A 143,726-nucleotide genomic window follows, 5' to 3' on the forward strand; every position below is an offset into this window, starting at 1 on the left:
CAAATAATACTGACTGGTGAATAATGAATATACAACGATTTTCCACGCAGATTCCCAGAGGATTAGAAGAGACATCTATGAATTGTTATTGTTTGCGATACTGTGGAATCATTAGAATTCGTGGAGGCTCAATTTTCGTAGAATTCGTGGGTACCTCTCACCCACGAATTCACCTCCTCAACGAATAAAGAATCATAATTACATTCCAGAGTTATCTTTCTTAGAAGCATATAAATCCACGAAATTACGTCCCCACGAATACGTAAAAATTCAGCAATCCACGAAAATTGGCCCCCACGAATTTAAATTATTCTACAGTATTGGTAACCAACATTTTATATCGGGTGTGGCCGGTCGACGGGGAATGCTTGCTCCTCTTGGCCTGAAGGTTATAAAACTTTTTTGAGCACGTTTTCATATACTCAAACTCAAATTCCGTGCTCTAAATCGTACTTATCCTCAAAAGTGAAGGCTATAAAAGTTTCACAAAACCATTTCCATACTCAAATGGAGCATATGCTCAAGATTTTCAAGCATGCTTCGGAATTTGCTCAGAGTTGTACTCAAAACAAACATGGCTGAGTTTGAGTATGAGAAGGGTAAATGTTTTATAACTCCAGGCCTGGGCGCCTCATCCAACCTTTGGTATGCCCGGGGTTCCTATCTGACCAACTCGCTATTTTGTAGTGCTTGTGGGAGTTGTGAGATTGATCATTGTTCGTTTTCTTCACTTTTCATAGCCAGATCAAAATTCATTTTCAGATATCGCGAACGTCGTATTCTGAGATGTGTTTTTTACACCTGTATCACGGGGATATTTTAGTACAACAGGTGAATATAATTATGATAAATATAAATGCCTACTTAATATTCTTTTACATTAAAATTTACGATGTATGAAGGATGATTTACTATTAGTTCAACTAGCAAATACCGTTAGTTTTAAATAAGGGTTGGGTTCAAATTGTAACATACAATTGTAGACGTAAATAAGAAAGGTGAAGATGACGAACAGTGATCAATCTCATAACTCCTATAATAGAGAGTTGAGCAAACATGGATCCTTGGATATATCAAATGTAAGACCAAGTGCCTAAGAGGTATCACATCCGCCGTAAAAACACATACACAAAGAATGGGTGGAAGACGAAACCAGCGTATCCGACGATAGGTGAAATGGGGAATTCCGAAAACTTTCTTGCACAGCTAAAGGACACCAACAATTATCTCCTAAACGAAGATTTGGCTACGGCATAAAATGTAAGAGGGGAGAGAAAAATGTCATTTGAGGTGAAAATGACAATTCTGACCTTATTGTACATCGACAGGACTCTTCCGAAAGATTATTTAGCTACTGTGTAAAATGTAAGAGGGGTTCTGGGTACCAGGTTTTCGTTCCTCACGATAAATTAAATTCTAGAGCTTTTGATATCATTAACAGCTGCTTCTTCAATAAAAATGGTACATGCATGAAAGCATGCATATCTTGGGATAAGTCATCCAGAACTTACTTTGTTAAATACAATTCAGATACTACACACAAGTGCACGACCTGATGTTGATATCAAATAGATACTGGAGTTCCTTATGAATAAGATCTGCGTAGTCTTTAGTGATCAGGTCTTGACTGTCTATTGGAATTCAACAGTCTGTTGGAATGTACATTAGCACGAATTATGCTCCTTTGTTAGGTGACCTGTTTTTATATTCTTAAGCGGCAGAATTTATTCAAAGGCTTCTACACGAAAAGCTAAAATATCTTGATGTGGCCTCAACTCGACACTTAGATATATCAAAGATGTTTGATCTATTAACAATAATCATTTTCATTCATATGTCGATTCGATATATCCCAGTGAACTCAAAATAAAAGGCACCACAAAATCTTCCAGATCTGCTTTGTATTTAGATATTCTATTGAACATATATATTAACGGCAAACTAACAGTTCAGTCTTTCCATCGTTTCAAGAGCTTGTTCTGTGTATGATCAGTTTTGAAATCGAGGAAGGCTACTTACAAACAAGTTGATGTTCTAGGGGTTACAACAATTCGTTTAAAGGGACAAGTTCACGGTTTTGGTTTTGCAATATATTTGTCATTTATGATGTTAGAAATTAAGAATATAACTCAATTAATGTTAACAACCAAAATTTGGACCTTCTGAATGCAAGGATAAGAGCAATATTTTAGCCTGCACATTGTTGTGTGGATATGTCTGATGAATCTGCGTCCAGCATTTGTGCCTCTTCGCACACGAAAATCTTTCGTACGACTTGCTAGATATATATTAATTGGTGTTACAAAACACATCATACAGCTAAATATTTCCTGTACGAAAGTTATGAAACGACTCCTCAATGAAAGTCAACACAGAAGAATGACAATTTGTACAAATAAAAGTCACGGATCAGTGAACACAATTAATAAAACAACTAATTAAAATTTTGTTTAAAGAAATGTCCGTAGTTATATTTAATAAGTTGTAATACAAGAACTCGACAAATCTTTAAACTAGAACTTGGGTGATTAAAGAGAAACTGGGTAAATAGTCACATCTGCCATTACATAGCGCTAACACACACACACACACACGCCATTTATGTTTCCATTTATTCGATTTATAAAAACCTGCGTAAAATGTGGTAAGGATTTTACAATATCTTTACAGGTAAAAATATGGTGATTAAATACTTCTGTCTTTAATTAAATTACATCAATCATCATATTATCTTTCCTTCAAGAATTAAAGCATGTGGTTAAAACACACTTAAAAATGATTTATGAAGCATGCAGCGTACAGCGTCATGTCATTTACATGTTTAAATGGTGCGATAATGGACATTGTTGTTTTAATTGTACATATCATTATGACCAAGGCAACAAACATGGCAACGAAACAATGTATGCCAACGTGACCCAGATGTATATTGAGAGAACGCGAGCACAGTGCAATTAATGTCATAATGTAATACAAATAAACACTTTTATTTCGAGATCACTGGAATATATCGAATCGACATATGAATGAAAATGATTATTGTTAATAGATCAAACGTCTTTGATATATCTAAATGTCGAGTTGAAGGCCACATAGAGAGATTTTAGCTTCAAATGTAGAAACCTTTGAATAAATTCTGTCTCTTAAGAATATACACCTTCTCTAGCCAAGGGTTTACGATCCGCTCCCCTTCTCTACAAACCCTTGGCATATTTAGTACGATATTCTTAACTTTGAGTAGCACCCTCTAGCGGATGGAGAAAACAACCCTGTTTGGATTACATCATGCTTATCCAATGAAAATGCGTGTTTCAGCTACTGTTTAAAAGTTGTTTAGAAATGGCTGCGTTCGTTGTTTAGAAATGGCTGTTTTCAGTGAGTAACGCAATGTGGTATGCAAATCATTCAAAATATCAATAATAAATTTAACTATCTCTTAATTGCATACTTGAAAAAGAAATCAGTGGGAATATTATTAAAATAAAGATGTGTGAACCCATGAAATATATGTAGTCGTTGAGTCTACATCTTAAAATAGCCCCCCACATGTGTAAGGTGAATTCCAAATTGAAGAAAATAGCTCTGACGCAACTGTATAAATCTGGGATAGATAGAACATAAAACAACGAATTACAAGAGACTTATGGTACGGTACTGTAGTAAATAAAATACACTTCTTTCCGCAGATACGAGTCTGAACTGCACACGTGGCGTCATTGGTTTGGATATGTATTTGATACACGACCGAGTGACAGTTGTAGGTATTTAATTCCTTTGTTTTGCACGTTATCTAACGTAACACGTTCTCTGATTGAGCAGTGGACTTTCCCTGCGTCCAATCATATTCGGAAAATTGAGGCTACGAAAATCGCACTAAATCTGCCAAGGGTTTGTAGAGAAGCGGAGCGGATCGTAAACCCTTGGCTAGCGAAGATGAAGAATATAAGAAGTTGGGCAGTTTAGATATATTGAACATCAACAACTTGGAGTCAATATTGATAACCGGGTTGGTATTTCGTGTGACACACTCAACATCCTCATATCCACAGGTACTGATGAGCCATGTGATGATATTCCAATTCCAGCATGGATACAACATCAGTCAAAAAAGATCGACAATACAATTTGTCGTAGTATTTCTAACTTACATAAAATTCACAAGGTTGACATTCGAAAAGTTAACAAGTCTGGAACTGTCTCATTGTGTACTTTAACTTGTAGATCCACGAGAAATAAATCATTGTCCCTCGACGATTATATACCGTCAAATGACATCGATCTCATGGTGCTAGCTGAAACATGGTTAGGATCTCATGCAGATAATTCCGTTTTGTCTGAACTTACACCAGATGGGTATGATGTCATTCACAAACCAAGACTTAGAACGTAGGGGCGGGCGTCTGGCGATCGTCCACACGAAACAGATTAGTGTGAGGCCTGTGAACGAATATGCCAAATTCACATATTTTGAACATCTAGAGTGTACTGTTGGTGTGAAAAACAACTTTAGTCGTCTTTGCACATGTATCATAATTATATCACCCACCGCCATCGAGATCGAAGAATATCTGGAATTCGGTTTTCTTTGAAGAATGGACCAAATATCTAGACAGTCTCGAGTTAATTCTTGATGAGTTACTAATCACAGGTAATCTCAATTTCCATTTTGATGATCCAAGTTGACAGAGAGGTCAGAACATTTACATAGATTTTAAAGGAACGGGGGTTATTGCAGCATGTTTACAATGCAACACATCTTCATGGACATACTTTAGATGTGTACCAGAGATAATAGTCCAACTTTGCATGGAGTGCCGCTAGTGGCAGATCCTAGTATATGAGACAACAATGGCAACATTACTGGGGACCATCTTGCAATTCATTCTTTGATGCGTCTCACTAAACCTCCAAGGGAGAGGAAAACCGTAATTTTCTGCAAACTACGTGACATTAACATCTACAAATTCTGAACTTTTCAAGTTTCATAAAGGAAGATACATCCGCTGAAGAGCTTACTATGTGTTATAATGCAGTGCTCCAAACCACCATCGATATTCATGCACCTAAAAAATCAAAGGAGATAACTTTACGCCCAAACACCCCATGGTTTACGGACGATCTTCATTCTGCCAAAAGAAAACGTTTTAAAACAATGTTTGGGGTGTGTTTTACCAATTGTTACTGAAATTATTAACACATCTTTCTTGGAATCAAACGTGCAATCGGATTTCAAAAAAGCTATTGTACGACTATTAATTAAGCGCCAAAGACTTGAATAGGATGACTTCAAAAAATTACAGACCTGTATTTAACCTACCTTTTCTATCTAAAATACCATTTCTATCTAAAATATAGGGGGCCTCCGTGGCTGAGTGGTTAGAGCATTGCGCTCAAAATCACACGGCCTCTCACCTCTGGTCGGCGCGGGTTCGAATCCCGCTCGCGCCGGTAAGTGAGAAAGTTTCCCAGTTTACTTCCAGTTTAGTTCTCTCCCACTAATAAAAACTGGGCGGCACCAAATAACTGAAAAATTGTTGAGTGGGGCGAAAAACAGCCAAACAATCAATATATCTATCTATCTATCTAAAATATTGGAAAAAGCAGTGGCAGCTCGACTTGAAAAACATCTGAGCGCTCAAGAGTTTCACGACCCGGTGCAATCTGCCTACCGCAATTGTCACTCCACAGAAACGGCTTTATTACGGGTCCATCGTGATATTACCTCTGCATTGGACGGGAATAATGTGTTGTACTCGTGATGCTTGATGTATCAGCCGCATTCGACGTCATAGACCATAACATTCTGATCAGACGTATGGGATATGTTTTTGGTAACACGGGATCGGCTCTGTCATGGATCAAGTCTTATCTCTCTGGTCGATATCAACAAATTACTGTTAGATCTATCGTATCCAAAGAGCTCCTACTCCGCTTTGGTGTTCCACAGGGTTCTGTATTAGGACCTCGTCTATATTACATGTTCTCCAAACCAGTCGGAGAATTTGCCGGAGGCATAGCATGTGTTATCATTGCTACACGGATAACACTCAGGTATACCTGATTATAAATCCGAACGACAGCTGGAACAGCATTGCAGACAGACTTCAACTTTGTCTTTCTGATATTGACAACTGGATGCAAAACACAATACTCAAGCTAAATCAGGGAAAGACAGAACTTATTATCTTTTCACCAACACCTAAATCTCGTGAATTCTCGGGAAATCTCGTGAATTCTCGGGATATCAACTGGCTTTCGGTGGATCTGTCGTCACTATTGCTTCATGTGTCAAAAATCTTAGGATGTTTTTCGACAGCACACTTAGCATGGAGTGTCGAATAAGTGCATTGACTTAAATCATGTTATTTCCAACTTCGTAATATCGGTAGAATGCGTGCAGGACACTTGTTAGATCACTGATTACATCCCGTCTTGATTATGGATATGCACTTCTTTATAATGTTAATTCAGCATCCTTGCAAAAGTTACAGAAAGTTCAAAACACTGTTGCTAGGCTAGTGACACGTTCACGGAAACATGAGCATATTACACCAATTCTCATATCACTTCACTGGTTACCTGCGACATATCGAACGAAATATAAAATCCTGTTGTATACTTTTAAGACTCTACATGGATTAGCTCCAACATACATCCAGGGACTAGTTCAAGTCTACCATCCTCAGCGAACACTTCCTTCTGTGGATTCTTTATACCTTCTAAAGCCACGCGCTCGTACATCTGTACTAAACTGTATGGCGAAAGGCGGTTTGATGTTTCTTCATCAACTTTAAATGGAACTGCATTCCGTTGGATCTTCGTGTCGAGGTTTCATTAGCTGTTTTTAAAAACGAACTTTAAAAATATCTTTTTAAACTTGCATTTAATCTGTAATTGGGTATTTATGTATACCGTTATTCAAAAGAAACATCAGTTTTAGTATTGTCTTAAGTATGCCTTTTTCTATGTATTCATTGTTCTTTGTTTTATAGTTTGTTTTTATTGTATTACATGTAAAGCGCTTTAATAGGGTAATTGTCTTAATTAGATAAAGCGCTATATAAATGTATAGTGATAAATAATAATAAATAAATAGCCCCCCCCCCCCCCAATTAAATATCATAACATGTCCTGTCAAGAATTGTTTCACACATATTGTGACGTCACCAGCTGTAGGCACTTCAATGACATCATAAGTTAATATCAGGACGTAAAAAACCAACAACAAGCAACCATAATCCATTGATATAAACCTAGCAACAAAATATTGATGCTATACTGTAACAAGTTTGAATGTCTTTTTCGTTTCAAAGGCTCAGTATAACTTCACAATGTCCATCTTAAGATATGAACAACACAATAGCACTTCTTTTGACGAGCGCTGCAGAGGTGATTATGGTTTCATGTGTAACGAAGTCTAAATGAATGAATTAAGACTCCGTATAACCATTAATCTTTTTATTCAAAATAACATTAACAAACCATAAAAACAACTTTTTAAAATTCTCTTGACAATTGTTGATTCCAATAAATGTGTACTTGTGCATGCGCAAGCTGACCTTTCTCTCTTCTTCTTGTGTACGGTCACGTCCTACCCTGATATGGAACATCGTTCGGTCTGTTCCGAATGGCTCAAGTACACTTTTACATGCGCAAGCTGACTTCCCCCCTCTAGCATCCGATTTAACTTCGCTTTTACATTTTCTGCGTGGACCTCAGGGTGAACGCAACAAGTTGCTCTATCAGGCATGTGTTACTAAGAGAAAGTGTTTATATTCTAGGTTTTAAAAAAAATTAAAATATTGAAACATACAAATATTTCATTAAAAGGCATATTACTATATCTGTAATGATATGTTATAGACTTAATGGATGTGAAATATTTGTAGCTTTGCGTACATCTGGACCTTATCAAGTTCAAATTCAACAGGGGGACAAAAGCTGGTCTAAATAATAACACTAATGCAATGATATAAATCTGGCAATAAAATACCTTAATCCAATAAAAACAATTCTGGAAACAAAATATGGATGCTTTTAAGATTGACTGTCGTTTTAGATTTTTTCATTTCAAAAGTTCAGTACCTTGCAAATGATGTTCATTCTAAGATATAAACAACAATTAACGTCTTTTATAGATTGTTGTCGAGATGAATATGTTGTCTAGTCTCGTTCAACCAGATGTTCGGCTGTCTCCGCAAATCTCCGAGGAGAGGTTTACGGAGACAGCCGAGCGTCTTGTTGAACGAGATTAGTATATGTTGTCATGTAATTAGGAATAATTGAATGATAAATTTAAACTCTATAACATTCATCGTTTCATTACGAACACAAACACCGTACAGAACATGGTTTTTTTTTTTTTTATTCAGTTGACATTTATTTATGGAACATTGCCGATTCCGATAAGCATGTGCTTGTTCATAAGGAAACGGTCCCTCCCTTTATTTGTGTGCGGTACCTAAAGTGAAAGTCGCATCATCAAGTCCCGGTACAATCGAGGCATCGCGAATCGGCCTGGGCTGCGTTCTAGATCGTAGCGGCTAGTCTATAGCTGCTAGGCTAGATATCTAAGTATTTGGAACGCATTGTGTGGATTAACGCTTGTTATCCCTACGTAGGGCTAGCCTAGCACATCGTTCAAGATCGTAGCGCTACTGAGCCCAGCCCTACATAGCCGTTACAATCTTGAACGCAGCCCAGTTTCACCGAGTCGAGAAAAAAACGGAAAGACCCAACGGTGTTCCGATTGGCCCCGATGAAAACATAGGACTTGCGTATGCGCAAGGTGACTGTTCCCCATAATATCCAGTATTTTTAGAATATGTTAATAACAATAAATTAATATGTAATCTATTATATCTATCATATTTCATGTGAAATCAGTAAGCACTTTCCTTTTCATACGCTATCACATCGATTCCTCTGTCGCAGCGACATGCTTATTTTCACCTGACAGCCACTTAAATTATGAAGATCTATGTCAAGGGTTAAAGATGATATACCATATTTGATAATGTGGCTAAAATATTTAAATTTTCGTTTAGATTTGCCCTGATGCACTACACGTCGGAGATAATGTTAGCGTGACATTATTACATGTAAATAAGAATAGTACGTTATATTAACGTTATTTATTTCTGTTGTTGATACTTTTTTAAAAATACAATTTTAAAATACTTTTTCAAATCTTAAAAATTGTTTTCTGTTTACAAGTTTGAGAAACAGGGACAAAATAAATGTTGCTATACTGTAGAGAGCCCTAGTGACAGGGTTGGGTTAGTTGGACGTAATATACACGGATGTGATACACGTTCTATTTAGTGATGTTAATTGTATAAGCTCAATAAGGGAACTTTTTGTTAATAGTACTGTACTTAAAACAATATGTTCAAGTTCATTACTAAGTGTAGCAAACAAGAAACAAATCAAAAAATAATTCAGAGAGTATTGCAGCGTGTTTTCCGCTCACTGATATTGTGTGACGGAGTTTGGGTACTTGGGGATATATAATTAGATAAATTAGCATTGTATCTTGCTCTAATAATGTACACACATGAATGAATAACTGATTAGATTCCGAGTTGATTATATATTATATTTTTAGCCGAGTTGCAACGAAGTTGAACTCGGCTATTGGTTTGGTGATGCGGGCGGGCGGTTGGGCGTCAACAATCGGTTTCCGGATGATAACTCGAAAAGTTTACAATCTAATCAAATGAAACTTTGATATATTGTTGGGTACCAGGTAAGGAAGACCTCTATTAATTTTGGAGAAAAATGGTTAAAGGTCAAGGTCACAGTGACCGAAAATAGAATGAAAATTTCAGAAAAATTTGGTTTCCGGATGATAACTCAAAAATTTTAAATCCGAATCAAATTATACTTAAAGATATTGTTATGTACCAGGTAAGGAAGACCCCTATTGATTTTGGAGAAAATAGGTCAAAGAGCAAGGTCACAGTGACCGAAAATAGATTTAAAATTCCAAAAAAAAATTGGTTTCAGGAGGATAACTCAATTTTTTTTTTTAATTTGAATCAAATGAAACTTGGATATATTGTTGGATACCAAAAAAGCAATGCCCCTATTGATTTTGGAGAAAAAAGTCAAAGGTCAAGGTCACAGTGACCGAAAATAGATTGAAAACTTCAGACAAATATGGTTTCTGGACAGTAACTCGAAAAGTTTAAAACTGAATCAAATGAAACTTGGTTATATTGTTGGATAGCAGGTTAGGAAGACCCCCTATTGATTTTGGAGAAAAAAGGTCAAGGTCACAGTCCTGAAAAAAGATTGAAAATTTTAGAAATATCTGGATTTGCATGATAACTCTAAAAGTTTAAATCCGAATCAATTGAAATTTGGAGGTACTGTTGGGTGGGTAAGGTATCAGGTAAGGAAGACCACTATAGATTTTGGAGAAAATAGATAAAAGGTCAAACTAGATTGTTGATACTAGGTAGGGAAGACTATTGATTTTTGGGAAATCAGCCGAAATGTCAACCGAGAATAAAAGAAAAAGAAATCGTGTACTAGTATGTTACTTCGGAATTTGGATGACATAATGGATTAACTCCAGCCTATTACTTCTGTGAAGGAATCTACCCAATGTAGAAAGAAGTGTTATGTACATGTATATAATGATGGACATATATAAATCAGGTAAAAAAATTTCTACTGTAGCAATTTTTTGCATGCTTTGCTCAAATACAATACTATCTTCACAATTATAAATATGCCACACCATTCCTGACTTTACAATGCATCCCATGCAACTCAGCTCATGCACCCCTGGGTGCATATATTGATTTTCTTTTTCAATAGAAATACTAGTATGCGTTTCTTGAGAATCGTTTATTTATCCCTTGGTTTATTTTTTTGCAGCCCCTCCCTCCCTCCCCAAAATCATGCATGCATTATTTTTTTATCGGCTATTCTAATTTTTTTTTTAAATCTAATATTATTTCAAAAACGAGAAACATCTGTGGAGGCACGAGGTGTAACATGTGATGAAAAGGGGTGTGTGTAAGGGGGATTCAAATCCTAGAAATACAAATAGATGGACTCAAATCACAGCTCAGTGACATGCAAATAAGTTTGAGTAGAAAGAAATTTACTGATGATAAATTTAGCTTCATTTGAGTAGTGTTGATAAACGTGTGTTTCTGTTTGTAAGAGGGGATGTAACTTCACCAATGAAGGCTAATTATATGGTTAAATTTTACTCTTAAAATCACTAAAATTCAGGAGCTAGACCCACTGGGGGCCTTAGGGCGCCCCCCAGACCCCCCTGCCTCTGGGGAAAATTCCATGGCCCCTAACCAGAATTCCTGGATCCGCCCTTGGAAGACACAGACGTATTAAGAAACAGAATATGCCCCATGCTTTCATTGAAAGTAGTTTCTTTTCTCAAACACTCGTGGCTATATCGAGTACCTAAGAAAATTCACACGGATGTTTGCTTCATGAGCTGAATTCAAGGTTTGAAATAATTTGAGAAAGAACCATGATAATATGTCACAAGAATATAAAAAGACATTCAATTTCTTACTAAATTGGGATTCAAAATAGTCTTTATTGTGTTGAAATGCTTGAAAATGAAAATAACGCAGTGAAAAGTTTGTAAATGGTCACGATGGTCCACGGTGCAAACGCATGTAGGTTTACAGGATCAAATCCGGCACGGGAACCAAAATAATAATAATAAAAAAAATCCTTCACCCCAAAATACAAAAGAAAAAAAAAAAATACAAAAAAAAAAAAAAAAAAAATAAATAAATAAAAGATAAACTTAACTAATAGGCCCCTATCAGCTTTCAGTCTAAAGTTACAAAAAGATCATTCGTAATCGTTCTGAATTATCACCTACATGTAAGGCTGAGTAAATATAATTGATTGTTTTTCAATGCCTTTTAAGTGGACATAGAGTTCAACTTTTAAAAAGACCTTTTACAACGATGTACTAGCACGATGCGTGTATTCTTTGCACGTGGCATTTTGAGCTCTGTATGATATATCCTGGTTTTGTGATGGTGTAAATCTAATCTCGGTTGAAATTCGGCTTGGCTGAATATTTGGACTGACGCCTTCGCCGAATCTCGGAGCAGTCCTTCATAATTCATGTCTGGAAATTTACTTTCAGCTTCGGCCAGTTTTAGCCATTAAAGTGCACTAAGGTGACACTGCTGTTCGCTTCAAATATATAAGTGATATGACTGTTAAACTAACCCTCTATCACTATTAATGCTGTATTACTTACCGTTTATGTATAAAAATCCCAAAATGAAAACAGGCATTACATTTTCTGTTCAAATGAAGACTTCCATGGCACAATATTTTATCTCCTGGAATTGAAGAGTTCCTATAGTCTGCTTTATCTAGTTACAGATACATCGTATCTCCACATACCTACTTGCATTTCGCTAATTAAAAAAACAAACTATAGAAACTCTTAAATTTTGGGAGATAAAATATTGCGCCATAGAAGTCTTCATTTGAACGGAAAAATTAGTGATGGTTTATTTTATGGAATTTACATATTTATGGAACCTCTCATTAATTACAACTTTGTACAAGTCTGGTGATCCAGGAAATTGCAGTAATTATAGAGAATTAAGTGTAACAAGTTGTCTTGGTAAACTTTTTAACAGATTACTCCAAACACGTCTTAATAATTATTTAGAATCTGGAGGATTATTAAGTCACTTTCAGGCAGGATTTAGGAAAGGATATCGTACAACAGATAACATTTTCATCCTAAAAACTTTAATGAACAAATACTTGTTTAAAAGAAAGAAGGAATTATTCTTATGCTTCGTTGATTTTTCAAAAGCTTTTGATACTGTATGGAGACCAGCTCTTTTGTATAAAATTTTAAAAAAGGGAATTGGTGGAAAAATTTTCAATATTATAAAACATATGTACTCTACTACAAAATGTGCTGTAAGACAGGGAAATTTATGTAGTAACTTTTTTAATACTACATTAGGAGTTAAACAGGGGGACAATTTAAGTCCTACTTTATTTAATATTTTTGTTGATGACTTTGAAAATTACTTTGATAAAGTAGTAACTTATCCTGTATCTTTAGGTGATATAACTTTTAATCACTTATTTTTTGCTGATGATCTTGTTTTATTATCAGAGTCAGCTGAAGGCCTCCAAAATTGTATAGACACTCTTTCAAAATATTGTATAGAATGGAAGTTGCATGTAAACTTAGAAAAAACAAAGGTTATGGTTTGTTCTACCAGGAAAACAAAGATCAATTATGGATTTTATTATAACAATTCTACTATAGATGTAACTGATAAGTACAAATATCTTGGTATAATTTTACAATCAAATGGAAATTTAAAACATGCCTGTGAGGATCTTGCTGCTAGAGCCAGAAAAGCTTACTTTGCCTTGAAGCGTAAACTACCTTTTGGCTTGATCTCTCACCAAACTTGTGGTTAAAACTATATGAATCAATTATTGTCCCAATTTTAACATACTCCTCAGAAATTTGGATCTCTGACTTTAATGCAAACCCCAATAATTTTGATAAAACTCCTTTTGAAAAAATTCAGAATTTTATCTTGAAAAACATCTTAGGTGTACATAATAAAGCATCAAACTTGGCAACAAAAATGGAATTAGGTGTTCTCCCTATTCATGCCAAAATATACCAGCTTGCTATTAAATACTATTCTAGATTGGAAAATTTAGCAAAAGCTAATGATAATCACAATGTTTTACTAAGGAATGCTTACTTGGAAGATGTACACTTGGCTAGTGAAAATAAAAAATGCTGGCAAACTTGTATAAAATCAATACAAAAGATGTTAAATGTTAACGTTGACACTGAATGTAAAATGTTTATTCTTAAACTTAAAAAATTCTTTGAAAATAAATTCTTTTCTGAACTTCAACATATTAACAACACTCAAAGTGGTAAGCTCTCATTTTATAGTACATTATTCAACCATGATGTTATGAAACTAGAAATCCAACCATATTTATGTCTTCCACTTCCTAAGAATTTAGTTTCTTATCTTACCAAATTAAGAATAAGTGCACATAAGTTGTATGTAGAAACAGGTCGATATTGTAATCCTGTCATTCCTAGAGAAAATAGATTTTGTTTTCATTGTCAAACTATTGTTGAAGATGAAAAACATTTTTTACTTGATTGTCCTGTGTATGAACATATTAGAAAAATGCATTCAAAACTACTAGATATTAATACCTTATTTTGTTTACTAAATCCACATAACCTTGTATCTACAAAACAAACCTGTCTATACATCAGAGACTGTTTTAATGTTAGAAATAAGTTTTCAACAGTTTGATATTTTGTAATGTATCAATATATATGTGTATCTATGTATGGCTAACAACACATTCTTATATAATGTGCTTTAGTGCCAATAAAGAATTGAATTGAAATATTTAGATGGTAAGTAGCGTTAATAGAGAGAGAGAGAGAGAGAGAGAGAGAGAGAGAGAGAGAGAGAGAGAGAGAGAGAGATAGTTTGATAGTCAAATCACTTATTTGAAGCGAACAGCAGCGTCAACTAAGTGCACATTAATTGCTAGAACTGGCCGAAGCTGAAAGTAAATTTTCAGACATGAATTAAGAAGGACTGCTCCGAAATTCGGCGAAGGCGTCAGTCCAAATATTCAGCCAAGCCGAATCTCGGCCGAGATTAGGTGTTACAAATCTAATGGTATATATCCGGTCTTAATTACTCTCGGGCTAACTCCCTACTTGATATACATTTATTTCACAAGACTTTTATTTCTGGTAACAATAAAACATGTCACTGATGCATTGTCTTGTTTTATTTCTTTTCCCTTGGCTCAATCAAATGATGTAAATCTTTCCGAACATTAACATTTCCTCTGCATGGGTAGATTGAAAAGATTTCGCGAAGGTCCCAATTTCCCCCAATAAATACTGACCGGTCCCAAAAGCAAAGAAACAAACAAAACTAACAAACATAAAAGAAGCAAAAAAAACATCGTCGGTAACCCACTAGGCTAGTTACCAACGATGAAAGAAAACGTGTAAAAATTAGTGAATACGAAATATTCAATGATCGCATTATCTATTGTATTAAGTCCCGTACGTCATTTCCGGGTTCAGAAAATTCGTGAGACGTGGATGAACAGAAGATATATTTGTTATCGCTTTCTGTGTGGATCACAGCTGTTGAATATTGATTGTAGGTGTAAAATTCCCGCGGAAAATCTACCTGAAGGGTCCGCGCGGATTCAAACCCAGCAGCATTCTGCAAGCTAGCTACGGGTTGTATTTTTTATCGATCTGAGACCGAATTGACATAAATTTCGACTGATTGACCTGAGTGACAAGTGTGTCGTATGAGAATGCTTGCATGTTGGCATTAATGATCGTGGGCGAAAATAAAAAGCAGCCATGGAAGAGTGAATGGGAACGATTGACAAAATGTGAGTTACTAATATGAACCTTTGTACTTCAGAGAATTCAAAACAGGAAGAAAATCATAAATTTAGCCATTTATGCTTGATATCACTAATCAGTACTTTTTCTGTATTTTTATTGTGAAAAATTTCCTATAAACTAGCAAGAATATTGATGAGTATGGACTCAATGATCATGATATTAAATGAACATTTCCTTTTCATTTTGACACTTAATTCAAATCACCATGTCTAATACCGGTAATATTGACATAGACGGCTCATAATTCTTGTAGACTTGTTATGATAAAAGGACAAATACCAAAGTAAGTGAAAAGAGCTACAACCATGACAATGGCATGTTTCCCCCATAATTGTAAATATATAATTGCAGAATTGGATCAATAATTTTGAAATGTGTAAGAGTCAAAACTCCTTAAAACATGTAATCAATCTTTTATGGCAATTTTTTTTATTAAGGCAAAAAATTGGGGTAGCTGATGAAAAAGTTGTTATACCAATTTTTCCACATGAACTATTGTATATGAGACAAGTGGGTAAAACTCTTCATATCATGACATATCTCTCTATCTCCCCCCCCCCTCTCTCTCTCTCTCTCTCTCTCTCTCTCTCTCTCTCTCTCTCTCTCTCTATATATATATATATATATGTATGTTTAAAGTGTGTATGTATAAAGTATTTAAATGACATCTTCTGTACAGTGTTATTATCTGTATTAGAACAATGGATGAAATACAAAAATTAGGAAAGTGTAGTTGACAGCTATTTATGTCTCATGTGCTATACAAACATTTTGCCAACAGCCATCTACACACAGGTGTCTTTTCTATGCAGTATAATTGAATATTTTTCCCCAAGCAATGAATTTGGTGCTTATGCATCGAAAAAGTGTAACTTAAAAAGAAACACCACCCATATTATCTTCTTTTTTTTTTTCAAGCAAAGCAGCAGGGAAAATGCCAAGGAGTAATTTGAAATACAGTCAAAACTGTCATAGCAACCCACTGTATTAAGCAACTCGCTGTCGTATGTAACCATAAAAAGTTCCCCGAAGACGTTACCCTATATATTGTACCTGTATTAAACGACCACCTGTCTGACGCAACCAACGACCATGATTTCCACAACCTTTTCATGTGAATTCACGAAATTTTACCTTTATTTAACGACTACATTTTTCGATTACAACGCGATTCCTACTTTCGATTTCGGTTCAGCACGACTATTCTGGGAATTATCGCCCCTAACACTTTCGTTTTAAAACGCACAGTTCGGCGGTGTTCTTGTTTAGTCCTCTGAATCAATTATTATATCCAAGCTGTCAACTTGCAGGGTCGTGTGTGGTCAATTGATAAAACCCGAGTTGTTGTTTATTTAACAAAATCAAGGATCAGGGAATCAAGGCCGGTGTATTTGAAGGTGTGAATTTCAACAATTTTAAATGGAGCATTCGCGATTTTCCTGCATGAGATTCTCGAGGTTTTCAAGAATCATGACCGTTACTAGCGGCTCACTTCAATATATCCTGAGTATTTGACACATCCGAATTCAAGAAAAATGCCTGCACTATTTCTAAGCTTAAAAGATTTGCTGTGCACAGTGGATATTGTGATTTATTTAATGTCTTTCAAATTGAATAACATATTTCCAGCATTTATTGTACAAACGGAGACTCAACACTTCATCACTTGCTTTCTTACCACCAGACAAGCATCGCATTTTTAGTTACAAGTAGACTATACCTAAATACTCTTTACAACAACATGTTTACAAGTTTTAGAAAATTTACATGCAGTTCAATGAGTTCATAAAGGAGATTTAAATCTCATGTAAATGTGTAATATGAAATGCATGCTAATTTTATCATTCTTAAACAGATTAAATGTAATTTTTGATAACTACTGTGTATTATGAATTTTATTTTACAACTATTAAAACCATACTTGATATTCTTAATGATAAATTCCAAATACATACAAAGTTATTTTATCCATTGTACAAACTATTTCTGTATATTATTTGTGAAATGTTATGCATTACCTGTGGAAAATAGGCAACCTGTATTAAGAGACCACCTGTCATATTTGACCTTTTTTCCATTCTCCTTTGGATGGTTTCTTAATACAGGTTTGACTGTACATACCTTGATCAGTGATAATAAAATGGTCAGGAGTATCTATTTACCTCAAGGTTTCAGAGGATAACACAAACATGATAAAGAAAACTGCATCCTAGCTGATTTAATTAGTATTGTAGTTGTTTTAATTGTTATATTGGTCCGTGTCGGTGCATAGTACTATCCAAATCCCAAATTATTGAAGTGAGAGGCCTGAACTTCACTATTTTAACAAATTAAACATAAATTCTGAAATATCAAAATATTTGACTTGTTATGGACACCAATTTTAGAGAGACATAGACCTTGGACATAGACATATGAGGACTTTTTGTAGTGTCTGTCCATCCATCTATGTGGGTGGAGTTATACTTATGCACCAACAGGGAACCCATCAAGGGGAAATATGAACATGGTTAATGGAAATAGAAATATATGCAATGCATTTTGATTTTTTTCTTTCAGGATGTGAATTTTCCTGAGAAGTTTTGTTCAGACGTATTTAGACAGAATGGTCAGCAGAACTCGTCTCCATTACTGCAAAATAATTCTAGCCACCTCGCTAGTGTGGTTCCTTCTGGATGTCTTCATACTGATGTACTTCACGGACTGTGCCGCTAACAGTGGCAACACAAACTGTAATGAACACAGAGAGGAGTCCAGGAGGCATCAGGACAGCGGAGGAGGGGGGTTCCTTGGAAAACTCCTTCCCAAAGGTAAACAGTGACATCTGTGTTGCCACATCTTTTGGAGAGTTCTGTGTTGCAATTTCTTTCAGGGGTGGTTCTGTGTTGCCAATTTTTTGGAGAGTTCTATGTTGCCAGTTCTCTGGAAAGGGGGGGGGGGGGTCTGTGTTGTCAATCTTTTGAGAGTTCTTTGTAGCTAATCTTTTAAGAAGTTGCTAGTCTTGTAGTGAAATCTGCCTTAATTAGAGTATTTCATTAAGGGTAGGGGTGCAACGATATGCTTGCCATAAGATGCATTTATGATACAAACCTTTCTTCTGTTGCACAGAATCCAAAATGCTCCCATAGTGGAGATTTATGGGTCACATGGGGAGAAATAATTCAGTGACACGGTCAGCACCACATTTTCCATTACTGGAGGCCATTTTTACAATATAAATAATTTTAATGCCAAATTGGACGGTTAAAATTAATCCGGACCAAGAATACTGATATGGTTGCGGTAGCTCCGTAGTAAAGCATTCATTCCTTAACCCGGAGATTGTGAGGTTAAACCCTGCTCATGCCATGGCTGCGTCACACCCAAGAAGTAAATATAGGTAGTGATTGCTCCTTCAGCAAATTCTCAGCATTTAGAAGTGAAAATCACAGGTCTTTCGGATATGACCTTAAAATTGGAGATCCTTGATTGCAGCAGGCTTTGGTATATATGTTAAAGAACCCTACCCTCACTGCTACGGCCCTGGGCGCTAAGCATAGGTCTAGAATTTATGGTACTTTACATACAGCTAGTGATGTCTCAGTATGAGTGAAATTTTTTTTCGATGGGACGTACATATTAAAAACAACCAACCAACAAACTACAAATTTTATTGTTACTTTCTTTGACTAATTATTTTAAATGGTTCTCAATAATCAAACAATAAGTTAAATTTCATCAGAAAATTTATCATAATTGAATTTTTATCAGTGATTTTGAGCATTTCTTAGTGCAAAAATTAACTGGAAAATGATGCCTATTTTATATATGGCGGTATTGAAGATATTTTAGGACCTCGTCATCTGGCTGGTGCCTGATAATAATCACTGTCTTTCAACACTTTCTATGGCATGTGATAGCTTTAGTTTCCTCTAAAAAAAAAATCATAGATTTTATACATAATACTTGAATATTAGGCAGAGAAAGATCCCCTTGGATTTTCAGATTTATCGGTATGTCTTTACAGAGTTATGGGACTTTAGAATTTTTTAATATCAATTGATAAAATGGCATAAAACTGGAATTTACTTATTTTCATAGAAGTAAATGTTTAGGAAGAGGAAGAACCCTTTTGATTTTCAGATTTATCTGTTTTGTCCATTAATTAAGTGTGGATGTACCAATTCAACTACCCAGCCAGTTCACATTGTTCAGTGATAGAGCACCTGCTAGATCTATAGTAGTTCAGTGATAGAATGCCTGTTAGGTCTATAGTAATTCAGTGATAGAGCACCTGTTAGATCTATAGTAGTTCAGTGATAGAACACCTGATAGATCTATAGTAGTTCAGTGATAGAGCACCTGATAGATCTATAGTAGTTCAGTGATAGAACGCCTGTTAGATCTATAGTAGTTCAGTGATAGAGCACCTGTTAGATCTATAGTAGTTCAGTGATAGAGCACCTGATAGATCTATAGTCATTGTGGGACCCTTTCTGTTTTTCTAGTTTGAGAATCATAGTTACATGTATGTATATGTACGTAACTATATGGTCTTCGCTGAATAAGTGTGCACTACTTATAACGATGGCATTTTTTCTACACAGGTAAGTAGTTTGTGTCAGCTTGATAAGTTATTACAGGGACTGAACCTAAGAACATCAGATTCTATTGATTTTTAATTAAAATACAGGCAAGATAAATCCGAGTTTCAATTGCCAGGGATGATAAAGCTATAAACTATGAAACAGGTTGATATTGGATTATGTATGCTGTATCGGTGCTTTGGGGTTATTTTCATAGCAGACAGAATATTTAGATGAAGACTGATCATAAAATGCCTCCTGTCCAAATTTAAAATAGATTGGATTTTCTGCTAAATACTACTTTCATAAAGTACTACTTGCATGCACATATTTTCTATAAATGGAGTTTTTGAAGGGGGCAGGTTCACTGTCATTATAACTCAAAGGCAAATCTCTTCATTTAAAGTTATTAACAATGATAAAAAGAGGTGCTTTTCTTTGTATTAATTTAACCTTAAGAGGGACACTCTACATCATCATAATGGCTGACTTCCTTTTAAAACATGGAGGAAAATATAAATATCAGCAATATTTGCCTATTCATTTAAAAAATCATTGCCTATTTGAGTAGTTCTGTAGGTTAGCACGTCAACTGCTGAACTGTAGATCGCGGGATTTAGTCCAGCAGGGGTTTTATATATTTTTCAAATTGCTTTCTACTAAAACTGCATTTTTTGGACCAAATAAAATTAATTTGAGTTTTCCATTTCAAAATACTGTTGCACATATCCTTCACTTTTCATCGATATCAAATTTCTCTGGTGTAGCATTCATCCTTAATTAAATTACTAAGTATAATTATTGTTTCATAAATTTATCACTTTTTAAAATTATATTAATTTTTCAACTGGAAGGACCCCGGATCATGTACCAAAAGGGCCAGTTGATCTGTTGACAGTGCGTGTACTTTTAGTAATTTAGGATTAACATGAATTAAGCATGCAGGATAGTCCCTGGATGCAAAAATTATATACATATGTCAACAAATTTTTCTTTTTACTTGGTAAAATCATAACTAAGTCTTATAAATGATAGAGGACCCGAAATACTGCTAATCATGTGGGAGTTTTTATCATTTTAGGGAATTGCATGGAAGAGTCATCTCCCCTGAAAATCATATAGAATTGATCAACATATTATACATCCTAGTCCTGTTGAACTTTCTCTGAAATTAATTTTTATCCACAATTGACACAGACTATAGGAAATGGATATACCCTTTTAATAATATCTCAGAAAACTGTCTCTTTTCATATTTTGTGGTTGGGACAAATGTATATAGCTATTAGCTATTATAATAATTATGCATGAAAAACTTCGGTTTCACTAGTTGTTACAGACACATTTATTTGATTTTCTGGAGGAAAAAAGTGTCCAGGATGAATTTTTTTTCAAAAGACATTTTAAACATAAGTAACCCATTACACCAAGATTATACTCTTTGACACCACGTCACAAAATGTTGACTTAAATGTTTTGTCATTTATTTGTATTGATTGATTTGCTTGTCCATCACCAAAGGTCACTGAATGTATAAAGTATCGGGTTGATGACTCACAGATCCAAAGTTCAAATCTTTTGTTCATATTTATTGACATGAATTTTGAAATTCATGTTATTTATCCAAAATTGCATCTTTTCTGCCTTTTTGACATATATGCACTTATTACATTAACATATTGTCATATCTTTCATAATTCATTATTTAATAATTTTGCGCTTATTTTAGAAACATTCATATGATATACTAATATTAGATTTGGACGACATTTACTAGGTGCACTAGCTTGCACTATTTGAACTGCCTCTTATCATTATATGTTAAACGGTACCTTAAATTGCTTATCAATAAATATCTATAACTTCCAGAGAACAAAAATTTTACAAATCCAATGTTTTCTGAATGTTTCATCAAATTCAAAAGAGAATTGGTGGAGAACTTTAGAAATTTGAGAAAAATATACCCAAAATGATTTCAAATATCTAATTTACTTGAGTTTGAAAATCTTTAAAAAAAAAACCACTACCTACCTACTGACCTGTAAAAATTTTGAGGTGAAAGTGGAACCCAACATATATATTTTTTGGCCTTTAAGTAGTTAAGCTACATTGGATGGTTTCACAGCTAGTAGAGCAATGAATTCTTCTCTATAATGGATATCATATTATTATGTTATATTTATGTTAAATCTGGAGGGGGTGTCACATACTACTATTAGACAAGGTCCTGTCATTGTGCAGATATATGTGTAAGCAAATTTAAGAAAGATCAATTTGCATTATGGATGTCTTAAAGCTTTTAAACTTAACATTTTCTCAGTGAAAACATAATCTTTTTTCCTGATTGGCAGTATTAAAGAAAGTGAGTTTATTTTATGAAAGTAATCGTGATAATTTTATTGAGTGGATCGGGGGGGGGGGGGGGGGGGGGGGGGGGGGGGGGGGGGTTATATTGTGTCACATGGAGCACTTTACAATTCTTAAGATAGCATATTGTACAAATGTTAATATAATCATTGTATTAAACTGTTTTAATTTCAGTTTGACAACATGTTCAGTCTTCACAAAAACATTTAAAGCTTGCTGGCCAGTCAGACCAGTGAACTGTTTGAATGTACTGGCCCACAGTGAAATTTACTGCCCCCCCCCCCCCCCCAATTTTCATAGTACATGTTATTCACATACATTATGGAATGCATTGTAAATCTGTACAATTAATTTACTGAAACTATGCTTATTACTCATATTCATATCCACCTTAAGGTTGATCGATCCTCATGTGATGTCATAGATTTTTGCAAAAATCTTAATAATTTAAACTTTGCGCATGATAGGAATATATCTTTCTGAGAAATTTTATTCACTAGATATAATAAAAAATCTGGTAAACTATTAATACTGAAAAAGTTTATATTTTCCATCAATAATCAATTATTTATGATTTAAAAAATGTTGTCAAGGGCAATAACTCCTATGCTGGAATTTCCTCTACTGAATGTCTATTATATATTGGTTTCCCTAATATCCACAATGAATCTATACATATTTATGAATTAGCAGTTTTTTTTTAAACTGTTGATATTTAAATTTTGTCATTTCAACAAGTTTTTATCTATTTTTATTATTCTGTTTAACGAAAATGTGTGATTTTCTGATGTAGATGTATACTTCTGTTTTTGTATGTCTGGCATCTTTAAAAAGGTGGCAACATATACATTTTATTTGATTATTAATTAAATTAAACTATATTGAGTGAAAATTAATAAAGTTTTTCCACTTTTAACCATTAATATTGATAAGTCACATGAGGATGGAGCTACCTTAAGACATCCTCTCTGTCGATACCAGAAAAACAATACCGTACACAGTATTTTCTCTCTCTCTTCACCCGCAACAAGACTACAAATTTACGTATTTTTCACAAACAAGTGCACCTTAGGAAGTAGCCTTCTCTACTAACATGAAATGTAAACGATTGATTAATTCTATAAACTATAGAAATTGCATAAAATCAGAGAGAACTGCAATTGACGAAGTTCATTTTAATTTGACAATGCAATAAAGCAGCAGTTACCACGATACTGAACGCGATCATTTTTGTTGTTTGAATAAGTTATTCGTTGAATATTCACGTGATCAACGTACAAGTTATCTTGACAATTACAAGTATAGTTATCGTTCTTTACTTTAAAAAAAATTAACCACAATGTCAAAACACTTAGTTACTTTATGTGCTATTTATTGTTTTATTATGCCCCCGAGATCGAAGATCGGGGGGCATATTGTTTTTGTCCTTTCTGTCATTTTGTAATTCTGTCATTCTGTCTGAAACTTTAACCTTACTAATAACTTTTGAACAGTAAGTGATAGAGCTTCGATATTTCACGTGAGTATTCCTTGTGACAAGACCTTTCCGTGGGTACCAACATTTTTGACCCCGTGACCTTGACCTTGGAGTTTGACCTACTTTTTGAAAACTTTAACCTTGCTAATAACTTTTGAACAGTAAGAGATAGAGCTTTGATATTTCACATGAGTATTCCTTGTTACAAGATCTTTCCATTGGTATTGAACCTTTTGAGCTTGACATTTGACCTACTTTAAAAAATTTTTTACATTGGTCATAACTTCTAAATGGTAAATATTAGAGCTTTCATATTATACATGAGCATTTCTTTTGACAAGATTTTTCTACTGGTACCAAGATATTTGCCCTTGTGACCTTGGCCATCTTCGGAATTGGCCATTATCGGGGGCATTTGTGTTTCACAAACACATCTTGTTTTTATGGTAATTTAAGTAAATAAGATGTTTAGAATGTCTAAATCCAACATTATATTTAATGTGACTTACAAAAAGTCTACAAGCCCATCGGACTTCCTGATTTTTTATTTTCACTGACCTGACCCTAAAATTCACTGGCCTCGGTCTTCAGACCACTGAGTTTTCATGTAGACTGCATGTTGTTAATTGATGAATTTCAAAATGATGTCATTAATTAGCATCATTCTCACACTCTAGATTAGTGCTTATTATTGTTTCATCTACTTAATGAAATTAATTACAGAGGACTCCAAGCCAAATCTTGATGAAATACTTATACCAGATCCAGATATTATGTATAATCCGAAACTCAAACCTAAACACAAAAAGCCGAAGCTGGACTTGCACAACAAAGGTTGTAGTATTTTAATTTACTGAGCAGTTGCTGGTGGATAAGAATTTTGTGCAGGTTCTCTCCCCCTGGTGGATGGATTATCTCCCCTCCCCCCTTACCTATGGTGTGCATTTAAAGGTATACTGTACTTATGTCAGTTTGGATGAAATTTCAAAAAAATGCTGTAAACAGTTGCTGATTTCTTTTGAATTGTGCCAAACTGTAAGAGAAAAACATGCATTGCTTAAACAGTTCTTGCATGCATGTCAGATATGGCAATTTTTTTTTTTTTGTATTTTTCTTTTTGCAGGGTTTAGTACTAACACCTTGCTCTTGAATAAAGTGAATACATATATCTTAATTGCAAAACATCAATTGAAAATGACATCCAGATTGTTAAAAAAAAAAACCAAGGGGCGCTGGTTGAAAATATTATAGCATTTATGGCTTTTTCAGGTCTCCCGGGTAAGCTCAGGTGAACTATCACAATTGGTCTGCATCCGTCGTTGTGCACTGTCCATCATGCATTAACCATTGAACATTTTTATCTTCTTGATAACTTTTTAACCATTCCAATTCTTTTCAAATTTGATGTGAAGCATCTTTGGGACAGTTTATAATTATTGATATAATAATTGTTTTATAATGAATATGTTATGATATATTCAGGGTTCCAACTTCGACTGAATACCTTAGGGGCCAAGTGGGCCCCTGAATAAGAAATTATGTTAGCCCAAATGAAATTACAGTATCCCACACATATCATGAAATTGAATAACATGGGTTTTTTTTTTTTTTTACAAGAAAAAAGAAACATCAGGTCACATTGCAATTTATTTAAATTAAAATATCAATATTTAAATTCTGTTTCCTTCTCCGTAATTCTTTCAAATACCTCTCTCATTTCCACTCTCATTTCGTCAACCTAGCAACTTTATGATCTTCGCGGCGTCTGACTTTAACACACGTTTCTTCAGACTTTATGTTATTTCAAAATTTCTCAGCTTTACGATGCTGTCAAGTTTATAACTTGGGCAAACTGTCACAACGATTGGACCTTTCGTGTCATGTTTTGTACACACAGCACGTCATCCCCTTTTTGCCGTCAGCGAGCCATATTCTCCCCTTCTTTCCACTTTGGTTAAAAGCAGACACTTTCTTTTCGTTTGAAGTAACCCTTGCGTTGTTCAACTTCTGGTTTAAATACATTTTGGAAGGTTTGATACCCCAGGAATCATGAATGTCTCGCCAAGTGGCAAAACCTCAACCGAAATTGAACTTCAATTATAATAGGACTCGGATCGGTCGGAAAGAAAAATGTTGATCGGACAAGTACGGTCGCCAATTGGGCGACAAGAATGAAAATTTTGGGTGCCCACAAGCAAAGTTTAGTCGCCAATGCAAGTGGGCGAGCGGTAATTTGGAACCCTGTATTATATTTTATAATAAATATGTTATATGATATACATGTATATTAATAAAATTTTGTGTGCTTGATTACAATATGATAATTGTCTTTTGATAACATGTTATGATATCCTAATAATTGTTTACTTGTATAAATATGATGATATAATCATTGTTTGTTTAGTAAGATAGTTGATCTGTATTTGTAGGTATAATACAGCGTGTGCCCACTGGACCTGGTGAGATGGGCAAACCAGTGAGTCTGCCTGCAGACAAACAAGCAGAGGCCAAGGAAAAATTTAAAATCAACCAGTTCAATCTGGTCGCCAGTGACATGATATCCTTAAACCGGTCATTACCGGATTACAGGATGGATGCGTAAGACTTTTCCTTTGATTTAAGAATACTTTTTATACACCAGTCTAAATAGTGCTGGGTCTAAGACTGGATGTATTATGGTAGCTCATTACACTAAAAAAAATTCAATGGCTCATTAAAACACCTTTATGAAGCATGATTTCACCATCGAAAGATTGACACAAGCTCTCAATTATTTTATATGAATTCTTTGTGATTTTTCACGGAATGATATAAAATGCATTTTGTTTGCAAAGTAGAAATTCTTGAGTCAAAATTTTGATGTGATTTGGTGTATGATATGAATGTCTAATAAAATATGCCTAAAAGATCCAGATTTAAACGTTTTATTTTGTAGGAAAAAATATTCATGAAAATTGAAAAACGTTATCTGTTGATAGTTTTTAAATCTACGGATAAAATCTTCAAAAACCATGTCAGTTAGAAAAGAGATATATGGAAGAAATTTGTTATAAAAAGAAATTGTTTTACTTGGAAAGCTGTAATTAGTCAGGTTAGTGATGTGGCCTATGGGGCTATTGTTTATAGAAATTCCCAACTATTGCGAAGTTTGCGTATTCAGAAACAACACACTTCTCTATTGGTCACTGTATGTATATAATTTACGTTTATCCAGATGCAAAAGGAAGGTATACCCATCGAATTCCGAGCTTCCCGACACAAGTGTAGTCATCGTATTCCATAACGAGGCTTGGTCCACTCTACTAAGGACAGTGCATAGCATTATTAACCGATCACCCAAGGAATTATTGAATGAAATCCTACTAGTTGATGACGCTAGTGAAAGAGGTAAGTAATGTTTGGAGAAGTCATGGTCAATATCTTTTTTTAAAAAAATTAATTTTATTTTTGCATCTTTTTGATGTACATATTGTATATCTTTGAATTTTTTATTGATATCTTCGGTATCATTTTTTGGTGGATGTAATGCCGTAAACCACATAAATTTTTGTGAAAATTTAGTTCTGAAGAATTAACTCTTAAATACCGAATACGTCTCCAATAAATGATAATTCACAAAAGTTATATCTCATTAATAAATACAGCATTGCATTCTTGTGAAAATGAGGTCTGTGAAATAAGAATTGATCTATAGTGATAATTATTGTGACTGTATGATTAGAATTTTTAAACTGTAATTAAGAAATACATTATGACTGGGTATTTAGTATGACTGGGTATTAAGTTGCTGCACAGCGTATAACCATGAATGAATTGTCACAGATTTGATTTGTTCTATGAAGCACGTACTATGGATGTGTGACTCTATGACCTATGATATTTTTTTTTCTCTTTACAGAGGAATTAGGGAAGAAATTAGATAACTATCTGGCAACTCTACCTGTGTCCGCCCGAGTCATCAGGTCCGAGGAGAGAACAGGACTTATCAGAGCAAGATTAAAAGGTCACAGCTGACTAGATATTAGAATGAATGTACTAAATGTGTATATATTTTTTTTGAAAATGTATGTAATGAAATCAATGCTTATTATATTGAAGAATGACTGGTTTAAGTTATGTTGCCTGTGTTTTTATACGCCCATCGTGATATGGGACGTATTATGTTATGGCTCTGTATGCGTGTTCGTCCGTTCGTCTGGCTGTTGGATGTCATGTATTCTGAACATTTTTCTGTAATGGATGTATGTACAGCTTTTAAATTTGATCACAACTTCTCCCTCAAGAAGTGTAAGAGTGATATTGCTTTTCAATTGGATTGTTACAGTGACCTACATTATAGATAAAAGTAGGTCAAACAGTTTTCTGGACTTTTTTTCATTATGGATACAGATATTGCCCTGAAATTTAGTCGACAAGCTTCCTCTTGGAGGAAAATAAGTTCAGTTTGCATTTCAACTGAATTGATCTGTCTGTGTGTCAGCCCAAGGTCAATTTTTTTGGATTTTTTGCCGTGACAGTGCATGTACATGTACAGCATTGCAATTAAGTCACAATTTCTTCCTCAAGAAGCATAAGTTTGCATTCCAACTGGATTGGTGCACTGTGGCCTACTTTATGGCTTAAAGTAGGTCAAACAGTTTTACGAAATTTTTTTGTTACCAATACAGATATTTTCCTTAAATTTAGTCATAAGCTTCCTCTCAGAGAAATACAAGTTGATTTCGCATTTCAGCTGGATTGGTGCACCATGACCTACTTTAGGGGTAAAAGTAGATCAAATAGTTTTCCAGATTTTTTTGTTATGGATACAGGTATTGCCCTGAAATTTTGTCACAACCTCCCTCTCGGAGAAATACACAATCAGTTCACATTTCTTGATTGGTGCACCGTGACCTACTTTAGGACTGAAATTAGGTCAAAAAGGTTCCTACACCCTTTTCTCGTCATGGATACAATCATTGCAACCTCCCTCTCAGAGGAGTACGTAATCAGTCCACACGTCAGATAGATTGGTGCACCATGACCGACTTTAAAAGGCTCTCCTATTCAGAATGTGTGATATCAATTCCAAGTGCATGATATGCTTTAATACAGGTTGAATTTCACTGTCTGACGGGCATGTGTTGTACCGTTTATGGTGCTCTTGTTTATATTGATTGTTGCATCAAGTTTCCCCAAATACAAGGCCATATTAGGCTTATATTACATGGAGCACTACTGATCTTTATATGATAAGAGTGTGAACAAGTCGAAGGTCTGCACAGCCATCAGTGTTTGCCAAGGTTCGTCTGACAAAACCGGTAAAAATTTAGCGATGAGGTATAAAATCATTATTAATTTGGACCACATGTCTGTAAGTGCTTTTAGTTTTAGTTTCTACCTTTTCAGTTATGATCATGTACAATCTTGCTTTTACAATAAATCTCTTAATCTAACAAGCATCTGAATGATCTAGACAAAGAATGCACTTTCATTATAATTGTTAACTTCTTCCATCAGGTATTGATTTATAACATATTGAAATTTCAGTTTCGAAATTTATGTGACAGATATATTTCTGGACTCTCTACTTAGTTGCGTCAGCAAAATCATTTACACACGCACACAAGCACTTCCATTGAATTTTGATTGGCTAATATTTAGACAACTGGTCAATCTCTTATGAATGTGAAAAATGGAATGATATTGACGTCATAGGTACATAATACAAAAGATGATTGGTTGTGCATAAGCACAATGTCACCGATTTTTAAATGGGGGATGTTTGGGGATCATCAGGAACGGTTCCTGCTGCGTCCCCATTAAAGTTAGAACTACCTCCGTAACAGTTCCCGTCAGGTCCCCATTACAATTAGAACTAGTTACTACATAAAATATAAGGTGCTTAAATTTGGCAATGTGGAACCGATTGCAAAAATAAGCTGAAAACATGTCATACAATATAACTTCTGTTAAAAAAATGGAAATGTTCTTTTCTTTATTTCAGGTGCAAAAGAAGCGAAAGGAAAGGTGATCACATTTTTAGATGCTCATTGTGAATGTACGGAGGGGTGGTTAGAACCATTGTTGTATGAGATCCATAAAGACAGGTATGTATGGCAAAGAAGTGGGGGGTGGAAAGTAGACACTATGTAGGGTTAAACTGAATATGTTATGTATACGCTATCTGTTGTGTCTGTCGCTCAGTGGTCAGAGATGTTTGACCAATTGCCAAGATGTTGTTGGTTTGATTTGAAAACTCAGCAAATTCATTTTTAGAAATAAATTCGATTTAAAAAAAAAAAAATATACATGAGGGTATGAACTGAGATGCTGGACACCAGCATTCTTCATGAAGCTTGTTAGCTGTTAAGGGCAGTTGTTTAAAAATAATAGGGAAAAATAACCCCAAACATTTGATTATTTTGTACAGACCAACTGCAAAAATGAGCTATAAGTGTCAGACCTGGCTATTAATGCTGCTTTAAAGCAACACATGAAACCCCAGTTTAACATCATTACTGAGTAATGAGAGAAGGTGGGAAAGTTAATGACATAAGAGTCAATCAGATGACCTCTGTTATCAAGCCACTCCGTACTAAAAGGACAGTTGAATTCAGATATTAAGAGAAAAGCTTGGACAATGGTCAGCATCATGTGTTATTGTGATTACCATAAAGTGTGAAATGATCACAGTACATCCATGCAACTTGGAACAAGCCAATTATATATTAATTACAGCTGGCATTTATAGTAATATATCATAATCTTTAATCTTATGAAGCATAAATCCCACCTCTGGTATAATATCCAGGGGTCCGTGTTTGTCTGATCCCACCTCTGGTATAATATCCAGGGGTTCGTGTTTGTCTGATCCCACCTCTGGTATAATATCCAGGGGTCCGTGTTTGCCCAACTCTCTATAATGTATCAGTTATAGGAGTTATGAGATTGATCACTGTTTTAATGTTTTCTATTTAGTTTCTTCACGATTTTGATGTTTTCTTGATACAGAACTGCTGTGGTGTGTCCCATAATTGACGTGATAGGCGACGACACGTTCGAATACATCACCGGCTCAGACATGACGTGGGGAGGGTTTAACTGGAAACTCAACTTCCGCTGGTACCCCGTCCCCCAGAGGGAACTTGACAGGCGGGGAGGGGAACGGAGCAACCCCACAAAGTAAGGGTTCTGTCATTCTCTGATATTAAATCTGCTCATTGTCAGATATTGAGTGTTCATTTTAAGATAAAATGTTGATATGGAATAGAAAGTTTAGTTCATTTAACAGTATTGTGGAATCGTTTTCGTGGATTAAAAAGATTTTTACAGTTTTGCTACAATGATGTAATTTTATAGATCTATATAGTTTCTGTTTGTTGAATTGTAGGAATTGTGTATTTTCATTGTTATTTGAAATTCATCTGATAGGAGCACTCAGGTTCATGGGAATGAGCACCCCCACCCACCCACCCACCCCTAAGAATTTAATGATTCTGCAATGATTTTTTTTTTTTTTTTTTTTTTTTTTTTTTTTGAAATTGTGTATTTTCATTGTTATTTGAAATTCATGCACTCAGGAAATTCATGAGAATGAGCAACCACCCACCCCGAATTTAATGATTCTATGATGTATTTTTTTGAGTAGTTACAAGGTAAAGTACAGTATATTAGTATCTGGTACAACCTTTCATTGATATACAGTTGAACTTCAGTATCTCGATCACCGATATCTTGAATACCTCGGATATGTAGCTAAACAAGCAAAAACTTAATTTTTGCTAGAATATCGTTCACAGCAAATATATTATATTTGATACAGTAACTAGTCAACAAATTCACGGGGATATATATTTATGAAATCATTCCTGTCAATGATTTTACAGAATATTTTACATACTATTATAAATGTGATCTTAGGCAAATCCCAATTTTTTTTTTTGTAAGAGTGGGATGTTGTTACCCATATTGGTACATGCACCTCTTTCACCCAGTTTGGTACTTTTTTGTCCCAAAAGGGGGTAGGGGTGGGTTACAGACCCTTAAATTTCCTATTTTGGTAAAGAAGTGACATACTAGTTGGTTAGAGGGGGATCAACTGATCAGAAACTGCCGAAAACATGAACATTATATTACACTTATTTGTAAATGCTCGTTTATGTGTTTGTTTTGGGGTTTTTTTTTTTTCAGAACCCCCACTATGGCAGGTGGTCTCTTCTCCATAGAAAGGGACTACTTTTATGAAGTGGGATCCTATGATGAAGGAATGGACATTTGGGGCGGGGAGAACCTAGAAATGTCATTTAGGGTTTGTACTCCAGCCCTTATTTCATTTCAATCACTTTACATTGATTTATTCATTTAATGACTTTTCAGAACTAGTCATTCAGAACTATGAGGCCAGTATTCTACTAATCATGATATATGATATAATCGTGTTTTCTTGCAAGTTTGTAAAAATGAAAGTAGAATTATCATGTACATGCATATATATTTCTTGTTTCTTATGATCCATATATATTTAATATCCAATATTAATCGTTTCTTCTCGGATTTATACACTATAGTCATCATTGCTTTATCTTGTGACCAGGTCTGGATGTGTGGCGGCAAAGTTTACATTGTCACATGTTCCAGGGTGGGTCATGTGTTCAGAAAAACCTCACCATATTCCTGGCCAGGAGGCGTGGCCCGCATCATCAATCACAACACACAGCGCATCGTAGAAGTGTGGATGGATGAATACAAAGACTTCTTCTATAAAATCAATCCTGGTAAATTTATAAAATCTATCCTGATAAATTTATAAAATCAATCCTGATAACTCACATTCTTCGCTTTGTTGGTTGTTGTTGTTTTTTATTAGTGAAGTAAGCTAAATACTAGGGTATTGATGTTCAAAAATTGTTGTTCTATGACGGATGAAAACTAATCGGGCTTTATGGCAAGGAGTAAATTGTTGTCCAAGATACCTATCTTAACCCTAATACAGTCTGTGGATTGTGTTCATTACGTGTCAGCTGTCACTCGTAATGTCGTCAGGTCATTAGTTATAGCATAACAGGGTGACTTCAACCTCAGGGAGATGCAAACTTCAAGCTTGAAATCATCAGAAGAATCAAAAAGTACTATGTAACCATGGTAACTGGAAAGTTTAAAAGTGAATTTTAGAATTTACTGCTAAAGTTAATTATATGTTGAACAAGTTGTTTTAGAAATAAATTGTACCATGCCTTAGATTGGGAATACTGTTTTAGGCTAGCCTACAAGGTTATTGATCCTGCTGCATGGCTATTTTCATAATTTCGGAACAAAATCTGTTTTCACTCTTTTTATTTCAATTATTTAGAAAGCTATGTTTATGTAATTTTTACTGCAAATATTTTGTTCTCTATTAGACACATTTGAGAATGTCGCTCTCGTATATATGAATATTACTAGCTGCAGGTGTAGTGACACAGATTTAATGCTCAGTGTCGTAGGCTCAGAGCAGTAAGGGTTTGTATCCTGTCAAAGCCTACTGTGACACAGGACCTTCATTTGTATACACCTATCTTTAGATGAGACATTTTATAGTACAGCAATGTCTGTAGGTACATCCCTCTGTTCGGGGTTTTCTCTTTCTCTTTTCATTTGGTTGTCGCATACATGTATCAAGCTGAAACTTGGTATGTAGCTTCTGTGTGGGCCATTCTTCATCGTGTTGCAATTTTGATCCATTTCCACTTCCGTTACTTGCGTTTTGCCTCTTCATTGGAAATTCAATTTTATTTGGAGGTTACATGATTAATCTGTCCAACTCCTCCCATAGTTTTCAAATGAGGACCTTTTTGTTGTACAGAGGGCATGAATATTGAAGATGTGCATGTGTCAAGGATTTTCTCCAACTTCTGAGGAAATTACAGGTTATTGAACTTGGTCAGTTTTGAGGAAATATTACAGAGAGTACATAGTTTGTCCATTTAGTTTCTTTCACAGTTTTTGTGCGAAGGCCTTTGTAATCAATTGAAGATGTGCATATTGCAAGGATTTTGATTCCCACGCTATCTACCTCCTGTCACAGTTTTTAAGCTAGGATCTTCTACTCATACCATGCAAAAGAAAGTATGTCACAGCCTGATGATGGCTGATGCTACACGGCCTTAAGTAAACTACAACTCATGACTGAAGAAAAACATCCTATACATAAGTTTGTGAAGGTACAATATGCACCATTTCCAGTACTCTTGTTAAATTAATATACATGTAGATCTACAAGAAATGTGACTTTCACTTTTAATATCTACAAGACCTGTGACTTTCACTTTTAATATCTACAAGACCTTGTGACTTTCACTTTTAATACCTACAAGACCTGTGACTTTCACTTTTAATATCTACAAGACCTGTAACTTTCACTTTTAATATCTACAAGACCTGTGACTTTCACTTTTAATATCTACAAGACCTTGTGACTTTCACTTTTAATACCTACAAGACCTGTGACTTTCACTTTTAATATCTACAAGACCTGTAACTTTCACTTTTAATATCTACAAGACCTGTGACTTTCACTTTTGATATCTACAAGACCTGTGACTTTCACTTCTAATATCTACAAGACCGGTGACTTTCACTGCTAATGGTGGGCACAGGAACAGTCAATACTGATGTTAAACATCATTGGTAACGGGGATCAAACCGGGGGCGAAATGAGCATCATAACCAGTAGGCAGCTGTGTTGAAATAGTGAAAGTAAAAGTTGATCTGCAACAAAACTATGGCTGTACAGAGTTTGAATGTAAAAGTGAAACCTTTGTGTTTACAGGAGTCAGAAGCACCAGCTACGGAGATATTACAGAGAGGAAAGCGCTGAGGAAAAATCTCAAGTGCCACAGCTTTAAGTGGTATCTAGAAAATGTCTACCCCGAGTCACAGATGCCTGTAGAGTATCATGCACTTGGAGAGGTGGGTTGTCTAGTGGAACATACATGGACATTATCAACTGAAATTTGAGATATAGATGTATTATTAGTATATGTACTTGTATGGATCAGATCAGATCACTTATCGCAGAGTTATGGCTCTTTGGTGGGAGTCTGACACATCTAGTTTAATTATTGTCTTGAATTGATCAATTTTTTATGTCATAGAAGATCATTTAAATTATTAACCAGTAACAAATATGTCCATCAGTGACTGACTTAATGAGGTCTATTGTAGATAAGAAATAAAGCCACTGGGCAATGTATTGACAGCATGGGGCGTAAAAGTGGAGAGAAAGTGGGGCTAGTCCAGTGTCACGGAATGGGCGGGAACCAGGTTAGTTCACAAACAAAACTAGAATAATTGATGCTATGTATACTGTATATCTCTTCTGAATTTATGTGATTCTTGCTGAGCATTTTGAAGAGGTTAAGGAGGAATGACATGCTGATCAGAATTATCATGAATAAAAAGTATAGGATGTGTCTGATGTTGTTAATGTTTGAAAAATAAAGATTTTGTGTGCATAGGAAAAAATTGCAAGTTTAGTGTAAAATCATTAACCAAAAAAAAACGAAGAAAAAATTCTGATGGGACTTGGCTGCATTATCTGGAGATTGTCAGCTTAAAATTCTAAGCCATTTAAGGGAACCAGACAAATGTTAAATTGTATACAGACATTCAAGAATATATTTCTGATTTTTAATTTTTCCATTTTTGAATAATTGTGCTGGGACCACTTGCACAAAAGTTAGCTATTAAAGTTTAACTGACAGATAAATTCAAGTTGATCAGTTATTCCCCCTTGATCAGTGATTCCTCCTTGATCAGTGAATTCTACTGTTAAGGTATTCAATGTATAACAAACATATTTCATATCTATTAAATGAATGGTATGATTTTTGTAATAATGGTATCATTTTGAGGGGTTTATCAATTAAAAATAACCTACCATAGGAATTTACAAAATTTTGATTTCTGGCAATTTATTTCACCTTGAATTTTACATTGAACTCTATGGGAAGGCATGATTTATTAAAATGTTTTTGTATTTGTGTTATTATGCAAATCTCTTGGTAAAAAGTTACATGTACATTCAACTTTCTCTTTATAAAAATATGAAATACAATTAATTATTTTCTGCAGAAATAATTAGAAAATTAAGATTTTTCTAAATTTTATCAAGGGTGGATAACTCTTCAGAGAAGTTTCAAGTGCGAAAAGATTTTCTTCTAATCATTTACCAGTCCTGTGAATTTGAACTATTTCACTTTCATCATAATTGAACAATAAACATTTATAATGAAGTCCCCTTTTGTTATACATTGAATACCTTAAGAGGCTTATTGTTTTGACATGGGTGCCAAAATGAATGCCCCAAAGTAATCTGAATGTGTACATTTTCCCTAAAAATCCAAATTATTTTACAAAGAAGTACAATAGACATATATTTTATAAAATTAATGTGATATGTTTTATTTCTTAATTATCCTGTATTGTTTATAACTCTGTTTAAATTGTATAAATTTGTTTATAAATCTGTTGTATTTCAGTTTCCACATTCATAATGAGCAGTCATTTTCTTCTCTGTTAATCTTGTAATCATCATGTGTTCATAAGGTGTAACATTAAGTGCTATCTGCCCTCAGCTGTCTTTGAAATGATGTATTGTTGTAGACCTACCAAATTTCTTAACAGTGCATCTATATATATTATTACTACAGTAACTTGATCTGAAGAGTCGGATCACATCGAGTTGACAGGCGGGGATCATCAGATCACACGAGACGCGAAGCGTCGAATTTGATCTGATGATCCGCGCCTGTCAACGAGACGTGATCCAACTCTTCGGATCAAGTTACTGTAGTAATGATAAATTTATTATATACCCCCTTCTGCATTTTAAATCCACATTTATAAGATAATAAATGTAATCCAAATTATCAAAAACACAGCCATACCATGAAATTATGTTTTGTGTACGCAGTTTTGTTTTGTGACGCGGTCAACATTTTCCACAAATAACGTTGCGTTTATGCATTGTGACGTCATTGTGACGGCATCAGTTTCAGAGGATACTGATACGGAATCAGAAAACCACAGTGTGGTGATCCGGAAAACCGGATCACACGCTGTGAAATCCACAGTATCAACGAACGATACATCGATGGGTATATAATAAAAAACAATATTGACTGTGTATTATCTTTGTTTCATATTCTTTTTATTAATAACTAAAATTGCCCTGCCTGAAACAATGTAGTCTACTCCAGATATATTGAAATTCAGAAGACTTGTCTGAAATTTTCATTATACAGTCTACTCCATTTATGCTGACATTCAGGGGACTGACCTGAATTGTTCATTATATCCAAAATCAAAAATAACCGATATTGAATTATATAATAAATAATGTTCCTAGTGATTTATTTTTTCTTCATTATAACAAACAGTTCAATATAAGCGACATCAATATACATGTAAGAGATAGTTCATTATAAGTTACTTCAATATAATAGGTAGTTCAATATAAGCGACATCAATATAAAATATAGTTCATTATAGTGACTTCAATATAACAAGTAGTTCAACATAAGCGACATCAATATAAAATATAGTTCATTATAGTGACTTCAATATAACAAGTAGTTCAATATAAGCGACTTCAATATACTGTGGAATCATTTTACTTCGTGGGGGGCCAATGTTCATGTGTAAGCAAAATTTTGCTGGTTCGTGGGGACATAATTTTGTAGGTAAGCGATACACTGTCACTAGGAAAGATAACTCTACTTGGTTTAAGAAAAATGTTTGAGGACACGTAAATTCTTGGGTAAGAGTGACCCATGAAATCCATGAACATCAATCTCCCACGCACAATGATGATTCCACAGAAACAGATTGTTCAATATAAGCGACTTCAATATAAGTGGAGTAGACTATATTCAACAGAAACACAGAACCAAAGATTCATAAAGTAAATGTTATCAAGTTCTACCATGTGTATAACAATGATTCGTTGAAGACCATTCATTCTCAATTTATGAGCCAAGTTCACAAGTTCTTGAATTAAGAATTAAGCAATGCATGTTGAGGTTCAGTGGACACAGAAACATGGAGAGAAGTAATGAAGAATTGTGTTTCAGATTTTTTCGTACACAAAAAAGAAAGCTTTACAAACAGATGATGTTTGTCTAGATGTGTCGTCGCTACATGGACCCGTTAAATTATTCCAGTGCCATGGATTAGGGGGAAATCAAAAATGGGAGTATGATCGTCAGGTAAAACTGTCTCCTGATGTTGAAGAGTCATGTAGGGGTGATAACTCTCCATTTTGTATTAACAAAAGCTGAACTTTCCAACATGTTCTCATTTCTCACAGAAGAATTTTTTTAGCTGAATATCCAACTTGAGAGATATTTTTTTTATTTGTCTTGATAGCTTGATGGAGAGTTTAGCTTTAGTTTCTAATTTTTTTCTTTCAATTTCAGTTCTAATTTTTTCATTTCAGCCGAGTTGATGAAAACACCCAGCATGATATGTTTCCTCTCTTGCTACACAGCTTGACCTTTTGACCTTTCCTTCCTACATTTATTTTGGAAGTTGGGGATATTTTACTCAAGTTCACAAGCATTTTTTGAAAATTTGCACCTTAACTGCCTGTAAAAATTACACAGCCCTACCATTCCATAGCCCTGTGAATAGATAGAAAATCCTTCCAAAGCCATAAAAAAAATAAAATAAAGGAAAAATAGAAAAAGCCTTTAACTAAAGTAGATTACATCTGCAAATTACTACGGAATCTTCTTTTTCTTTACAAGCCGATTTTGGAACCAAACACAAATTGATTAAAATGTCTCAGTCTGAATATTATGCGGCAGGGAAAATGTAGTCTGGAAAAGGTAGAAAGAGTCGTGCTCGTACAATAGAGAGCGGGCATTCCTAGTTAAGTGCCTGTAGACAGGATGACTATCAGTAGTTGTAGACTTTTGTTTAATGTCTCCCTCTGCATGACTATGTAGGTATTCGCGTATTCAGGAACCAAACAACTAGCTACAGATGACAATCTGTGTATTGATGCTAGCTACAACAGCCCTCTGTTTATCCGCTGTGACTCGGGAAAGGGCCATTGGGAATATGTTAAAGAGGTAGATTTTACTAAACATTATTAATTTGCCATTCCCCACTTTGGCTTGTCTATGTGTATTTTTTATAAATAGTTGGCTTGTCGCTCTGTGTAGTTCTCAGTTGTAATGGTTTGTGGTTCAGGAGTTATGCTTCTATGGGGGAAAAATAGGTGCATTGCATGATGGGAAGGTTCAAATTGGATGGGCAATTAATGCAGATTGAATAGGGAAGGTGCACATGGCTCTGCAGAAATACCAAGTGTGTTGACATCTTGTCTTTATACATGTATTTTAGAAATGCTTTCACTGTTTTATGTGTATAGTCAGGCAAGTCATTTGTCCTCAGGTTTTGTTCATTTGGTTTAATAAAACTCTTTTTAGTGATTTTATTTTATTAATAGTGATATTGCTTACAATTCAAGTCAGTTGCAAATTTTAAGATGAATAACATTTTTCCATTGTGGTAAAGAGAACATGTATGCAATAGTAGATATTTAACAATTTAGGTGTTCTGAACTTATATTTTTTTTCTAGTAAAATTAGGCATTTATATAATACAGCCAAGAAATTTACACTGAATAGTAACACAACACATGTACAAACTACTTCTGACAGAAAAGGGAGGCAAATCTGGATTTTTTGTTTAAATGTAATGTAATAATGGAGCTGAAAGTACATCATAATGGGTAGAAAACAATATTATAAGTTCTGTTGATTAATATTGATCGTATACTTATATAAAGGGCATAATTATCTGGTCAAGGCATTTTGCTCTCTCTCTCTCTCTCTCTCTCTCTCTCTCTCTCTCTCTCTCTCTCTCTTTCTCTCTCTTTTTCTCTCTCTCTCTGAACTATATGTTTGCATGTTGTGGTGATTAGAATATATTATAATGTTGAATATATGATTATTTACAAGCATGATTATAATACTGGGAAATTACAAATATTCGGATATAATATTGCCAAACTGTAGCCCACAAAAGCTTCTGCATACTTCAAACTGTAGTTCACAACTTCTGCATACTTAGATTAGTTGAACAAAGGATGAGACTTTGATAAACATCTGAAAATCTTTTAGTATATACATGCACTATATTTATGAGAGTGTAAGGTGGTCTTTATATCTTTGCAACCATAGGAAAAACAGTCTTAGTTTGGCATACATCCATACAGCAAGGCTATAAATTAGGCTCTATGCTTTTATCAGATTGCCACACTGCTGAAAATTAGGTTCTACTGTATGTCTATATCAGATAGCCACACTGCTGTAAATTAGGTTCTATGCCTATATCAGATAGCCACACTGCTGTAAATTAGGTTCTATGCCTATATCATATAACCACACTGCTGTAAATTAGGTTCTATGTCTATATCAGATAGCCACACTACTGTAAATTAGGTTCTGTGTCTATATCAGATATCCACAATGCTGTAAATTAGGTTCTATGTCTATATCAGATAGCCACACTGCTGTAAATTAGGTTCTATGTCTATATCAGATAGCCACACTACTGTAAATTAGGTTCTGTGTCTATATCAGATATCCACAATGCTGTAAATTAGGTTCTGTGTCTATATCAGATATCCACACTGCTGTGAATTAGGTTCTATGCCTATATCAGATAGCCACACTACTGTAAATTAGGTTCTGTATCTATATCAGATATCCACAATGCTGTAAATTAGGTTCTATGTCTATATCAGATATCCACACTCAGCTGTAAATTAGGTTCTATGTTTATATCAGATATCCATATTGCTGCAAGTTAGACTTGTGATTACAGCTGAAATCTAGATAGCAAAGCTGCAAATCAGGCACTATGCCTATATACGCTATCAATACAACATACTTGTGATATCTAAGCATCTATGAATTTGCTGTATGCTTACAAATGTTATCCATATAGTATATTGTAAAAAAAAAAAAAAAAAGATTAATGGTATGCCTTTATCAGAATTCCCATACTATTCACATGTAGCTATGATGTAGGCCTATATACTATCCATCCAGCATAATTGATATTTGTATAGCATAGCTGTAGATTAAGCACTTTGTTATTAGCAAATATATATAACCTATATATATAAATTGACATGCTTAAGCTGTAAACAGTATCCAAACAGCATTGCTGTAAACAAGGCACTATACCTATAGGTTATGTTTATACAGCATAACTGTACATTAAGCACTATGCCATATTTCCAAATAGAATTACTGTAAATTAGGATCTGTGTTTATGGCTAGTATCAGCACATAAATAAAATTCCCCCAATTTGATGTGAAAATACAGCATTTATTACAACATCCTTACACTATCTGATTATTACAACATCTTTACAATGATTATCACAACATCTTTACAATGATTATAACAACATATTTACAATGATCTAACAATACCTTTTCAATGATTATTACAACATATTTACAATGATTATTACAACAACTTTACAATGATTATTACAATGATTATCACAACATCTTCACACTGATTATTACAACAACTTTACAATGATTATTACAACAACTTTACAATGATTATGACACCATCTTTACATTAATTGTCACAACACCTTTACAATGATTTATGACAACACCTTTACAATGATTATTACAACATCTTTACATTGATTATCACAACAGCTGCACAAGGTTCTTAAAGAGACACTACAGCTCATTTTCCACATTTTAATAAAGTGTTTTTAAAACCATGTATTGATAAAATGATAAATTTCATATCGATACTGACAATTTTGAACAATTGGGATGCATCAATTTACTCTCAACTGCGCTTTGAAGATCGTTCGGAATTCAAAGGTTTCTTCATGCTGACTCGGACTTTTGAATGCTTATTTACATCACATGGTTTTGAATGACAGCAAAGGTGTTCTGTAGGAAATTATTTAAATTCCCCCATCAAGGGGGTCCACACTCACCTTTCAAGTATAAGATTATTCCCTGCTCCTTATAATAAGTAATTATAAATCATTATTTCAACAGAAACCTTCCATGTTCCCACTGACCGATGTTTTTACAACTAACACGTGTCATGTTCAGATAAAAATAGCACTTACTTTTAAACGTGGTGTCTTCGCAGCTAGTCTCAATGGCAGATTTAGGGGGCCAGGATCCCCCTCCCTTTTTACCCCACAGATTGTGAATGAAAATCCAAATTTTGCATCAGAATGGCCGATTACTTTGGCTAATCTTTGACTTTCACACCCCTCTTCGGAAATCCTAGATCCGCCACTGAGTTACATGTGTTTCTCCGAGCTCTTTGTTTTCCAACGGTCAAACTGATACCAAGGTCAATTTTATTTCACATATGAGTTTTATCTCATTCTAATTTTACCTCTTTTCTCACAGAATCTGTCAAAATTCTAGATCTATCAACTACACTTTCTCTCTCTGGACGACATGCTGCACTGTTTACTGTCTATGCGCATGTGTCTGAAGACTGAAAGGAGGAGACTCGATATTTTGTGTATAGGCCATCAAAAAGTATTAATTTTTACGTTAAAACGATAATTTTTAACTTTAGATAAGTGTTATTTTCGCAAAGTTCATACTTTCAACAATGCAACAAAAATTGAGAGAGCGCTGGGAAAATTGTCATTTCATGATTTTTACGCAAAATGAGCTGTAGTGTCTCTTTAACATATCCTTGCAATTGATAATATTGAAACATCCTTACAGTTTTTATTAAATAATTTTTACACTGATTATGAGAAGATCACTATGTTGAATTATGCCTAATTTTTGCACTCTTAAGTCACTAATACATGAAAATATAATAAATGAATAATCATGTTACATTTTGGATAAATACAAAAAATTTATGTTAAAGATTGTAATCCTTTACTAATTCCTCTCTGAAATTTCATACAAGCTTATGGGTTCTTTTTTTAGACATTGGAGATAAAGCATTTAAACAGTAAACAGTGTCTCGGAGCAGCAGGGCCAAACGACAAGGACGCGCCGTCCATCGGTGAGTGTAGCGGAGTAAAATGGGGTCAGATTTACATGATTCAATTCATAGAATACTCTCTGTTGCAATTATAGCACTGACATTTTTTTTTTTAAAACATGAATTTTTAATACGATGTTTTTGAAATTCAGTGCTCAGTAAAACAGTAAGCAGGAATTCATTATCAGCATGTTCACTGTAACATGTGTTCATTATAAGCATGTTTGCAGTAACTGTGTATTACTGTATTTTGTAGTGGAGTTTTCATGAATTTAAACTGTAGCAGTTTAAATAAAGTTTTAAAAATGTGTAATACATTGAATGTATATGTTTTAACATCTCTTGAGAGAATTTTTCTCTCATATTGAGACGTCACCATTGCTGGTGAAGGGCTGTAGAATCTAGGGCTACCTGCTTCTAAGGATTGTATGCCCTGTCGAAGACCTACTAGCTCTGAAAACAGCCAAATTTTTAATTACTTTTATTTCTATCTTAGAATGAAAGCGAGTAAGGGACTAGGACTTAGTTTCCGTAACTTCGCTCCCAATCATATATTATTTTATGATATTGACAAAGTCTGCCCCTTGGCTTGTTACAGCTTCGTTTCTGGTACGATAAGTAGATGTGATACATCTAAATTTTATTTAGCAGAAATCGGGCATCTTATATAGAAAGAAATTTGTTCACGCATGGAAAATCTAAGTGTCTTGGGCAGTCATGCACACATTTATTTCAAACACTGCCTTCATGCATGTAAAAATTATGAGCACAAGATGAGCCCAGTTTTATTAAACAAACCTGATCAAACTGAAATTGAGGCAAACATTCAATTAAGTGTTTATATTGGAACGTCATCAACATTTCGGGGAATTGTTCCAGCCTTGGGCGTCATTCTTAAATTACCACAGATTTGATGGTGTCAAACCAAAATACCATATATTAGTGGAATATTTAGCGAGACACAAAATTAGCGATTTTCCCATACAAATGGGTATATTTTCATATATTTAGCTAGAGCTAAGTTTAGCGACTATGTAATTCCAGGAAAGTAACTATTACCTCCGATGTGGAATAAATTGTTAGCAATATTCAAGTTTAGTGATCTCATCACTCTCGCTAACAATGCCAAAATTAAATTCTTGCTAAAAAATTTTGCTTATGCAGTAAAATGACTGCTTAAATGAGAATGAGTATCATTAGTGTGTAGTTCTCACAGATATTTTCATGTTCCATTTCAGGGCCGTGCGATGGCAACGTTAGACAGAAGTGGGTTCTAACTGACATGAAGTGGTAGTGATATATTTGTCAGTCTTGCTTGTGCAATAATCAGTGATTGACATCCTGTTCTCAAACCAATCTCACACACCCAAGGGTCAGAGGTTAAGACCCACCAATCAAATTACAGAGTCATTCTGTGACAGAACATGCATATCCAGATTGGTGCTTGGATTTCTAGTCACGTAATCGTGTGTGTTAAAGTCATTTGTTTGGAATAGTTAACCCTGACTTGACCTAGAGCTTGCCGTTGGAGAATTAATGGAGTCGACGGTACATCCTGTACGTCCTATCATGTTCGGATTTCTTGTTATGACGTGATTAAATCCTCCTAATTCGTTATATTATTTTGTTGATACTTGGATCTTTCTCTATTATTATTTTGTATAGTATGTTTGCTGCATTTTAAACACTGTAGATTACTATTATATTGCAAGACCTTATTTTCACGAGGATACAATAATATATCTATTTGTGAGACATAATTTTGGGAATTATTATTTATTGCTTAAGTCTTCTATATGAAAGATTTTATTTGCAAGAACTAAATTTTTGCAAATGGCTTGTCCTGCAAAATTGTGCATAAATAATGTTCTTGTGAATAACTTGTAATTTTTACAGTATTTGAATATTCTTTGTGAATGGGTGGTTAGAAGTAGGTCATGTTCAGAAGAGTGATAGATTTATATATACCATGTATATGTATAATTAGATGATTTATGGACGGTGTCATGGTGATATGTATAGATGCCTGAGGTAGAAAAGAAATTGTCATTATAATCGGAGGATATGTTAATTTATTGAGAAACATTTACGCAGTGTAGTTGATTCAGCATATCATCTCTCCATGCACTGCGAGACTGTGTAAATAAGTTGTACTGTGTATTGACGTGTATGTTAAAATCCAATCAGTTGAGTGCAAATGTTTTATTGTCGAGTTTGATTCCGTGTGGTATATAATGTACTGGTGTGGTTTGAAAAGTAGAATTCATAATGTTGGGCAGAGGTTACTGAAAAGACAGTAGAGCTTTACTGAAAAGAAAGTAGACATTTACTGAAAAGAAAGTAGAGCTTTTGTACTTAATGTCCAAAATATTTTGTGCAAGTTCTTGTTACCAACTGGATACAAGTTCCCGAAGCCGATTACATGATGTTACCATTATTTCTGAAGCTGTATGAGTCTTTAAGACAGTATTATTTTTACATGTAAATGTTTTAGACTCGTTAACAAACTGCTCATTGTTTTATCAATTGCCATGTGTACTTCATTTGAATCGCTTCTGATCAGAATATGTCTGTCTTCCGATTTCCTGACTGTGATTTACCTTTCACAATTTCATACTTTTAGACAGCTGCATGCCACACTTAGTCCAAATCTACATCAATACTGGGGATCCTCTATACCAGAGATAATATTAAAATAAAAAAAAATGTAGAGCTCCGACGTGGTAATGCAGGTTTCTTGAATTCTCTGTAAGAAATTTGAGGCATATTTTCTAAAACAGATTAATATCAAAATTATCTTCAACTAAGCTTTTGGAATATATTGGATCATGCAGAATTTGACACATTTCCTAAATTCCGATCAAGGAATCCAATTAATAAAAGTTGGTTCCAGTCAACCTAATCAAGATCAGGTCTTACAGTTACTACATAACAGATAGAGAAGATCTAATTTCAATTAGATTGGGTTACAGTATTTGTTTATATGATCTAAATTTCAAAATGGCCACCATGTTTTCCCATAATCTCCAAAAATTCTGCATTTTGTTTTGTTCATTGTTCAGGATGAGTGTTGTGGTCTGCGGACATTTTTTCTTTTGGTTAATGTATAAAATGTATTTTCAAAAACAATCCCATCTTGACAGCAATATATACAGTGTGTAGTTTAATCACCGATTAATATTTCTTAAAGTCATGTACATGTAATTAGCAGATTTGAAAATTTATGTTTTAGATTTTGCATGGTAAATAAATATATGTTGTGAAAATTATGAGAGATGTTGAGAAGATGCTTAGTTTTACAAGTTATGTGTTCTGAGGTGTATTGTATGCTTGAGTGTCCATTCAAATTTTGATACTATCACGAAATTAGATACACATGTAATTTTCAGTTTCATGTACATATGTAGCATGTTCTAATTCTTGCAAGTGTATCAGCATTTTGCATCATTTAATATTTACAATTTTGGGCAGTATATAATTATTGCGTGTGAATAATACAATGATTTTATAAACAGCAATATTAAACCCATCCAGCAATGTTCCTTTAAAGTCATTGATAACAATTTGTACAGTATTTTTTTTCTTTTTGGTTTCAGCATTGGGAGACGTAGGCTTTAAAGATACTGTATGATTTGTTGTTGTTGGTATTGTGAATTGATGAAATATTTATTACGTGACATCTAACTTGCTGTTAATTTTTTTTTGTATTTCTATTTTCTTAATTGTTAATTTTTTGCTCAGAGGACATAATTCTGTACTCACTGAAGCGGAAGGCATTTTTGAACTTTGTACAAGTTGAAAACATAATGATAGCAAATAATTCTAATTAAATGTTCATCATCTTTAAATTTTCCATTTACATTGTTAAGGAATGGACCCATCTTCTCACAGTATTGTGTACATACAAGTTGAAGGGAAAACAGATATTTAATACCAGGCTCGTAGGAATGCAGGAAAAGGGGGTTACTGTCAGGAATATTTATTTTTAGAATTTTTGTAGAAATTCAATAATGCCTTTATTCCCTTTCGTTACCCCCTCTCCACTTAGATTTTTCTTCCTACCAGCCTGAATAGAGATGTATCAGAAATATGTCTCAACATGACCAAATCTTAAATATTAAAGAATTAATGCTTTTCAAATCAGGAAAGGGGTGTGATTTTTCTTATCAGGTGTACAACAAGCACAAGAATTACTCAGTTAAATGATTTGTATGATTAATGCATGATTTACAAAACAAAAACAAAACAAAAAAATCAAAAATGAAAACAACAACACCAAAAAAATTAACAAAAACAAAATCGGCTTTAATTTGTGTGGATTTAGACATCAATAAAAAAGAATCTTCGATTATACCAAATTCATGAAACAGGAATGTGCATAATTTTGAGCAGTAACCAAGGTTTTGTGTCTCGCTTGAAAAAAAGGGGGCATAACTGTTACTTTTAATCTATTTATAGAATTATCACGTGAATATTTTCTGAACTTAGATATTGAGGCAGGGCACTGCATCTAGTAGATTAGGAGAATGTGATTATTGTTATATCACCACACCTTTGTGTAGTCCTTCGATACGCTACATTCCACACACACTTGAGTATCCGGATATAAAACTGCGGGCCATTTAAAGTATGTCTTTAGTTTTGAACCATTCCATCGTATATCCCAATGCATACTTATTGTCAATGATGAAGGTTTGTACCCATGTAATTTATTGAGGCAGCCCACTAATGGGCCTCGTTAAATGACGTCAGAGAAAATAATTTCTTCAGGACAATATTGTCTTCTATGTAGACGGATTTGTTTCTCAATTTGAACGAGGGAAAGATTTATATCATTTTGAAGGTGTTTTTATTGGAAGACTGTGTGGAAGAACTATTACATTGTATGCAAAGTTTGTAGAAGATATTATAAATTAATAGTAATAAAAACTTCTTTAAATTAACACCGCTTTGTTACTTTACGGGACGTATTGTAAATTAACACTGCTTTGTTACCTTACGGGACGTATTATACTAGAAGTCCGTGCCCATTTGCTAGTACTTTGAATACATTCCAGATATAAAAAAGGAAATTCCAGGAGTGCTTGTCCTAGGTTTTAGAGCTAATCTGTCATAGAGAAAACGAATTATGGCAGAGAAATGTTTTCCTATCACAAATGATGTGGTAACATTACTCTATCTTCAACGGATGTTATTGCTCAAAATGTCTGGTAGAGAAATGTTCTCCTATCTCAAATGCTGATGTAGTAACATTGCTCTATCTTCTATGGATCTTCTGGTAGAGGAATATTCTATCTCAATTGTTCTCCTACCTCCAATGCTGATGGGGTAACATTACTCTGTCTTCAATGGATCTTACTGCTCAAGAGTGGTGATAATACATAGGGGAATATTCCTCTTCATTGAAATTTGATGAACAAATTGTTTTCGGGTATCCCCATTTTTTTTAATTTTTTTTTTGTGTGTGCAGTTTATACATGTAACCTTTAACAATACTTTTAGGCCTGAAATCATCACAATATGTCAGATGATGCAACTTAGTTAAAAGATTTGTCGTACTTTAAAGCAGGTTCATTGTGACCTTTGGTTAACATGGTTTAGCCTAGTATGGAAAACCCCTGTCCTATTCATAACTCGACAATTATTTGGCCAAAAATCATCAGATTTTGTCGGTTAATGCATTATAGGTAAAAGGTTTGTCGCACCCTACATTAAGGTCACTGTGACCTTCAATTAAAATGACGTCATAACCCTTGTTGAGCTCTTGTAGATTAGAGTCCTAGAATCAACGAACTTGTCAATTAATGCATCATAGACAAAGATCATTAAAATTTTAAAAATGACCAAGTTTTAAAATCAAAATACAGAATGCACTTCCTGGGTGTCGATTTTTTTTCCCCAAACGCATGTGGAAGAGATTATTTGAATCTCCTTTGTTAGCTGACTTGTTTTTATATTCTTATGAAGCAGAATTTTAAATTCATAAAATCATAAATTATTTATAGAAAAACTTCAACGTGAGAAGAAAAAAATATCTTGCTGTGGCCTTCAATGCGATATTTAGATATATCGACGACGTTTTATCTATTAAAGAGTCCTCCACTTCTGCTTCCTACTTCGATATTTTATTGAAAATAGATGTTAACGGCAATATAACAACTCAACTTTCTGATATACGGGATGATTTCAGCTTCTCCATCGTCAACTTCCTATATTTATGTAGCAATATTCCATTATCACCTGCATATAGTGTTAATATTTCTCAACTGATTCGATAAGCAAGAGCTTGTTCTGCGTATGATCGGTTTTTAAATCGTGGCAAGCTACTGACAAACAAGTGGATGGTGCAGTGGTTTCAACATTCTCGTTCAAAGTCAGCATTTCGCAAATTCTATGGTCGTTATAACAATCGAGTTTGCATATCATTGGGTCAGATGCTGTCCGACTTGTTTCTTTCCGATTTTAAGCCGATCTTGGCACACTGATTTTGACTACGGGTAATTCCGTTCACTTGATCAAGATATTGGGGTGACGGTTGACAGGGGATACTTGCTCCTATATAGGCAAGTGATCCCACCTCTGGTATATCCAGGGGTCCGTGTTTGCCCAACTCTTCTATTTTGTATTGCTTATAGGAGTTGTTAAATTGATCACTGTTTGTTATCTTTCATGTAAATAAAATGAAAATTATCTTTCGAAATATTACTTCTGTACAGTTAGTTGATCACGTGGTATATTGACAAATTTGTTGTTCTCAGGTATCGCCCGTTACCACGGTTGGTTACACTTCGTTCCTCTCTCAGCGAGTGCAATCAACCGTGGGTATCCGACGATGACACCAAGGTTGATCTGATTTTGTCACGTGCACACTCGTCTGTTCATGATGAGTAAGCATATGAAGGGGCGTGTCATGTGCCGTGGCGATGCATTGCATTGCTGTAATTCACAGATGCATGGAGCTGTCAACGCGAAGACTAGGCAAAATTACTTTTGAAGATACTGTTTGATGGCCTTCAGCGTGGAGTACCTACATATAATGCAAAACAAAACCTACTGAAACCAAACGGATTATATTACCAAAGTCTTTAAAATGAAAATGAATACTTTCACTCCCTCCATCTTCTTCTGGATTTGTTTTACTGTTTCGTGAGCTATAGCTGTGTGTGTCCGTCCGTCGTCTCGAGTCGCCCGTCGATAACTCTTGAATTTCGAACTTCAGCTTACAACTCCTATAAGCAATACAAAACAGAGGGTTGGGCAAACACGGACCCCTGGACATACCAGAGGTGGGATCAGGTGCCTCGGAGGAGTAAGCATCCCCTGTCAACCGGTCATACCCGCCGTGAGCCCTATATTTCGATCAGGTAAACGGAGTTATCCATAATCAAAATCAGTGTGCCAAGAACGGCCTAATAATCGGTAAGAAACACGTCAGACAGCATTTGACCCAATGATAGGTTGTATTGGCAAACTAGATCGTTATAACGACCACAGAATTTGTGAAATGCTGATTTTAAACGAGACTGTTGGAACCCCTGCACCATCAACTTGTTTGTCAATAGCCTGCTTCGATTTAAAAACTGACCATGCGCAGAACAAGCTCTTGCGTATCGAATCAGTTGGAAAAACACCATATGCAGGTGGTAATTGAATATTGCTACATAAATATGGGAAGTTGACGATGTATTAAAGACGGATTTACAGTGTTATAGAAAACCCCGATGTAAACATAAAAAATCCTACTTCATATTACATGTATGCGTCCGAAATCTTTGGTATCCTATTACCTTGATATACTGACTTTAATTAACCTTTATCCAAACCGTAACGTGACCTAGATCATTTTCATGTATCAAGACTTTTCACTATTTTTTTTAATACATGTATATATGAAATGAACACCAAGTAGTCGTGGATGATTTCACATTATTAGAATTCGTTTAGATTCACCCTATATAATGGTTAAAAGAGGCGTTTTAATTGGATTGATCTTCAAAATAAAATCAGTACGTGCCATGACGCATTAGAGTCGATCCAGATATTTCTGATAGGATGGGGGGTGGGTGTAAAAGACAAGGCTATTAAGATTTGGCTATAAAAGACATCAAAATTTTGACTGTTTATGGACATATTTTTATATTTATGATAATAATGAAAAATTATGTGATATCTATTACTACACATTATTTGAATAAGAGTTGTCAGAAGAAAACATAGCTCGTCGAGAAGCGAGACTATTCTTAACCTATCCCCTTTGGTTCAAAATGTTTTTGAAAAGTAGGTCAAAGTCCAAGGTCACTAGGTCGATTTTTTACCCGGACTGGAATGACGCTCGGTTATTGGATGAAACACATCACGTGACTGCCGTCTAAATTTCTTTAGACGGTGAGTAAAACAAATTAGATGACAACATGGCGGCCGTTACGTCTTACCATAAATATATAACTTTATCGTTAACCAAAAGTAAGCGGTCATTGTTGTCCTACTTGGATATTGAAATGAAAATAACATTTAAAAAATTGTTATTGAACATTGTGTTCATGTATTAATGTTACTATGTTGAAATGATCTCAGTTCAGTTCTTGTTGACTGTTAATAAGTAAATGTATTGCATTTCTTTCTTACATTTATCAACATATAAAAAGGTTTAGTCCTTAACAAAACAAAACACGTATTAGGTTTGTTACTGACTGTCTACGGGAATGTGTCGGGTTGTTTATGTTCATAGACTCGCTTTCTATGGACTGAACAACCCGACATATTCCTGTAGACAGTCAGGTAAAAAACCTAATTAGTAATATCATACCGTATGAAAAGCTTGCACATAAGGTATATCTAAATGTGAAATATCTAAACTCCTGGATCAAAAGAAGTAGTCGATGTTAATGTTACTACAACTGCCTCGGTACATCAAGGAAAAATACGGCGTGGGAGTCATGGACACAGACTTTTCGTAGACAACGAAAAAATCATCGGATCGGTACTCCTGACACTGAAAAGTACTCCACAGGCCAAAGTCACTAGGTAAAAAGTCTTCATACCAAAGGAAAGTTCTTGTCATGAGGCATCTATACGTGAAATAGCAAAAACCCCTTTCATCCATAGTTCAAAAACATGTAGCCAGTGTTAAAGTATTTGAAAAGTAGGTCAAATTCCAAGGTCAAAAGGTCGGAATTCTTGATTCCAAAATATATAGCTTGTCATAAAAATACCAAAGCTCTATCCCCCTTGGTTGAAAGATAGATCAAACTCCAAGGTCACTAGTCTTCATATCAAAGAAAGGGTTTGTCATGCAGTATCTATATATGGAACATTAAATCCCTACCCCCTTGGTTCAAAAGATATAGCAAAGGTTAAAGTTTTAGGCCAAAGTCAAAAGTCTTCTTACCAAAAGAAATGTTTCTTTATGAGCCATTTATATGCGAAATGCTAAAGCCTTATCCCCCTTGGTTCCATAAATGTATCCCAGGTCAAAGGTTTTGAAGAATGTGTTATTCAAAGCCAAAAGTCAAGGTCAGTAAGTCTAAAGCTTTCGTACCGAAAAAAAAAACTTTTCATGAGGAATCTCTATGTGAAATATCAACAAACTCTCCCTCTTAGTTCAAAAGATATAGCTAAGGTTAAATGTTTTGAAAAGTAGGGCATAGGCTAAGGTCACTCAAGGTCAAAAGTCTTACATCAAAAGAAAGCTCTCACCATGAGACATCTAAATATGAAATATCATTCTCCCTTTTGGTTGAATAGATATAGCCCTAGTTATTTTTTTCCTTAAAAGTGTGACGCCGACACTGGGAGTCATGACAGTAGCGGTATGGAAATTCGTCAGTTCCGGTGAGCTAAGTGGAAGAGGGGCGACCCCGAGATGGATCCGCCACTGTGTATATAATTGTTGTATAGTCCTACTCCCATGACGTGCGATATCTAAATGTGAACATCAAGCTCTCAAACCTGTTAATTTTAGATTTATATTACGAAGTTAATTTATGCTATTTCCTACACCTAGGGCAATCAGGGGTCTCTAATCTTTACCTCTGACTGGTACTTAAATCACTACGCTACGGCAAATATAACCACTAAAGTACATTTTATAGTCATTCTTTAAAAATGTTCACTCGACTAGAAAAATGATATGGGGTTTTTGTATTTTTATTTTTATGTTCTGACAATAAAAAAAAACTTGAAAAGAATTTCGAAAGTCACAAGATTAATCCTTATTCTGCAATACATTTGTAAATATTGTCACGTCTATATTTTGTAAGTACCTTTTAATATTGTATCATCAATGAAAACACGCGATAATGCAGTTAACCAAGTCATCGCATACGGAGACTGTGTGCGTGTTTCGCGCGTGCGTGCGTGCGTGCGTGCGTGTGTGTGAAAGTAGCCGAATATACTTAATCGTCTTTGTGATAGTTTTTTATCATACTACTACTTGCGTAGATTTTTTTAATTTATACTTATTTTTGGATTAAAGTTTTTAAAAATTGACAACCCCAATAAATCGTAAGTCAGATTATCAAATTATATATATATATATATATATATATATATATATATATATATATATATATATATAATTTTATGTCAAATTAATATGTCACTTGTGGGTCACTGTCATTGCCAAAAAATTATCGAAACATATAATATGTAAAATGAAATAGTAAAGCTTTATTACAGATAAAACATTGGTATTACATAATTCATATCAATATTACAGATAGCAATAAATTAGCAATAAAACCCAATAAATGTGTATGTTGCTACATACATATCTTCCATATGAACATCACACTGTTATATACATATATTTTGGTAAAGAGTCGTTAGTGTTTCACATCAATTGAAGTTATCTATATGATACAAGATTGCACTGGACTGAGTAAAACACAATTCTATAAAAAGAAAATACATCTGAGGAATATTTTTTGTCTTGCATATTATAAATGCAAATTTTTCTCTGTTTTCATTGCCTACCATACCCACAGCGATAGAGTTATATGAATAAAATATAAAATTCAATACAAAAAACACCACAAAAATACAAATATATAAAAGTTGTATTTACTAATTAATACACATATAATGAAAAACTATCAAGGTACTCGATGTGTATCGAAGGGATAATGAGCAATTTTGAATGATTTAATTAATGTTTACTGTGAAATAATGATGAAAGTGAAGTAGACTGGTAAATGATTTTAAACTGACCTTTTTGCACTTGAAACTTTTTTGAAGTTATCTTTCCCTCGTAAAAATAAGAGAAATCTAATTTTCTAAAATATGTGCGGTAAATGTTTAATTGTATTTCACATTTTCATAAATAGAAAGTGTATGTAACTTATTATCATAGAAATATGTATGAAAATATAATTTTTTAAAAAATATCTTAATGAATCATGCTCTACCAATAGACTTCAATGTAAAATTCTAGGTGAAATAAATCGAGCAGTAATCAAAATTTTGAAAATTTCTATGATGGATTATTTTTTTATTTCATGAACCCAAAATCATACCATGGTTACAAAAACCCCACAATCCATTTACTAAGATATGAAATATGGTCGTTACACATTGAATACCTTAAAAGCCTTACAAAATTACCCACCACCATCTATAAACCAAATACCATGTTACAACCAACAAAATGGAATGCGACAATTATTCTGCACAGTATTCGGACATTTACTTTTAGCTATAATTAAAACACGAAATAAAAAGTACATTAGAATATATTACCTCCAGCCTGTGTATACGCTGTAAGGGTAAACCTGCATATCATAATACTTGTCAAAAGGGTTAACACAAAATTTCACTTCTTATAGAGAATTGTACGTTGTCATTTTGAAATCATCTCACAGCATAAGAGTACTAAGCATTGTGAGTGCAAACATGACGGTGATCATAGAGTGATATTCGACTGTATTAGACCCATTACTGCAGATCTTCAGCGGGGCCTGGGATGACTCATCTTCGATGATTGAAGAATATACTTTGGTCCAAAACGTGGTCTTCGATTTCACGATCGTAGCTCTGGAAAATGAAATAAATGGCTGGAATTAGCTCCCTAGAATTTACAGAGATTGATTACAATAATCATATAAACATGCAGGGATGTCAGTTAATTAATGCCTACCAAGTTCATTGAGTGCCCGTTAGGACATTCGCTTATCAATGTCAATACAGGTTCTCAGTCAGAAAAATTCGCTATCTTCGATAGTTTTCTTTTATCTTTAACCAATAAATTGAAATTATTAACCACAATTCTACACCATTATAAGTCGTAACTTTGGATCTTGTGTATATTTTTCCTATAGAAGAGGGCGTGTTTTTCACTTGAGGGAGTACGAGGGCGTGGTTTAGTAGATATTTAATCTTCACGCTACTTGGGCATTTTATGAAATTATCGAGTATATAGAAGGACAGTGCCAAGGCTTTTCATCCTGGAGAAAAATATGTTTAGACCACACGGGATTGTCAGTGCTTACTTTGTTTCATGATGGCTACCCTTGTCCCTTATGATATTGTTTTACAGATCACTAGATATTGTCAATTTGAAATGCTTGCTCCTTCGTTGAGGTGATATTTTTAACTAATTTCAATGAGTTAATCATGTAACCGTATTTGTCAAGTATCTAAACTAGTTGTTTGTTTAGGAGAGAAACTCTAAAATAAAACAGAAAAACGACGGAAAAGCTTAGGATGAATCTGTATTTTGCACCGGTCCATCATAGTCACGTGATGAACAGTTGGTAATATCTGTATAATTAGCGTTTATTAGATTTGTATCTTTATGGGTTATCCTAGAAATTTAGGGCACTGATCCTTAAAAAAAAATATTCAGTTAACAATTAAATGCATGTAATCCATTGTATCTAGTACATTATAACAAGAGACCTCTGAGTCAGCTGAGTATCATATGACGATCTACATGGTTACGTGTACATGTGTACTAAGTAATTTGACCATAAGTTTCTTCATGATTCATTGTCAAGATTACAACAAAGTGATGATAAATATAAAAACATTATCCCATGTAAATCAAACATGAAAAACCCTACATGTAGTATTTCCTGTTCAATTAAATACCTTAAACATATCTAGTTTGCAGTTACAGAACTCTGTTCTATTTTCAACAGTTTTCCTAACAAATGAGGCATTATTTTTCCACAGATCCTCACCAACGAAGAGAAATCCTTACTAATAAACAGTAATAGAAGAAACAAAACATGTAAACTTTGAGGTATTTGTATAACTTTAAGGGAAATACGTTGGCAACCTATTAGGATATAAAACTTAATTGTTATCATAAGAAGAATGGCCAATTCAAAAGATGGCCAATGTCACAAGGACAAATATCTTGGTACCAGTAGAAAGATCTTGTCACAGGAAATGATCATGTGGAATATGAAAGCTCTAATATTTACCATTCAGAAGTTCTGACCAATGTCTTTTCTTTTCTTTTTTTTAAAGTAGGTCAAATGCCAAGGTCAAAAGGTTTAGTACCCACGGAAAGGTCTTGTCACAAGGAACACTCATGTTAAATATCAAAGCTCTAGCACTCACTGTTCAAAAGTTGTTAGCACGGTTAACGTTTTAGACAGAATGACAGAATTACAGATTTATAGAATGACAGACAGGACAAAAACAATATGCCCCCGATCTTCGATCTCGGGGGCATAAAAATACGTTATGTGTACCTAGGTTTTTGTTTATTTGCTGTCTTCCGCCACACTTAATTTTTTTCCAGTTATCTGGTGGCACCCAGTTTTTATTGTGGAAGAGAGAACCCAGATACAATGTACCTGGGAAGAGACCACCGACCTTCCGAAAGTAAACTGGGAAACTTTCTCACTTACCAGCGCGAGCGGGATTCGAACCGACCAGAGGTGAGAGGTTATGTGATTTTGAGCGCGGCGTACCTAGGTATACTACATCTGTGATACAAGGCACAAGTATTCATAGGAATAGAGTTGCTCGTTATTAATAAATATTAAACGTAATCTACAGAATTACATGTAAAAGTGCTTGTCCTTGCCCAGAAACGAATTCTACATGAAATCTAAAGCTGACTACAGAGCTGGAGATAAAAGAATGTTTATGAGACACCCTCGACAGTTTAGTCAGAAATGGGATAGAAATTCATTAATTGATTGATTGTACATTGTTGAACGTCCCTCTCGAGAATATTGTACTCAGAAGGGTTGCAAAATTAGGCTTACGGCTTTTGAGCAGGGAAGGATATTTATCGTGCCACACCTGCTGTGACACGGGGCCTCGGTTTTTGCGCCTCTTACAACAAGCAAGGGGATACTGAGGACCTATTTTAACCCGGATCCTCACGGTTATAGAAATGTGAGCTCGGGTTATATAGAAGATTATGGTAAAATGAAATAGACATTATATAGTTGTTATACTTTTTACAAAATTGGTTTGGTGTACTCAAAAGCTTTATGTATATATGTTATTCAGAAATTAAGCTAAACACACGATGCCCTAGGTTTAAAAATGGGCCAAGAATCATCGATAGACTAGTAATGTTTTGAGCTAAATGCAAAATCCAAAAATGAGGTGAAGATCATTTGGAAAGACGCGTGTTGCCATGTCCTAATTAAAAAAAAAATGTATGTGTTTGAAGTTTGATGTAAAATGATCAAAATGAGCTGAAAGTAAATTCCAAAATAAATTTTACCGCCCATTGGAAAGGATTTTTCGTTTTAAAATAATGTCACAAAAATGACGGAAGATACGGGGTGAAATGTCATAGTTATTGTGCTACCTTAACTAAATTTTCACCGGGTATTGATTAAATTAGGAAGCAGGAATGATTGAGTACAGGATCATTAATAAGTTAAACGAATGAGTAAGTTTAATTAAAATCCATTATCACATGCATATGATGTTTGAGTCTCTCAACTGATTTGATACGCATGGGCTTGTTCAGCGTATGGTCAGTTTTTAAATCGAGGTAGGCTACTGACAAACGTTGATGTTACAGAGGTTTCAACAGTCTCGTTGAAAGTCATTTCACAAATTCTATGATCGTCATAACGATATTATTTACATATACGTACAACCTGTCAATAGATCCAATGTTGTCTAGTGTGTTTCATTCCAATTGTTAGTCCTTTATTTTGCATACTAATTTTGATTAATTTTGATTACTCCGTTAACCTGATCAAAATATAGGGCTCACGGCGAGTGAGGCCCGTCGACAGTGGGTGCTTACTCCTCCTAGGCACATGATTCCACCTCTGGTGTGTCCATAGGTCCATGTTTGCCCTACTTTTAGTTTTATATTCTTGATAGGAATTATAAGATTGATCACTTTTCATTATCTTCACTTTTTCATTATAAGATAAAACTTAACATAAAAAAAAGTAAAAAAAAAAAAAAAAAAAAAAAAAAAAAAAAATTGGACATTCATATTATGCTCAAACAAAACGTGTTCATGCATGGGATTTTATGAAGACATCCTCAATAAATTCGTGAGAAATGAACTAAACGTTAGATATGACTTTAAGGTCATAAGGAGGACCATGGAGGGTCATCCTCTTAAGGTCAGCCAGAACGTAATAAACAAGATCCATAAATATGAGTTCATGGTCATACATAGATTAGGGCATAGTTGTAGTGTTCATAAGAAGATTTATTTTACATAATGTTTGAACTTTCAGAAGGCGTTGTTAGGTCGGTAGTAAATGCGCTCCAAGTAAATCCAGAGTGTGAGGTCAAGGTCGAATGGAATATCAAGCATACTGGGCGTGTTCTCAACACACTGATGTGTTCCAATGTATAAAGATTGATGGAAAAAGTCCCACAGCTAATCCAGAAATGGGCTAAACGCTAAGCGGAACAGATAGAGGACAGAAGAACAGCATTACGCATCGCTTAATATCAACTCAAAATTTCACCTTCACTTCTCTCTTGCGTTCTGTAAACAGGTACAATCTCGATACATTCGTGATGTCGTGTACTCAATAATTCCTGTTTCCCAATTTTATCATAATACCCGGTGAAAATTTGATACGGGTATCATAATAACTATCATGGTATTTATTTCATTTCGTAGTATTATCTTAAAACCAAATATCTTCCAGTGAGTGGTAAAGTCTCTTTTGCAGGAATTAAAATTTCTCACAGTTAAACGATTTGCACGACTAAAATGTGGTGACTATGATTAGACGTAGTCACATTAACCTTATAATCCAGGGAAAGGTCTTCCGAATGTAAACCAATAAGGCGATATCTTTGTAACTGTGAGATGTAGATTCAATACTGCTACAGCATAATTTCTTCTTTGATCTTGTATCTACTTTGTACTTTTGGATATGTCTCTCTCTCTCTCTCTCTCTCTCTCTCTCTCTCATCTATTCATCCATCCATCGTACCTCTTCATGAAATAATTCATACCTGAAAATGAGATGGCCTACTCCAGAGGGGAACGACGCTTTCCAGTGGAAAACCCGAGATTCAATCTTGGAGTGATTCATATGAACCACAGCACTCTTCAAATAGAGAAAAGCCACGAATCAACAAATGAAACAAATACTCATCTCTTGGATATATACAGGTATTTACTAGTACTGTCATTTAGAAAACATGTTAGGGCTAATAAGTAGCCATATAATTATTCAACTGACTATTGAATTCATGGATGCGGGACTAGACGACCTTTCAACAGATCTTTAGTTCTTTTAAGCTCTTTGAAGCTCGAATGGATGTGTATGCCTTGCAGTAGTTTAAACAGAATTTTATTCGATGTTAAAAAGTAGACCATGTATTTTTTCAATGTGATAAACTATGAAAAATAATATGATTTGACAATTTCGACAAATTATATACAGGTATTAAAGGAGTACTGATACACTCAATGTTAGGGGAAAACGGTGATTTTCTAATATTTCTATATACTTAAGTGGACTAGAGTCTGAGACTACTTTCTCCCTGCTAATAATGAAATTCAAGTTATAACGGATAACGGAATATATAGAGCTGACTTCAGTCCGGAACTACTTTCCCCTTATGAGTAATGATATTGTAGTAATAGCGTAACAGAAGATACTGAGCTGACCGGAGTTTGAATGGTGTTACATGCACGGCGATTGGAGTCAATCCGCATAAAGCACATTCTGTAAACACTGCCATACCCCGAAATGACATCAAAAATAAATTTAATTTTTTTTTTTATTAAATTAGCAAAAGCCGACAAACAATAAATTACCTACAAGAAATGTAGCAATGAACTGTTTCGAGTCGGTGCATTTTTTCCGGAGTGATCGAAATATAGGGAATGAATCAAACTTTTAATATCTGTCTACAATCACTTCGTGGAGTGTGAAAATCGTCACGGTGATTAAAGAAATGCATCAATTCTATTCCCCATGTTTAAAAAACCGCAGATGAGATCATGAAAATCAGATAATTTACAATCTACCTTTGCATTGTCTTCGCAATCCATTGTCTCCAGGAATTGGTCCCCTTCTTCCACCGAGAAACTCCCATGTCCCTTGGTAGGGGCCGCCACATCGCAGGCAATTTGACGCGCCTGCATCATAATCCCTTCATAGTATGTCACTCCATGGAGCCCCGTAGTATTCACAGTTACTGAAACACAATGGTGATCAAAAATGGCATTGTGGTTTATAAAACATTAGATGTCATGGACTTTTCATGACTATAAATGTTGAAGCGGTAAATATCTTAATATCCCCTTAGGGGAAACGATCCCTCCTCCACCGTTACCTCCCCTTTTCACTTATTTTTGAACTGGTATACACAAGAAAGCTTTAATGGAAAGTCTGGTTTTTATGGGTTCAGTGTTTTGTTTTTAAACACTTGTCTTATTTTTACTATTTCTTAATATCTTTTCTTGAAAGGAGAGACGATCCTTTACAAGAAGATTGAACTCCCCTTTCCCAAACATTTGTGTTGTGGCTCTTTACCTTTAACAATAGAAATTGGGCGATATACCAAGCCAAAATTACAGTTGAATGAAAGAACATGCACTTACTGTAAAAATAACTGTATAGAAGATGAAATGCATTTTTTAATGGAGTGTGAGAAATTCTGATTTGAGATACTTTTTATTTCAAAAGGATCAAGAAGTTAGTGATACGTTTACATCTATCAATTACGTAAATAAGTGTGTTTTCTTAATGAATGATGTATCTGTCCAACCATTTTACCAAAGACACTATATGATGTTTTATCGTCGGAAACAATGTGAACATTCCACGTAGTTTATTAGTTTATCTCTTTATTATCATATGTATATGAGGTAGTTAATCAGTTTATTTCTGTTTATCTTTTACATGACAGTTGTCTTATGATATGTATTTCAATGATATTGTCTCATAAGTCAATATGGCTGGATACCAATGCTTTTAACATTATATATATATATATATATATATATATATATATATATATATATATATATATATATCTTTAATGAAATATTTGGTCCAGTAGCTTTTTGAAAAGTAAAAAAAAAAGATTAAAATGTGGAAAGTTTAAAGTCAGACCCACAACACGGATAATTTCCATCAGAACACTCACTAGAGCTTTTAGCACAGGTATGATAAAGTAAAAATTATCATCAAATGCTTGGGAGAAACAAATATGTATGGAACAGAATGTAAGAACCATCCAAAATGACTCTTCGTAAAATTTCTACCCGATATGAAATCAAATTTATTCTAAACAAAAGAAAATTGATTTTACTGATTTGCAGAATTTCACTTACTTTCAATGACATCGTTAGGACTGTATGACGTGGCGTTCACAGATATTGTGTATGGAGGGGCGGTGGTTTGAGCACTGGCTTTGTGACCTGTCGGAAACATGGAGGCACACGATCCAAGGGGAGGTCCATATGCATAGGAAATGACTCCCGGGAGGAAAACCAGGACGACATACGTCAAATACAGCATCATCTTCGTAAACTAAAATTCAACAGATAGCTGTTATGAAACATACATGCATTGATTACTTAAAATGGAAATATTTTCCCGCCTGGCCCAGGCTGGTATATTGAAATTAGTATGTATACCCATCCATAGCAATTATCTTAAATGGTACGTTCCACATCTCCGATTTCCTCCGTTCCATTACCGACGATACTCTCAACACATAAAAGTCCGGGTTTAATTATGAAATTCCTTTACAGAATGTAAATTAGATAACAGGCACTATCATATGCATCAAAATCTTAATTCCTGTCAATTTCAAGGTGGGGCCTGGTGGTACATGCATATATCAGGGAGGCTCGGTTGTTCGTTCGTTAACGTCCCGCTGGAGAATTTATTGCCCGTGTAGAAACCTCACTAGCTTTAGGTGCAGTGCCACAGTCTGACCACTGCACGGCGCTTAAGGCCGCAACAGTGAGGGCTGTTTATCGTGCCAGTGTTTACTGGGACCCAGGGCTTTCGTTTTTTACTTAAGGAGGTACTCTACATCGTCATAATGGCTGAGTTCCTCTTAAAACATGGAAGAAAATATAAATATCATCAGTATTTGTCTATTCATTTCAAAACTCATCGCCTAGCTGAGTAGCTCAGTAGGTTAGCACGTCAACTGCTGAACTGATCGAGTACATTGGAGGGGTTTTAATTTTTTTCAGATTTTTTTCTACTAAGATTGCATTTTTCGACTAAATAAAGTAAATATGAAAGTTTTTGATTTCAAAATAGTGTTGTACATATCCTCCACCTTTCATCCATATCAAATTTCTCTGATGTAGCATACTTCCTTAAGGTCATAACGAAAAGACCCGTGCATAGTTTTTACTGATAATGCCGACCGCTTGGCAAATGAACAATCGATATCAATCTGTCCTTATCCAGGTTAGGCGTTGAGATCGGGCACCTACATTGTAACACGAGTCTAACAGTTACAAATTAAGCACTGTAACCGATAATGGAATATTGTTACATAAAAAAAATGGGAAGTTGGACGATGAAGAAGTTGAAGACTGTTTTGTAGGTAGTTTACCGTTAAAGTCTATGTTAGATAAAATACCCAAATATGAAGTACATGTGTAGATATGTTAGAACTTTTGTTTCGAGTTCACTGAGATATTTTGAATCAACATATGAATGAAAATGAATATTGTTAATAGATAAAATGTTATCAATGAAAGGTGAAGATAACGAACAGTGATCAATCTCATAACTCCCATAAGTAATACAAAATAGATAGTTGGACAAACATGGACCCCTGGACACACCAGAGGTGGAATCAGGTGCCTAGGAGGAGTAAGTATCCCCTGGCAACCGGTCACACCCGCCGTGTATCTAAATGTGACTGAAAGCCATAGTAAAGTTTTTTATCTTGTCATGTCGTGTTGAAGCTTTTTAATAAATTCTGACTGATAAGAATATAAAAAGAGGTTAGCTAATAAAAGGGAATAATTCGCTGGAATTTCCAACAGGCTATTGAAAGACCTTATCACTAAAGGCTACGTAGATATTTTCGACGAGGAACTCCAGCATATTTTTTATGTTGACGTTAAAGTATAGAGTTAGAATGGTGTTTAACAAAGTAAATTTTTGAATGATTGGTCGCAAAATGTTAATACATGTACTAGTATTTTCCTGTTCCATTGAAGAAGCAGCTGTCTATGATGTCAAAAATCCTAGTCCTTAACTTATTGTAAAGAATGGTAATATAAGGTGGTGAAAAGAATGTTTCGATGCTGTTGATTTTGCCAAAGGTTTGTGAATTTCGAATATACCAAAAGTTCTTTAGAATTTTTAAGAATCCACCTTTGATTCACAGCACTTCGTGCAGATGCTGTAGCATAATACGTCTGAAGGTCTGAAGTTTCTCCTTCACGACAGGTAATATTTTTGTGATGAGGAAAGATATGATTTACTGGATCGAGTAAGGTATTTCTGTAAGGGTTTTTGTTAAGTTTCGGAATCCAGAATAGGTGCGATAAACGTTTACCCCATTGACTGGTATATTGGATGTGTTTAAAACTAAAACGTGATTTTGAAGAACTTCGTTTTTTGAATGGGAATTCGAGTTACTAAATGTGGAATTAAAGCAAACAGTTGTGACAAAGACAGTTTTATTAGTCATGCTTTATCAGAAGGAACCAGTTTTCTACATTTATGTAACCTATCTTTCATCACTTAATTCAGGATGACTGAACAGAGGGATACACGGTACGCATTTTTGTTTTAACGTGTAACACGAGATTTTAAATATTCTTATACATTGTACTTTCAAAAACTGAACAAGATACTTTTGGTGCGAAACATCAAATTGGCCGCTAAGCTTAATTTTTAAACTATTTCTACGAAAATGCACAGAAACATTTTATTTGATAATGGAATGTATATACCGGAACAATAAAAAATAATTTCTCATTTCCCCATATGTACTCCCTAACATTGGTCGGCGGTATATGTTCTAAATTTTGCATGCATTGTTCTACCCACGTGACCCAGTCACGCGCAGACAATAATATAGTAGAACAGCAAATGAAACGCCAGCTGAAAGGTTAGGGAATTTAAATTTTAGAACTAGAACTAGAACATCGATTAAATCTGCTATGAAATTCAAATATATCCTTTACATTTGAGTATTATAATAAAAACTATTATTCATGCCTCGTAGTTATCAATGGTAGAGATGATCAGAGGCGGATTCAGGATTTTACGAAAGGGAGATCCCGAGGTATCTTAGTAAGACTGATTAAACAACTGGAAAATGGAAAATTAATGGAATACACTTTGGAATTATCATAACTGGAAGCGGGGTGGGGGGTTAAACCCTCGTAAATAAAGCTCGGTCCCTCTAACTGCGCCTTCATGTAAGAGCCACGGGGAATGCAAATAATGTAGAAACGTCATTGACATATAACATTTGCTTTGAAATATTTGTCACGACATAAAAAAAAAATCTCTTTAGAATATACATTTTCATTTATGGTCGGATCTTGATATTCAGGATGCATGAGGAATGAATAAAATTAGAAATCGTTTGCAAAAAGGAAGATATTGGCATGCATGTCTTCAATTTGTCGTTCAGTTTCACTAAAACAGCTCTATCGGATTTATTTTTAAATATACAGTGTATACAGGTCCAGTCCAAAGACTATTTCTACCTACGTAGCTACTTATAGCTACATACATGTAGATATTTAAACCTACTCCGGGTAGCTATTTTTACCTACTTTTTCCTTTACTTGCATTTCATGGACAAACGCTGGAATATGGTGTGCATCAAATTTTTTGATTCACTTAATACTGATGATGAATACCACAAAAATATTGGACAAAAAATGCTTACTTTCTAACCTTTCAAATTTGCATCATTAACAACACCCGGTTCCATTTTCTTGGAGCTTAGGTAAGAAGTCTAGAATGTCTTACAAATATGTATTAATTTTAAAGTTTACCTCAGTGCATTTTCACGTAAAAGGTTTTTGGGGAGATTTTTCATGCAAACAAATTATAAAGTCAAACTATATATAATACCCCGACCCTGTGTTGGCCACTACAATGGGCGCGTTTGATTTACTGAATCCGGGTATCTTTCTATACTAAGTCGAAGTGATGTGTGTTGATGGGCATAATGTAGAATCTATCATGGCGGAAAAACGGAAATATAAGGACACTTAACACCCCCCCCCCCCCCCCCAAATAAGAATGTAAGAGTTGATATATTTTTGGCTTAGATTGGTTGCATTCTTATGAAAATAAGGACTTGTGAATTTTCTGTAATGTTCGAAAGTTGAAATACATTAATGATTTCACTTCCTTATATCTCTCACATGTACACGTTGATTATTGTATTGCAGTGTGTGTATTCATAATATACATGCATATTCATATAGTGACCAATTTAGAATCTGCTTGATCATATTATGATATGCATAATGATAATGTGTTTTCAGACCAATGTGGAACGATTAAACTTGTGAATCTTTCGACATGATTAATAGGTTAGTTTAAACAATATTTATTCGTAAATGATTTGATAATAATGTTTACAAACAATGTCTTATACATGTAATAGATTGAGAAACAAGCCAAAAGGCTTATATCAATTATGATTTTAAGGTTGGTAAAATATGAACGTGTATAGAGAAAATAATTTGAACGTTCAATGAATTGAAACATAATTTAAAAAAAACCCTAGTTTGTAGAATTGATTTATCTAATCTTTTTAACATTTACAAAATAACTCTCTCAGAATAAATTGATACTTGCTGATTTTATGCATAATTATCCTGAACCGGAGTTTCAAGTCAATTGAGAAAGAAAACAAGGTCATTCATCCATTATCGTGCAATCAGCCATCTTGTGAACGAGTAAACATATACCACCATTATATGCGGGGTGACTTTGGGACACAGTGAATTATCTGATTAAATGAACACTACGCTAAATGTTTGCAAGACTTGGGGGGGGGGGGGTGTCTGTTCGTGTGTGTGTGTGTGAGGGGGGATGAGAGGTGCATGTGTGCGCGTGTGTTGTGTCTGAAATACTGCCAAAAACAGCTCCAACCCTCAAACAGACCATTAATTTATCTGATTGCATACACCGTGTACATTGCGAGGGGCTGTCCCGTTTTGCGGAGATCTAAAAGTATATATCATACATATTGAAGTTTTCATAAGATAGAAAATGTGATAACAAGCAGTTATTGTTCGCATATTTCAAACACTACTTCAGTGATACCTTATATGGATGCGCACTTTGAATACTAGAACATACTCCAATAAACACACCCCCTAGTACAGCCGTGTTTTGGAACTCCCTACCAAATTCAGTCGTTCACGCCACCTCTCTTAAACAGTTAAACAGTTCAAAATTGTGGTCAAGATCGACTACATATAAAAATTCTTTATTTTAATCTCAGAATAGACGAATGTAAATATTAATTGTATCCATTTCGTTAAACATTTCGTACTTTTTCTCGTTTTTGTACATATATACTGTAAATATTTAGAGCTCTGTTCTCGCGGTCAAGTTGTCATCAATACAATTGATGGTTTCAACGTACAATGTAAATAAAATACAAATGTAACTTCAGATACTTTTTATCAATAAGTCATACTGAAATAGAAAGTTAATGTTTCAAATAAAAAAAAGACATACGAAATTTTTCCCGTAAGAATATTTAAAAAAGCCCATCTTACCTGTTGGACGACAACTAACCTTTTACTCGGGTTACGTTTAAAAAAGGTGTGTGGTGAACTAAAACTCATACCCTGAATAGGTATTCAGCCCATTCATTGAGCAGTACATCGCATAAAAAAACTCCAGAGAATTCTCTTAGTGTTTATTTTGTTCATAAAAGTAGTGCTGAATCCAAAGAAAGAATAAGGGTTGAATAATGTTTGAGGAAACGAGAACTTTTCAGATATGTAAAGGGAACAGATGGCGTGTGTTTGTCAATATTTCAAGAGATTTTCCAAGCATACGATTAATTTTATGCAACTAGTTCAATGCTGCTTTCGTAATATTTGCAAAAATAATTTGAGAAACAAAACATTGACTAATTTTCGGGTTAAGGGGTTTGAATAGCAAACGTTCCTATAAATCAAAATTTGTCGGAGACTCCCATCAGCGTCGATAAATTTGCAGATGTTCGACATTTTACAGGGTCAATTTCAAACAATCTCGTCATAAAGAATTCTTGAAGAAAGGGGATTCCTTCAAACGAGGAGTTATGTCCCCTCCACGGGGAGATAATTTAAAAAAATGTGAAAATAATGTGAAGTGTTCCGGAACTATCGTATCAGGTTAAAACTTGCATCCAAGCTTCATTATGAATACTCAAGCAAGCGGCATATAATATTACACTGGCACTGTGCATACCTATCCTTTCTACGGCCAACACACACATTGTGACCCCCTGTGCTGGGCTGGGCCTCACGGGGTTATCATAACATGTATGGAATGCATCTGTCACAGGTTTAACAGTGTATACAATGTATATGATTTTATTATATTAGGTACTTATAACCCTAATTATGTGCTTGGTTAACTTAAATAGTGTTAAGTGGATTGTTTTTATTTTCAGAACAGTATGTGATCAGTGGCGGATTTAAAGGGGGGGAGGGGAGCCGGCGCCACACCCCCCTTAATTTTTTTAATTTAAGGTAAATCGTGGTATCTTGTTTAGTTAAATGTACTACACGATAAAAAAGCAATGATTTCTTCCACTCCCAGAGAAATAAATGACAAAATCTTTTTGATTTCTCGAATTACTTCATTGGGAGCACTTAATTTTTTCCAAAAACTCTTAAAATTTGCGTCATTTCATTAATTTCACCTTATTTAGCAATGATAGAAAGTAGTACAAATGACTAATTAGGAGACATATTTTAAGCTCTATATAAAATCTGTAAAATCCAGGAGCTTTCGGGGGCTTTGTCCCCAGGGTCTCCACCTCAAGGCGCCCCAGACCCCCTGCCTCATAAAGTGCCCCCCCCCCCCCGTAACAGCAATTCCTGGATCCGCCCCTGGTGATCTAAATCTCTTATGGCGTTGCTATGTATTTGATCTTATTTACAGTGGAATTTCATTACAGGAGTCCTGATTTGGATTTCCTAAAAAAAAAAAATAAAAAATTCTAATAATAATAATAATAATAATAAAAACTTATAAGTTTAAGTTTTCTTATATTTGAGCAGTCAACATTTGGAGGCATGAGGTACAATGATAATTTTATTGATAAGTCGTCTTAATGAATCGTGAATAGAAAAATACAATATGAATGATAAAAGAGACAATATAATATAAGAGATGTATACATTATAGATACAGCCAAAGGAAAAGAAAAAAAAAAGCAAGAGACATAAGTTATGGAGGACAGACTGCATCACGAATTCTAGTCATGGAGAAACAGATATTTTTCAACGATTTAAAACATGTATTTGACATAATCTCACTAAACTTAAGTATATTCGACTTATTACAAAATTTTGAATGTATTTTTTCTTCTTCTTGATACCTGCTAATGATTTGTATTCTGAAATAAAATGAAACTCGTCTGCTACATGAACATATACAATGTATTTTGTTAAGTGGAATACTAGTATTTGAACCAATCTCTACCCAGAGTTGTCGTTCCTTGCTCTCACTTACACCTCTGTAAACGTCTAAAAATAAGCAATGTTAATCCACATGTAAATCCAATTTTTTTTACGGCTAATAAAACTAAGAAATATTTTATGAAATATCTGGAAAATGTAGGACACGCAACTATTTGTATATTTTTTTCCATTACTATATATTCTTCATGTACCTATCTATAGGCCTGGTGCAATAGAACTACCCAATATCTACATTTCAACCCAAATCAATGCTTCTTGTGTCACAAAAAGACTTGACATCTGCTCAATATTTATTAATTTACGTATATTTTTATAACTGAAGTCAAAACTATACTTTATTTGAGCATACGTGCCATTTTACAAAAATCTTGTAAAACCCTTGAGACGTTTACAGAGGTGTAAGTGAGTGTAAGGAACGATAACTCTGGGTAGAGATTGGTATTTGAGGTATCACACCGGTAACTTAGTCAATTGTAGTTCCATATATTTAAAGAAATATTTTTTTTCCTTGCGCGATTTTTCTCATTTCCTCTTCTTCTTTTCTCTTAATTTTTGTACCCCTGATTAGGAAATTTTGTGTAATTTGTAGAAATAATCAAGTGTATACAAAGGAACTATTTGCTGTTGGTAGCTGAGGCTACTTCCTGAAGTGCACTCCGGCTGTTTACACACATGTGAAAAACACGTGGATTTGAGGGTAGTCTTGTTTGCGGGTAATTTTTTTTTCGAAAATGCCGCGTATGGTGGTGTTTTTCTGGTGTCGGCAGACGAGATAGGTAACATAGAACGTGTCTGACTGTGTTATTCGGCATCAATTTTGTAAACTGATTTTTAATGATTTTTTCCCCTCTATAGTAATATATAGTGAAAATAATTACCGGTGTGATACCTTGAACATCAACCAGTCTCAACCGGAAGTTGATCCACGATACGACGATCCAATCATCTAGAATAATGATACCATTTTCATTGTACGGTTTAATTGCTCGGTAGACCTTCGTAGAATTCTACACAAGACAAATTGAATTCTCTTTCCGTGTTTCTAGATTATACATCTTGATAAAAACCATAGCAGTAGAGTACTCGCGGGGGATTTTGTTTAAACATGTATCACGGCTACCCATGTCCTAAATCATAATGTATCGGTTATGCAAGAAAATTCGTTTGGAGTGTTTCCGGTTATGAGTTAAAAGAGAACAACTCGCCGCTTCGACAGGTAGGTAGATCTGAGTTTTTCTTGTTTATGATAATTTAACCTTTGTTGACGAAAATCGGGGAATGTAGTCAGCTGTAGAAATGATTAAAGTATACGAAATAACCACAATTACCCATATTTAAAGCGGCAAGACGACACGAGATGATTTTCCGAGAGGAAAAAGGGGTTTAATTTTGAAAATTTCTCACAACTCTCGATTGTCAGGGTCAATATCGGCTCAATCAACTAACCAGTCGAAATAAGTTGACCACTCTAGGGACGATTTGTGCAAGTTGAAATTAAAATATTCTACTTTTTTGATGTTGGTATTTGTATTTTGCCAAAATTTCTATCCAAACGGGTGAGGTAATGCTTTAGGGGATAAGTTATGATTTAATGGATTGGTTAAGATTTAGAGGAAAAGTTGGTTAATACACACCCGCTGATAGATACAGTAGTATTACGTACCTGAATGAGTTTGTATTACGTGACGTAATTTAGATTAGTATGTACGATTCTGGATCTGCAATAACCATTAATCCATGACTTAGGAATTATTGAAATTAAATTTTTTTTATTTGTAACGAAGGTATTTGAAAAATATTAGTCGTGTTAGGGAAAAAAAGATTGATACCGTTTTCGATTTGCGAATTCACCTCTACTCTTTCCCATGCAAAAAAAAATGTATAAGCTTTAGATATTTTTCTTCAATGTACATGCATGTACTCGTATATGTATATTTATTCAGGAACGTATTCACCAAAATTAAATAAAGATGTTGCTTATTCGGAACCAAAGACGTGGCAATCAAGGCTAGATCCAGATAGTATGTCAACTTTATGTATAGTAGGTGCAGAGAATTGAAGAAGATAGAGTGTATTATTCTAAGGTGTGTATAAGCAACTTATTTATGACTATGTAGAAAATTAACGGATTATGTAAATGTCGAATACTTATACATGACGTTTAATTGTCAAATACGTAGGTAACGCTTATGCTTTCTTGATGAAAGGTGAAGATAACGAAGAGTGACCAATCTCATAACTCCTATAAGCAATACAAAATAGAGAGTTGGGCAAACACGGACCCCTGGACACACCAGAGGTGGGATTAGGTGCCTAGGAGGAGTAAGCACCCCCCCCCCCCCCGTCAATCGTCTACACCCGCCGTGAGCCCCACACCCCGATCAGGCAAACGGAGTTGTCCGCAGCCAAAATCAGTGTGCCAAGAACGGTCCACCAATCGCTACATGATGTTGCACAGAATATGTTGTTACTTTGCATTTTCTGGTCTAGTACTTTACTTCAAATTCAGAACACCAAATGTTAAAGTCTATAAGGAATTACTTCATATTAGGATATAGAAATCTATTGATTTCCTAGTAAAATGGTTAAGGGGCCATAGGCCATAGTCAGATTACCTGGGGGGATGATACACTATATACATGTAGGTGTCGATCTTGTGTCAATTTACTCTTTAGGGTGAATTTATAAGCATGGAAGCTATCATGATATGGTCTTGTGATTATGATAACGTTTTCTCTACTTCACAGGGACCATTTAGACAGAGATCGCCTCCAAAAAAATATATTTACCGAATGCACCAAATCGACATGCCAGAGAACAACCCATCAGGCAACATGATGGCTACAGAATAAACGATTCTAAGCAGTTGCAGCCGCAGAGACTTGGACTAAACTTTGATTACATGTCAGAATCTAATGTGTAATAAAAATACTAGTTAATTTTGAGCGTGGTAGAATAATTACTAAACTAACAAAAATGGACTTTCGGAATACTCCTCATCTGACCAATAATATCAAATTAATTGTTGTCACCATTTGGCGTTTTTTGTCCGCAAACTAAATTCCACATGAGAACCACTGAATGAAAATTAACCAAACGTGGCAGAGTTCTTCCAGAATTGCTGTTTCTCTAAATCAGATTCGTTAAGATAACTGAGAGTAGATGCCCTACAAAACCTACTTCTTTGTAAAAAATTATAAAACATTGCTATAAAACAAAGCAAACGTTTTCTCTCTAAACTGCTATTAAGAAAGGTACCTGCAATTTGATACCCGTTTTTCTATGCAAAGAAATAACAGCCCGTAAAACATTATGTTTACACAAGCATCACTCGAAACATCCGTGTATACAAAGTGAAGTGTCTTACCTACTGTAACGTTTGCTTTGAAATGTTTTAGAAGAGAGCTTATGAAGGGACAACTCTCAGATTGTAAAATGCTGATAAATCTGAACGGAAGTAGGTATAACCAGAGACCATACTCAAGTAATCTCTCTTTAATGTTAAATACCAAACGAAAACAACAAAAGCAAAACGAGTAAGTGACCGATGTCAATAAAGCTATGTTGAATTTTCATATGCAAAGTCCGTTTCCCCTTTTAATTGATGGTAAACTTTGTCGCATCCTTTATATTCACACCTGTGCTGAGTTCTTTCCATCTGTAAAATACAAAATAATAGAATAAATAGTGTATGTTGTATTGGGATGGAAATGAAAACACTCAATGAATCTTTGCATAGGAACAGCTGAAGTTAGCGGTAAAAAAAACTTTAGTATAGTATCAGTACTTGTATTTTTGCATGTATTTTTTCCATAGGCACCTGAAGTATGGATATTACTACCCCCCCCCCCCCCCTTTGATAATTTTATTTGGGGGGGGGGGGGTTCCAATAATTTCTCTGAAATGTGTGAATTCCCTGTCTATCTCATCCCTCTCTCGATTCATGTAATCGTTAATTCACGCTTTTTGTAAGCTTTAGAGATTGGACTTCTACCGGTATGATAAAATACGTATAAAACACAGGCACTTGTTTCATACATGAGCCCCCCCCCCCCCCTCCTTAATAATACCACAGGCACTTGTTTCATACATCATGAGTCACCCTCCTTATTAAGGAGGGGGACTCGTGTATGAAACAAGTGCCTGTGGTATTATTAAGGAGGGGGGACTCATGTATGAAGCAAGTGCCTGTGGTATTATTAAGGAGGGGGAACTCGTGTATGAAACAAGTGACTGTGGTATAAAAAGAGAAATTATTGCCACAAAAAAAAGTTATCATAAAAGGGGGGGGGGGGTAGTAATATCCATACTTCAGGTGCCTATGGGTAATTGTGGTTATTTCGTATACTTTAATCATTTCTACAGTTGACTACATTCCCCGATTTTCGTCAACAAAGGTTAAATTATCATAAACAAGAAAAACTCAGATCTACCTACCTGTCGAAGCGGCGTGTTGTTCTCTTTTAACTCATAACCGGAAACACTCCAAACGAATTTTCTTGCATAACCGATACATTATGATTTAGGACATGGGTAGCCGTGTGTATTCTTTTCCTCGTAAATAGCGATACACCCAGAACATTATCCCGAAACCCGTGCTCACCGTGGCTCCAGGTGTTACAAGGAAAAGTGAGATTACGTATTTAGTGCAGACATCCTTTTATACCTTTTCCAGATGAATAGCAAAAGCAGGCATGTCATTTAAGTGTTTATAAGACATAAATATAACAAGAATTTTGCTATAAAATTTGTTACGTTGAATCCAAACGATCAAAGGTGGACTATTCACCTTAATACACGGCGTTATTTCCTTTCAACAAAGCTTGACAAGACCAATTAACTTTATAATATATGAAAATCATTAAAATATTTTGACATTTTTCAGAAGAAATTATTGCTTTCATAATATCTATATAGATTCAGGTACATTTGGTCTCTTTGATTGATTCTATCCTTAAAACACGGGTTTGATACTATCAGACAAACGAGAGAAAAAGTGACGGAAAATCAACAGAAAAACAGTCTACTACGTAAGATAACATCCCCCTCTCTCTCTGTCTGCCTGTCTTCTCTCTCTCTCTCTCTCTCTCTCTCTCTCTCTCGATCGATCGATCGACCCCTAGGCATTGGTTCCCTGAAATAGTAATGCACAATACGTCAATGAAATCATTTTTACGCGTGCGCGCATGTTTGTGTTCAAAATTTTGAAAGAAAACAAATCTTAAAAATCACCCCCCCCCCCCCTTTAAATCAATGAAAAGGCATCTAAGGTCAACTGTTTCTTATTTTAAAGAATTCAAACTTTTAACCAAATTATGTGATGTAATGTTTCTTAAGCTTGCTAAAAGACGCCCCCCCCCCCCCCCCCCCCCCCCCCAACCAGCGATCAGGGCCGTAAATTACATGGAGGCGGAGGAGGCAGCTGCCTCCTCCAACTTTTGAGCCAAAAAAATTTAAAGTTTAAAGTTCATTAGAATTTATGTTGTTTCCAATAACTAAGAACATGATACCTCCCTTAAAAAGCATTCCAAATCTTTCTTTTAGAATGAGTTAGTCAAGTAACATCTTAGAAGGCCCTAGAATCAAGGATTTTGCACGAAACGTGTTCAGTGTGCACAAAATGTGCTCAGCGTCTGGGGGCCCAGACCCCCGCCTAATTTCCTGCCTCCTCCAAATTGAAGGTTAATTTACGGCCCTGACGATATGCTAGTAACAGCTATTCATTATATCCTGTAGTAGATCATACATTTGGATGATGCAAGTTCTAATAAATAACCAGCCTTTGCACACACACACACACACAACCTCACAAAATAAAACAACAAAAAACCCGTGGTGGATCAAAGTATTCAATATTTAGTTTTACATTTACTGATGACCTGTCAGCTAATCCGTATGGTGATGGTTATGAAGATTGGAAGAATTACAATCTACATTGTCCTGATTTTTCTTCTGACAGAATTGAATTGTTAAATGGTTTGTACGCATTTACTAATGTACCAATAACTATTCAAATTCTTCTAAATGGATAGAAGATTTTTGTCCACAGATGCCATTAAAAACCCTTTCCTCTAAATAAATCAGAATAATCCCTTGATTGAACATTCTGGTGTTAGTATTCAAACCTCCTAAACACACGGAGTAAATGCATGGCTTACATTCCTCGTTAACTGTATTTAATCCATTTCATGAGCATTAAACATGTCCTTCTCTTTAACAAACAGATGCATGCTTTGTATTGCTCGTTGACTGTAGAGTAGTTAATCTATTTCATGACCAATAAACATGCCCTCTAATTTATGTTTGCAACCACTTTTTTCTTCATTTTTGTTTTTGTTTGTTTGCTGGATTTTTGCGTTTTGTGCAAAAAATATGCCTTTCACCGTAAAACATGTCCACTTTTATTCAATTTGTAAAAAATATGCCTTTCACCGTAAAACATGTCCACTTTTATTCAATTTGTACTCTTGTTTGACGACCACTTAGTAATCATGTTTTTAGGCTTGCAACCTCCTGTTCAACCTTTTCTGTATTGAATATTTATAAACTATAAACTATCCACTTCTTCCCGTTTCCTAAAGACTTCCGTAAAGCTAAAACAACCACATGCATTGTTGAGATAAGACTCCAACATACTATAGTGACAGTCAGAAAGTGAACTTCAAGTGGTTTACGCAATGTTCTTTAAGACCGTGCATATTGGAGTTCTTTTAATCTTCTATTGTGAGTAGTTTTTCTTATGTCAATTAATAGTTAAGTGTATTATTGAACGTTCTATATCCTTCCAGCTCTGTTCCATCACTCCTGCACGCATGCGCTGTTGATGACATTGAGTATAACTCGGCTACTGGTTGTTACAGAACGTAACTTTGTATATTTGTCTTACCAGGCCGGTTAGAATTTTTTCATTCATGAAGAGACATCACCAGCTTAAGGGGGTACTCTACAGCGTCATAATGGCTGACTTCCTTTTAAAACATGGTGGAAAATATAAATATCAGCAATATTTGTCTATTCATTTAAAAAAAATTCTTGCATAGCTAAGTAGCTCAGTTAGGTTAGCACGTCGATTGCTGAATTGTAGATCGCGTGTTCGAGTCCAGCAGGGGTTTTAAATTTTTCTCAGATTGCTTTCAAATAAAACTGTAATTCAGTTCTAAATAAAGTAAATTTGAAAGTTTTCAATTTCAAAATATTGTTGCACATATCCTCCTCTTTTCATCCATATCAAATTTCTCTGGTGTATCATACATCCTTAAGGTGAAGTGCCGCAAACTTTGACCACAATGCTCAGCGCCTTAGCAGCGAGGGTTCTTTATCCTGTCAACGCCCACCGTGACAGGGGAACCTTCGTTATAAGGTTCATATCCAACATATACGTGACTGTCGCTTCCAATGCTTGACGCAGTCACTGCCTATGTTAAACTTCTTGGAATTCACGAGGCATCGGGATCGAGATCCGTACCCCGGGCCTCTCGGTTGTGAAGCGAGCACCCTAATCATTAGACTACTGCAACCTTCAGTCTCTGGTGTTTCACATGTTATTTACGTTTAAGCCATCACAAGTAGACTCTCCAAGAGGTTTTTTAGGTCAGAAGACAATGTTACATTAAGAGAGGGGATATAGGATACGAAATTAATCCTGTATATTAATTTGAATGCACTTTGAGCTTTCGACAAAACAAAATCCTTATTTCAAACGTCTCTATAACCTAAAAAATGACCACTACTTTTAGGTAAAAGTTCAAAGTCACCGGTCACATATGATAAATTATATCTCAAAAACAGTTTCATGAATCTCAATTATCACCTGCAAATGACGTGAACATATCTCGACTGATTCAATACATGAAGTCAAGTACTGCGTATGATCAATTTTTTTTCTTATTTAAAGTTAAAATTTTGCAAAATCTATGACCGTTATACATGTAATGATCTTATATGCATATACATGTACAACCTGTCATTAAACTGAATGCTTTATGACGTATTAAATTCTTTACGTGAAGATTTTGAGCAAGGATTGAGATAGCGGGACCACAGCGAATGTCACCGGTCAACAAGGGGTGTTTACTCCTCTTAGGTACCCTATCTCACTTCTGGTGTGTGCAGGGGTCCGTATTTCTCGTATTCTGAGTTCTGTATTCATAAGATTTATCAGATTGATCACGCTGTTCATTATCTTCATTTCATTCATGCCTTAAGTTGTAAAAGTCATAGAATTGTTAAGGTCATCGTATAATTTCCTCCATTTACCTATTTTGCAAACAATCGCTCGACTTTTAAAATACCACAATCCTTTTCGCAATTCATTTAATGCTGTCTTTTGTTCAAATGTATAATAATTGAAAATAAATGAAAGAGATTAGTGTTTGTATCCACACGTGCAGATTTTGTAAACTATTAAAACATTTTTGAATACCTCATCTACCAAATTAAATGTTTTAGTCAGTAAAAACTGATGCTGTATCAATGCATTTTATTTTTCGATAACAAGTATTAACAAATCTACAAGGATGAATGATTACGCTTTACATTGTAATTTTAATCACCTCACATGCCCACCAAACAGCGCCTTATATTCATATTTGAAATAAAAATATAAAATCGCGACCCATCAAAAATACTGACCTTATAGAAATTTACATACAGATTTGTTTATGAGGAAATTGACACATGAGACTACAAAGCATTATCACAAAGAGGGCAGTTAGAATTGTAATTTTAGATTTTCCTTAATCTTGTTATCGACATAGACTTAATGACACAGGCAGAAGCAAAGGCACGGTTAAGTTTCCTCATCAGACACCCAGGAAGTATGGAAATATGAATTAGGGTTAAGCTTCCTCATCAGACACCCAGGAAGTATGGAAATATGAATTTTGTCAAGGATGTACTTATATTGTATGTTAACAGTGAATTGAACATATTTTATTGACAAAACTATCAATTAGATTAGACATAAGCTCATAAACTTAGATAACCCTCTCCCAGCCGGTGATCAATGTATTCATAAATGCTTTACTGGTTTTAAAATTTTGCATGTTTTTCAATGTTACGTAGCAGAACGAGACATGTCAGTTTTACAATGTGAAAAATACCAGCGACGTGTGAAATATAGAAATGATATATTACACTGCATGCATGCAGTATGTATTCTTCATTTGCATAGCTTCCTTTTTTTCTGACCACTATGAAGCATCTTTACTAAGTACATGTATGCGTGCAATATATAACGAAAAAGTGAAGATAACGAACAGTGATCAATTTCAAACTTCCGATAAAGAATACAAAATTAAGAGTAGGGAAAACACGAACCCCTGAACATACCAGAGGTGGGGGCTGGTGCTTAGAAGGAGTAAGCATCCCCCGTCGACCGGTCAAAATCCGCCATGGTCCCTCTCTCTTGATAATACAAACGGAATAAAGCATCTAGTCAAAATCATTACGTACATTGGTATAAAACATGTCAGACGCACTAGACCTAATGACAGGTTGTATTTATATTTTATAAATGTCAGACGCACTAGACCTAATGACAGGTTGTATTTATATTTTATACATGTCAGACGCACTAGACCTAATGACAGGTTGTATTTATATTTTATACATGTCAGACGCACTAGACCTAATGACAGGTTGTATTTATATTTTATACATGTCAGACGCACTAGACCTAATGACAGGTTGTATTTATATTTTATACACGTCAGACGCACTAGACCTAATGACAGGTTGTATTTATATTTTATACACGTCAGACGCACTAGACCTAATGACAGGTTGTATTTATATTTTATACACGTCAGACGCACTAGACCTAATGACAGGTTGTATTTATATTTTATACACGTCAGACGCACTAGACCTAATGACAGGTTGTATTTATATTTTAGATCTTTATAACGAACATACTTTTCGCGAAATGCTGAGTTGAAATACAATGTGGCTGACGTCGTACCGGTCGGTCTATCTATCTATCTATCTATCTATCTATCTATCTATCTATCTATTTATCTATCTATCTATCTATCTATCTATCTATGAGTATCTATCTATCTATCTATCTATCTATCTATCTATCTATCTATCTATGAGTATCTATCTAGCTAGCTAGCTATATTGATTTATCATTCACTTTCAGTAGCATCAGTCCAGTCCCAATCGTGCTCGGGGAAACGGTGTGGCGACTGCTTGATTTTCGAGGGATGTGCCTGGTGCAAAGACCCGGTACGTTACGCACTATACGGACATTTATTTAATTTAGTTGTCGTCTATACCCAATATGTTACATACTACAGGATATCTATTAGTTGTCGTCTATACCCGATATGTTACATACTACATGATATCTATTAGTTGTCTATACCCGATATGTTACATACTACATGATATCTATTAGTTGTCTGTACCCGATATGTTACATACTACATGATATCTATTAGTTGTCTGTACCCGATATGTTACATACTACAGGATATCTATTAGTTGTCGTCTGCCCTTTTCATCTGGGAACAAATTAGGTTGACACGATACCACCAACATTTCCCATCAATATTTCACACGATACTTCCGGTTCCTTACAGCTACTTGTATTTTGAAAAATAAAAATAAAAACGTTGTTCGAAAGAATGCTAAAATCAGTATACTGTAAATTACTAAATATATTTGAGAATTTTCTTATCGAAATAAAATTACTTGCTTTTATTTCTATATTACTGCTATACATGTACATGTATAAATATATATATATATAATTCAATAAAAAAATCAGGAAAATATACAGTTCCAAAATATATTTAAATCACTAGCGCTTTCTGGATTTTAACATCCATCCTCAGGTGAATACAAATTTTAAATAATTATTTAAAATTTGTATTCACCTGAGGATGGATGTTAAAATCCAGAAAGCGCTAGTGATTTAAATATATTTTGGAACTGTATATTTTCCTGATTTTTTTATTGAATTATTTTGACTGTGTGATATCAACTCTTTCTATTTGGATTATATATATATATATATATATATATATATATATATATATATATATATATAAAATCCAAAGTCCACTTGCCAACTCGTAATTTGAGATCTGCGAGTCATTTCATGCTGAAATAAGCAATCTACTGTGACGATACATACACCTGAGGTTTGAGAAGGTCATATAGATATACTTATGTTCTTCTTGGAAAAACGGACATCACAGATGCTTTCATGAGTGCAATTAGTTGGGAGAAACATATTGCGTAATAGGGATAAATTTCATCGGGTGTAATTTTCACATTTTCATCTTTTTGACACGGTCGCAGTTTAATAAACTTGCGGATTTGTAAAACTAAAAACAAAACAAAACCGACAAAAAAAGGGAAGGAAAGAAGGGTAGGGGTTTTACCTCCCATTGTAGTCGTGTACCAAGAACTACAACTCTGCATTAAAAATATGTTTCTCTTACGGTAATCCATCGTGCATCAATAAGATGCATTCACTAACTAAACGGAAAAAACCCCCAAAAAACAAAAAACAAAAACAAAAAAAAAAAACCAAAAAAAAACCCAAAAAACCAATGCTACAAATATTAGAACCCCTCCTTGACGATCTACGGATCAACTGTGACTTGAAAGAAATATCCAATTCTCGAAAATCTAGTCGATTTAGCATTTCGATTTTTAAAACATTTAAATATGCGTAAGAAACTGAATCTTGATCAACGCAGCAAAGTGCTGTTTTGTATTTCAGCACATATTTATTTACCAGGGTTTGGGTCACACAATTGTCACGCTTTATCATAAAAAGATGTTTGGGGCCCATTTTCATCCACTCATACCGTATTTACGAAAACTGATTAGCATCAAGACTTCTCCTAAGTATGAGATGACTGTCTTGTTATTACGGGATTAGATCTGGCAATAAAAAAAAAAAGTTCCCCGATACTTATCATATATCAAATTATTTCCTCCTCGTGTTTACAGTCAGTTCCTTGATACCAACGATTGTGCCCTCTGCCGTGTTGTATCGTGTGATTGTTGTTCGCTTCTCGTGTAGAAAAATTCATTTGTTTGCCAATGATCAAGAACTGCAAACAGCAGTATTATACAGGTGATAATCCAATGTTTTATACCGAATATTCTTCCTTGTGTAAAGTAAAAAGGCCACCGTTGGAAATGTGCATGTCAGTGAAATGTCATAACATTTGTGCATGTCAGCGAAATGTCATAATATTTGTGCGTGTCATCGAAACGTCATAACATTTGTGCATGTCAGCGAAATGTCATAATATTTGTGCATGTCAGAGAAATGTCATAATATTTGTGCATGTCAGCAAAATGTCATAATATTTGTGCATGTCAGCGAAATGTCATAATATTTGTGTATGTCAGCGAAATGTCATACTGTTTGGCCTATCTATGGTAAACCACTAATAAAATCCCAGATCTGTAAATAAACACAGTAACCTGTTTTTTGTAGCTCGGTATCGGTCATTATAGCTGTTATTTCTTGTAGTAACTGGCTAACGTTAGCCAGTTTTTTTTCACTTTAAGTAGCTGGTTACTAGCAACTGGCTATCAATAGCATATTTTTCAGTTTTAAGTAGCCAATTGTTCTATGTTTTAGTAACTGCTTATAGTAGCTACAGGTAATTTTACCGACCTCAAAATCCATAAGACAAATGTAACATGTCGATTAAGTTCTATTTTCTGATTATGAGTAAAGTTGTTTTGCGGACGATTTATCAAACTTGGGCTGTATCAATACCAATTGTCGCCCGTGCGGGGCAATAGTTCGTGTTTGAGAAGAGAGTGTAAAAGGATTGCTCCTCAAGTGCGCGGTCTGTTCTGATACGGGTTTTTAAGCTGTACATACCTGCGTTTCTGCGGAATTAATGTTTTCGTTTATGTGGGATTGATGTGAATGTACCCAAAAATAATGTAATGCGAATACTTAATTAGGAATTGAAGTTGTTGTTAATATCAACCTTCGAGTTGTGTAATCTATCGACATAAATCAAGCCTATTAACTTAAAAAGTGTAATAAACTTTGAAGCTAGCTGTCGATTTCTACTGCGTGTTTCGGGTTCAGTGTTTCATTTATTACACATTGATTGTACTTTTATTTATATCCACAGAAGTTCAGTCCCGCAGTTACGCTAAAGGGGCTTAATAATTCGTTCATGAAATAAAGAAAGATGTGAACTGTTCTGTGGATTCAAGACTACAATGTACTTTGCTGATTCACACAGCTAGTGATGTATTCAAGAGGTCTTGAAGTTATAAGGCCAGCCCTTCATCTATATTTTTATTGGTAAACCTTTTTCGTTTGTCCTGAGGAAGGGACGGGTTGTGCCTAGGACTTATCAAATTGTTCTTGTCGTTATCCTTTTGCGTAAAATTATTTCTACATGTATTTTAAGTTACTAATTTTGCTTACTAGAGCAATTAGGATAATCGGAACTATTATTTCGTCTCCGATTCAGTCGCGGTTTTGATATTTAGTATGTCCAGCTATATAACATATTTGTCGACGTAATTGCTTTACAATACGGAACTTTCGGGATGTGCCGGAACGAACTTTATACACCGCGGTCACGTGATAGTAAGCAATTGTAGGACAAAGTTGACATCGATACAACTGGGGTTTCGCTAGAAGGTCCTTAAAGTGCTATGCGCAGTCCTACGATGACGATCCAAGTCACTGTTGGTGCTTAGTATCAGGGTGTAAATTGGATGGAAGGAAAAAGGCGTATTAAGACGCGTATCCTTGGATGGAAGTTTTATTGATATCCTCAAGATATTCCCTAGATTTGTTTTCCTCGCCAACTCACATAATTTAATCAAATGCATTGTCCTAAAATGGTTGTAGTGATTCCTTTCTTTGAAAATATCATTTTGATACAGTAATTTGATAGCAATTGAAGCTTTCCATGCTTGTTTACTTAGTTGTTATTGTAATCCGGAAATGACATGCCCTACAAATTAAGGTATCACACCGGTAATTATTTTCACTATATATTACTATAGAGGAAATAAATTCATTAAAAATCAGTTTACAGAATTGATGCCAAATAACGCAGTCAGAAACGTTCTATGTTACCTATCTCGTCTGCCGACACCAGAAAAACACCACCATACGCGGCATTTTCGAAAATAAATTACCCGCAAAAAGACTACCCTCAAATCCACGTGTTTTTCACATGTGTGTAAACAGCCGGAGTACACCTCAGGAAGTAGCCTCAGCTACCAACAGCAAATAGTTCCTTTGTATACACTTGGTTATTTCTACAAATTACACAAAATTTCCTAATCAGGGGTGCAAAAATTAAGAGAAAAGAAGAAGAGGAAATGAGAAAAATCGCGCAAGGAAAAAAAAAATTCTTTAAATATATGGAACTACTAAAAAAAATTTCTTTAAATATATGGAACTACAATTGACTAAGTTCATTTTGATTGGACAATTTTGATTGGACAATTACCGGTGTGATACCTTAAGTTCAACACGCGATAAAAGTCAGAGTGGATCCGCATCTCGAAAATCCCGTATTATACAGCAACTTCTGCACTGTTGATAATGACGCTTCTCGAATATAGTACCCGGAAGTCTTAAACTACTTTACGCAAGCGCACTACGTTCCGGGTCAAGGAAAGATAACTCAAGTTTTCGGATTGGAATATAGTTTCGAAGCTCCCCTACGAATAATGATATCAGAGTTACGTCGTAACGGAATACTGAGCTGACCGGAGGTAGAACAGAATTAATAGCTGTAGAAAGTCCACTAAGACATATAATCCTATATATTCAAAACTCAGTTTCAATAAAGAAAGATGCGTTTGGTTTAAATGGAAGACAAGAGACCCGGATTTTGTTTTCAATTTAGTGAAAATAAATCATCATTACCTTTAAAAATTAGCGGGATTATTTTGATGTGTAATCATTTTCTTTATGAACGTTAAAAAAATGTTGGTAAATCAGTCTAACTTTCAGTTGAAACAAAATGACAGAAACGTTTATTTAGAAATATTCATATTTACTTCGAAATAGTATCCATACAAGTTTTTTTTAGTGAAAGATTCTCCACCCTAAAAATTGAATAAATAAATATATCAAAAGGAACAGCTATATTCAATGACTTGTAAATGAACGGATGTTAGAAATACGTCAAAGCGTAATGAACAGAAGAGGTTTTATATCCCTCCGTGATCAACACACTTCCGTATGTTGAGAAGTGTTTAATGTTGTAGGACTTTAATGTAATTATGATAATATTTATGCTTTTCCCTGATTTTTGACTGAGGAATAAATTTACGAATTATTTTAAAAGCGTGATGGTGTGGTAATTTTATACAATCGAGAGTTGAATTTGAGAAGTCAAAAACAGTTCAAGATCTTGTGTTGCTATTGTTAGAACAGGTATATTGAAGATTTTGTGTTGCTATTGTTAGAACAGGTATATTGAAGATTTTGTGTTGCTATTGTTAGAACAGGTATATTGAAGATTTTGTGTTGCTATTATTAGTACAGGTACCGGGTATATTGAATTGATATCGGATATGTATTTTTCTGAACTGTTTACTACCACTCCAGAAAGAGGACAGAGAAAGGGGAGGTGGTAAAACGTGTAAAGTGAGGGCCGTTTTTAACCATTTGACATGCGCTGTGGAGGTAGAAATGTACTACATGTATCAGCACAAAAATACTGTCTTTACACATACGTCCATATTAACCTAACTCACAGAAAATGAAAAGTTTAGATACAAGACATTAAATTAGAATTTTACAGGTGTTGTCGAGACATGTTCCTTTTGATGTTCTACTCACATGTCTTGTCTTACCTTATAACTGCATAAGATAGGGCTACATCTCTTGTCTTTACAGAAAGGTGTTATTTCTCTCACACATCATGACGTTCCCATTTAACAGGTTTTGTGGGAGAGAGAGAGAGAGAGAGAGAGAGAGAGAGAGAGAGAGAGAGAGAGAGAGAGAGAGAGAGTACTAGTAACATGCTAACCTTCATGTTCAGAGGTTAGGAGTCACTTTGAGGTCGCGAAACTCCCCTGAAAGTCTAGGAATAGTTATCTTTATGCCTCCGCCACAAAGTGGTCGGGGCATATAGTTTTACCCTTGTCCGTCCTTCTGCAACACCCAGTGGTCCGAACGTTTTTTCTAAACACCTTGAGATATTGATTTTTTGTATGCAGGCGTATACTGATGAATTACCCTTTAATAACTTTATTGCGAAAGACATACATCTTATAGCATTATAACAAAATTGAACATGGATAATAATTACAGGCTGAGTTCAAGTTTTGTTCCGTTTCATTGATTTTTTATGGAGTTGTTCCCCTTTAATTTAGAAAAATTACTGTTATCGTAACAATCCGGAAAACTGATCGTCAGATTTCCGGACTTTTTCTAAACACTTTAAAATATTGAACTAAGTGTTTGTATGCAGATGTATATTGGTGAGTTACAGATCGAGTTTGAGTTTTGTTCCGGTTCGTTGATTTTTGATGGTGTTGTGTCCCTTTAATGTAGAAAAATTACTGTTGGGACAGGTTTTCTGTACTTTTTTCTGAACGCTTAAAGAGACGTGGACACGATTTGAGCTGACAATTTTCAAATTTTATGTTTTGATTTTTAATGTTTAGAATGCTTAACTAAGGTATTACTAATGATCAGCAAAAATTTGAATGTCAGTAGTCAAGGTACATGGGAGATACAGAGGTCACAAGTCCTTGTTATGTAAACAAGGATCGTGCCATGTTTTTTTTTTTTTTTTTTTTTGTTTTTTTTTACATTGGTTAAATAAACTAGTAAAAGTTTCGCTTAAAGCAGATTTTTTTTTTGAATTTACAAGTGAATTGTTAACACATTTAAATAGTGTTTGGCACATCTCAATTTGACATTAAAGAATTGCGAGTGCTGTATCTCACTTATAACTCAACAACTGATATTCAAAATTTGGTTAAACATTAGAAATACTTTAGTTAAGCATTGTAAATAATAAGAATGGAAAAATAAAATTTTAAAATTTTCAGCTCAAATCGTGTCCATGCTCCTTTAAAGATATTGAATTTTTTTTTTTTTTTTTTTTTTTTGTAAGCAAGTGTATATATGAGTAACTGTTACAGATCATTACATTTACTTATACTTGAAGCTCGGTGCGATGTTCATACAATTATTGGTTTTCTATGAATTATTTTCATTTAGGAATATTCCTTCAATCGTTGTGCAACAGAGAGCCAAACAACTAGTAATGGATGTAGACAGGTTGTCAGGAGGGGCTCCCACGGGGTGCAGATCATCAGGGTGAGAGGGATGGATTCTCTATTATAAAAATCGTGGATCCCGTGAGGATCCGGGTTAGAATAGGTCCTCAGTACCCCTTAGCTTGCTGTAAGAGGCGACTAAATGGGGCGGTCCTTCGGATGAGACCACAAAAACTGAGGTCACTACAGGTGTGGCACGATAAAGATCCTTCTCTGCTCAAAGGCCGTAAGAGCCGAGCATAGGCCTAAATTTTGCAGCCCTTCACTGGTATTGGTGACGTCTCCATATGAGTGAAATATTATTGTGAGGGACGTTAAACAATATACAATCAATCAGTCAATCTATTAAAAGTCTATCAGTTAGCTACCAGAGTAAAATGACTTCAGTTTGGATATTGAAAGTGAAACTAGCGCTTAAAGTGAAAAGAATTTGGTAAATTATGATCAGGAACCGCAAGGGAAATGCCATTAATTTTCTTGAATTGCTTGGTTTGTGATTTCCATTATTTGAATAAGATATTATATAACCTTCCTTTTCAGAATAATGAGTTCTCAGATGGTGGACCAGGAATGGAGCCAGTACAAATAAAACCTCAACGGGTGAAGATAAAGCTGGTACCAAGTTAGTGAAATCAGCATATTCATTTATCAATTATTGTCATTAATATTATCAAGAAACTCGAATATCTGCATGTACAGGGTAAAAAAGAGTGTACAAAATATGCTAGTAAACCTTATTGTATTAGTGGAATTTTTAGCAAGACACAAAAGCGATTCTCCCATAAAAAGTATATTTAGTGAGAGCTAATTTTAGCGACTTAATAATTCCATGAAAGAGAACTATTACTTAGGATACGAAATAAATTGTTAGCAATATTGAATTTCTAGCTATCTCAACACTTTTTCTGATAATGCCAAAATCCTCGCTAAAGAATAAGAATCTGCGTATACGGTAAGATGACCATGGGTGTATCGACATTATATGGTTGGTTGGTCGTGTATTGTTTAACATCACCAATGGCGGATTTAAGGGGGGGGGGGCACAGCCTGCTCCCCCCCCCCCCCTAAAATTTTCAAATTTAAGGTAAATCGTGGTATCTTGTTAGTTAATGTACTAAACGATAAAAGAAGCAATGATTTCTTCCACTCCCGGAGAAATAAATGACAAACTCTTTTGATTTCTTGAATAACTTCATTGGGAGAACTTAATTTTTTTCCAAAAACCCTTAAAATTTGCGTCATATTATTAATTTCACCTTATTAGAAATGATAGAAAATAGTACAAATGACTAAATAGGAGACATATTTCAAGCCCTTTAAAATCTGTAAAATTCAGGAGCTTCCAGGGGCTTCGCCCCCCTAGGCCCCCACCAGGACTTCGTCCTGGACCCACTGGGGGCCTCAAGGCGGCCCCCAGACCCCTGCCTCATAAAGTAGCGCCCCCTAACTGCAATTCCTGGATCCGCCCCTGGTCACGCTTGATAATCTCTCACTCATATGGAGACGTCGCTATTGCTGGTAAAGGGCTGCAAAAGTTAGGCCTATGCTCGGTCCTCAGTACCCTTGCTTGTCGTAAGAAGCGACTTAATGGGACGGCCTTTCGGATAAGACCACAAAAACCGAGGCCCCGTGTCACAACAGGTGTCGCACGATAAACATCCCTGTCTGATGATTGTACACTCCCTTTAAAAGATGAAGTCTCAATGAATAATGCTCTAGATATCATAAATAAATTTAGCTCCGTTTCGGAAATGATTCTTAACACATCCAAATCGGAAAGTATCTTAATGGGAAACCTAAAACATAATTATACGGATAATATTTGTGGAATAAATATAAATTCCTCTTGTGTAAAAACTTTAGGAATCTACATCGGTCATGATAAAACACTTTGTTATAAAAATAATATTTTGAATTGTATAAAAGACATGGAAAAACTTTTTGAGGCTTGGAAAACAAGAAACCTCACTCTTTGTGGAAAAACTTGCGTGATCAACACGTTAGCTCTATCTAAGATTTTATATAGAATCTCTGTTCTCTCTTTACCATGCAATGAAGAAATAAAAACAATGAATAGACTTATATTTAAGTTCCTATGGAATAAAACAGATCGTATAAAACGAAATACTTTAATACGTAGCATTAATGAAGGAGGTATTGGTGTGATAGACGTTGAGTCAAAATTAATGTCAATAAAAGCATCTTGGGTTGAAAAATTACTAAATTCAAAGGGAAAATTAAAGTCATATGTAGAATCCTTATGTCTGAAAAATAATATTTACTTTAAATATATTCTAATTACCAATGAAACAGATTTGAAAAATTATGGCTTAATCAAAAACTTTCCAATTTTCTATCAACAAATTTTTATATGTTACAATAAATGTAAACAGAGACAAATGCATTTATCAGCTACAGAATTCTTACAACAACCAATATGGAATAATAAATTATTCACATATAAAGGTAAGACACTATATTTCCCTGATTGGATTAAAAGTAATCTGCTCTATGTCAAAGATATATGTGACTCAAGTGGTCTAAAACCTGCTAAATGGTTTCTTGATAATTTAAAATACAAAAGTAATTGGATTTGCCAATATAAGATTTTATATTCAGTCTTTAGAGAATTTATAAACAAATATGATCTTTCAATTGTTCCATTTATCACAAACTCTCCAATAATCCCTCGCTTTCAGTACGGTAACAAACTATTAGACTTAAGCAAAGGTATTTCAAAAATATTTTACAAAATTTTATGTAATAAAAAATCACGTACACCTATTTATCAGTCATTCTATGAAAGAGAATTTCATATTCAGTGTAAATCATCATGGGTAAAAATATATAGACATAAAATTGCAAATATTTTTGATAAAAAGGTTGCAGAGTTCAACTATAAACTTTTGAACAACTTGCTCAGCAATAATTTATTCTTAAGTAAATGCTGCCAAGATATAAGCAGTAAATGCAACTCATGTCCAAATGAAACAGAAAATTGTAAACATTTAATATTTGATTGTTCAAATGTCAAAGATATTTGGAATTTGATAAGTTCCTCATTAAAATTTGAAATTAGCTGGAAACATATTGTTATTGGCTTCTATCAGGAAACAAATGACAAAATATCAGTTCTTGATATTTTAATTTCTTTCATTGCTTATCGTATCTACAAATTCAAAATGTTATGTAGACTCAATAGCAAAAATGAAACACAAGAAAGAGTTAAACAACATATAAAATATGAATTGCTAACATATCATAAAGTACTTAAGAAATGTAACACTCATAACTCGAATTATATAGACATTATATTAGGAGTTTCGGATAAACTTTAATAAAATTAAATCAATGTGTGAGAAATTATCAGTATTGTAACATACTTTTAATTAATATACATATATTTCTTACTATTCATATGTCTGTATTTATTTGTAATCGATATGTTCACGTACAACATGTATTTAATTATGTAAATGTAGTTTTACGTATGATATAAATCCACCTCTACTGGGAGAAAATGGTCTCCCGGCTAGGCTGCCCTAGGGTCATCTCTGGACTCTAGTTTGTGTGTGTGTGGACCCTGAGGCAGCATGAGTGGTAATATGTTTTAAGAAAATCCCTAGCTTTATTATATTTAACATTATGGCATTGTTGTAATCTACTAACTCATTGTTACATTGATCATCATACAATATGAATACTGTATAACCTATATATTTAAATGTCAACTATGACAATATTACTCTGACATGCAATGAAATTTATGTATTCAATGAATGTACATCTAAATTAGTTAATATGTACCCTGCGTGGTACTTTAGTAAAAACTTTGATATATATTGAGGGAGCTTAGTCAGGGCCCCATCCCTGGCAGCTGCCCTATTATATTAGTTATAGTTATTTTGAAATTGTTATAGAGTAGGCTCTGGGAAATAAATGAATATTATATATATATAAAAAAAAAAAAAACATCCCTGTCTGCTCAAAGGCCGTAAGCGTCGAACATATGCCTAAATTTACATACCTTCACCGGCAATGATGATGTGTCCATATGAATGAAAAATTCTCGAGCGGGATGTTAAACAATACACATCTTACTCGGCGCCTACTTATGTATTCATTTACCGAGTATTCCCCTCACAAACAGTTCAGCGGCACGGTGTACAACTTCTTTCTTTTGCCCAGCTATCTATTTTATATTGCTTTGGGGGGTTATAAGAATTGAGATTGATCACTGTTCGTTATCTTCGCCTTACTAAAATAATTATGACTATTTCTACGACTATTTCTACGATTTTGTATTTTCCTCATCATATCTGAGTTGTCGTTCCTCTTCCATATGCCAATATTCAAGATTCCCTATTTTTTGTTCACGCTTTGTAGTCTTTGTTCCAAATTCTCTAGTCTTTTGGACTTCCCTAGTCATTGTACCGGATTCTGTAGTATTTATAATTTTTTTAGTTTTTATTCGGGATTTCCCTTGTCCATGTTCGGGATTCCCTAGGCTTTGTACGGGGCTTTCAGGTCTTTACTACCGTTTGCTTCCACTCAAAATTCACCAAAAATTTCTAGGAAACAACATACTTAGTGGCGGATCAAGTGGAGGTCTCCATTCCCCCATTGAATTGGATAACTAAAAAAAAAAATCAAAGGTTATTTGTACTATTTGAACGATGAAAATGCCATATAGGATAAGATATACTTAAGAAATAAATTTCAGTTTTGAAAATACATGAAGACATGTACTGCGATTATGTGATGATGTACTGTACGCCAGCATACTTTATGAAGCGCATTAGCTAGCGTGCAACAATGCTATACATGATCTCATGTATTTTCAAAAATGAAGTTTATTTTTCAGATTTGCATTTCACTTTTATTTTTGTCGGAATATTTCCAGTCGTACTACATTTATCCATAAGATCCATACACATATTGTTCATATATTCATGAGGAAATAACTATGACATCAATTGGTGAAGATATTGAAGGTAAAATAACTGAAAATCTTTACATTCACTGGACCTTTTCTCTTATATTTCTTTTGTAAATGACATTGCTTTCATTATGCAATAAATACACATTTGTTGCAAACTAGTTCGACCCGGTTTTCTAGTACCACCTGTCTGCAAAAATGATTACCAAATATGAAGCGTCATCAAGGTCAAATGGTGCATTGTCTGTTCCGTTTAACTAATAAATGGGTCAACCATATGATATTTTAGATCCCAATTCTAGTTTATATTTTACATAATACATGAAAACATAAATATAAACAATAAAATGTCTTTCTTTGTTGTTTCATCAGGTGATGAAGGTAGCAATCACTGCAGAAAAACAATTGCATAACCCGCTAACGCTTTCTGCAATGTTAGGTACCTTCATCAACCAATGAAACAACAAAGAAAGCATTTTATTGTTTAAAAGCAAATTATATCAAAATAAACTAATTTAGAACAAAAGTAAAATATCATTGTTAATTAAAAATATTCTTAAGAACAAGCACCATAGCCATCAGGCTTCGCAACCGGTAGGGGGCGCCCCGTCAACATATGGTGATTGAAAGAAGCAGGAAGTAGCAAACATTGACTAGAAATCCATGTATAATAGCTATTGATGTTATCTTCCAGACATCCTGTTTCGTAATCTCCAGGTCTTCTACAAGATTGCAAGGAACTTTCCGCTCGACCTTTACTTCCTGAATGATCCGTCGTATACAATGAAAGCATTAATAGCGAGACTCAATGCACTCGCTTACGACATAGGTAAAGTATATTTGTTAGATATGGCTGTGTGAAGTACTCTATTAATATCAATGCTGTCCTGATACTTGTATAGAAATTTCATAGAGTAGCCCAGAAACGTTATCTTTTTAATCTGACCACTAAAGATACCGGTCATTATCTCATTATCATCAAGTGTTTCACTGCATCCTCTAAAACCTGACTACAATGTAGATAATACTTACACCTTTAAAGTGTTGGTTACCGATGGTTTGGATAGATCTGTCATTATCTCATTATTAAGGATGTGAGGAGATCTTTCGTCATTAAATTGACGTTTTCTGTTTTAAAATGTTTTTACGACAACCGTGTTTCTGTATGTCTTCAGCTGATGAAATAGCCAAACTCACAACCGATTTCAGATTTGGACTTGGGACAGCAATGGATAAAGTTATATGGCCATTTACCCGTGTAGACCCTTTATTGTAAGTCAATGAAACTTCATAACATAACCATGCTTTCATGAATAGAGGAATAATCCTAGCCTGAATATTTCTTTTACATATACGACGGAAAAATTACGATATTCAAACAAAACAATGGTGTACTTCAAATACATGCAAAACATTATACTTGTTTTGATAAACAATGAAAAAGTGAAGGTAACGAACATACAATGAAGAGTAAGGCAAACACGGACCACTGGATACACCAGAGGTGGGATCAGGTGCCTAGGAGGTGTAAGCATCCTCTGGCGATCGGTCACACCCGCCGTGAGCCCTATATCTCATCAGGTAAACGGAGTAATCCGTAGTCGAAATCAGTGTGTAAAGAACGGCCTCCATTGGTATGAAACACTCCACACAGTATTTAAACCCAATGGCAGGTCGTACTGGTAAATTAGAGTGTTACAATGACCATACAATTTGTAAAATGCCGATGTAGAAATCCCTGTAACATTATTAAAGTTATTTATCAGTAGCTTGCCTCAGTTCAAAAACTGGCCATACTTAAACAAGCTCTTGCATATCGAATCAGTCGAGAGTCATAAATAGCATATGCAGGCGATAATAGAATATTGCGACATAGATATGGGAATTTAAAGATGGAGAAACTGAATTCATCCCGTTTGTCACGAAGTTGAGTTGTTAGTTTGCTGTTAACATATCTGTTTAACAAAATATCTAAAAATGAAGCAGATGTGGAAGACTCTGTGTTGTCTCTTGTTTTTAGTTCACTTGGATATGTCGAATCGACATATTAATGAAAATGAGTATTATTAACAGGTGAAATGTTGTAGATATATCTTAATATCGAGTTGAAGGCCACAGCTAGATCATTTTTCTACCCATTTTGCCTTATAAGAATATAAAAAACAGGTCAGCGAATAAACGAGCACAATCTGTGCCTACGGGTTTTTCCAGCAAGCAAGTTACATGTAGAAAGAAAACTATTTTATTCATATTCCTGAATGTGACTACATTTTTCAGCTTATACTAGACAAAAGGAGCTCATATATCTTAGGACATTTTTCATTTATAAGTTTCTCATGCCATGGTTTCATCATTTCTGAATAAAATATAAATATCGATTTTTGTTCCTTTCGTGGCTAAACTCAATCAACATACACATTTAAGTTTTGGGGAATGGGGAACATGGTAACTACCCACGATTTTGTTTACCAACGAAATTGTCTATGTTAGAAAAACCACAACATTTCATTAACAGGAAAATGAACGAAAATCACTGTGTTATATTTTATTTTCCGGTGATCTCTTTATATTTTCTAGTCTAGCCTATCCCTGCGGCTCCCCATCCATCCAGTGCGACAAACCATACTCCTTCCTCCATCGACAATCCTTGACCAGTAACATAACGAAGTTCAAGGTACGTAATATAGACCAATTAGTTACTCGGAATAATGATCAGATCATGGCAGAATTAAGCTGCTGTATACAGGATTATTTTCGCCCTATGTTATTTTGGCTTTTCTACACTTGCAGACAGTTTCGCCCCGTTTTAAATTCGCACATAAACAGTTGTGTCAAAGGAGAGATATAAGTAAAAAAACAAATTCACCCATTCCTAAATTTACCCAGTGACAACAATGGCGAAAGGAGCGAAAATAAAACGGGGCGATTATTTCCCTGTTTACAGTATTCCCAATAGTGGCTGCCTGCCGCAATTTAAAAGAGTGTTTGTCGGATTATCAGTGACACGTGATTTGGTCTGAGAGCGAGACAGCAGATTCGCATCTCGCTGTTGGACAAAGAAGGCAGAAATATAATACTTTGTTATATTAGTATAATCGGAGTCATGTGGTTTCGACACCTTTTAGTTTTCTTGCAGAGGCGTTCTTAATCAGTTCTTATGTGCAGACGAACTTTACAACACCAGCTTTGTAGAACTACCGCCGCAGGTCTGATTTGGTAGTCACCAGTTATAAAGCCAGCAAGCATATAAAAATCTCAAACTCAAGCTTCATTTTCTATGTTGTGAAGTGAATTTCATTTCTATTTCAGTCGACCTTGTTAGCTGTTGAGGTAAATACTTAAACACACACATGGTGATTACTACGGTGTTTTTCCAACATCTCTGTGTGTCAAACTATTTTACGCCTACACTGTTTTCATTCAATCTTTGCACATTTGCAAGCACTTTGATATATGGAATTTTCTATTAATTCCTTTCACTTAATGTTAAAAGTAATAAATATTACAACGGTCTTTCTTAGCCTCATTGTGAACTAAGTATTTTGTTTCATGAATGAAATCTAAGGTTTCATAAAATTTCTCTTTTTACTATTTACGGCCATTTGGCGTGAATTGTGTCAGTAGTGACGTCATTTCCTGCTGATAATTGGTTAATATACTCGTTATTCTAAATGTTGTGCTTTCAGAAAACATATCTTTGTGAGGTACTCTACATTGTCATAATGGCTGACGTCTTTTTAAAATAGTAATGAAAATACGGAATATCAGCAATATTTGTCTATTCATTTGAAACATCATTGCCTAGATGAGTAGCTCAGTAGGTTAGCAAGTCGACTGTTTAACTGTAGATCACGGGTTCAAATCCAGCAGGGGTAATTTTATTTATACAGATTGCTTTTTACTAAAACTGAAGTTTTTCACTAAATAAACTAAATTCGAAAGTTTTCAATATCAAAATATTGTTATATATGTATACATGTATCCGCCACTTTTCATCCATATTTTTCTCTGGAGTAGCATTCCTCGTTAAATGTTCTAGAGAAATTATGTCTATATGATATAAGTATTGTTTGTCCAGGCATCTAGAGACATTATATCTATATGATATAAATATTATGTTTGTCCAGGCATCTAGAGACATTATATCTATATGATATAAGTATTGTTTGTCCAGGCATCTAGAGAAATTATGTCTATATGATATAAGTATTGTTTGTCCAGACATCTAGAGACATTATATCTATATGATATAAGTATTATGTTTGTCCAGGCATCTAGAGACATTATATCTATATGATATAAGTATTGTTTGTCCAGACATCTAGAGACATTATATCTAGATGGTATAAGTATTGTTTGTCCAGGCATCTAGAGACATTATATCTATATGATATAAGTATTGTTTGTCCAGACATCTAGAGACATTATATCTATATGATATAAGTATAATGTTTGTCCAGGAATTTACATCTTACTTCCTGTAATAGGTTCAACGTGAAAATAAGGCATTCATATGTCGATATATACCAACGAACACAATATAAAAGACACCACTCTGTCTAACACATCTGCTTCATAATGGACATTTAAATGAAAATAGATGTCAAACTAACAACACCACTTTATAACAAACGAGATGATTTCAGCTTCTCCGTCGTCAACATTCTAAATTTGTGTAGCAGTGTCCCATTATCACCTGTGTCTCTGACCTGATTCTATACGCGGGAACATTTTCACGTATGATCAATTTCTAAATCGAGACAGGCTACTGACGAATAAGTTGATGTTACAGGATTCGATCTATTGATATGTAATGGATAAAATCTAATGGCTAGATTAGGGTAATGGCCTATTGAGTTCGATATCAGGTAATGCACATAAGATTCCGATGCATTTAATTTTAATTTCCCATTGTACACTTGAAGAAGAAACACTTGAGAAGTTTGTTTTACTTCTTAAAACTATGACATTATATCTATATGCAAATAATTAATCACTGTGCTTCTAAGGTTTATTTGGTAAAATGAATATTTCATTCAATACACACTTCTACTAGCTCTCTTGTCCATTCTCAGTTTAAAAGTAACCCTCTACCGTTTGCTATGTTAATACTTTCCTTCGTTCGAGCACTGCAAATCCGATTCTAATATCCTATAAACGTTATATTATTAGAAGCAGTAGTTGAATATGACTTTTTGGAATTAACACAGCTCATTGAGTTTGATAGACTGCTTTCAAGTGAAATGTATTGATATAGATTATTTAGTACCAATTGATAGTTTGTGACACATAGTTCTCTTATACAGGTTATTCTGTTATACAGGTTATTCTGTTATACAGGTTATTCTCTTATACATGTTCTTTTCCTACATGTTGTATTCTCTTAAACGTTTTGTTCTATGAAACGACCTCTGTATCCGGGTTAGTATAGGTTCTCGGTACGCCTTGCTTGTCGTAAAAGGCGACTAAATGGGGCGGACATTCGAATAAAATCACAAAAACGAGGTCCCGTGTCACAGCAGGTGTGACACGATATAGATCCCTCCCTCCTCAAAGGTTGAGCGTAGTCTAAATTTTGCAGCCCTTCACCGGCAATGGTGAAGTGTCCATTTGAATAACAAATTCTGAAGAGGGACTTAAAACAATATACAACCAACCGTCTTTTTTTTCCAGGTGCGCTTGTCGTAAATTTGCTGTTCTTTTACACGTGCTGTTCTCTTAAACATGTTGTTCTCTTACAGGAGCTGTTGTATTTTACACGTGTTGTTCTGTTCTGTTTTACACGTGTTGTTCTCTTCTGTTTTACACGTGCTGTTCTCTTTTACACGTGCTGTTCTGTTTTACACGTGTTGTTCTGTTTTACACGTGTTGTTCTCTTTTACACGTGATTTTTTTTTTTTACACGTGTTGTATTCTAACACTTGTTTATGTTACACGTGTTATTTTCTTACACGTGTTGTTTATGTTACACGTGTTGTTTTCTTACACGTGTTGTTTAGTTTACACGTGCTGTTTTCTTACATTTGTTGTTTATTTTACACGTGTTGTTTTCTTACACGTGTTGTTTAGTTTACACGTGCTGTTTTCTTACATTTGTTGTTTATTTTACACGTGTTGTTGTTGTTGCTGCATTTTACATGTGATACGGCTACATTGTACCAGGTATCATTCTAATGAGTTCATCTATATCAACTAGATTTATGAAACTACAGTTAAATTGGTGATGTGGATAATTTGACAAGCCATAGCAATGTTATATTATTCTCTTTTATTTACTTAAACTACACCGATAACTTGTTGATACATGTATAAAGCAAAACCTTCTCAAAATAACTTTAAAAACAAGGACATTTCATAAGCACTATATAAACTTTAGTAAATAGGAATTTACTCATGAATTTAAGAAATGAATTTCACTTTTGAAAATGCATGAAGGTACAAACTGTCACCCTACACACCGGAACATTCTTCATGAAGCGCGTTAATTCTCCATCAAGTATGCCGGCGTGAAGCAATGTAGTTCATACTCTCGTGTATTTTCAAAAGTAAGTTTATGTGTTATATTAACATTTTGATATAATTTCTGTTGAAACTTCCTGTCGTTAGAATAAGTGTGTTACATTCATTTATATTCATATGTGAATTGTTTACTTTTGCAGCACGTGAGGAATTTGTGTATATATCAAAGGCAAAAACATCGGAAATGTTGAGATATTGAAATACAACCATCAGCTAGATATACCATTCAGTTATAGCACCGTCCCCTTAAGCATGTTATGATTAGGTAATGATTACTATTCGTGCTTTTAAATTCAGAAACACCTTGTTGTAGAACGCTGTTAATGACGTAAATACTACTGCCAATCAAGATATTACAGAAGGGCTGTTTGATGGACTGATGCAAGTAATGGTTTGTGGGGTAAGTACTCCTCTGAATAATGGTTTGTGGGATATGTATTCCTCTGAATAATGGTTTGTGGGATAGGTATTCCTCTGATTAATGGTTTGTGGGATAGGTATTCCTCTGAATAATGGTTTGTGGGGTAGGTATTCCTCTGAATAATGGTTTGTGGAATAGGTATTCCTCTGATTAATGGTTTATGGGGTAGGTATTCCTCTGAATAATGGTTTGTGGGGGTGGGTATTTCTCTGAATAATGGTTTGTGGGGTAGGTATTCCTCTGAATAATGGTTTGTGGGATAGGTATTCCTCTGATTAATGGTTTGTGGGGTAGGTATTCCTCTGATTAATGGTTTGTGGGATAGGTATTCCTCTGATTAATGGTTTGTGGGATAGGTATTCCTCTGATTAATGGTTTGTGGGGTAAGTATTCCTCTGAATAATGGTTTGTGGGGTAGGTATTCCTCTGAATAATGGTTTGTGGGGTAGGTATTCCTCTGAATAATGGTTTCTGGAATAGGTATTCCTCTGATTAATGGTTTATGGGGTAGGTATTCCTCTGAATAATGGTTTGTGGGGGTAGGTATTTCTCTGAATAATGGTTTGTGGGGTAGGTATCCCTCTGAATAATGGTTTGTGGGGTAGGTATTCCTCTGATTAATGGTTTGTGGGATAGGTATTCCTCTGAATAATGGTTTGTGGGGTAGGTATTCCTCTGAATAATGGTTTGTGGGATAGGTATTCCTCTGATTAATGGTTTGTGGAATAGGTATTCCTCTGATTAATGGTTTATGGGGTAGGTATTCCTCTGAATAATGGTTTGTGGGGGTAGGTATTTCTCTGAATAATGGTTTGTGGGGGTAGGTATCCCTCTGAATAATGGTTTGTGGGGTAGGTATTCCTCTGAATAATGGTTTGTGGGATAGGTATTCCTCTGATTAATGGTTTGTGGGGTAGGTATTCCTCTGAATAATGGTTTGTGGGGGTAGGTATTTCTCTGAATAATGGTTTGTGGGGTAGGTATCCCTCTGAATAGGTATCCCTCTGAATAATGGTTTGTGGGGGTAGGTATTCCTCTGAATAATGGTTTGTGGGGGTAGGTATTCCTCTGAATAATGGTTTGTGGGGGTAGGTATTCCTCTGAATAATGGTTTGTGGGATAAGTGTTCCTCTGAATGATGGTTTGTGGGATAAGTATTCCTCTGAATAATGGTTTGTGGGGTAGGTATTCCTCTGATTAATGGTTTGTGGGGTAAGTATTCCTCTGAATAATGGTTTGTTAGGTAAGTACTCCTCTGAATAACAGTTTGTGGGATATTTATTCCTCTTGAATTATCTTGATGGTATTCTTCCGATTACGGCATCTCGATATTGTTTCGCCAGACCTTATTTGCGATGATTTCCAATTATCAGCAAGGCATTAGTTTTGCTATTGTTTAAGATTTGTTCACGAGAACCTTCGCAAAATCCAAAATTAAATTTCTGCGAGATCCATTTACAGAGCTTAACTTGTACTGTGACTAATATCTTGGCAACGCAAATCACGATCTCAAACTTTAGGCAAGAAGAGATCAAATGACATGAACACATAAGAAGGTTGAACTTGAAATATTATGGATATGTGCCACTAATGTATTTCAAATATTAAATGTGATGCATCACTATCAATTAGTTAATCTGTATCAATTTTATATACATGGTACATGCATCTATTTCACCAGATTTCAATGGAGGAGTTTGCTCTCAAACTATTTGGATTCATAGTGAAAGAAAAATCACTTCAAGATTTCTATTCAATCATTATTTCATGGTAATCAGAATCACAAATTGATTTAGGTGTGAGATTAAGTAAATGTCTTACACAATCTACTGAAAATAATTTTATGTTCTCCTCAGCTAGCTTTCTCAGTAGAAAATGATCCAACCAGAAGGAAGCTGTGGTTGGCTATTCAAGGTTGAAGAGCTTTGATTTCATTCAAACAATATCGATGCTCTTTTCTTCATCATGTGATTAGCTTTAAAATGTCATCACGTGATTAGCTTTAAAATGTCATCACGTGATTAGCTTTAAAACGTCTTCACGTGATTCCCTTCCATTGAAACCTTACAAATTGTGGAACAGTTCATATGTTTATTAAGCCTGATGCACACTAGTACCTACTATAACGTCAATTGAAAATGAACGATGAACTATCAGTATGTTGAAATATATAGGATAGAATAGGGTGGAGGAAAAAGGCCAGACGGATGGTGATCTACGCCACAGACATAAACTTCCACCAGTCGGGGGACGGCAGGGTGAGTATTGAATTCAATCCGATTTAAACTCTGATAGAATACAAAATTTTACCTCGTGTTTCCAGTTAATGCAATGTTAGATTCTGGATTTCTCAGAATTAGATTATAGTATCCTTTTATGCATGTAAAACGACGAACATAAGAAACAGTGATCAATATCATTAATTCCCTAAAATACAAACCCGAGAACAGGACAAACATGAAGCCCTAGAAGCATTAAAGGCGGGAACAAGTATCTAGGAGGAGTTAGAACACAATAGATAAATGAAAATTCAAAAATGTTTTTACTGGGGTACATGTAAAAGGGCAGCTACATGTAACATGTGCAGTGTACATGTTTAACATTATGTTTTTATTTTCTATTTTCATAAAATATTTATTTTCCAGAAAGTTACCACCAATTATGATATCATATATTTGCCCAATTCTCTATTTTGTGTTCCTTATAAGAGATGTATGAGATTAATTATCGTTCATTATCTTCACCTTTTCATCACAACAGGGAGTGCTTACTCCTCTTAGGCACCTGATCGCACCTCTAGTATATCCAGGGGTCCGTGTTTGCTCAACTCTCTATTTTGTAATCATTATAGCAGATATATGAGATTTATCACTGTTCGTTATACCGACCTTTTCATCACATAATAATATTGCAAATAAGATACGATGATAGTTACATCACATTCACTTTGCTTTTAGTTTGCAAATATTTTGGAACCAAATGATGGTCTATGTCATCTGAATGATGCTGGCAAATATACAATGGCTGAAATTCAAGTATGTATCATGCTATTTCTATATCTGATACTATTTGTAATATATAATGCATTCTGAAGTCAAATGTAAGGCATATGTTTGTTTACTAAGTAATTATATGCCTTTTCAAGGATATTTCGCTTATGTGGTGACGTCATCAGCTTTAGACAAAGTACTAAAGATCCATAACCGTGGTAGGAGCCATGTTGGTTCTTTATCGTACCAACGCTTATCGTGTTACAAGGCCTCGGTTTTAAAAATCTTATCCAGAAGACCCGCAACAATCTTATCCGGAAGACCCGCGAATCTGGAAGACCCGCAAAAATCTTATCTGGAAGATCCACGAAAATCTTATCCAGAAGACCTGCGTAAATCTTGTCTGGAAGATCCACGGAAATCTTATCCGGAAGACACGCGAAAATCTTATTCGGAAGACCCATGAACATTTCATTTAGGCATGTTATAAAACTTGTTTTCGATGACAATAGAATCCCCGACACTGCCGCACACTACACGGTCGTTGAAAATGGAAGTGAGATACAGTCAGTCGACGCACGAGGGTCATACAAGAGACACACTGCATTTGAAATATTTTGTAGAGAACAGAGATTGCAATTTAATGATAATTATATGTAAGCATGTCAGAAATAGAAAAAAATAAACTTAGAGCTGATATACATTATATGTATACAGACTGATGAAAACACGTGTGTATGTTACTGCAACAGCCTCTTCGCTAGCCAAGGATTTTCTATGGTGTCATGATAGGGACATTTGCAAAAGCGTGACAGCTCGTTAGTCACAAGAAGCCAACACGCAACGCGCCGTCACGCTAACATAACTTTACACAACTTGTATTCGCGCCGACAAGCAATGCACCTTCACGCTTTTGCAAATGGTCCAATCCGGACATTATAGTTTCGGTCCACTCCGCTTCCCATAATGGCTAGCGAAGATGCTGCAACACGACTCTTCCGTTTTTGTACATTTCCCAAGACAATTCTTTTTTCAGGATTATCCGTCAGTCGGACAAATCGTACAAAAAGCACGTGAAAACAACATCAACATAATCTTCGTTATTGGAGGAAATGACAATACTGCTGTTCGGAGTTTGTTTTATGATAGTCTGGCCGCCATTTTACCTGGAGGAATCAATAATGCTTCCGCTCTCTCCCCGGACGCCTCCGATATTCTGAGTATTGTTGGAAACAACTACAGGGTATCAGGCTTTTCTATTTTTCTTCTTGAGTATTGATTAAACTCTATAAAGAGATTTTGATTGATTAAACTACATTATGAGATTTTGATTGGTGAAACTACATAAAGAGATTTTGATTGCTGAAAATACATAAAAAGATTATGATTGGTTGAACTACAAAAACAGATTATAATTGGTTAAACTTCATAAAGAGATTTTGATTGGGTAAACTACATAAACAGATTCTGGTTGGTTAATCCACATAAAGATATTATGATTGGTGAAACTACATAAAAAGATTCTGATAAGAAACTTCGAAAATATACTGAAATTGTAATGGTTTAGCATGCATAATGACATATTTCTTACAAAAATTTGTCTTAATTCATGACAGTTTGCATAAAAGCTAAATAATATTCCATCAGCTTCATCAATGAAAATGGAAGGATCTATATATGAATTAATGCAATTCATTATACACAAACCTTTTGCGTCATATTGAATAATGCATATGAATATTGCCTTATGCAATGCAATTCCAAAACAACGAAAGGAATGTTAATTTCGTAAAGAAATCGTTGCTCTCCGACACGAACATCGACAATGTAAACGTATCTTACATATGTACCCTAGGTTTGACACGATGCAGTTTGAGATTTCCCTGTGAACTAGGTCTGCACGTTTTTGTAGTATGGGTATATCCATGAATTTAAATAATCATTTGTTGTTGAAAACGTACTTTCACGAAAACTGATTTATATGCAATGTGAGAAAAGGCTTGGGACCTATACGTAAACATTGAAACTGAAATTGAATACAGCAGTACTCCCAGAATTTAATTGGTCACCATTCGTACATGTACAAATCGAAGCTAACACAAACATTCACATGCTATCTACATATAGTCCCTGAAATCTTGAAAATGTTGATGCTGCAAGCATTATCAAAAGATATGTAGATTTTGTAAACTGATTTATACAAAGAATAATTAGAATGCTATAGATGAATGTGTTTAACTTATTGATTACAAATAATCCTTTTCGTACTGCTGTGTGATTGTTGAACGTAGTTTATCATTTTCTACTCATGATTAGTATAATTAAGATTTATCTGTCATTAAATACTGCACTTATTCATCAATTGTCTGTTAACTGTTTTGGTTTTCTATACTACGGAAATCTGAAATCATAGAATTTTTGACAAGGCTACCCATTGGCAAAATATTAACCACCAGTCAATAGAAAACTGGAAACCCGAACATTACCTATAGGTGTACGCTCTTTAAAAATAGGGAACCGGAGTTAACTATTGTTACATGCACTATATTGGTAGAATGTCTCGCCTCTTTCGAAACGTTTGTATCTCAAACAATGAACACATTCTCATGGTAGGTACTCGGGTCTCATGGTGATCAAGGTGCAAATTTTGATGGAAAAATCATACAAGGAACTCTGTTATATCACAAGAAGTCTCTCTCACGATTCCTGACCATCCTGTGGGTAATGGGATGTAGGGAAGCGTCTACAGGTTCTAATGGATAAAATAGGTACAATGTACATTGAACTTGTCACAGAAGAGCATATATTGATTAATAGATTGATTGAATATTGTTTAACGTCCCTCTCGAGAATATTTCACTCATATGGAGAGGTCACCATTGCCGGTGAAGGGCTACAAACTTTCGGCCTATGCTCGGCGCTTATGGCCTTTGAGCAGGGAGGGATCTTTATCGTGCCACACCTGTTGTAATACGGGACCTCGGATTTTTGCGGTCTCATCCGAAGGACTGCTCCATTTAGTCGCCTTCTACAACAAACAAGAGGTATTGAGAACCTATTCTAACCCGGATCCCCACGGGATTCATATCAAAGAACATAGATCCCCATTAGTCCATGTAGTAACAACAGGTAGGGAAGGATAGGACGATATGTTCAGGTAGAAAGCGAAGACTATCAACAGTGCAGGAATTTTGTCAAAAAGGAAATATCATTGAACTTATACATAAGGTATAACTTATAAGTAAATCACGTTTTATGACTCAACTTTCTTAATTTGGTGAATGGCGGGATATCTGTTTTTAAGTGAGGGGAGTTAGGGGTAGTTGAATACTGTATTATTTCATTTTTCTACTTTGAAGTACTTAAGATTTCTCCATTTAGACATTTACCTGTATCTATTCATGCATGCACAGCGCTTCTGAACTAAATTTGCTGTCTGCTAGTATGAAAAGTGAAGATAACGAACAGTGATCGATCTCATAACTCCTATAAGCAATACAAAATAGAGAGTTGGGCAAACACGGACCCCGTATTGTCTTTGTGTTGTCTATGTGTATATATATTAAATGTTTTTGATGTCCTAACCATCACGTGATCTTTAGAACACGGTTACAAAATGATGCCATCAATCCTGGAATGAACATTGCACGTTGCGTGCAATATATGGCATAATTCTGACAAAATATGCCACTTCGCTTTCAAGATGATGCACGATATTTTCAACAAAATATTTTTGAATAATTGATTGTAACAGTCTTAATTGTAATAAATTCTAGACTGGGCTGTGTTAAAGATCGTAGCGGCTACTTAGCTAGGTTGAACGAACATCTAGGCTAGCGCTATTTTGAGATAACAATCGTTAATTCGTAGCTAGCCTATATATATAAAGCTGTCTTGATACCACTGTATGGAGATCTCATGACTTAATCATATGTACTTATTTTTACAGCGTCTTCGTGAAACTGTTAAAATCGTCACGAGTGGGGTTCCAGAGGAGCTGATCATGGGGCTGTATTCTAACTGTAAAACAGGAGGGTTGGTTTTCTTTTTTAATTTTCTTATTTGCACGCTATGATGACTTGATAATGTTCTGTTAATGTTACACTGAAACATTGATTGTGTATAGTCACTGATATCTGTTAACTTTGCAGACGTACACTCGATAGGACCGACACATGCACAGGCCTGACCATTGACAAATGGGTAATGAAATAATAGTTATAACAAATTAGTCATCTCTTATTTTTGGTAATCCTCATGATATCATTCAGTCTATATTTAATTCCGTTTCTTGATAAATGAAGGTATTTTAAATTTCTTTTGATTATGTACAGCTAAATCAATTACAACGCTTTATTGGGTTCCCTGTTACACAGTAAATAGTATATCTGTTGTTGTTGTTGTTGTTTGTTGTTGTTGGTTTTTTTTTTTTAGATAATTCTATTTTTATCGTACAAAACAGAAAACATAGAAATGCTACATTTTCTCATGCTTCTGTGTTTTAGGCGAATTTTACAGTGTATCTAGTATCCAATTTGACAGTTTGTCCTGAGAAAAGGGACTTTATCTTCACCCTTTTTCCTGAGGGTCTGGAGGAAAGAGTTGAAATAGAAGTGGAGCATGTCTGTGAATGTAAATGTCAACTGGAACCGGAAGCGGTAAGTCAGCCTTATTTTGTTCACAGTTCACTGATGTTACTGTAGATCGCTTATATTTTGCGGCACCTTATTTTTGTGTGTACAATATGGTGTATTTATTCACGTGATTTTTCGCAAATCATTATATATTGCGTAAATTTTCTGTATTAAAGTTTATAAAATATACAGTAGGAGTTTATTTGCGGGAACGAAATATTCGCTAATGGCTAATCTCGCAAAATTACGCGCGCGTGTGTGTGTTTCTGTGTGCATGCGTGTGTGCGTGTAAATGCCAAATGACCCCATAAACGTGTACTTAAACCTGGTTTGGGTTATCTGTAGAGCTTCCAAACGACATTAAAGCGACACTATGATTATACACGCGTGATTTGTTCTTCATCTGGTGAAAAATTGGAGATCCCAAAGTTCTCTTGATAAATGTCACCGTCATTATTGTATGAGGTACTTCATCGCGAAATCGGTAAATAAGATAGATGAATTGTTTGTAAACGATTACAGACTACTTTGATAAACAGAAAAGTCTTCTCGTATCATCTTATGTTTAGTTAAAAATATGACGTCACAAAGCACTATTTCCACCAACTGCCTTATGTTTTCTGCGTTAAATGAATAGGCGGATCAAATTTCTAAAGTCGTGTCGCAAGATGTTGAGGGTCTTCTCTCATTCCAACGGTCACGCTGTCAAACGTATTAATTTACAAATGGTCGAGCTAATGCCTCAGTGAACAAAGAACAAGTAATCACATTAATTGATTTCAATACAATAACAGTACTAAATGTAATACTGAAGGGATTATCTATAGAGGTACAGTTACTGTTATTTGTACACAGGAACCAAACAGTACTAAATGTAGTACTGAAGGAATTATCTAGAGATACTGTTATTTGTACACAGGAACCAAACAGTACTAAATGTAATACTGAAGGAATTATCTAGAGATACTGTTATTTGTACACAGGAACCAAACAGTACTAAATGTGATACTGAAGGAATTATCTAGAGATACTGTTATTTGTACACAGGAACCAAACAGTACTAAATGTAATACTGAAGGAATTATCTAGAGATACTGTTATTTGTACACAGGAACCAAACAGTACTAAATGTAATACTGAAGGAATTATCTCTAGAGGTACAGTTATTTGTACACAGGAACCAAACAGTTCTAAATGTAGTACTGAAGGAATTATCTCTAGAGGTACAGTTATTTGTACACAGGAACCAAACAGTACTAAATGTAATACTGAAGGAATTATCTATAGAAGTACTGTTATTTGTACACAGGAACCAAACAGTACTAAATGTAATACTGAAGGAATTATCTATAGAAGTACTGTTATTTGTACACAGGAACCAAACAGTACTAAATGTAATACTGAAGGGATTATCTATAGAAGTACTGTTATTTGTACACAGGAACCAAACAGTACTAAATGTAATACTGAAGGGATTATCTAGAGGTACAGTTATTTGTACACAGGAACCAAACAGTTCTAAATGTAATACTGAAGGAATTATCTCTAGAGGTACAGTTATTTGTACACAGGAACCAAACAGTTCTAAATGTAATACTGACGGGATTATCTATAGAGATACTGTTATTTATACACAGGAACCAAACAGTACTAAATGTAATAATCAAGGGACGTACGAGTGTGGCGTTTGTCATTGTAATGTCGGATGGTCGGGGGACACATGCGAATGCGACGAAAGAGGAACGGAAGCGGAGGCCTGCGGCACGGATTCAGGGTACTGCATACAGAGTTTCCTATCATTGAGATTACTTCAATATTGCATAAACAGTGCTGTCATTCTGGTAGCGATTGTATTTCCTTAGAAAAAGTTTAATCTTCCTTGAATAATTCTATACGTGTAGTTATAATGCGTGCATGAAAAAAGCAGTAAAACATCCATTATTTTGCAGACTTAAATTCAGAAATGTATGAGTTGTTCAGATTTGTGTATAATTTTTGTATGTATACTGTTTGACGCCTCATACAGAGACTCTACCACCATTAGGTGACGTGTGACAAGTTCTGACAAATGCAAGGCGCTTACTACAGTGTACCGCGGTAGTTCTTTATCGTGACAACGTCTACCCTTGTGAAGGTTATATTCGGAAGACATGTGACTTTCACGTCTAACCGGCGAGAGAGCAGTCACTACATATATCAAACGTGTTACCTTTGAGGCAGCACCGCTATCAAGATTCGAACCAAGGTTTCCCCTCTTGCTAAGCGAGCACCCTAACCACTTGGCTTCCACGACTAGTAACCCTTTTATCACACAGGATTTCCTTAATATTCATGTTTTATATTTTTGCCCCGTACAAAAACGGCTTTTACGAAATGCTTCAGAATATGCAACAATGCCGGAAACTGCACCTGCGGAAGATGTGAGTGTTTTGACGGATACAGTGGGGACCGATGTGAATGCAATGACCTGGATTGCCCTTCAGATAATGGGCTGTTATGTGGAGGTAACGTGTGCAGTTCTTTTTCTTGATTATTTCTCTATATATACAATCGTACGTGGAACTTGCCAACATGTTTGATTAAAATCGATTTCAAGTTCAATGGAGCCAATATTTTATTTTCATAACGATGCGGTTTAAAGATTTATACGTTCAGTCTGTACCAGCACATACATGTAATGTTAAAAATATACGAAGTATACTATGATTTTATCAATTTCCGTGGATATTAAAAATTTTGAATTTGGCAAAGATATGCAGTTGCAAGGAAAGTAGGTCTATAACCTTTTATGGGGTAATAAGTTGATCACGTGATTCCATGGTTAGACAAGCATGATAATGACAAAATTGGTAAGCAAGAATTAAAGAATAAAATACATCAGAACATGATTTACGACGCTAGCCCTTCATGAAAAGCATGTCCAGTTCATAACATCATGTATTTTCAAATTGAAATTTATTTCTTATATATTCATTCTACTTTCACTTCTGTTGGAATTCCCAGCTGTTGAAATGGACGTACTATATTTATCAAGAATTATACATTGTTTGTTTCCCATCTGCAGCACGCTCATGACATGATTATCATTACAATTCGCAAAGATATGAAAGACAAAAATCATAGGAAATTGTAGATATTACACGATGTAGCTTTAGCGTATTGTGTATCTGTAAAGGTCCGGACCACGGACAATGTTCCTGTGGAGCTAGCTCTAGCGTATTGTGTATTTGTAAAGGTCCGGACCACGGACAATGTTCCTGTGGAGCTTGTGTCTGTAACTCCACGTACACGGGGGAGGTCTGTGATTGTTCCACGTCTGCCGACTCCTGCAGAGATAATAATGGGGTAAGCACGATAGAACGCTCAGAAAACTAACGCAGATATTAAAACAATTTATCCGCTGTTTATAACTATGTGTTGTTTGGGTGATTGCCAGTTTAATACACTCACAGGAGCTCTCCAAAACAGGCATGCAATTGAGTCAAAATTCAGATTTGTTACAATATTTATGTATTCCCTTTTACTATTTCAACAAGTTTCCTTAAATGTATTATTGTTTGTATAACGATTCCAAACCCGAGAAATTGATATATGTATAATTATGCTGCACGATATTTTAGATACCGTCACTTATCAGCGACAATGTGTGAAAGGTGAAGATAACGAACAGTGATCAATCTCATAACTCCTATAAAGGTGAAGATAACGAACAGTGATCAATCTCATAACGCCTGCTTTATGTTTTTAACAGACTATATGTACCGGTAATGGAAACTGCGAGTGTGGAAAGTGTCGCTGTGAGGTCGGATTTAGAGGGGATGTTTGTGATCGATGCCAGGTTTAATATTCAACTATTCTGAGCTGAATTCTTTTCTTTTTCTTTTTAAAAATTGACTATATATATGTATAGCCAACCTGTCTTATCAACTGATTTCAAAATCTGGAATGCATGTATCCCTTTAGAACAAGTTGCTGCTAACTGATGTTTGACATTCATTGCAGCACTGCCCGGGTATTTGTGAGAACAACAACAATTGTGTGGAATGTGTTGGATTCAATCAAGGTCCATTCAACACAACGGACTGTAGCGAAAAATGCCAGAACGTCGAAGTTGTATCCCTTTTACAAGATTCTGGTACGTTGAATCTGATAAAGTATTTCAATGAGTGCCTTTTCTTGTCGTACAGAAGCATAAGTTTCATAGAAGTAACGATTTCATAGAAATAAATTTCAAAAGGATTACTAAGGATTTTAACACTTGATGGTTTTAGCTGGAGAAAACGAGACGTCAACAAGCTGTACTCTGCAGGACAATTCCGGGTGTCTTATTGAATTCAATGTTTGTAAGTGTATTTTTTTTAATGAAAAAAATTACTCTGGAGCATTATTCCAGTCGGCTGTTAGAGAGCAAGCCGAAAAAAAAGATTTTAATATTAACATTTACTGTAGTCTATATAGCAATATTTTGAGGTGACTAGGATAGATGGCTCAAAAATATTTATCTAACTGTACTTGTTTTGAGGGTGTGTTTTGTCTGTTGATGAAAGGTGAAGATAACGAACAGTGATCAATCTCATAACTCCTATTAGCAATACAAAATAGATAATAGGGCAAACACGGACCCCTGGACACACCAGAGGTGGGATAAGGTGCCCAGGAGGAGTAAGCATCTCCTGTCGACCGGTCACACATATCATATGCTTTTTTGTTTAGCATATCTTACATTTGTTCTCGAGTAAATAAGAACCTCTCCGCCAATTTTATTCAAACTTAACATAAATTATTTTTCGATATAGTAACTTCAAATAATCCAGAGGGAAGAGATTAAATAAATCCCAATCAATCTAGGTAAGTGAAGTCGTGTATGAAATACTATGAAATAAAATTCAGCTGTGAACAAACACTGGCCATTTTGACAATAGGAGTATATGTAAATCTATGTAAAATACTGTAAATGGGGAAATGATTGCAGTGGTTTTAATTTCGTTATGTTCGTGGTTGGGGATTTTCCCGAGAAATTAAAACAACCGCAATCATTTTGCAAGCGTGACACAATACGTTTTGAACAGTTATCAGTAATCAAAATAAATATTGAATTCCGCGAAAATAAAACCACCGCAATTAGACTAATATGGAAAACCGCGAACTTTTAGCACCGCGAAATTAAAACCACTTACAGTAGTTGGGGAAAATACACAGTCGGAAATATATGCATCTTAATGGTATTTATATTCATGTTTATTTAAAGCTGGGTAAAACTATGATCGCAAGTAATAGTTTTAAAACGGGCAACAGAGAAATCAAATTCTTTTTTTTGAGTTGCAAAAACAGTGTACAAAGACAAGGGAGTGTATGGAAATACTCCTCTTGTTTCAATTCAAGTTTATTTAAAATTTTACCAAGCCGTACCATGATCATACAATGTTGTAATAGCTCAGGTAAGCGATTTAGCTCATGGACTTCTTTTTGCAGATGATTCTGATGGAGGACAATATGTGAAAGTCAAGTCTTGGAAACGTGAGTATTAGCACATCAGTAGCGTTTTGAGTTTGCACGATGAATAGATAGAAACAAGATGTTAAATACAGTCTCGGAATTGAACACACAAGGTGTAGGGGTTAGAACGAGGTCTCAGAAATAAACACACAGGGTGTATAGAAACAAACAAGATGTTCAATACAGTCTCAGAAATAAACACACAGAGTTTGTAGAAACAAACAAGATGTTAAATACAGTCTCAGAATTGAACACACAAGGTGTAGGGATTAGAACGAGGTCTCAGAAATAAACACACAGGGCGTATAGAAACAAATAAGATATTAAATACAGTCTCATAAATAAACACACAGGGTGTATAGAAACAAACAAGATGTTCAATACAGTCTCATAAATAAACACACAGGGTGTATAGAAACAAACAAGATGTTAAATACAGTCTCAGAAATAAACACACAGGGTGTATAGAAACAAACAAGATGTTAAATACAGTCTCAGAAATAAACACACAGGGTGTAAAGAAACAAACAAGATGTTCAATACAGTCTCAGAAATAAACACACAGGGTCTGTAGAAACAATACAGTCTCCGAAATAAACACACAGGGTGTGTAGAAACAAACAAGATGTTAAATACAGTCTCCGAAATAAACACACAGGGTGTGTAGAAACAAACAAGATATTAGATACCGTCTCAGAAATAAACACACAAGCAATGCGATAATTCAACAATAGAATAAATCACTGTAGAAACATACATATAAAACACAGAAATGTTTTCTCATCGCAGATGAGACAAATTTCCTTCACATGGGAATAAAACAGGAGTGTTAATTTGGTTTTTAAAGCTTTCTCATTATGCTGTTGAGAGCAATATTTATTTCGGTGTTTGAAAACAGACTAAATATCTTTTTAATTAGTGTGATAAACTATATAGGAAAGGATTTCTGACAAATTCGACTAATCATTTATTGGTATTAACAAAGCAGTGCTCTAATGTAATGCATATTTAAGAAGAATTGAAGTTTATGATGGATTATTGCATGTTCGTGGGAGAAGTATCATTAGAAAAATCAGTGACAAAAGTAACAAACAAGAAGCCCGGAAGCTCATATCTAAACAGGAAAATGAATTCCCCTTTCACGCAATTCCATCACTGAGAGTGGTAGTTAACAATCAAAGTACTGAAAGTCAATAAAAATCTACTGCCAACAGGCCACCCACGATCTCGCGTCGCCATATTTGTTTACTTTAAAAAATGCCACATGGTCATGAAATTGTCGTGAGATGTTTACTATCCGACTCGGCGATTTAAATGTAATAGAAAATTAGCTTGGTTACCTTCTAATCCGATCAGGTATAATATGCAGATATAATATAACTTGCATAGCTTGATAAAATGCATTTCTTCCTATGATGATATACGATTAGAATACGGAATATACCAATTTAAATGATTATAATGTATAATACAAATTTGTAGGAAAATTGTATGACCTCACGAGCAATAGACACATATTTGTATTATCAATCCTAGTAATCCTTAAAATATAGCCTATCTTTATAAATTAATGTTTATCAAATTGTCGATTTTCTTAATAAATGTCCGCACAAATAGTTCATTTACTGGTTCTGAAATCAGTAGATTTATGATGTTAGGGAATATGATATATCTATGTTTTGTAAAGGCTGCCCTCCCGGACCTGCAGATCCTCTCACGGTCGGACTAGGTCTGTCAGGCGCTATATTCCTTGTGGGGTTACTACTCCTTTTGATCTGGAAGCTTCTGACGATGTTATATGATAAAATGGAGTACTCCAAATTTGAATCAGAAATCCAAAATCCAGCTTGGGAAAAGGTAAAATTCCATACAATTACAATCTCTGAAACTGGACTTTCATGTATTTTTCTGCAAGGAATTGATGTAATTTCCTTTGTTGTTTTTTTTCAGTCCGAAAATCCTATTTACAAAGAGTGTGTAACTACGGTGCAAAATCCTCTACATGATGCAGAATGCATTAAAGATCCGGAGGGTTTGGTCAACAACGAGGAGGAAAAGATCTTGAAAGACGCATGAAAAGTTTGCTATCCATTTAAGTTTCGCTAATTTCCAGTTCGCCTCGAGTTCTCATTTGATTCAACACACTAAGAATTCAGAAAAAGGCAATTGTGTGTCAGAAACTTATCAGCTTGTTAATATTATTTCGCCGATATAGAATTAAAAAAGATTTCAATAATCATTCCTCGGTTTAGTTCACCTCAGATGAAATCTTTAAAAGTAAAATATACTGACTGATACCTGTTCAATGTTTGTTTGTCTTTCTTTCATTTGTAATGCTTTTAAAATTGAATTTTTCGCAAAATAACTGACAACATATTATTATCATCTGTCGTTGTATTGTATATGTACTGACAACATATTAACATCTGGCATTGTATTGTATATGAACTGACAACATTTTAACATCTGGCGTTGTATTGTACAGTGTATATGAACTGACAACATATTAACATCTGACGTTGTATTGTATATGCACTGACAACATATTATCATCTGTCATTGTATTGTATATGTACTGACGACCTGTTATCATCTGTCGTTGTATTGTATATGAACTGACACCCTATTATCATCTGTCATTGTATTGTATATGTACTGACAACCTTTTATCATCTGTTCATATACAATACAATATTCTGGCATTGTATTGTATATGAACTGACAACATTTTAACATCTGGCGTTGTATTGTATATGAACTGACAACATATTAACATCTGACGTTGTATTGTATATGAACTGACAACATTTTAACATCTGGCGTTGTATTGTATATGAACTGACAACATATTAACATCTGACGTTGTATTGTATATGCACTGACAACATATTATCATCTGCCGTTGTATTGTATATGAACTGACACCCTATTATCATCTGTCGTTGTATTGTATATGTACTGACAACCTTTTATCATCTGTCGTTGTATTGTATATGTACTGACAACCCTTTTATCATCTGTCGTTGTATTGTATATGTACTGACAACATATTAACATTTGTCGTTGTATTTTGTTGCTGAAAACGTCACTGGTAGTGTTTGTTTTTCTCCTAGTTAGTTATAGAATAATGAATTAGTGTAGCGTGACGATCATTATGAATGGTATGTCATCCAATTTTAAAAGTTATAACGTTGGAACACGACAAGGTGAATATTTGTCTCCACTTTTGTTTTCTCTTTGAATTAATGATCTAGAAATGGTTTTTTTTGGATAAAAACATTTTGGGACTCTAAAAGCATTACTACTTCCATAGAAAATGAATTTGTTGTGTACACGAAATTGTTTATCTTGTTTTATGCTGATGATACTGTGATCATGGTTGAGACTGCCGGTGATCTCCAAAATGCATTAAAGAAATTTTACTCTAGTCAATGGAAGTTACTAGTCAATACTGACTGAAAAAAATATCAATATTTTCTAGAGGGCCTTTGCCAAAAATGTTTTCTCTTTAATGCTGTTACTATGAAAGGTGAAGATAACGAACAGTGATCAATCTCATAACTCTTATAAGCCATACAAAATAGATAGTTGGGCAAACACGGATCCCTGGACACACCAGAGGTGGGATCAGGTGCCTAGGAGGAGTAAACATCCCCTGTTGACCGGTCACATCCGCCGTGAGCCCTATATCCTGATCAGGTAAACGGAGTTATAAATATAAAAGATTCTAAATACCTACATATTGTTTTTCCAGATCAGGGTTTTTTTTTAAAGCAAAAATATTTATGTGAACAGGCACAGAAAGCAATGTATGTGGTGATCAGAAAAATAAGACAATTAGATTTACCAGTCAAAGCGATTTATTTGATAAAACCGTTGTCCCAGTGTTGCTTTATTGGTGTGAAATTGGAGGCAACGAAAACAGAGATTATTGAACGTGTACATTTAAAATTCTTAAAGTATATTTTCACTTAGAAAGCAGTACACCTTATACGGTATACGGCAAGACAGGGCTTTACCCTTTATATCTAATGTAGCGTATAGTATAAGATGGAACTTATACTGCCTCACTAGTGAGCTAGCTTTTCTGATGATGTGGTAGAGTCTCTCTCTTGAACACGCAAGTTGAGCAACAGCGAGCGTAATCAGACGTTGGATGGTGACCACTACACGTTACAAATTGGTGGCAGCGTAGTGACTCTGGTGTTTGGTGGACTTGCTTCAGGTCGAGTCTCTTAGGAGCTCTGGGACTTCCGTGTCAATGTACTGACGTGGCTTCGTCCGAGGACGACAGGTGGTTGTCGTCGGTAACGGCGGATGCCGTTACTGAATAGGTGCCAAACACTCAGCCCATGCCAAACTTTGAGATGCAGAGCTCACAATTCTCTGTTATATTAACAAGGCTCGTGTTATGTTTCTGTTTACATAGGTTAAGTATACTAGTAAAAGTTTGGTTTAAAGCAGATGTTTTTTAATTTAGAAGTTAATTCTGGACACTATTAAATAGTTTGTAGTGTTTGGCACATCTCATTTTGTTTTAAACATGCTATTTTCTGTTAAGAAATATATATATGAACTTCCAGTTCATGCGGGACTATGCCGCACATGGAATTTCAATTATGACATTAGATTGATGAGAGAAGCCAAACTTTTTTCTATAGAGTATGGTTTCCATGACTCCTCAGAATGAACGTATCTGCAAGTATTTAATGTGTTACATTTTTTATATTGTTTTAATTTTCAAAGGACTAGAACCACCAAGTACCAAATATCGGCCCTGTCTACAAAGACAATTTCTTTGCAGATAAAAGGTCACAGTTTACACGTTCTACAACACTTTAATTGTTGCTATTACAGCCCTACCATTGTGTCATATGCGGTGTTATGGCGTTATCACAACGTTATCAGATATGAAATCAATCGAATCGGAAAATTACTGGCGACCATATGACTTTCAGCAACGAAGTCCAAATATTGACTGGAAATGGGGAGCTTTGAGATACCTCGCACGATTCTAGCATTAACAATTCTGCTTGTGAGGATTCCTGAACAAAATTTGATTTCGATTTCAAAATTTCAGTAATGAAAGTGTCATCAGACAAAATGAAGATCATCGTTATTGAATTCTGATCTTCTATAATTGACAGGGCCGCATGTGGTACATGCATTTTCTGTCTTTAGTCCTTTATAATGCAGTGGGACATTTATTGATATTTTTCATGATATAATGTCTCTCGAATTGTTTGATTTTGATTAGACTATAAAACTTCACTACCTTTCAATTTCATTTATTTCCTTCTAGGCAAAATTGAACAAAATTTTGAGTTCCAAACACAAGTTGTCCAAGGTCTATATATCAGGAAAAATGAAAATAATTCAGTATGCACGATGAATGTTAGATAGGAATGTATAGGGAAATTATTTTCAAGAGCAAAAAACCTTCAGTTAAGATTTATAGAATTAATGCTCAAGGATGGTTGTGGAATATAAAATGTACGCGGTTTCAATTGTAATTGTACATGTAATACCCTTGGCTAGAGTGTGCCTAAATGAAAATCAAAAGATTCAATTATAATTTCATATTCATTGAGGATCTTTTTAAAGGTGTCAATGCAAATCGTGTTAAGTTACTAGTGATTACAGTTTGTGAAGTGATTTATGAGCATTAACCACCGCGGTGGTTTAGAGGTAGAGCGTTCGTTCCGCATGTGGAAGGTCGGGGTTCGAATGCCGGCCGCGACTGACCCAAGTCGATAAAAGAGGTAGTGGCAGTTCCATTGCTAAACCCTCGGTATCCTTTGTGAATGTCAGGGTCCTCGGGGATGACCTTAAAAAGGGATTACCCGTGTCACAATAGGTGTGGCCGGCTAAAGAACCTTCACTGCTCAATGACCCTTCACCGGTATTGGTGGGGTCTCCATGTGAGTGTAAAATTCTTGAGAGGGGCGTTAAACAAAATACAATCAATCAGACAACATACGAGTATTTACTTCATCATATTAGTAGCCACAGCTAGTATTCAGGACTAAAACCTTTAAGAGGTCAAGGCTACTCTATGTGCAATTTCTGTTGCCCAATAATTATTTCCCTTGGTTGAACTCTTACACGCGGTGATATACAAAAGCATATCCTCTCAGTCTACACAAATGATTATCACTGTGTTCATATATCATCTAGAGCACGATTACCATGTGCGATACGACCACCCGAACTGCTGGGAAGCACAATTTAATTAGTAAGTTGGTGAGTTTTTGATAAGATAACTCAATAAAAATTAAAAATTACCGCCTTTTTTACTTATAAGTACTGATCATGTCAAAGAGGAAATAAGTAATAATTACAGTTGTAATTTAAGGAGATAATCTACATCATCATTATAGCTGACTTCCTTTTAGAACATGGATGAAAATATCAATATTAGCAATATTTGTATATTCATTTGAAAAATTCTCGCCTAGTTGAGTAGGTTAGCACGTTGGCTGCTGAACTGTAAATCGCGGGTTCGAGTCCAGCAGGGTTTTTCTCTCCGATTGCTTTCAATTAAAACTGTATTTTTGACTACATGTAAATAAAGTAAACTTGAAAGTTTTCACATTCAAAATATTGTTGTACACATCCTCCACTTTTCATCCATATCATATTTCTCTGGTGTAGCAAACATCCTTAATGGCCTCATTCAAAAGATTTCTTCTTGATAGGGTTAGTTTGATTTAAGCTAACGGTCGATATGAAGACAAGAGGCCCGCAAGCTTTATCGGTCCCCTGCGTATTGGTTAAAAGTATCACTAGTCCCAAGGGCTATGGACTCTAAAACAAAATCTTGTTCTGCATATCTAAGCTAAATTCTATTATTCATCAATATTATGAAACAAGATGTGTTCTGAAAACTTAAATGCCCCTGAAAGTGCCTATACTGATCAAATACTTTACATTATGTAATATAAGTAACACTAATACGATATGACTAATCCTGTAGTGAAAACCCTGAGGTTGCATACGAAATGTACAATCTAGGTACAACCATTTATGCTCTTCCAAAATATTCATGTAGTTTTTATACCGTATCAGCAAATATGAAGAAGTCAATTTGGAGTGATGCCTTCCTGTTCTACATGACTATGGGTTTGTATATGGGCCTCACTTCGAATGTGACCGGTCTATAGGGATTGCTTACTCATTCTAGGCATCTGATCCCACCTCTGGTATATCTAGGGGGCCGTGTTTGCCCAACTCTCTAAGTTGTATTGCTTGTGGGAGTTATGAGATTGATCACTGTTCGTTATCTTCACCGTTCACTTGCTTACAGATGTGCAGTTGTAGAGAAGTAAATGTTTTGAGAGTTTGTTAATTTTTGATAGCTTTCTACTGCCTTAAGACCCCAGGGATGCAGGGTTCTAACATTTACAATTTATGTCACCTTTATCATAAAGATGCTTTATACCAAATTTTAAAAGCATTTGGAATGATAGTAAAGCGCACGAGGTACAACGCATGGCGACGAACGTTGAGCAATTGCAATAGGGCGCCCAAGTTTACGTTGGTGACCTAAATATATACTCTCATATCATGTATTGTATATACATAAGAATGTATAATCCTGTTCCTACGCAAGCGTTCAATAGAATACTGAACGCACCTCCATCAAAGAAGAGCTTTTTAGACCTTTTGATAATGTGAATATATGATGAGCACATTGAATGGCGATGCGTGCATATTACCAATTGAAATAGTCCAACCTTAAATACTGCATAGACACAGTATATTCCAATAGTAATTAGGGCCCCGCATGAAATGCGGGCGCGCTATAGTAATCACATTGTCCGTCCGTCCGTCCGTCCGTCAACACTTTCTTTATGATACGATAACTCAAACAGTTTTATTGTACAGTTTTCAAAATGTGTACAGAAATGATTTACAATAAGAGGAAGACACCTACAGATTTTGGGGTCATATCACTTTGTCTGTCTGTATGTATGTCTTTGTTATTATGTCTATCTATTTATCACTGTCTAAGGGAGATAATTCAATTTGAATTATGATATATTGTATTGATATAGAAAATTTCCAAATAAAAAAACCCCAAAAACATTGTATATGTGTATATGGTTTGCTGTTTTTGAATGTGATATAGAAAATGCTTGGTGTTAAATGTATATTGAATTAAATGTACGTCATTCCCAGTCAATAACTCAAACAGTTTTATTGTACAGTTGTACACTCCGATGTTTCTTGTCTGGAAGAAAACAGTGCGTACAGGTTAATTCGTCTAGATCTAAATGGCACCTAGTTAAGAGTGGAATACCGCAAGGCTCAGTTTTAGGACCAGTGCTATTTGTAATTTTCATAAATGACTTACTAGAGAATGTTTTATCCGAGGTTTTTCTGTTTGCTGATGACACTAAAATTTTCAAGGAAATCAACAGTGATGACGATACTAATGTGGTACAATCAGATTTCCACAGTCTTTTCGATTGGAGTGAAACATGGCTTCTCAAATTTCATCCGGATAAATGCGAAGTATTACCAGTATTGAATAGAGGCAAAACATACGAACCATAACTACACCATGAAAACTGATGTTGGAAAAAGAACAGTGTTAGAGAATGTTGATAGCGAAAAGGACATAGGAGTAACAATAGACTTGAATTTAAATTTTGAAAAGCACATACAGATTCAAATAAACAAGGCAAACCAAATAGCAGGATTAATGATACGTTCATTTTGCTTCATGGACAATAGAACATTCACATTACTATTTAAGTCTCTGGTACGTCCACATTTGGAATACGCAAGTAGCATCTGGTCACCGTACAAAAAAAAAGACATTGAGGCAGTTGAAAATGTACAGAAAAGAGCGACAAAAATGTTACCCCAGATGAAAAACTTTAATTATGAATAGGGATTAAACAGGTTGAAGTTGCCAACACTAAAATTTCGTCGTATGAGAGGGGACATGATTGAAACATTCAAGATACTAAATGGAATTTATGACAAGAGAGTAACATCAGGAATGTTTGAACTAAGCTATAATGATATAACTAGAGGAAACTCACTGAAAATAAAGAAACAAAGAAGTAGACTAGACCTCCGTAAATTCAGCTTCACAAACAGAGTTGTGGACATCTGGAACTCTTTGCCCGAAAATGTAATAGCATCAAAGAAAGTGCATCAATTCGAAAATAGACTTGACACATTCTGGGAGAACCAAAAAATTATATTTGATTACACAGCTGAATACAACTACACCGGAAGAAAGATGGCACAAAAAAAGATTAGAAGAAGAGCTGCATATAGAGGACCAAATGGACCTGCGTGCAGAAACCACCTAAGGTACCTAAGGTAATAAATCTCGATCGGGATCGGAATACGAAATTACATTTCTAACATCCGGTTGCAAAGTGAAGGTAGGTTCTACTAACTACTTCATTGAATTATGTACTAATTGCACATTACACCTTAGAGCACTGTTCCTTTTAAAAAACAATGTCACAAAATAGATGCAAAATGAGTGAACCTTATTCATTAATATTACCGAAATTTCGTCGGTGAAAATCTCGAAATGGCATGTTTCATTGCTTGTTGACGGAAAAGTCCATATTTTCTACTTAAGTATTTTGATATTTGCTTATGAATTTTTTTTAGCGCATACATGATATGTTCCTGCTAGGAAAAAGGGAAACTGTCTTACTCATGTATGTAAAGACATATTCTGTAGATTTATATTTTTTAAGATGTAGAACATCAAACGTTTTGAAACGCATATACCCTAATTTCAGAATATCAGGATTCCTTTTTCACAATTTTTCATTCCAATCTTTGTATATTATTAATACTAACATATATACCAGCCCCAAACATTGCTATATCAAATACATATGTCACTTTCTTCTAATAACCTGCAGCGGGGCCCTTGCTGACCGTGTCAGTTTTCTAGTTTGATCTAATTCTAAGACATGCAAATATTTCACTTCGTAAATTAAACTGAAGAATGCCATAAACAATTATTTCAATTTTGGCGTCAATATTGCAAAACAAGAATTTCCAAGTAGGAAATTGTCAAAAACGCTTCTCGTGTCATTGTGCAATCAAAGGTTTTAGTTTCAAGCAGAAATGTCATTAGATATGAAAGTAGAATTTTGGGAATAATTGTGGTAATAATGGAGCATTATATCAATTATCAACACCGCCAAGGATAATTGGACGTTTCGTTACTCATGACGAATCCGTGACACATATCTCTGGTGTATCATCGGCACGATCGTCATGTCTCTGCTTGATGGAAAGATGAATATCCAATCTACTCAGAACATCGAAATAATATTCTCCAATCGGACATGAAGTTACCACTTCCGGAATGTATTTCTTTACTGTATTGCTTGATGGAGTTGGCATGCCATGTTGCAAAAGTAAAGGTATGCTGCGTTTTAACACGTGAAGCAAAATATAGTGAGACCATATTTTACACACAGTTTAGTAAATGTATAGGGTTCAAGATTTATGCCTGGGACCTTCCTAACATTTCTCACTTTGCTGGTTTGTGATATATTCGTCCATATTATCAAATTTGTTTCAATTAATCAGTATTTCTTGCTTCTCAATCACTATTATTTATAAGATAAATGATGCTCAATCATTTGTAGGATAAATGATTCTCACAATCGTAGCAAACACCACTTATATACTCACACACATAACAAACACCAGTCATCATAAGCCATTGTATTTCATTCTATTATTGTCATATAGTTCTTGTAAGGAGAGTGCGCATGTCTAGCGTACAGGTTCCTCCCACCTGATCCTAATATGCATCATTTCATGACTTTGACAAAAAGGATTAGTATACCCAAAATCAACATTTTTAAGCACCTTGCAAAAGTAATGTAAATTATATAATAATTTAGAGTAACGATTTGTGATAAATAGGAAATGAATCCATGCTTTCACATATTATATAAATGTTTCTTTTTCGAGACAGTCCTCCTCCTCCTCCTCTTCCTCCTCTTCCTCACTAGAGCCTCCTGAGGAAATTTCCTCATACGAATCCATATCCTCTGATAAAACCACCGAGGAGGAGTCATCAAGAATAACACAGGATTCATTCGGATCACTTTTAACTGTCAAAAGATTGGTCCCTTCTGAAGGTAAGGTCGCTTCTTCTGTCAAGATTTGCTCTAGTCCATTGGTAGCCGTCGGGCGGGTTGTTTGGTCTAATGTTGCTTGACATTCAAATGCGGAATTTAGGAATCCAATGGAAGAAGAAGAACGCACTGGTTGTTGAGATGTTGAATCCGGAGCCAGTGTTTCTAATCCGGATCTGGATCGCACTACACGCCGATCTGTAAAACAGTGTTAATTCGTTGTATTGTTTCAATATGCATCTGATATTCAATAACTACATGTACCATATGAATAATACTTTTATTTTCTTCCAGAATATTGCTTGAATATATGTAAACATCTTCATGTCTAAAGGAACGGGGAGGTAGTGAGTTTGAGCCCCGCTAATGCTATAACCGCGTCAAACCTAAGACGTAAATGTAGGAATTGTTGATTGCACCTTCGCCAAACGCTCGGTATTTAGAAGTGAGAGTTACGGGTCTTTCGGATATGATCTTAAAAACGGGGGTCCCATGTCGTGAAAGGAGTTGGCACACGGTAAAAAAAAACCTAACTGTTACGGTCCTGGGCGCTAGACATGGGTCTAAATCTGTGGTACTTCATACACAGTTAGTGACGTCTCAATATGGGTGGAGCATTCTCGAAGAAACACAAAGCAACCAAACAAAAAATATTTCCTATAGATAATTTCTCTGAATTCTGTTCTAGTCTTTTTCAAAATTTATAGAACTTCATATAATCTTTCCACCAGAAAAGGATGTTCGCATTAAATAAAATATGCAAATCTGTCCGATAAAACAAATATCATCATGATAAATCATACATATGTATCATATGTTCAGAACGAACACAAATTTCTGTTTGGTAACATATGCATGATAAAAGTGATATATCTCGGTCTAATAATTATATAATTCAAAAATATCTGATCAATATAAGTAATAGTAAAACATTTAGAAACAAACATTCGAACACTCTAGTGCGATGTGATTTGTATTCATTATTTTTTTTTTACTAAGAAGACTGAATTTTAAGGTGTCACATTTTCACGATCAATTTTGATAATTAAAAACAATATCGTGTATATAACAAGGTTCAAATATATATCAACTTAATAAACATAGACACATCTTTTAACTTGGTTGTTAAAGATTGCACCATTCTAATTCTAAGCCACGATCATCCATTTGAACTCTGAAAACAAGGAAGCTCAGTAACATCATCTCGATTCTTTAACTAGATTGATGCATTTACTTTACCAGTAATCGGTGTCATTTGTTTGATGTTGCAGAGAACTTTGAATAGTCGTCGATAGCCCCGCCGGAAGTTGGCATCACAGAGTCCATAAATGATGGGGTTTACCATACCGGAAACGGAAGTACTGAGTATGGCGTACAAAATCGATACATCACTGACAGTCGCATCAATTTGTCTCATAAGAACAAGGACCTAGAAAATAATGCAAAATTGATACACGTTAGTGCAGTACAATCTAATTCATGCGACATCTGATAGGGCATATACAGTACTCATCAAAACTAACTGAATCGACTATAGAGATTTATTGCATATTTCTTCCTCCATGCCACTGCTATTAATCTAGTGATTCTTGTCTTTGAATATTTTACTCATTGAAACTCGTATTGCGTAATATCGTATACATATATGTATGATTCTGCTAATCACACCAGCAAAGAAAAAAAATCCTATCTTCAAGACTAAAAGAGAAGCCATATGAAGAAACATTCCCCTGGATGACTAGCAATAGAACTGAAATTGATCAATTTCTTTTTTTGAACAGAATCTGATGAAAAATTATAAAATCAATGAGATAAAAAATAAAAAAAATCTTAGGAAAAGGTTTAGAGACTTTAGTGTGTTGTGTGTTTGAGCACAATTTTCGTAGCTATATCTTCCTTTGCACTAAATTACAATATTTTCCAATTGAAATCAAATCACAAGCGGTACTGTTTTGCTTTTGAGCGTGTTTATTGTATAGAGAAAGTATTGTAATTTACAATGTACCAGCAAGTGATTAGTTATTCTTATCAGAGGGGACAGACTGTACCCGACACCACATACCTAACAATGTCATAAAACTGAATAATTAAATACAAGTAGGTACATTTACATACCATTGTGGGCACCCAGGTGATTAATACAGGGACTGAAACTGCGAAAACTAGATTATTTCCGGTCAAAACGCGCGATCCTATGACGTGCCACTGGATGTCGCTTTGTTGCATGTCGTTGTTGATACAGATTTTTCTTTTGATGAGATTTTTACAACAGAGGGAGATGATGAGAGCCGTAGACATTAGTAGGATATTACAAGCTCCATAACACAGGAATAACATTAGAAACGCATATTCGTTGACACTTCCAAGTTTCTGACTGAGCCAAAACTCACACTGTCCACTTTGAAATGTCGCCGGTCCAAGCCCTACAATGGGCATTGTGGAAATGATGACAGAAGCCAAGACGTTTAGCAATATGATACAAGCGACTTTGCATTTTGCACTTTGTAGATGTGAATATTCTCTCATATTTAGAAAATGGAAAACTTGCAATGTTTGATTAACAATCAACACTGCTATAGTGGACAAGACGGAAAGGTAGGACGTGTGCATTAGTGTTTGGTACAGTTTGCAGGATAACTCTCCTCCAATCCAGGTATGTTTGAAATAACTGATATGTGCAATTGGAGACGGAATCAAAGCAGAGAAAATGTATAATAGACTTAGAATTAGAATTATATCATCCGTTGTTGATCGCATGCGATATGTTCTTCCTCTAATGATCACTACCAAAGGCATGATATTAACAACGATGGTGGCAGTCTCCACGATAATGGTAAATGTCCCACCAATGTCCTGAACAGTCACACTGCTTGTAATGTTTCTTTTACTTGTATCCATTGATGTTTATCCTAATATGAAATAGAAAATAATGTTAAGATCATACGACAAAATAGTTAGACCAAAATACTAAGTTTGCAAAAACAGATCGACGGACAGAAAATAATATATTTCTTCAAAATGTCTGTTAATATTCCCATAAACACGAGTTGTACTGTTTTATTAGTTGACCTTTTAAAAATATGTTTACGAGGCAGCATTTTTTCAGAAGCTTCTACATGAGAAGAAAACAAATTCTTGCTGGGGCCTTCAACTCGACATTTGTGTATATCCGACGACGTTTTATCTATGAATGATACTCATTTTCATTCATGAAAAGAGGAGATAACGAACAGTGATCAATCTCATAGCTCCTATAAGCAATACAAAATAGATAGTTGGGCAACGACGGACCCCTGGACACCCCAGAGGTGGGATTAGGTGCCTAGAAGGAGTAAGCACCCCCCTGTCGATTCATTATACCCCAGTGAAATCGAAATTAGGGACACTACAGAGTCTTCCACATCTGTTTCATTCTTGGATATTTTATTAAACAAACCACTTTATGACAAACGGGATGAGTTCAGCTTCTCCTTTGGTTTTTATGTATCTCAACGATATGGAAGAACATATTCTGTGTATCACTGATGATTAAATCGAGAAGACTGTTTACAGATACGTTGGCGTTACAGGAGTTTCAACAGTCTCGTTTAAATTCAGCATTTCGAAAATTCTATTATCGTGATAACGATCTAGTTTGGAAATACAATCCTTTATTTTGACATGTGTCATACCAATCGTTAGGCTTTTCTTTACATATTGATTTTGACTACGGATAACTCCTTTTATCTGACCAAGATATAGTGCTCACAGCGGTTGTGCCCGGTAAAAAGGGCCTGTTTACTGTTCCAAGGCACCTGATCCTATGGTGTGCCCAGAGGTCCTTGTTTGTCCTTCTCCTAAATTTGTATTCGTTATAAGAATAAGATTGATCAATGTGTTTTATTTCACTTTTTTTTTATCCTATTCAAGAATGGATGACATCAACTGATATGAGATGAAGTATTTAAGATGTTTGATTACTATTGAACAAGTACGCTATGATTACTGGGGGTGCCTAGGAGTAAGCATCCCCTGTCAAGGTCAACCGGGCATACCCACCTTCAGTCCTATGTCTCGATTAGGTAAACTGAGTCATCCTTGGTCAGATTCAGTGTGCCAAGAACGGCTTAACAATTGGTATGAAACAAGTTAGACAGCATTTGACCCAATGATAGATTATATTGGCAAACTAGATCATTATAACGACCACAGAATTGGCAAAACGCTGCCTTTAAAAACACCTGTTGAAACCCTTGTCATCCATTGCATCGTCAAAAACTTCAACATTTCCTACTGCATACATGTACCTATATTAACGTCTTAACATGCTTTTCTTCATCGTTTTAAATCGTCAAACTGTCTGGGATATTGGAACAACTTTGATTTTGACTTTAGGTTTAGATATGAAACAATCATTTATAGAATGGTGTTTCCGACAGTTAATTATACCTGTAGTTGACAAAAAAGATAATTCAGCTTGTCCATCGTCAACTTCCCATATTTATGTAGCAATATCCTGTTACCATCCACATATGGTGTTTATATCACTCAACTGATTCAATACAAAAGAGCTATGATCAATTTTTAAATCAATACAGGCTACTGAAAAATAAGTTAATGTTACAGAGATTGCAACAGGCTGGTTTAAAATTAACATTTCGTAAATTATATGTCCATTACAACGATTTAATTTTGAAATACAACCTGAACCAATTTTTAGGTCTTTGGATACTAATTTTCACTATGAATTATTCTACTTATCTGATCAAGATATAGGGCTCACAACGGGTGTGACCAGCCAACAAGGAATGCTTACTCCTCCTAGGCACCTGATCACACCTCTGGTATTTCTAGGGGTCTGTACTTGCCTAACTCTCCATTTTGTATTGCTTATAGGAGTTATGAGATAGATCACTGTTCGTTATCTTCGCATTTCATATATATTTTGTTCAATATGCTGTTAACAGTTCATGAATCTAGGTGTTAAGAGTGTGTAATGTTTGAAAGTAATATATTTTCACTGAAGGCTTTCCACACAAAATGATTACTATGAAATTATAAAAATTGAATTGATAATAATGAGAAATTGCTCCAATTCTATGCAGTAACGCCGACAGTGATGTATTGCTTGTTAATACATAAAGCCACATACATATTATTTGGTAAAAAGTACATAAACAATTAGAGTGACATTGTTCCATACTTGTATAGTATCATGCCATTATCGCTTGCATGTGGTGGTTTTGTAACTCAGGTTATTCGATGTGTGAAAGCATATTTTGCATATGATCAATGTTTAAATTGAGGCAGCCTGCTGACATATAAGTTGATGTTAGAGGAATACGAATGGTTAACAAGGAATGTATACTCAGCCCAGGCACCTGATCCCACCTCTAGTATGTTGAAGGACCGTGTTTGCCCTTCTTTTAATAAGATTTATGAGATTGATCACTGTTCGTTATCTTCATTGTTCATAAGATGATTTAAACTTTATGAAATTTGCAAAAATAAAGTCTTTTTCAATGTTTTGGATCACTTTGACTCTTAATTGCAAAGCGTATTCAAATGCATATAGGAGGAAGACTATTTCCGACGAAGTGAAAGTGATATTTTTAAATTTGTGTTTTAAAAAGCACCTTTACGCATCTAAAGAAATCGATTATTTTCAGATAATGCTTCAAGTGCTTGTCAGAGTTTTCTCCTGGTGTTTAGCTTACAATAATGATTTATCAGTGAAACTAGAGCAAACTTTTACCAATCGTGATGATAACATTTGTTGTGTGGAAATACTTCAGACTGAGAGGATAAGCAAGACAAATAACCGCATACGTAGTTGACATGAAAGTTGCCTAATGGCATCGTAATTATATCAGTTTAGATCTATCGGAGTATTACGTCATCAATGTGATTAGCTCGACATGCCAAACAATATACTTCAAACAAATTAGTGAATGAAGAATGCATGTACTATTATCTGTTTCTAAACAAGACGCGCTGTATCTATACATTCATTATTAGTTCTATTCATTTTTTTCAATAAATGACAATTTTGGAATACATAAAACTTGCGTTATGTTGTTTGAGCAAAAACAAGCTTTTTCGAAGACAACATGCTTATAGCAATCATTTCTAGAACTTTTACTTTATTGTTAATGTGAGTGATGTATTTAAATCCACATCATGAAATGTGAACATAGCAAATGTTCTAAAGAATCTATCATGTAAATTCAAGTGGATCTAATATTATAAATGAAAGATTTTATGCATGTAGTTTCAAAACTTTTGGATCAATTAGACTGTGGTTTCTAAGAAAATCATAGAAAGTGGGACAAAAATAGAGGGAATTGGTTGATAAATATCATTCCATCTCATGGGAAGAATTGTACGATACTGATCAATGCGAATAAGATGTCAGCAATATTGTATATTACTTTTAAAGAAGGCGGTACAGTTTCTACAGTCATCTATCCCAGAAAATGAATGATTTCAGTCTAACTTCAAAAACGTTTCTAGCCAACTTTACACTCCTGTCATATAACCCGAAGCAATTTTGGATTAAATTAAACGTAGTTTGAGTTTGTTAATATATTCCGTATTTTGGGCTACATGTCATAGATTTAAAAGTCGAGTTGAAGGCCACAGTGAGAGAGTTTTACTTCTAATGTAGAAGCTTTTGAATAAACTCTGCCTCATAAGAATATAAAGTCAGGCCAGCTAACAAAGGAGTAGAATTCGTGTCCATTGGATTTCCGATAGACTGCTTGAAGACCTGATCACCGAAGACTACGAATATGTTGTCAAGGAGGAACTCCAGCATATTTTTTATTTGAACTTTAAAGTACTTGTGTGTGGAATCAGAGTTCAACAAAGTAATTTTTGGGATGACCGATAAAAAACCCCTGAAAACACAAGATGTTCGATCAGGTATCTAGGTAGGATAAACATTCCTTGTTGACTATGTATATTTTCTTTACAACATCCCCGAGAATGTGGTATTAAGGAAGTTATCTCCTGAGCTTTTGAGCACAACTGCGCAGGATTTTACAACCAAGTATTTTTTGGTTCAATACTGATTCCATTATATATTACATATTACACATTTATTACTGAACCCTACCTACCCAGTTGAAAATGTTGGTGTCAATTCGAATTTTGATAGGGTTTGACAGGGACTGTATTTTGGGGGCGGAAGGATTGCTTAATCGAAAAGTTCGAAACCTACAGATATTACAGTTTCTGTTTCATCCTATATATTCTCTGTATCTATACTCCTATTCGCGTATTTCTGTTTAAAGATTTATGATTTCAAGTATTTCAGACATGGAACTAGTTCAAATGTTGTAATTTATTAATTTGGTTGACATATTTTTCCAAACAGAATACTGATTCTTAAAAGTTTATATTAGATTAACACGAAATTTTGTATAAAAATTCAGTATTTTCGCCAATAATCTAAAAATTTGATCTCTAACCTCCACTTGTTTAAGTTCCATTTTTGATTTCAAGACCAGACCTTGAAATTAATGTGAATTTTTAGAAATTAACATTACTTCCAATATGTCCTCATAAACTCTCAAATTTGATATCATGAATTTTTTCGCGGTCAATATTTATTTCCGTTACTTGTAATAAGTTTTTTAATTTGTATTGTTAGAAAATATGATTATGTATCTATTTTATGTATTGATTGATTTGTGTTGCTTATGTTGTGTTGACACTAACAGATATATCAAGTTTAGTTGAATAAATCTTGAGTCAATTCTAAGTGCAAAAAGGTAATGTTTAGAACAATGTAGCTAGATAAGAAGCATCGTGAGCTCAGTTTTCATTTTGAATTTCCCAATTTTCCTTCAATGTAGAAATAAAAATACACTTCCCAAAAAAATTACATTACTCAGATGTGAAAGATAAAAATAGATCATACTTCTGATGATTCGGCGTCACTAGCCCCTGGACCTGGTAGTATTCACCCTACCTCAAACCGTGACTGTTTGATCAGCGAAACCCTCGATTTCCATGAAAATTTATAAAATGACACAATCATGTATTGACTTTTAGTCACGATGAAAGATTTTGATATCTTAAAGGCTCCGCCCACCGGTAAAACGTGTAGCTTTTGTTGACAAATAACAACCAAAAGCATCACTCTTATATTAAATGAAACTTATTCGATTGGCTATTGTGTGAGTTTCTCTGAATCAGCAATCCTCATATTATTTCGCTGCGAGTTATGTGATGATTCCCGAGGGTTTTGTCATTCCTCCAAATTTAAGCGAGCTCCCCTATGGGTCTATAACGATCTAGTTCGTCAATACATACGTATAAACGTAACTAGGACATGCATTAATAATAAAAATTAATGACGTGCAATCTTATATCATTGTTGGACCAGAATGACATATTGCAGTTTTTTATTATGTTTTCATGGAGACAAACCAACCAAATCACCACATGATTCTGAATTATGTGTTTTGAGACTTTCCAAGGCAATAAAATCACCAATTATTTGTTTTGAAACTTTCCAAGGAGAAGTGACCCGTGGGAATCAGTACTCCTTGCTTGGTGTAATAGATTGTTAAATGGGGCGGTCCTTCGGATGAGACTGCCAAAGGCGAGGTCCCGTGTCACAGCAGGTATGTGTCCCTCCCCGCTCAAAGGTCGTAAGCTCTGATTATAAGCCTAATTTTTTTTCAGCCCTTCACCGGCAATGGCCACTTGTCAATGTGAGTGAAAAATTCTCGAGAGGGACGTTAAACACACAATCCAAGGAAATCTAGTCATAACTGAGATGAGGTAGATGTATGTGTAGGAAGAAACAATTGAAAATGACAAAATGAAATATATTACAACTAAACTGTTACCATGAATCCAGTTCTTTGTTATTTCAGACAGCGCATGGACGCATAATAAAGTATTAATGATAGAGAATCAACATACATTCAATTATCATAAAAATCATAATATCTCAAATTCTCCAAAATGTCCACTTATGCTGAACATGGAGGTATAAGAGTAGTAAAACAGAAATGCTTCAAAAATATGTTTTCAGAAAATACCAACGATAAATGTCAAAATTTGAAACTTGTGAAAAGCTAAAAACTACCGTGCTATTTGAATTATAATTAAGATTTCTTCGAAAACCTAATCCCAAAAGACTAAAGCTAGGTAGATATCACCACTGAGGAACTCCCTCGTTGTATCTGTTATAATATCAACTTAAAAGTACAGTGAACCATGTCTATTCCGATATGCATTGGGAACAATGTTCTTTGTTGGGATACATAGTGTATCGAAATAAACAGTGTAAAAAACAATGAAAATATGAAATTGAGAATGAATAAGGGTCGAAATGCCTATTGAAACGGATTGCACAGGTGTCGGATAAGGCAGTTTTCACTGTATGTGTACTTATTCATAGATTTAACGAGGTGTTTGAAACAGTATTATTTTATGACTGATCGCAAGATAACAATATTTTGATGTATCATTTTTGCCGAAGAAACCGCTGATTATGACGTCAAAAAGCCTAGTTGTTTTAAATTCATTGTAAAGAATGGCTGTATAAAGTGTTCAGAATTCATACGCTTTCATGCTGTTGATTTTGCAAATGTTTGGTGATTTCAAATTTATTAAAATGTTCTTTGAAAATTTTGTGAACCAATTTGATTTACGTGGTGTAAATCAAAAACGTTTGATGTTCTCCTTTCGAGTTGAGTAAAGATAGTAGCTTAAGAGAGTATTTATTGGATCATGCAATGTATCTCTACTTTTCCTGCAATGTATCTCTACTTTGAAGGGGTTTGGTGAAGGTCTGAAATCATGTATAGGCAGGATAAATCAAATTCATCCGTCCCATTTATTGGAATAATGAATTTATTTTTTGGTAAAATTTAGAACTTCAGCCCACCGATTTTCAGTTAAAGTTGGGAGTCGGAAAGGTATCCCTCTCATTGGAAAACCACGTGCTCTACTTTTTTAATGGAAGTAAGCAGCTGATGAATTTCACTGCATTTTAGAATGTGAAGTATTATTGAGCATTGGGTATTCTTACAACATATATGTACTAAATTTTCTGACTTAATGTCAAATCACTGAAAAACATTTATATTTGTTCATTACAAATATTTTCTTTTTAATTAATCTACCCTTCATAATAAGTATCGCTTGTTTTTGTACAGGTGATATCTACCCGTTTTGGTTTACTTATTTTATCTCAACATTTCACGTCTGAGCGATATTTATTACCTGATCCCACCTCTGGTGTGTCCAGGGGTCCGTGTTTGCCCAACTATCTATTTTGTATTGCTTGTAGGAGTTATGAGATTGATCACTGTTCGTTATCTTCACCTTGCATTAGTAATATAAACCTGTGTGCATCTCATGTAAAAAGGAAACTGAACTTGAAAGAATAATGAACTCACAAATCTCGGTATCATCAAAATCTGTAACACGTCACTTCCCACCTTCACGTGACGTCAATTCCTACCTTCCCCTATGTTGTTTGGTGCTTACAGAGAATATATCTTGTCAATTGAATCTGGATTTTGTTTAGCTTGTTTTTAAGAAACAGTTATATACAACAATGGAAGTATGGAACCTTGCTGGGTTAAAAAAAAACCACTTTCCTCTTATTTTGCCATTTTGTCCGTTTTCAAAAATACCTCCAAGTTCGATCTCCTTATAGGTGAAGTAGTCACCGTAAACACTTTAAGTTGATTTCATTTTCAATATCAGTTTTTTTTTGGTCACCGAAAACGAAAGTGCCTGTAAACTCGAACAATATACAGTATATGATTCGATTAAATCTTTTTTCCTATTTGAAACTAAAGGAACATAGCGAAAAGTGCAAGAAGGATATACAAATATATGAAGAGCAATTTCAAAACCCCGAGGAAAATAGTTGCTCCGTAACTCTATAGCATATTTTTCTTTGAAGTTCGACAAAATCAAAAGATTTCATTTGTGAAATTGGCTTTCTTGCCCTAAGGATATAAAGAGTCGTTGATCGAGAAATTCAATCATTGATGATGGATCGTTTATGAAGCATGCAAGAGATGGGATTTTAGCGTAGTGGCAATTTGCCACTTTAAACAATCCCTAAAGCCTTCACAATTTGCTGGACCACAAAACTAAAGTTCAGATAACGGCATGGTTGGCTATTGATGTTTGCTTCGTTATAATAGAAAGTCAGATTACAAGCTTTAATAGATATAGAGTGAAAAACCAAAAATGGCAGTATCAATGTTTCAAAATGGCCTTCTATATTTCTTTACAATTCATAAAGTGAAAACCCAACAATTGCAGTATTAATGTTTCAAAATAGCCTTCTATATATATATACTTTTTACAATTTCCACCATGTTATTGGAAATTAAAACATAAATTCGATGGTTTATAATAAGGAGTTTGGTTTGTTATTTGAAAGTTTGTGAAAATATTACCTGTTGTCCAGTTACGTGTATATAAAGTGTATTTGCATATCCTGAATTTTTTTTTTTTAGAAATATCAATAATGCATATTAGTAGCCAAGCACACAGCTGGCCAAAACAATGAGTATTGTCGCTACCCGTTCTTGTCTACAGTATATTATATTTTGAAAAGCATTGAGTTATCGATTGGTTTATAATTGTGAACAATATTATCTTATAAATAATTCAATAATTCTGAGTCTCACAAGTACACATTATATGCTGGACGACATGATTTTGTTAGACACAAATATGTTGCTAAGTTCTGATAAGGACTTTTTAAAAGATTTACGCCTTTGGGCCAATTAAAACCCAAACCCATGGTACCGATATTAATATACATGAAAAAGCAAGGAAAACAAACATTTCATACCTCCTATCTTTACTCCTATAAAGAATACAAAATTAAGGGTTGGGCAAACATGGACCCCAGGATATACCAGAGGTGGGATCAGGAGGAGTAAACATCCCCTCTCGACTGGTCACACTTGCCCTAAGCTTTATATCTTGATCAGGTAAACAGAGTGAAAAAGATTAGTATAACGAACAGCGATAAATGAAAGACTAAGAGCGGACGGAAGAGAATTGTGAGTATTATGAAGAAGGCAAATATGGATCCTTGTACAAAGCAGATATGAGATCAGGTGTGTAGGATAATAAATATCCTCATCATCTTCACCAGGTAAACGGAACAATCCATAGTCAAAATCAGTGTGTACAAAACGATCCCGACAGTGTTTATTTGTAAATAAAACAACCGTAAAATATGTTCTCATGTATCGAATGACCATAAGATATAACAGTTGACATGCTTTTAACTCTACGTTAAGTTAACCCAAATTCGAACATGTAAGGAAGCAAATATCTATTTTTAGTTAACAGTGGATACATCAGATATATTCCGTGATTTTAGTACAGATAGAAGGAAAGTTCTTTTTACTCTATTCCATGTCAAATAGTTCAAAATTTATGACAGATAGGGAGACAAAAACAATATTCCACCTTTTTTCTATTTCGGGGACATCAAAATGAAATCAATTTATATAGTGTATATCTTATGAAAGTTTTAACTTTTAATTTTCTATGTCCGGTCATAAACACATATAAATGACCGTTGATTTTGTGGACTAAAGCTGCTATTATTGATTGATTTTTTATCTATATTCTGGGCCTAACGCACATTCCTATATATTATCCATGATTTGAAATATGAAATAATAAATACAAGCAAGGAAACATATAAAAAGCTTAAGGACACCATTGGTTTAGAAATCAACATGACTAATTTTGATAGTTAACTCTTTCTTAAAGAAAACAAATCTTCGAAATATTACTGCCTCCTATTCGTTAATGATAGTTTTGGTTTCTGATTTTGTCCCATGCTGATCCTTGCGAAGCCAAAAATGGCAACAAACAAGTACTAATATTTAAAGGTATATGACAAACTTTACCTCTGGTGTGTCCAGGTGTCCTTGTTAACATACTTTTCCTTTTGCATTCTTTCTGGGATTCATAAGATTAAATACCGTTTTTTACCGAATGTACCTTTACGTTTGCTTATGGCTGTAACATTTTCGTAAAATGTATTGATATCAGGTGAAAAATGTCAGCGTCTGAATTTCCCTTAAGGTACTCCATTTACATGTGTAATAAAGGATATATCAACAAATCTAATCATCGTTACAAAAGGAAATTAATTCTAAGAAAATAATGTACAAACAGGTATCCCCTTCGCATAAAAAAGTGAAGATGACGAATAGTGATCAATCTCATAACTCCTATACCGAGTACAAACTTACGAGTTGGGCAAACACGGACCCTGGATATATGAGAGATGGGACCTGGTGTCTAAGAGGGGTAAGCATCCCATGTCGACCGGTCACATCCGCCATGAGCCCTACAGTTGTGTATATCTTGATCAGATAAACGGAGTAATTCGTAGTTAAATCAATGAAAAAGAACATTGACGCAAAACCTGATTTTTTAAGTTACCCTAATTTTTGTGTTGGGAAAGTTTCTATAGTTGGTGTTTTATGTATCTCATTTATACATTTTGCATTTTAGATATTCGTAGAAATTATGCCTCATATATTCTCCATGTTAAAACTTTTTTAAACAAATGTCATAGTTTGAAGACTGTTAAGTATTTCCGAATACCGTCACTGTGGCATGAATCCTTTTCTTGATTAAAACCGTCAAAATGATACTAAATAAATATTTACTTCTCCATCATAGATCAGAAATAAAAATCGATCAATATAGATGGAACATACCAAATATCATTAGAGCCATCCTTTCCAGAACGAGTTCCGAGTCGAAACAAATATATGCCTCCAGAATACATAGTGCGATACACATTCACGATTAGCTAACACGTCAATTAAACATTCGTGTACAATTCCACTACGATAATTTTGTAAGTATTGAGGTATAGTTTATGCAAAACAAACTTGAATATGACAGCGGGTTAGAACAAAAATGTAATCCAGCAAGTTTGTCTCCTATAATGTTATCAGGACGATGGGATGTTGCTATGCATAATAAAAGTGAAAAACAACACATTTGTGTCGAACAACGTTTTAGCAATTTAAGTTTAGAGGAATAACATACCTGATACTCCGTATGGCCGCCTTGAAAGCGATTAGCTTGTATATCAGTAACAATTGTGAGAAGATCCAATGTCATAAAGAACTAAAAGACAACAGTGATCTTGTTATATACAGCACTAATCGATTTCTGTTTCAGATGGAATGCAATACAGAGATTACAGAAAAAAATCACAGCGAGGACTGCAGAAAGGTTTGGTCTTTGAAATGATGTGCTTTTTAATTTGAATACAGATGTAAGTAATCAATTTCAATGATTTATTATTTTGGTAAAATATCAATATACATGTAAATCAAACGGATATTTGTGATGAATGTTCTTTGATTATTTATTTGAGGACGTTGATTCCCATTTGAAAAATCTAAAACCTGTCAACTTAAAAATAGCATCGGTCGGCATCCAATTCAGTTCATTCTATAATACCTTAATACCATTTGTGTCAATTGCTACGATAATTACAGCTTGCATTGTGCTGGGAAATTAATTTGTGCTTTCATGGATGCTGTTTTCACCAGTCGGTGACTTTGTGGTTATGACAGTAGTCTTCCTACCGGGATTTTCCTAGTTCGATTCCCGATCCCGAATTAATGTCAATGTTATAGCACAGTTGGTAGCTGTTCCTCACGCAAGCACCCGGCAATGGAATTTGGTATCACAGACCTTTAGGATATGAACTCAATACGTGGAGGTTCTACGTGTTCCGGTAGGCGGTGGTACAATGAATATCCCTCACTGCTACGGCCCTGAGCGTCATACATATTGTTAAATATTTATGGCACCTGTGACCCTGCACCTACTTTTTTATTCCTTCCAAACCACTGGAGAGTAAATGAGATCTACACGAAAACATTTTTAAAGATATAGATTGTAATATAAAACAAGTTTGTAACAAGGTGTTTTAGTTGGATTCTGCAATAGAAAATACACACGGATTTTATAAAGATACAGATAAATATACATTGAATTAATTGTTTTTATTTCTTCACTTTAGGTTATATTTGCAATATTTATGTTTGTACAACCTAGTATCGTTATAAATTGTGGTGTTTTTTTGTTTGTTTGTTGTTGTTTTTTTCATTTTCTACTTTAATGTTCGGTATTCTCAAAATACTCTCTAGCATATGTCCTCTCTTCTCTAAAACCTTCAAAGAGTTAATCATATGTATGAAAGGTGAAGATAACGAACAGTGATCAATCTCATAATTCCTATAAGCAATGCAAAATAGATAGTTGGGCAAGCATTGACCCTTGGACACACCAGAGGTGGGATCAGGTGCCTAGCAGGAGTAAACATCCCCTGTAGACCGGTCACACCCGCCGTGAACCTTATATCCTGAGAGTTTGCGACAATTTGCAACATAAAGTACATTGTTTTGGAGCAATTTAAATTTTCATATAGAAAAGAGTTATTGGACATTTTTGACAAGGATATCTTTAATAATGAAAGGTGAAGATGAAATTGAAGATAAACAAACCGTGACCAATCCCATAACTCCGATAAGAAATACAAAATCGAGAGTTGGGCAAACACGGACCCCTGGATATACCAGAAGTGAGATGAGGTGCCTAAGAGGAGTAAGCATCCCTGTCGATTTGTCAGATGTATCTTTGATGTTGAGTTCTTATAAGTACCCTCAGTAAGCTTATCAACTTTTAAGTTTGCTTGTAAACGACAACCAGCATATGTAACATGATAACGTTGTGAAATGATAATGTTAAACAGCTTCACACTACATTTGGCATTTTGGACATTTCTGTCATATAGAATTAGAAAATATAAAATTGATTTAAAACGAGTAATTAAGAAAATAAAAAAAATACCCCAAAGCATTAACAAGACAAAAATAATAATGCATAAAAATCAAATTAAAAAACAAAACAAAACAAAGACAGTAAAACTAAAATCTAATTACAAATAAAAGATAAAACAGGAAATAACACCCCCCCCCCCCCCAGATATCTAGACTTCGTTTAAGGAGGAATAACACTATGTAAAAGAATTGTAACTTTGGATAACGTTACCTGTAATGTTGTCAATTTCTGTTTACGAAATCAAATGATGCCATAGATGCAAACTTAAAAAAGACAATAAAAATGTGCAGTTCCATCAGAAATATTTCGTAGAGAATATGTTAGTGTGCTAGATATGTGTATAAGGAGCAAGAATAATCATTAGTCTTATTCAGAGCTCTAATTTGTAATTTGTAAGCCATTTGTGTGTTTGTCTCTTATCAATGCTTTATTCCCCCAAGCTAGGGGAGAACCATTGTGTATGCAATGCATTGGATACACAAGAAAACAATATTAACCCTCAAGTAAAAATTGATTTCCTATCTCCGACACGATTAAATATCGCCATATTGTGTGCACGGACATGTAATTCAACATCTAAGCACGTGAAAGCCAAAATAAATGGTCGGTGTCACTCTGCAAAAGAAGCTAATATTATTAAAAGTTTTCATGATAATTATAGGGAAGAACTATAACTGTGTCAATTTGAAATTGAATTAACATGTAAATGCACTGTCTCGTGATATCCATGCTGGTTGAGAGATGCTTGTTTGCAATAATTATCTTTAATATTTGCAATTCGTCTTCGGTAAACATTCAATGTTACTGCTAGATTCTGCGAAAATTATTTTCTACATTGCTAGAGGGGCTATAACAGTCTCGTTCAAAATTACATTGTAGCACCTCGTATTATAATGATTTAATTTACCAAGACAACCTGTCATTGGGTCAGATGTTCAGGGGTCCGTGTTTGCCCAACTATCTATTTTGTATTGCTTGTGGGAGTTATGAGATTGATCACTGTTCGTTATGTTCACCTTTCAAGTTGCCTGACGTATTTCATACCAAATGTTAAGCCTTTTTTACACTCCAATTTTGACTATGGATTACTACGTTTATCTAATCAAGATATAGGGCTCATGGTGGATGTGACCAGTTGATAGAGGATAATTATACTCCTCCTAAGCATTGGATTACACCTTGGTACATGCATGTCCAGGGTCCGTATATGTCTTACTATTAATTTTGTATTCTTTATAGGAACTATGAGATTGATCACTTTGTCACGTTTTGTTGACAGGAAATATAAGAGATAATGTTACACTTTACATGTTTATTATTTTTACATCATTTTGTTTCTAATTATTGCAAAAATAAATGAAATATAATTAAAAACTCAGTCTTGTGATTGTCACGTTAATGGCATGGCGGTTGTTTGAATAGCTGTACACTTTGGGTCCAGTTGGAATGGTGGCTCCGTTTGGAATACTAATTCGTTTCCACTGGCTCCCACTCTTTCTTCCTACTTCTCCATGATTTCTTTTGTAATTAATTTAAAGGATCCCAGAAGTGTTATAGTGGAACCTGCCTGAAGCAATAATAACAAACTGAATATCTAACAATGTTAAGAATTTCGAGTTACTTGACGTCCGTTACTCGTGCCTACTACGCCCAAACTGACCAAAACAAACACCGCAAACCAGTTCGAATACTAGGATTTCAAAATAGACCTTGCTTAGTCGGCAATTTCAAACCTGATTTAAACGTATGGGTGAAAATTTGGGATAAAATTTATCTATTTACTTGAACACAGATTTGGTTATGAATGAACGGAAAGCAGTTTGGATTTTAAATATGAATTCTTATCTTCAACTTTATTGGAGTTATGAGATTGATCACTGTTCGTTATCTTCACCTTTATTGGAGTTATGAGATTGATCACTGTTTGTTATCTCCACCTTGATAGGAGTTATTAGATTGATCACTGTTCGTTATCTTCACCTTTATAGGAGTTATGAGATTGATCACTGTTTGTTATCTTCACCTTTATAGGAGTTATGAGATTGATCACTGTTTGTTGTCTTCACCTTTATAGGAGTTATAAGATTGATCACTATTAGTTATTTTCACCTTATATCACCAGCTGCTTTAGTACTCACTTAGATTCTCCGCCGCGTCAAATCTGAAACGATTAACTTCACACAAAAATAAAAACCCACAACACACAATTCTCGTATACATCAAACGAACGTTGATATCATAAGGGTTTTGCATGCAAATGCAAAATATCACATTTTAATGTGGTCTATAAATGTAAAAATGAGAGTAGCGAACAGTGATCAATCTCACAATTCGTATAAAGAATACAAGTTTAAGAGTTGGAGAAACACAGACCTCTTGACACATTAGAGGAATGCTGAGTTAGCATCCTCTGTTGACTTGTCATACGACACGTCCTTTGTCTTGACCAAGAAAACCGAGCAAATAGCATGTAAAGTATTGAACGGCCTAACAATTGGCATGAAACACGTCAGACAGCAATCGACTTAATTACAGGTTGCAAGTGAAAAGTAGATTGTTATAACGAAATGTGACGAGAAAAAGCGACACCCAATGGACACTAATGAACAATGCCTTCCTTTCTTATTGAATTATAAACGTTGTCTGCGGATAATGAAGTCTTACCGCCATCTTGTGTGACGCAATACATAGTTGTTTTTACACTGTGCAATTATTACAATGAATTAAACTATTCCCTAACTAATTCTTTACAATGTATTTTGAAACCTTGTGCCGTTCAACTCTGTTTTATATGTGTTTTATCTAACATGAAAGTCCGGGCCAAATATTTAACAAAAGTATACAGAATAAGATTCTGTTGAAACCAGACAACGCTATTCAATATGACATAGATGCTGTATTTCTTCCACATATCTCAAGCAAATGATTTTGTAAGCGTTGCTCAAGACCTCGGTATCCACAGGAAATAGTGTTATCTGTTTCCTCACACTGAGAAAAGAAGGAAAGGATGTCATTAGAAAAGGACAGCTAATCTTTTAAAAATTAATGAATATATTCAAAGTCTGAATTTATTATTCATATTCAGTCAAGGTTACTAAATTCCGAACCCTAATCCATTAATGGAATAATCCCCTTACATTAGCTGTTGTGGCCGTCTCTAGCATAGTACAAAGAAGCTGTTTGATCTACTGTCTATACAGTCGGGAAAAGGACAGGTGCATGCACAAGAGTTCCCATGGGTTCCCACTATATCGACTTTTTAGATATTCTTCTTACTGTTTTCTTTTTATATGCAAATGTTTTCAATAATGTAGTCAGAGGGTAGATCCAGGAATTGCGGTTGGGAGGCAAACATTTATGCGACATAGAGTTTGGGGCCGCCTTGAGGCACCAGCGGGTCCAGGGCAAAGCCCCGGGTAGCCCCTGGAGTTTACAGATTTTATAGGGCTTAAAATGTTTCCGATGTAGTCATTTTTGCTATTTTAAGTGTTTTTAGAGAAATAATTTATATTCTACCCAATAAAAGTAATTCATAAAATCAAAAGATTTTTCTCATTTATTTCGCCCAGAGTAGAAGAAATTATTGCATCTTTTATCGATTCCATCCTTCTTAGCAATAGATATAAATTTACCTTAAATTTGAAAATTTTAGGGGGGAGGTGCACCCCCTCGATCCGCCACTAGCAGTTAAAGGGAAAATTAAAAACTTTTAAAATAAATTCAGCTGCATTAACGTAATTGTGTACACTTCGAAAAAAAAAAAAAACAAAAAAAAAAAACAGGTGAACATCGTATCTTAGAGCTTGAAAAATATGACGAAGTATAATCTTATAGCTATATGTTTTTACCATGTCAGGGGAGCTTGAAGCGTGGGAAAGTTTCAAGACAGTTGTGCTCTGGTAATCTAGATTGTGTATTCAGTTCTCATCTTGAATCACATTGATTAATGAAAACAACAGTGAATCAATAAATGACTGTCTCACTAATCAATCTGAATCGTCTTCAAATTTAATAATCTAACGGGGAATATTGCAGTGATGAATTAACTGATGCGATTTGAGTAACGCTGGATGAATCTTAATCAGAAATAGAGGCCATCGATACATTCATTGATTTTCAAACGTTCTTTATGTTCGGCAATTTTGAGATAGAAAACCCATCTGAGGGAAAACTCTGACATTCAGTAGCTTAGTTTTTGTTACTGAATAGTCATTAAAGTGTTTAATGAAATAACAATACAGTTGAAGTGAACATGTCATTTCTTATCATGATCAAACAGACGACTTAATAAACCAAGATCAAGCAAATGATGAAATAAAGCAAAACATACATAATGATTAGGCTGGGATAACTTAATACAAACAACCGTTTACTAATCACTAGACTTGCAAATGAGCAAATAAACATATAAATTACAAAAATTGATCCCGACCAAAATACATATACAAAACATTAATAATATCAAGAAGGTGGCGCAAAAAAGGTCATAAAGCAGTGAAACATGTGAGTAAGTTGCATGTAAGTTGTTGTACCACCCAAGCGATACATTCATTGATTCTCAAACGTTCTAAATGTCTGCATGTGTGAGGAAAGAATTAAATCGAGTAGATAGTGAGAAAGCACTTATACGGCGGTCAATAAAATAGTTTACAGTAGAAATATCGCAAATACCGTACTTTTTTTTTTCATGGATCACTGGATGTGGGCGGAGCTCATCCATGGTCATTGTTATTTACCTAGAATTTATCTGGCCAAGATATCAGAGTGTTGTTCATACTTTTTATATACACAGGAAGTCTCTCGGGGCCTTCTGCAGAGTTTCTGTGGTCATAATGTTTGTATAGATATTATTTAATAACAATTTTCTTCAATATTGAATTTGAACTTGAATAAACACATTTGAAACAAAGTTGAACGGCAGAACGTTATCTTTTTTAAAGCATACGAAAAGATTAAAAGTCTAAGGGTACATTGCGAAGTTGGTGCAACCAGTTTTACAAAGAGTATTGCGTCACTCAAGGCAACCAAGATCTAATCATCTGAACCCAGTCTTCGTAATTCAATAACAGAGGAAGACAGTTTTTCGTTGATTTCCATTGGGTCCTCGATTGCAGATCATAGTTTAATTCAGATACATGCATGTCCCAGCCGGACGAACAAACGACGGCGCCGTGATCTACTTATATACATGGAATGATGGACGATACCGATGAATCCTGGGTAATTATCCGAGGAATCCTGGGTAATTATCTGAATATGAAGAAGCAAGGACCACACGCATTGAAATCAAGATTACACATGTACCGCTCCATCACACTACGATCGTGCAGCGACCGGGAATCAATTATGTGGACATTAGAGGAATAAACATGTGGAAAATTGGAATGATCAAAATAGTATCCATGTTTTACATTCTCTAATTGATTAAGGATCAAAATCAAATTCCTCTGGCTATCTTTTG

The 143,726-nt window shown here is 34.8% G+C and overlaps 4 protein-coding genes and 2 long non-coding RNA genes across 15 annotated transcripts; 3 read left to right on the forward strand and 3 right to left on the reverse strand.

Annotated features, from left to right (window-relative positions):
- The first annotated feature begins 15,097 nt into the window (after positions 1–15,097).
- On the forward strand, positions 15,098–47,865 carry LOC125665653 (polypeptide N-acetylgalactosaminyltransferase 13-like). Of its 6 annotated transcripts, none has more exons than XM_048898407.2 (15): positions 15,126–15,456; positions 18,032–18,282; positions 26,311–26,479; positions 27,096–27,268; positions 27,780–27,884; positions 29,868–29,970; positions 30,875–31,045; positions 32,054–32,171; positions 32,457–32,637; positions 34,671–34,810; positions 35,066–35,164; positions 37,975–38,109; positions 42,865–42,943; positions 43,075–43,088; positions 44,161–47,865. In XM_048898407.2, the coding sequence occupies exons 2-15, from the start codon at positions 18,078–18,080 to the stop codon at positions 44,197–44,199; spliced, it is 1,731 nt and encodes a 576-aa protein (XP_048754364.2). In that variant the 5' UTR covers positions 15,126–15,456; positions 18,032–18,077; the 3' UTR covers positions 44,200–47,865. The 6 variants fall into 6 exon arrangements, with proteins under 6 accessions (XP_056008343.1, XP_056008345.1, XP_056008344.1 ...); XM_056152372.1 differs by lacking the exon at positions 37,975–38,109 and adding an exon at positions 38,851–38,976; XM_056152368.1 differs by lacking the exon at positions 43,075–43,088 and having other exon boundaries at positions 15,098–15,456.
- Positions 47,866–53,565: 5,700 nt separating this feature from the next.
- On the reverse strand, positions 53,566–61,878 carry LOC125665335 (putative defense protein). Its single transcript, XM_048897982.2, has 4 exons — positions 61,668–61,878; positions 60,357–60,526; positions 59,333–59,427; positions 53,566–54,952 (listed from the first exon to the last, which is right to left on the reverse strand). The coding sequence occupies exons 1-4, from the start codon at positions 61,855–61,857 to the stop codon at positions 54,775–54,777; spliced, it is 633 nt and encodes a 210-aa protein (XP_048753939.2). The 5' UTR covers positions 61,858–61,878; the 3' UTR covers positions 53,566–54,774.
- A 7,654-nt stretch (positions 61,879–69,532) lies between these two features.
- On the forward strand, positions 69,533–71,942 carry LOC125666606 (uncharacterized). The gene is made up of 3 exons (XR_008799503.1): positions 69,533–70,215; positions 70,943–71,083; positions 71,747–71,942. It is a non-coding gene; the product is annotated as an uncharacterized LOC125666606 (long non-coding RNA).
- Positions 71,943–72,478: 536 nt separating this feature from the next.
- Positions 72,479–73,608, reverse strand: LOC130051077 (uncharacterized). Its single transcript, XR_008799504.1, has 2 exons — positions 73,437–73,608; positions 72,479–72,657 (listed from the first exon to the last, which is right to left on the reverse strand). It is a non-coding gene; the product is annotated as an uncharacterized LOC130051077 (long non-coding RNA).
- A 1,963-nt stretch (positions 73,609–75,571) lies between these two features.
- On the forward strand, positions 75,572–114,692 carry LOC125678016 (integrin beta-3-like). Of its 5 annotated transcripts, none has more exons than XM_056152373.1 (24): positions 75,572–75,722; positions 79,144–79,229; positions 86,203–86,301; positions 86,802–86,883; positions 91,895–92,029; positions 92,376–92,472; positions 93,778–93,874; positions 94,510–94,530; positions 98,033–98,119; positions 100,315–100,398; positions 101,098–101,175; positions 102,167–102,373; positions 105,080–105,165; positions 105,282–105,333; positions 105,636–105,788; positions 107,402–107,538; positions 108,147–108,268; positions 108,940–109,109; positions 109,516–109,602; positions 109,767–109,899; positions 110,036–110,107; positions 111,237–111,281; positions 112,948–113,117; positions 113,211–114,692. In XM_056152373.1, the coding sequence occupies exons 1-24, from the start codon at positions 75,677–75,679 to the stop codon at positions 113,334–113,336; spliced, it is 2,472 nt and encodes an 823-aa protein (XP_056008348.1). In that variant the 5' UTR covers positions 75,572–75,676; the 3' UTR covers positions 113,337–114,692. The 5 variants fall into 5 exon arrangements, with proteins under 5 accessions (XP_056008348.1, XP_056008351.1, XP_056008350.1 ...); XM_056152376.1 differs by having other exon boundaries at positions 109,000–109,109; XM_056152374.1 differs by having other exon boundaries at positions 75,577–75,722; positions 79,147–79,229.
- Positions 114,693–121,966: 7,274 nt separating this feature from the next.
- On the reverse strand, positions 121,967–136,531 carry LOC125678017 (galanin receptor type 1-like). Its single transcript, XM_048916128.2, has 4 exons — positions 136,457–136,531; positions 124,514–125,307; positions 123,638–123,827; positions 121,967–122,596 (listed from the first exon to the last, which is right to left on the reverse strand). Exons 2-4 carry the CDS (start codon positions 125,294–125,296, stop codon positions 122,208–122,210), a joined length of 1,362 nt encoding a protein of 453 aa, XP_048772085.1. The 5' UTR covers positions 125,297–125,307; positions 136,457–136,531; the 3' UTR covers positions 121,967–122,207.
- Positions 136,532–143,726: the final 7,195 nt, after the last annotated feature.

The sequence above is a fragment of the Ostrea edulis genome, chromosome 10 (genome assembly GCF_947568905.1).
Source record: "Ostrea edulis chromosome 10, xbOstEdul1.1, whole genome shotgun sequence".
NCBI classification, from domain to species: Eukaryota; Metazoa; Mollusca; class Bivalvia; order Ostreida; family Ostreidae; genus Ostrea; species Ostrea edulis.

Bases quoted from the DNA above. Each gene is read 5' to 3' on its own strand.
- LOC125665653 (XM_056152368.1), top strand. From the start codon at position 18,078: ATGGTCAGCAGAACTCGTCTCCATTACTGCAAAATAATTCTAGCCACC. The intron at 27,885-29,867 runs GTCACAGCTGAC...TCTTTATTTCAG, and splicing joins TATCAGAGCAAGATTAAAAG to GTGCAAAAGAAGCGAAAGGA. The intron at 35,165-37,974 runs GTTAGTTCACAA...ATTGTGTTTCAG, and splicing joins ACGGAATGGGCGGGAACCAG to ATTTTTTCGTACACAAAAAA.
- LOC125678017 (XM_048916128.2), bottom strand. From the start codon at position 125,296: ATGGATACAAGTAAAAGAAACATTACAAGCAGTGTGACTGTTCAGGAC. The intron at 123,828-124,513 runs GTATGTAAATGT...ATTATTTTCTAG, and splicing joins TCACCTGGGTGCCCACAATG to GTCCTTGTTCTTATGAGACA. The intron at 122,597-123,637 runs GTAAAGTAAATG...ACTGTTTTACAG, and splicing joins ACAAATGACACCGATTACTG to ATCGGCGTGTAGTGCGATCC.
- LOC125665335 (XM_048897982.2), bottom strand. From the start codon at position 61,857: ATGATGCTGTATTTGACGTATGTCGTCCTGGTTTTCCTCCCGGGAGTC. The intron at 60,527-61,667 runs GTAAGTGAAATT...ATTGTGTTTCAG, and splicing joins TCCTAACGATGTCATTGAAA to TAACTGTGAATACTACGGGG. The intron at 59,428-60,356 runs GTAGATTGTAAA...CTCTATTTGAAG, and splicing joins ATTGCGAAGACAATGCAAAG to AGTGCTGTGGTTCATATGAA.
- LOC125678016 (XM_056152373.1), top strand. From the start codon at position 75,677: ATGTTCTTTAAGACCGTGCATATTGGAGTTCTTTTAATCTTCTATT. The intron at 100,399-101,097 runs GTGAGTATTGAA...CTTTGCTTTTAG, and splicing joins ACCAGTCGGGGGACGGCAGG to TTTGCAAATATTTTGGAACC. The intron at 105,166-105,281 runs GTTGGTTTTCTT...TTAACTTTGCAG, and splicing joins TCTAACTGTAAAACAGGAGG to ACGTACACTCGATAGGACCG.